The following is a 117,609-nucleotide window of genomic DNA, read 5'->3' as shown; positions in this document are numbered from 1 at the left end:
AGGGAGACGAAAATTTAATAGTCATGGGTGACTGGAATTCGTCAGTAGGAAAAGGGAGAGAAGGAAACATAGTAGGTGAATATGGATTGGGGGGGAAGAAATGAAAGAGGAAGCCGCCTTGTAGAATTTTGCACAGAGCATAACTTAATCATAGCTAACACTTGGTTCAAGAATCATAAAAGAAGGTTGTATACCTGGAAGAATCCTGAAGATACTAAAAGGTATCAGATAGATTATATAATGGTAAGACAGAGATTTAGGAACCAGGTTTTAAATTGTAAGACATATCCAGGGGCAGATGTGGATTCTGACCACAATCTATTGGCTATGAACTGCAGATTGAAACTGAAGAAACTGCAAAAGGGTGGGAATTTAAGGAGATGGGACCTGGATAAACTGAAAGAACCAGAGGTTGTAGAGAGTTTCAGGGAGAACATAAGGGAACAATTGACAGGAATGGGGGAAAGAAATACAGTAGAAGAAGAATGGGTAGCTCTGAGGGATGAAGTAGTGAAGGCAGCAGAGGATCAAGTAGGTAAAAAGACGAGAGCTAATAGAAATCATTGGGTAACAGAAGAAATATTGAATTTAATTGATGAAAGGAGAAAATATAAAAATGCAGTAAATGAAGTAGGCAAAAAAGGAATACAAACGTCTCAAAAATGATATCGACAGGAAGTGCAAAATAGCTAAGCAGGGATGGCTAGAGGACAAATGTAAGGATGTAGAGGCTTGTCTCACTAGGGGTACGATAGATACTGCCTACAGGAAAATTAAAGAGACCTTTGGAGAGAAGAGAACCACTTGTATGAATATCAAGAGCTCAGATGGCAACCCAGTTCTAAGCAAAGAAGGGAAGGCAGAAAGGTGGAAGGAGTATATAGAGGGTTTATACAAGGGCGATGTACTTGAGGACAATATTATGGAAATGGAAGAGGATGTAGATGAAGATGAAATGGGAGATAAGATACTGCGTGAAGAGTTTGACAGAGCACTGAAAGACCTGAGTCGAAACAAGGCCCCGGGAGTAGACAACATTCCATTAGAACTACTGATGGCCTTGGGAGAGCCAGTCTACCATCTGGTGAGCAAGATGTATGAGACAGGCGAAATACCCACAGACTTCAAGAAGAATATAATAATTCCAATCCCAAAGAAAGCAGTTGTTGACAGATGTGAAAATTACCGAACTATCAGTTTAATAAGTCACAGCTGCAAAATACTAACGCGAATTCTTTACAGACGAATGGAAAAACTGGTAGAAGCGGACCTCGGGGAAGATCAGTTTGGATTCCGTAGAAATGTTGGAACACGTGAGGCAATACTAACCTTACGACTTATCTTAGAAGAAAGATTAAGAAAAGGCAAACCTACGTTTCTAGCATTTGTAGACTTAGAGAAAGCTTTTGACAACGTTAACTGGAATACCCTCTTTCAAATTCTGAAGGTGGCAGGGGTAAAATACAGGGAGCGAAAGGCTATTTACAATTTGTACAGAAACCAGATGGCAGTTATAAGAGTCGAGGGGCATGAAAGGGAAGCAGTGGTTGGGAAAGGAGTGAGACAGGGTTGTAGCCTCTCCCCGATGTTATTCAGTCTGTATATTGAGCAAGCAGTAAAGGAAACAAAAGAAAAATTCGGACTAGGTATTAAAATTCATGGAGAAGAAGTAAAAAATTTGAGGTTCGCCGATGACATTGTAATTCTGTCAGAGACAGCAAAGGACTTGGAAGAGCAGTTGAACGGAATGGACAGTGTCTTGAAAGGAGGATATAAGATGAACATCAACAAAAGCAAAACGAGGATAATGGAATGTAGTCAAATTAAATCGGGTGATGCTGAGGGGATTAGATTAGGAAATGAGACACTTAAAGTAGTAAAGGAGTTTTGCTATTTAGGGAGTAAAATAACTGATGATGGTCGAAGTAGAGAGGATATAAAATGTAGACTGGCAATGGCAAGGAAATCGTTTCTGAAGAAGAGAAATTTGTTAACATCGAGTATAGATTTAAGTGTCAGGAAATCGTTTCTGAAAGTATATGTATGGAGTGTAGCCATGTATGGAAGTGAAACATGGACGATAACCAGTTTGGACAAGAAGAGAATAGAAGCTTTCGAAATGTGGTGCTACAGAAGAATGCTGAAGATAAGGTGGGTAGATCACGTAACTAATGAGGAGGTATTGAATAGGATTGGGGAGAAGAGAAGTTTGCAGCACAACTTGACTAGAAGAAGGGACCGGTTGGTAGGACATGTTTTGAGGCATCAAGGGATCACAAATTTAGCATTGGGGGGCAGCGTGGAGGGTAAAAATCGTAGAGGGAGACCAAGAGATCAATACACTAAGCAGACTCAGAAGGATGTAGGTTGCAGTAGGTACTGGGAGATGAAGAAGCTTGCACAGGATAGAGTAGCATGGAGAGCTGCATCAAACCAGTCTCAGGACTGAAGACCACAACAACAGCATGTACAACGTGGTAGGCCTTTTAGTGAGGCTGGATTTGATTGTGATATGCGAGGCACACACGTTAGGGCGAGTTATGTTATTGCTCGTACAAATGTTATAAAATTTGCGCTTCACCAAAGTAGAAATGGCTTATTTTCTTTCTTTTTTCGAGTTAGTATGTTTGTTCCTCCTTCACGCTAGTCAAAGCGTTTCCACTGTACCAGATCCTGGCAAAGGGTGGATGGCAGATATAATGTGGATGCTTATTTATTATCCTGGCAGGCTGAACCAACTATGTGCAAAGTGCCCTTTTGCTACATATGTTTTCTTTTTTGTCAGTTGGTTGGTTGGTTGGTTTGGGGAAGGAGACCAGACAGCGTGGTCATCGGTCTCATCGGATTAGGGAAGGATGGGGAAGGAAGTCGGCCGTGCCCTTTCAGAGGAACCATCCCGGCATTTGCCTGGAGTGATTTAGGGAAATCACGGAAAACCTAAATCAGGATGACCGGACGCGGGATTGAACCGTCGTCCTCCCGAATGCGAGTCCAGTGTCTAACCACTGCGCCACCTCGCTCGGTTTTTGTCAGTTATAGTAACCCAAGTAGAATATGCACTCTATCTTTCACGGGACAGGCTAGATACGTACAACATTCGTACTGTCATCTATCTGTCAAGTTTAATGCTTATGAATAATGAAGTTTATATATCTGTCCATATTATTGAATATGACTGCATTTATAAATGGAGTCTGATTGTAAGAGATGCTATTTAGAGATTCTACGACATGTAAACGACACTGGCATTCCGAAGTTGTTCTCTTGAAGGTGTCTTGTTCGTCTGAAGAGCTATCTGCAATCCAAGTAAAAAAAAAAAAAAAAAAAAATCTGTTCTTCGTTTCTAAAGATGAGTTTAGCTGCAAAGGAGTGTGTCTATCCTTTCTTGAATTAAACTTGTAGGCAATTAGAGAGTTACACCGATACCTTTTGCCTTATTACCTGATATTTTTTCTGTTATATTATCACACCAACTCTTATCATGTATTGTTATTATTTATTACACCACACGTTTTCAGTATATTAACCCTTGTAGAAAATAAACTTGTTCGAGTACTTTTATATCCAATATTCAGTATCAGTCTCAGAACTGTCATCTCCCTATTCCTTAACTCCATTCGGGCTAACTCGCCACTGTTCATACACGATGTCCTGTCCCTATTTCCTCTTGTCTTCAGCTTCCTTCAGCTTCCCACAGCTCCTCTCTGGCACCAGCTGTTCTGCTTCACACCCATCTCCATGGATATATCTTCTCGGGTGACGTCATTATTTGTGATGCAATACTGCTTCAATAATTTATTTTTCTGAGTAGTGCTTTCTTCTAATCAAACTGCTAAATGGCATATGGTTTAAGTTCATAGTTCGCTGAAATGTTACATTATATGCGCAAAGCTTAATTATTTTTCACTGAATGAAACGCAAGGTGACATCACTGGTTTCTGCAGATCTAGTCACCCTGCAAGGGCATTAGCGTACAGACATATAATGTGTGACAATGTTCCACGTGTGGTAATACTGCAGTGTACGCTGTTACTACTGCTCCTTTCTCATTCTTGGGTGTGAATACGATGGTGCTGTGACCCTAACATGGTCTTCAGCTCGTTTTTCTGGATAATAACACTTTCACAGTAAATGTGCTACAAGTTTGTTGCCTTACGTCAAGATCTGCTTTGACTGTCTGTCAGATATTTTAGTATTGTTGAGTAAGCGATGAATTATTTTTGACAGAAGCATTATTGAATCGTTTGTGGGCTAAAGTCTATTTTAATGAAGAGGAAAGAAGGTAATTATTTCCTCTAGTATTCTGATTATGCATGTCATCATTTCTTCTGAACTCTAATGACTTGTTTACAATCTATTTCATCAGAGAAAATATTTACTGAGATGGTGCAGTTAAAATACGAAACTCCTCAAACAGTGATTACAAGATATATGAGAGGGGCACCACATATTACTCTTATGACATGATTTTGCAGAAGGAAGACTTTTTCTCTTGGATATTAAATTGCCAAGACTACAATTGTACATGACATTACTGAGTGAAAATAAGCAAAGTATGCAATAACAGGAAGGGCAGAACTGACTGCACTAAGTTGTTTAAGAAGCGCTATAATAGGATGTATTCCAATTCAAATTCTCACCAGTATGTGAACCCAAAGATTCCTCCTCATTCTTTATAAGCATCACTGTTGTCGTACGCTTTGATGTACAGAATTGAATACATGCTATTTTCAAAAAATATAGAGAAAGATTATTTGCAGAAAATATGTTAACAATCTTGCTAAATATGGGTTTTACAGTTTCCACTATTACTCTTCGCCTATTGGATTTGACTGTAATACTTGTGTCATTCCGGTGATGTGTATTAAATGAAAGACCATTAACATATATGAGAAACAGCAGAGGCCTCAATATTCAACTTTGAGGAACAAAATTAATGATTCCCCTCCCCCAATCATAAAATTGATGAATTATAATGCATAACTTTTGATGCAGTAGAAATAGAAAGAAGTGTTGCAGCAATACGGTTCCGTGCGGATTCCCAACCCATGATGAGGTGGGCAAGCTAGCTGCCTTTGAAATCCTATTACAGGGCTGAAATATGTTCAAATATCATGGTGTAACACCAAAGTCCGCCACAATGGCAAACTAAATTTCCTCATGCTGCGCTGCCTTATTCCCCTACATGACTGAAGGCAGGGCCCTATCACAACAAATTTGGGCAGGGCCACTGCAAATACTCACCGCTCAGACCCTAGCAGTATCTCCCTTTCGATTATACCGTTTTGAAATACAGCTATGAATTTTCTGTTACCCACACAAAACAGCTAAATCAAAGGATACGACGTAAACAGACAGGTGCTTTCTTCTGCACATGTACTTCACCAGTGTGAAATACAGCTATGAATTTTCTGAAACAGTTAAATATAAGATTCAGGGAAACTGTTTAAGATGAAATTGGAAGCATTTGAAATGTGACTGTAAAGAAGACTGCTTAAAATTAAGTGAACCTATATAGCATTGAAGGATGAACTATTGGGAAGAATCAATAAAGAAAGGGTTCTATTGAAAATCCATGGCAAAACAAGGAATGGATTAGTAAAACATCTGCTAAAGCATTAGAAATAGTGCTGTAAGTAATGGCAAATACGAACTGCTTTAGAACCAGTGACCGGACGTTGGGGTGGAGTACCTTCAATGTACATGGTTGGGTATTTAGAAACCAGAAGGCAGTTGTTACAATAGATCTAATTGCTAACAGAAGTCAAAGTCCATGTAGGGTCTGTTTCAATAACGTTTACTGTGTACACGTTTCTTGAGTTATACACTGATGAGCCCAAACATTATGAGCACTGACTTTTTGTTAGTCTACCTTAGACAGCAGTACAGCATAGGACTCATAACCAGAAGAGACGTCATGATTACATAAGGCTATCAATATACTCTCAACACTAGCAAAAACCTCTGAGTGGGCGGAGCTTTTGCCACACATGGGAGTGAGTGTAAGTAATACTGGTAAATATGTTTTCCGGGATTATATACTACCCTGTCTTGGCTCTATAGTAGGTATCCGACTACAGTAACGTGGTTAACAAATCGATTTACACACAGGCGAACAGCTAGTCATTCATCCACTCCCACCATCAATAAATGTTCTCTTAAACCCTGTAAGGTTATGATTAGGTGGTTTCTTATTCTATGACTGAACACAAGTGTATAAGCTGTAATTACATTGTTTAATATTGCAACCTTGTCACGGAAATACACGCTTTTACACAGTTTACAGTGTGCCAATGTTAAGACAGTTGTCAAAATGACACATCTCGGCCTCTGAAGGTGAACTAATCCTAAACATAATAGTATTAAATTTTAACTCTCAGAAAGTTAAATAAACCTAAACACAACAATAATAAATTTTAACTAGAATTTTCATTACAAAATTATTCTTACAATTATGTTATAATGTTGGCCAGTACTACGACAAATCATCCGATTCCAGTTCAAAGTTTGTTACTCTTTTTAGGATGACAATCAAGTCTACGCAGGATGGTTAGTTTTGTGGCAAGTTGAGCCAAAGATTACCCAAGGTCGCTCGAGTTTACAGTGGACGCAAGCTGGTCAACCAACAAGTTTATGACTCTGCACGCGGTATTTACCTTAGCTGCAATGAGCTGTCGTCTACCTGGCTGCTCCAACCCTCTGAAATTCCTATAAAACTAATTAAAGGTTTGCTGAATTTTCCAGCAGAAACTCTCCCTATGTTTCTCAATATGTGAGAAAATATGAACTCATCCCTAGTCTCAGACTATGGTGATATACACGCGCTTGGCTGGAGCAGCATGCATATTATAATGCCCTCTCACTTCTCGCAAGAACAATTAACTAGCTGGCTGGTTCGTTTCTCCACAGTTGGAGCTCAACGATGCTACAGCTAATTTCTAGCTGGATGTCAGCCGCTGTGAACGCAGTGTTCACACAAATTTCTCCTCTGTGTCGTACGGGGCATTATGTGCCCCATTCTGCACTAAGCGCCAGTTCAGAGAAAAGTCCCTGAAAATTTCCATCTTGTCTTTCTCATAGCCGAACTGTCTCCCCACCTGGGTTCTCTCGTTCTCCGTGTCACGGCTTTTCTCGACCAATAGGAGCGTTCCTCTTATTTTGTGGAAACTCTCTCTACCAATCACAAGGGTCCTTCCATTAAACTGCGTCGAAATCTCGGTATTTTACTCCTTCCCAGTGCATTTTCCACCAATCGGACGTTTTGTGCCAACTCCAGACGCCTAAAAAGTTACATGTATGTATCACGTGTGTACCACTCACAGTTCACATGATCGAATGCGTCACTGGTTTGCTCGTATCCATTTGGAATTCTGAAACAGTTTTCTAAAGCTTTTTCTGACCTCCTCCTGGTGGCGCAGCCCATTACTCTCTCCCCCATCTGAGTCACCTGGTCGGTCGGTCGTTGACTCTCGCCTGGAAGGCCCCTTAAGTGGTTTCTGTGGTACCCCCTGTGGCGCGGCATTCGCCTCTGCCCGCCCTTGCTTCCACACCAAAACATTTCCTCTCGCTGCCAGTTCCACCTTCTGCTCATAGACTTGGGTTATATAGGATTGGTGTGTTAGTACCGTCAATTGAGTGTCATCCCTTTTTGCATTACATACTGATAGGCAAACTTGCTCATTACCCCCAAATTAAGTTAGGTGTCATATTTACCTTCCCATTGCAAAGTATGAAGTTCGTATGCAACGTGCGAAACTGACCGTCATTTATTCCGCCACCTTACAACCCACATTATTGTAATCCATATGCATTGCATACTGATTTTCAAATTAATTTGCACATGATGAATAGACAGTTATCTATATATGCAACACAGAATTCCTCCAAGATACAGTCTACAACTGAACTGTCGTCATTACTGTAAGGTAGTTTGTGCAATCGATTTCCACATTAAACAATTAAAACTATAGACATACAGAGCATAGTTTTATAATCAATTATTGCTCCCAATTATTTACTGCAATTCTTTGAAACATGCTGGTTTAGATCCCATGTGAGTCAGCCTTATCGTTTGTGTATGTGTGGGACAAACACTGGTTTGCAATTTAGCATAACAATATGATCAGAATGTCTACCAACAGACAATGGTTTTTGGTGATGATTATTTGTACCAGTACCAAAACCTGCTGTGTAAATATCATGATGATGACACGTCCAATCAAATGAAGCTGAGTGTCCTTGCAATCCAAGTGTAAACTCCTAGCCCAGTTACTCTATTTTGTGTGTGCTATAATATTGGCCGGCCGCGCTGGCCGAGCGGTTCTAGGCGCTTCAGCCTGGAACCAATCGACCGCTACGGTCGCAGGTTCGAATCCTGCCTCGGGCATTGATGTGTGTGATGTCCTTAGGATAGTTAGGTTTAAGTGGTTCTAAGTTCTAGGGGACTCATGACCTCAGATGTTAAGTCCCATAGTGCTCAGAGCCATTTGAACCATTTCTTTTGCTATAATATTGATACCCCATGTCCAGAGGAAGGTTGTGGGAGTAGATACAGCAATGACAAGCAACATGTATGGGTTTCTTGTGTGTGTAGTCTTACACTGCACACCTAATCGCACACTAAGGGAGGGAATTTGGCGGCATGTATTTATTAATGCATGAGTCCCAATGACTATAAAATGTGAGGTGCTGCTCCCATCTGAACAGTACAGCCTCTCCCCCATAACTGTATGGAAGAATGTGGTAATTATATCCCAGACTGCAGGGTCATCATAATGTATGGATGACTGATTTCGTTTTAAGTAGAACTAAGACGAGTATTATGACAAAGTAATACAGTCAACCTAGACATTGGTCCTCAGTACGTTTAAGCAGGCTCTGTAATGAACGTCAAAGAATACATTATTTAATAACCAACAGTATGAGTTTGTGTGATGGATTTCCATGTTAAATAATTAAAACTATAGACAAACAGATAATAGTTTACATTAGATCCTCACCTGTCAAACACAGCTTAATCATGTGCAGTGTCTGCCTCCGTAGCATAGCAGTAGCGTTACCGCCTACCACACAGGGGGCCCGAATTCGATTCCCGGCAGGGGACTGGGTGTTTGCGTCCATCATCATTTTCATCATCATTGACTCGCAAGTCGCCGATGAAGCGTCACCTAAAAAGGACTTGCAATACGGCGGCTTAACTCCCCTGAAAGAGGCCTCCCGGCCAACAATGTCACATGATCATTTCATTTCATGTGCAGCAACAGCTTTACGAACCATCGTGTGTTGTAGACAGTGCCTAAAATGTGTTTCTACAACTTTTTTAAAAAAATTCCACTTTATAGAAAGAGTGTATTTGATTATTTAAAAAAATAGACTATAATGCATGGTAGTAAAATGTTAAACATTAAAACTATAGGACAGTGACAGGCGCTCCCTGGCTGACAGATAATGAGAGCTGGCGGCCCCGAAGAATCAGCAATGATGGGCCTAACCTTCCACACAGCAGCAATTCGATACATATGATGTTCGCACTTACATCATCACCGGCTATCTGCTTCCAATGCGCACTCGCTCTCCTCCCAAACAGGTAATTGCTTATGTGTCAAAAGCTGTAAATTTCCCACCACTGATACTGCCAGAGAGAACAATCGAAACAAATTGTTAAATTTATCATATACTGTGGCAAAAGTTAGATAAACACTGAGCAATAGCATAACTTGTTAATCTAAATCATGTAGACAATATATATGCTACCCATCTCGAGCACAGAACCGTTTTATCCTCTTTTAGCGAACTTCTCGTGATTACATCTGTAGTAGCATCAACATATGATCCATGAGATCGCTTTTCATTTATGGAATCATGCCACTTTTCAATGATCCAAACAAATTCCAAATATATATGACTTGTAGCTTGCTTGCATTGGGAGAGAATATCACAGCATTCAGAATACAAACAAAGGGTATCTTACAAATCACATGCCACAGTAATAAAACGACTCGAGGTAAGAGGACATAGTGCATGTCAGCAACTTTCTATCACCCTATATTCCTATGTAGCCAGCATACCTGGGAATGTGTTGTAAAAGTACTGCCAGGTAATTTGAAAAATAGTATATTTTGTATGTAGAACGTGAAATGTAAATAGCATTACCATTTTCTCATGCACATAGAACTAGTAGGAATATGACAATTTAGTCTTGTCACCATGTCTCTCTAGAATGAAGGATCATTCCACTATTCAAACACTATGATGTCATTCCCTCCCCTATATCTAGTCGCTACATTATGTACCTACTCCCTCTCCACTGCATATTGCAATTACTCCATCTGTATAATGTTTTATTTATAATGGAATGTGCAACGTGATGTCTCTCCTAAACACACATATATATATTATTATTATTATTTTCGATTGTTCCTTTTAAGAGAACGATTGATATAGAATAGTCATGATTTCTTCTTCTTTCTTCGTTCTTCCCAAATTCTCTTCATACGTTCATTGTGTTCTCCCTTGCGTTCTTCCGACCATATCTTTCCCGTTATGTTCTCCGTATGTTGAGAGGTCGTAGTACTCACTGAAACAAGAAAAATATGTCCAACAAACATACGTCACATGAGCCTGGAAACGCATGCTTTCCGAGATAAACACGTGTTTATAGGAAGGGCTGCGCGATGATTGGGTGTGGATATTAGCACAGCTCGTGCATTGGCACTCCATAAAGTGTGCCAGCAGGGTATTATAATGTCGTACTGACAGTACTCTACCCACCATTAGGTGGTCTGCAGTCAGTTGTGTGGTTAGAACTGTGTTGAGAGATAAGTTAGCTTTCGCCTTATTGTGCAGTACTGTCAACCCTTGGTATGTATCATGGTGTTTTACCGTCCTTCAAATGTGGATTCACTTATGTGTTTACTGTTATTGCGCTGTTTGTACATACGAGGGTCGGTCAAAAAGTAATGCCTCCCATTTTTTTTCTACTTAAAGAAATTAAGTTAAGTGAAAAATTTGAATTTGGCGCCATTCCTCAAACCTTCTTCTGCAATCCACTGCAGTAGTAACTTTCTGTGTCAACAGGTGGCAGCACAGCAGAAGTTTGTAAGATGGCCGACATCGATGTTCGTTTGAGACAGCGTTGTGTGATTGAATTCTTGAAGGCAGAAGGTGAAACGCCCATACGCATTCATGAAAGACTGAAGAAGGTGTATGGTGTTGTGACAGTGGATGTCAGCACTGTTAGACGATGGGTTCGTCGTTGTAAGGAAGCTGAAGGGCAAACACCGTTGACTGACGAAAAGCGGAGCGGCAGGCCGGTGAGTGCAGTGACTCCACACAACATTCAGCAAGTTGATGACATCATTCGTGGTGACCGTCGGGTGACTGCAGATGAAGTGTGTCGCATTATTTCTCTTAGTAAAGGCAGTGTGATCACGATTATTAAACAATTGGGGTACTCAAAAGTTTGTGCACGGTGGGTTCCAAGAATGTTAACCGATCAGAATAAAGAGGCAAGGAAAACAATAGCCTCCCAACACTTGCAGCGCTTCCGTTTGGAGGGAGATGAGTTTCTGAAAAAAATTGTGACCAGGGACGAAACATGGGTGCATTTTTTTGAACCCGAATCAAAGAGGCAGTCAATGGAGTGGCGTCACACAAGCTCGCCGAGGAAGAAAAAATTCAAAACTGTGCGATCGGCAGGGAAAGTTATGGCAACAGTTTTCTGGGATACAGAGGGTGTGATTCTGGTTGATTTTTTGGAGCAGGGATGCACAATAAATTCTGTTCAATACGTCACAACCCTCAACAAACTTAAAGCACGTCTTCAGCGAGTTCGCCCAACAAAATCAATGGCAGATGTTCTTCTTTTGCATGACAATGCAAGACCACACACCAGTCGTCACACCTCTGACGATATTGTCAAAATTGGATGGGAAGTTTTGCCTCATCCCCCATACAGCCCTGACCTGGCACCATCAGACTTCCATCTGTTCGGGCCACTAAAAGAAGCTCATCGTGGGATTCATTTTGAAGATGAGGAGGCCGTCAAAACATCCGTGCGTCAATGGCTTAGGAAGCAGAGCTGTGATTTTTACCGTGCTGGGATACATGCCCTTGTTCAAAGATGGACCAAAACTGTAGAGATGGGCGGAGATTACATTGAAAAATGACAAAATGATCCTCAATGTTGTGGTTTTCAACCTATGTAATTGCATTTAAATTTCCTGACAATTAAACGTAGAAAAAAAAATAGGAGGCATTACTTTTTGACTGACCCTCGTACAAATGGTGTAGTACATTTGCATTTGTTCTCTTCCACCATTTGTTAGCAATGGAAGCCTACTACTTGACAAGTGAAATGACAGATATGATATTCTGTTATGGTTTAGCAAGTGGACGTAGCCTGTGACCCCATGGCCTCTACACTGAAAAACATTCGCAGCGCAGAGTGCCTCTGTTAAGCTGTTTGGCAGACTTTTCCAGCGTCTGAAGGACACAGATAACCTTGCACCTCAGAAACGACAGCGGAACGCCCTGCACAGTTCACACACCTGACATCAGGGAATGTGTACAATGTTTGGTGGAAGAAACCCGTGGGACCAGTGTGTGATTAGCAGCATCAGAAGGAATGTCTCAGTCTCTTATCTGGGGGAGTACCTCAAGAACAATTGGTGTACCCGTAGCATCTACAACGTGTTCAGGTCCTAAGGCCACAGGATCATCATGGCAGACAGTGGCTCTGCCAGTGGCTGTAGCAGAAGTGTGCCGCAGATACACTGTTCACATCCAAGATTTTATTTACCGATGAGAGAAGATTCAAAAGAGATGGTGTTGTGAATTTCTATAACCACCATGTATGGGCAGATGTAAATCCCCAATCAATTCAGGAAAGAGGGCATCAACACCGGTTCTCAATCGATGTATGGGCAAGTGTACTTGACGATAAATTAATAGGGCCATACATCTTACCACAAAGGTTAACTGGGGCACATTATCTGGACTTTCTCATTGATGTATTGCCTTCCTTGCTGGAGGCTGTGCCACTGCAGCAACGAATACAATTTTAGTTTGTGCATGATGGTGCACCAGGACACTTTCGTCACAACGTGCGCAAACATCTGACACAGACATTCAGACATCATTTCAGGACCGCTGACCGCTAGATTGGGTGGGGGCGGGGGGGGGGGGGGGGTCACAAGTTAGCCTGCTCTTTCCCCAGGTCTTAGTCCCATACGCGTTTGGTTATGGGGACACTTGAAGGACTTGGTCTACGCCATGACAATCAACAATGTGTGGAAACTGCAGGGTCCCATCTTCAATGCGTGCCAGCTGTACACCAACAACTGAGTATACTTCAAACGGTGCATTTTGGGGCTCTGAGCACTATGGGAGTTAACATCTAAGGTCATCAGTCCCCTAGAACGTAGAACTACTTAAACCTAACTAACCTGAGGACATCACACACATCCATCCCCGAGGCAGGGTTCGAACCTGCGACCGTAGCGGTCGCGCGGTTCTAGACTATAGCGCCTAGAACCGCTCAGCCACTCCGGCCGGGAAAGGGTGCATTATTGCTTACACCGGAGTGCAATGGGGTGCACTGTCATGAATGGACGCCATGTTGAACACCTACTGTAAACACATGTTTATCACAGAAAATGTGAGTTTCTGGATCCATGTTTGTTGGACTTATCTCAGAAAGTATTCATTTCTGGATCCATGATTATTGGGCTTATTTTTCTTGCTTCGATAAGTGCTACAACCTCTCAAAGTACTCGGTACTTTTTTGAACATCTTGCACATATATACACAACGTGAGTCACATAAGACGTTATCTCGTGAACGGTTACACATGTCGAAAGCGGATTTTGACAAATGTTAGAGCGTCACGTTCTTTTTTTTTTTTTAATGTTTTTAGCGCTGGTATCAACGGAGATGCTGATGCAAGTATCTTTTTTTAGTGGAACCGTATATTTTTATAACTGCATCCGATAGCTCTTGAGAAGCCAATTACTGAAATATAGTGTTTATTAACTTTGACTTTGAAATATGTCGTAAAAAATTCGAGGAATATCCTAGAATTTGAAAACACGGTAGCCGGAATGGGTATCAGCGGTGCAAACACCGCCAAGCAGAGTTCTCGTGCTACGCTGGGACATAATGTCAAAACATTTGCCTGTTTACTTGTCTGCACTACAGGCCGCTCTTTTCTGCTTCAGCATTCGTTGCATGCAGACATGTACATCAGTGAGGAGAAATTGAATATACTGGATGATCAAAAAGTCAGTATAAATTTGAAAACTGAATAAATCACGGAATAATGTAGATAGAGAGATACAAATTGGCACACATGCTTGGAATGACATGGGGTTTTATTAGAACCAAAAAAATACAAAAGTTCAAAAAATGTCCGACAGATGGCGCTTCATCTGATCAGAATAGCAATAATTAACAATAACAAGGTAAGACAAAGCAAGGAAGATGTTCTTTACAGGAAATGCTCAATATGTGCACCATCATTCCTCAACAATAGCTGTAGTCGAGGAATAATCTTGTGAACACCACTGTAAAGCATGTCCGGAGTTATGGTGAGGCATTGGCGTCGGATGTTGTCTTTCAGCATCCGTAGAGATGTCGGTCGATCACGATACACTTGCGATTTCAGGTAACCCCGAAGCCAATAATCGCATGGGCTGAGGTCTGGGGACCTGGGAGGCCAAGCATGACGAAAGTGGCGGCTGAGCACACGATCATCACCAAACGACGCGCGCAAGAGATCTTTCACGCGTCTAGCAACATCGTTTTTTTTTTTTTTTGGTTCTAATAAAAGCCCATATCATTCCAAGCATGTGTGTCAATTTTTACCTCTCTATCTACATTATTCCGAGGTTTATTAACTTTTCAAATTTATACTGACTTTTTGATCACCCGGTACTACTCTTACATGGCGAATGCAAAAGAAGTGCCGTAAATACAGTACAGCGGTATATGGCTATTTATCTCGATCGCCAATGCGCAATGCGCCAGGCAATTGCACGAATTATGAAGACGCTAGTGTGGATAGGCTGCTTGGATGTCAAAAGGAGGATAGAAAGAAGACATCAACTGACAGAGAACAAGAAGAAGCTGTTCTGGCTACGAAGCTAATGAATCCGCGTTAGTGGTACGAGACATGCAACGATCAACAACGAACAAAAATGAAGAAGAAGAAGAAGAAGAAGAAGAAGAAAAAAGTGGCTAGCGTTGCTGCTTCTGGACCACAGGGTCCCGGGTTCGATTCCCGGCCGGATTGGGGATTTTCTCTGCCAAGGGAATGGGAGTTTGTATTGTCCTCATCATATCATCATCATCATCATCATCATCCGTGACAGTGGCTCGATTGGAGTGTGGAAAAAAATTGGACTGCGTAAAGATTGGGACTTTTTACGGGCGCTGATGACCGAGTAGTTGAGCGCCCCACAAACCAAACATCATCATCATCATCACCATCATCGTAAACTCGGACGACGAAGCCTCAACTATGGCAGACGATACGTGTCGTCGAATCGTCAGTGCATGCTCTACAATATCATCCAGTGTAATTACATCTGTTCATCGTTCTTTCCAATGGCGAATGCAGAAATGCCTTTCAGTTTGAACACATGCTTCAATAAAGGATAAAGTTATTCTTTTAAAGACAAAAATTATGCTATGTGATTTAAGTGGTTACCAAATTATTCATAGTAAATTGTTTATTTCATTTACGTGTGTACGAAACTGCACTGCAATGTCAAATAAGTCAACAGCGTGTACTGCACATTCAAAAACGGTTCAAATGACCTTAAGCACTATGGAACTTAACATCTGAGGTCATCAGTCCCCTAGACGTAGAACTACTTAAACCTAACTAACCTAAGGACATCACACACATCCATGCCTGAGGCAGGATTCGAACCTGCGACCGTAGCAGTAGCGCTGTTCCGGACTGTAGCGCTTAGAACCGCTCGGCCACTGCGATCGCCGTACTGCACGTAGCTGGTAACAATGTCATTACGCGCTTAAGTTCAGTATGAAGCGACATTATGTTAAGAAAAATATTTATTTTGAGTTGTTCAGTTGGTCACCAAAGTATTTTTAATAAAATGTTCAGTTCAACGAATGTTTCTCATATGATACAATTTAGAGCAGTGTAGGTAGAGACAACTGTCCGACAGCATGTATTTTACCTCTAAGTAACGCACAGCCACGTACAAGAAAAGAGAGGTCAAATCTTCCTGTTACCATTTACATATTTAATGCAACAGTTGCTTTTCTTTAATTTTGTAAAATGGACAGTTGATATCTCTGTTTCAACTCATGTAAATCTGAAAGGATACGCAAATGTGAAATAGTTTTCCTAAGCCCTTTGTGATAGGCTAGATTCTAGAATTTTCCGAATTGGACAAGTTTCCGGATTACACGAAACTCACTGGGCTACGTGAAATTTGTCAGGTATCTTGCACAAAAGTACAGTAATTTTTTTTAATTATGCGTATACTGTATCTACGTACCTTCACTCCAGCACAGTAGACGTTCATTTACCGTATATTGGACAACAGAACACTGGACTATTACACTGATGGATCTAGTTGATAAATAACACGGCATTTCTATATTTTTACTCGAATTTTAAATTCGATTATTATTGTATGGACACTCTTTGACATAAAACTCGACCGGGGGCCGGCCGCTGCAGAGGCTAGCGTAGCATGCGTTGTTTCTGTGTACGATGTCTGTGGCTCGAGACCATCTGACGTAAAAGATTTTTATAGCCTCTTCTGTCTGAATGCTGAAGACGTGAATTTAGTGGTAGCGCAGATTCAATCTATTTCACTTTCTGACACACCGAAAACAAAATTTTGTCCAGTAACCATTTTGCGGCAGATTTCTCGCAGACTGTCCTACTCTGGACTCCGTATGCGGCAAACCTCCGGGATCCACTTGCTGGCTACCGGCAGCGGCCGTGGCGACAGCAGCGGCGCTGCACTCCCCCGTTCTTTATCGAAAGCGCCTGCTACCGCTCATCGCTTTTGATAATTTAAAACGCTGTATTATTATTAAATGTTGCTCCACAGAAAATTTCTACGATTTCCATTCTCGCTCAAAAGCAACGGAGATTACTGTATTACATTAATCGGCAAGAGCTGACTACGGCCCGAAATTAATGTTATAGACTGGGACGAAATTAAACCACCTCACTACATTCGATGAATTTATGAATGCTTCATACCTCGTTTCTTTTTCTTTCAAAGTCAACCTTTTGTGCAACTTTTGGCCAATATTCGAATGTTTTGGTCAAGCCAGAGTGAGTGTCTGTGGTGTAAAGCGCATTACAATTTTTGTTTCATTCCTTATGGCAAGTCTGTGCGAATACCCTGCAATGCATGCTCTGTAGCAGTGCAGGATCACTGCACATTTGGAGTTGCATGTATGGATTCATGAAGTATTTAAAGTTGATCGGAAGTGATAGTTAGGGTCATCAGATTTAAAACAGAAAAAGTTATTGTTTTTGAGGTTTCAGAGAACGGAAAGGAATTCCTAACGCCGGTGTCAGAAAACCTCTACATTTAATGCTATTGCAAAAATTTAGAGGAGAGGAACTATATTAATCAACATGTTCACTTCATAAACAACCTCCTGACATGTTAGATCTATATGACGAACAAAGCTCAAATTGGTATCGTTGACAGTCGGTTTGAATCTTTTCAGAAACTAGTTTACAGTGAAGCACCTTGGCATTTGCAAAGCAGACATCCGTGATATTAATATAATTTACTAAGTCGAAATTGCACAAAGATTTGTGTGTAAAGGCATTCTTCAGATTTGATATAAGGAATTCTTACTAGCAGTTTGGAACTCCATTAATTAAAATCGAAAATAAAACGTTGTGTTCAGCTGCTTTCGCCGAGATCGGAACTGCCCTCTCATATAGCACTACCGTCGCAACACATAAGGGAACCACTGAGCTAACGACACACTGGCGGCAATACACGGACTACAGTCAATGCGATATTGCCTGATCCTCAAAACGCAACATTAAACACAGAAACAGGTGTTACTTATGTGAAGATCGCCGTTCTTTGAGTCCATAAATTAAATATACTGTCTGTCTCATCTTACAGTGGATTATATCGTATGAGACTTCAATGCGAAAAACGAATGCCCAGTGAATTTAGCGAGGTAATGCCGGGCTACACACGGAAGTAAATGCACTATCACAGTGTTGACAAATACTTGCTACGACGCTGCCAATTCTCAGCTCTCTTACGAGGCGCTCTTTAGCGAAATGCTTGTGGTGTCCCCTTCAGAGGGGAGGCGCGCGCGCACGTTTGATTTTTAAGGTCGGGACAGACACGTCCGGGCCGTGTCATGGCCGAGCGTCGGACGAGTGACGGCCGTGCTCCGGTCCGTTCCTGCAGGGGCCACACATGACCGGGGCACGTCCGTGTCTTTGGTCTTTGTTGTTCCTTGTAGTGACTCGGACGCGGTGATCTGTGTTTCTGTTTGTGAAAGCTGTAAAACATGTTCACTGATTTTCGTAATAGTGAATTAGGACTTATAGCACTTGCTTTAGACGAAGAGGAAAAAGAACGAAGGCAAACAAGAAGAAGAAAATTATGGATCTACAGTGCCTGGAAAACAAGACCAGTACAGGGAGAGTTTCGAACATTATTTTCTCATCTCATAGATAATGAGAATAAGTTTTGTGAATATTTTAGGATGACGCAGTACACCTTCTGTGAACTTTTAAAGAAACTAGAACCAAGACTGAGAAAAAACGACACTTTCTAGGGAGTATCAATTTCACCCAAAGAACGACTGGATTTTTTTAAAGGTAGGTTAAAGAAAAGTACACAGAACACAAATAAATAAGAAGTTTTATGGACAGCATGATTATTTTATTACTTTAGTAATTGAATGATAAATACATAAGTTAGTAAATAATACTTAAATTTCTACTACACTAAGAAAAACAAATGAGGACTATTCAGTGAATTAGTTTCTGAAGCTGATGAGGATGCAGGGGAACTTGGGGGATGATGGCTTTGGTTATTTATATACGAATTGTGGGAATCCCTTTGCAGATCCAAAAGCTGCTGTGTAGGTTCTGTTGACTCGTTTTCCACAGGTGAAGGACATGGTGTTGAAACAGATTTTGCTGAGGAATTGGAGGATTGTCGAGTGAATTGATGAACTGATACGTAATTCACGAGTTGCTTCAGTTCAAAGTCTTGTACAATTGAAAAAATCCTACTTTTAGCTTGATGTAAAAGTGGTGGATGCAACGATTTTGGGGCTGGTGCCATACCAGCAAAAAAGCATCAACTAGGTTTTGTACTTCTCTCTGTTTTTCAGCTTTTTTTTCTGTCAACTCAAAAAATTCCTGAATTCTCCACAAGTGCCTGTGGAGTGGCAAGAACATGTCGTCTTGGCAATATAACGATGACGTAAACCAAACATCTGTTTGTAAAATAAAAAGTAAATAAATATCTTTGTATAGTTTTTATCTTACCTTTGGCTTGTAGATCTGTTGCAATTGTCTTCCAAATTCTGTCTTTGTACTCGATATGCCTGTAGTTTTCACTTCCCTGATCGTAAAGAACAGGAAACTTGCGAGCTTCTTCTATTAGTCGTTCCACATCCATGTTTTGTACACAGAACAGTCTTGTGCAGTTGCACAGCTCACGAGACAATTCTACCGTCAGGCCGTGTCCGTCACGTGAAAAAAAATTAAACACGGCGAATCCCGCCCGCCCCGGCCCCGGCCCGTTGACGTTCCCCGTGCACACGGCCCGGTCAAGTGGGGCCCGCTACATTTCTTTTAATCATGTATTTCGTTGTCCGGGTGACGGCCTCGGACGTGTCTCGGCACGGACACGGTCCGGACATGTGTGTCCCGACCTTTATGCGGCGTTCTCCCCTGATGGTTCTGACGTCGCCTTGTGGGCTATGTATACATTTGAAGCACTCAACTATCATTAATCCAGAATGATACAAGTTTCAGCTTCCGGCGTGGAAGAAGGCTGTTTACGCCTACATTATATCTTTTAAACATAGGGAAATCAAAGCGGATGATTCAGTGTTTCTCATTCAGCATAAAGCATGTGAGATAATTTTCCGGAACATTCATAAGCATCTCAAAATACAAACGAAGTAAAAATACATGGGAAGCTTATTTGGATTGAATATAATGTAAGATATCAAACGCTTTGCACCTCGATGTCGCATGTGCCCGCGTGCAATCTTTTGCAGCATACTTATAGAATGTCATGATTAACACGAGAATAAAGAAATATGTTGGTAGAGATGGAAGCAAGAAGAGACGCAGTTAACAAATATTCCATTCCTCATGGCATTCATTCCATTTGAAATTTAAGAAGAGGTAAAGTGGGATATTACTTCTGCTAATGCGAAAGACACGCTGCACATAACTATAACGAGGAATTCTGCGTCTTGATACGTTTCCTCCTTCCAATCTGTATGGTCTATTATATACTATGTAGCCTGATCATTGTTTCCGTAATGTTACCTTCTTGTTCAACCCCTAAATGATGAATAGATTCCAAATGCATGTCTCTGAATGAAACTAGTTGCTCGAATTATTTCTGTGTTGTTGCACCACTCCAACCAGCAGCTGACCCAAGGGTAACTCATGGTCATGGTCTGAAGTTAGCAGCTCTCTGCTACTGTGGCAAAGTACGTACTACATTTTCGATCCTGCAGCACTAGTTTATCTGGTAACACTGTGTTAAATCAACAGGAGTAGTTGCAGAGTTGTGTCAGCGTATCTGTCCTCCCATTGTCAACTTTTGTATCTCACTTCTCCTGCAGCGTTGACCACGAGGTGCCGGGGTAAAGGAGTGTATTCTGCATGACGTAACATTCAGTATTCCCTTCTTTCATAGCCACTTTCATGTGGATCGATACCAAATAGGGATATGAAAACTTTTGCGAGTGAGAGAATGACAACAATAATCGTAACAAGAACAAGCAAATAATGAGTGAAGTTTCTTGCAATGCAGAACGAGAATGGCTGTGAATATAAAAATCTATAAAAATAGCTTGATCGCTGAGATGGCACAATGCAAATATCTTCTTAGTATTTTGTTACTGAATTTAGTTCTGGATGTTTGGAGAGTCAAAAGAAGATTCGGTACTTCTCTCTAGTGAAATATAATGTGAACCAGGAACTAACCTTTCCTTAGAACACGACTCAAGCAGGTCCCCAAGTAGCTAGCAAGGCATTCCTGCAATCTGTTCCCTGACATTGCTCTGATGACAGCTAATGCAGATAGCACCGATTATGAAATACAAAACGTACTGTAGGTTAGTTCCTAGGATCATAATATTAAATTTGCGATGTAGGTGGCATATGAACGTGACGACTATCCAGATTACTCCTCAATGTAAAAAGACAATATTATGGGAATTGATCATTGTCCCACGGCACCAATGCTGAAAGAGAGTGAATGACCACAGGCGTGCCAAACACTTTCAAAAGGTCTGCCAAGTACCTAGAACAGTAGCAATATGAAGAAATCATTGGATAGATCAGAAAGGGCTCACTGCTATCTACAGCCTGTTTGTGTCAGCCCTAGTGGAGCTGAGCTGCCAGAATCCAACCCAGTAGCACATTACACCACTGAAATCTACGAATGAATTGTGTACTTATACTGATCAGCTTCAGTGAAATTTGTTATACATGACTAGAATATCAGGTGTTATTATGGAACTTATTTGGTGGATTCACATAGAAAAATGTAAAGTGAGACTACTGAAGAAGAAAGGAAACAATGGTAAAATGCGCTGATGTGGATTTTCATACGTTTTCATCTTCATAGCTGCCAAAGTTAATACATCAATAATAACCTCGTTTATTGCTTCAGTAACTGTTACCGTCGTGTTTGACACCGAGATGATGTAAACAACTCAAATTCGTGAATAAAATGTTCTCGGATTTCCAACCGCGTCAATTGCTTAAAACTAAACACAGTTTTAAGCAATTGACGCGGTTGGAAACCCGAGAACATTTTATTCAATGTTATCGCCGCGAGACTCAACATTCATACAACACAAATTCATGTCACTGAGAGTTAATTCTAGTCTCTTAAGGGACTTAGTTTGGTTTTTTTCTCGATGTAAATTGGTATTCGCGAACAATACTGCTGTCGGAAATCCTGAGAAGTTTCCAAAATACATGTGAAACGGAGGATTAAGAATAGTCTTTTAGTTGTGACCTTTAGAACAGCAGTTGCCGCGCGGGCTGGGGCACGGATTTCGCGGCCGCTTCCGCAGGAGGTTCTAGTCCTCCCCCGGGCATGGATGTGTGTGTTATCCTTAGAATAAGTTAGTTAGTGTAAGTAGTTTCTACGTCTAGGGACTGATGACCCTAGCAGTCTGGTCCCTTAGGCATTAGAACTTGAAAAAAGAGCAGTAGCGGAAGGGACTGATAAGATAAAGCTTTCGCAGAAAAACTGGAACTAATGAAAAAACAGATATAGTTCTGTAAATTGAGCACTTTACTACAGCAGTGCCTTGTTCGCAGCAGTAAATCCTGCCCTTACCATAATCGTAGCTGCCGTATGCAGCTCGCAACGTGAAACATGAGAATACGACCACCTCTTGCCTGAAGCGACAATTTTGAACTGAAGTATGTTCCCTAACTCAAAACCACTCCTTCTGTGGCAGTTATTCACAATATTTTATCAAGATGACAAGAAAATATTAAATGGCTGTAGCAGATAAAACACAGTCCCACAGCCGCAAATCATTATCATACCAACACAGTTGCCAAATAAGGCGTACGACGTTGTGAGTCCTTGACTACGATAGTGGCAAGAAGATTCCGTTTTCTTAGCAGGAATTCCTCGCGAGCGGATGGGGGTACGATGCAATCCAAATGACTGATATATCTGTATGCCTACATGCCTAATAAGAGCAGAAAACCTAATTGTTAACCCTTTGAGATCCACATGAAGAGTGGCTATGAAAGAAGGGAATACTGAATGTTACGTCATGCAGAATACACTCCTTTATTTCGGCACCTCGTGGTCAACGCTGCAGGAGAAGTGAGATACAAAAGTTGACAATGGGAGGACAGATACGCTGACACAACTCTGCAACTACTCCTGTTGATTTAACACAGTGTTACCAGATAAACTAGTGCTGCAGGATCGAAAATGTAGTACGTACTTTGCCACAGTAGCAGAGAGCTGCTAACTTCAGACCATGACCATGAGTTACCCTTGGGTCAGCTGCTGGTTGGAGTGGTGCAACAACACAGAAATAATTCGAACAACTAGTTTCATTCAGAGACATGCATTTGGAATCTATTCATCATTTAGGGGTTGAACAAGAAGGTAACATTACGGAAACAATGATCAGGCTACATAGTATATAATAGACCATACAGATTGGAAGGAGGAAACGTATCAAGACGCAGAATTCCTCGTTATAGTTATGTGCAGCGTGTCTTTCGCATTAGCAGAAGTAATATCCCACTTTACCTCTTCTTAAATTTCAAATGGAATGAATGCCATGAGGAATGGAATATTTGTTAACTGCGTCTCTTCTTGCTTCCATCTCTACCAACATATTTCTTTATTCTCGTGTTAATCATGACATTCTATAAGTATGCTGCAAAAGATTGCACGCGGGCACATGCGACATCGAGGTGCAAAGCGTTTGATATCTTACATTATATTCAATCCAAATAAGCTTCCCATGTATTTTTACTTCGTTTGTATTTTGAGATGCTTATGAATGTTCCGGAAAATTATCTCACATGCTTTATGCTGAATGAGAAACACTGAATCATCCGCTTTGATTTCCCTATGTTTAAAAGATATAATGTAGGCGTAAACAGCCTTCTTCCACGCCGGAAGCTGAAACTTGTATCATTCTGGATTAATGATAGTTGAGTGCTTCAAATGTATACATAGCCCACAAGGCGACGTCAGAACCATCAGGGGAGAACGCCGCATAAAGGTCGGGACACACATGTCCGGACCGTGTCCGTGCCGAGACACGTCCGAGGCCGTCACCCGGACAACGAAATACATGATTAAAAGAAATGTAGCGGGCCCCACTTGACCGGGCCGTGTGCACGGGGAACGTCAACGGGCCGGGGCCGGGGCGGGCGGGATTCGCCGTGTTTAATTTTTTTTCACGTGACGGACACGGCCTGACGGTAGAATTGTCTCGTGAGCTGTGCAACTGCACAAGACTGTTCTGTGTACAAAACATGGATGTGGAACGACTAATAGAAGAAGCTCGCAAGTTTCCTGTTCTTTACGATCAGGGAAGTGAAAACTACAGGCATATCGAGTACAAAGACAGAATTTGGAAGACAATTGCAACAGATCTACAAGCCAAAGGTACGATAAAAACTATACAAAGATATTTATTTACTTTTTATTTTACAAACAGATGTTTGGTTTACGTCATCGTTATATTGCCAAGACGACATGTTCTTGCCACTCCACAGGCACTTGTGGAGAATTCAGGAATTTTTTGAGTTGACAGAAAAAAAAGCTGAAAAACAGAGAGAAGTACAAAACCTAGTTGATGCTTTTTTGCTGGTATGGCACCAGCCCCAAAATCGTTGCATCCACCACTTTTACATCAAGCTAAAAGTAGGATTTTTTCAATTGTACAAGACTTTGAACTGAAGCAACTCGTGAATTACGTATCAGTTCATCAATTCACTCGACAATCCTCCAATTCCTCAGCAAAATCTGTTTCAACACCATGTCCTTCACCTGTGGAAAACGAGTCAACAGAACCTACACAGCAGCTTTTGGATCTGCAAATGGATTCCCACAATTCGTATATAAATAACCAAAGCCATCATCCCCCAAGTTCCCCTGCATCCTCATCAGCTTCAGAAACTAATTCACTGAATAGTCCTCATTTGTTTTTCTTAGTGTAGTAGAAATTTAAGTATTATTTACTAACTTATGTATTTATCATTCAATTACTAAAGTAATAAAATAATCATGCTGTCCATAAAACTTCTTATTTATTTGTGTTCTGTGTACTTTTCTTTAACCTACCTTTAAAAAAATCCAGTCGTTCTTTGGGTGAAATTGATACTCCCTAGAAAGTGTCGTTTTTTCTCAGTCTTGGTTCTAGTTTCTTTAAAAGTTCACAGAAGGTGTACTGCGTCATCCTAAAATATTCACAAAACTTATTCTCATTATCTATGAGATGAGAAAATAATGTTCGAAACTCTCCCTGTACTGGTCTTGTTTTCCAGGCACTGTAGATCCATAATTTTCTTCTTCTTGTTTGCCTTCGTTCTTTTTCCTCTTCGTCTAAAGCAAGTGCTATAAGTCCTAATTCACTATTACGAAAATCAGTGAACATGTTTTACAGCTTTCACAAACAGAAACACAGATCACCGCGTCCGAGTCACTACAAGGAACAACAAAGACCAAAGACACGGACGTGCCCCGGTCATGTGTGGCCCCTGCAGGAACGGACCGGAGCACGGCCGTCACTCGTCCGACGCTCGGCCATGACACGGCCCGGACGTGTCTGTCCCGACCTTAAAAATCAAACGTGCGCGCGCGCCTCCCCTCTGAAGGGGACACCACAAGCATTTCGCTAAAGAGCGCCTCGTAAGAGAGCTGAGAATTGGCAGCGTCGTAGCAAGTATTTGTCAACACTGTGATAGTGCATTTACTTCCGTGTGTAGCCCGGCATTACCTCGCTAAATTCACTGGGCATTCGTTTTTCGCATCGAAGACTCATACGATATAATCCACTGTAAGATGAGACAGAAAGTATATTTAATTTCTGGACTCAAGGAACGGCGTTCTTCACATAAGTAACACCTGTTTCTGTGTTTAATGTTGCGTTTTGAGGATCAGGCAATATCGCATTGCCGCCAGTGTGTCGTTAGCTCAGTGATTCCCTTATGTGTTGCGACGCTAGTGCTATATGAGAGGGCAGTTCCGATCTCGGCGAAAGCAGCTGAACACAACGCTTTATTTTCCATTTTAATTAATGGAGTTGCAAACAGCTAGTAAAAATTCCTTATATCAAATCTGAAGAATGCTTTTACACACAAATCTTTGTGCAATTTCTACTTAGTAAATTATGTTGTGGATTGGCAGGAGACCAACCCACTAAATTGAGAGGAAGCCGAAAGGCACGCGTTTAAGCTCACGCAGGCTGGCGTGAGGTCTGGAACAGGACAAGGAAATTAGAACTTAGAAAAAAGGAGGTAACTGGTAGAATACTTAACTTTAATCCATTAATGTTGAACGTAGCTCTTGCCTGTACATTATTTACAATATCAATAGTAACTGATAATGCCGCCTTGCTAGGTCGTAGCAAATGACGTAGCTGAAGGCTTTGCTAACTCGGCAAATGAGAGCGTATTTTGTCAGTGAACCATCGCTAGCAAAGTCGGCTGTACAACTGGGGCGAGTGCTAGGGAGTCTCTCTAGACCTGCCGTGTGGCGGCGCTCGGTCTGCAATCACTGATAGTGGCGACACGCGGGTTCGACGTATACTAATGGACCGCGGCCAATTTAAAGGCTACCACCTAGCAAGTGTGGTGTCTGGCGGTGACACCACAAATTATGTTAATATCACCGATGTCTGCTTTGCAAATGCCAAGGTGCTTCACTGTAAACTAGTTTCTGAAAAGATTCAAACCGACTGTCAACGATACCAATTTGAGCTTTGTTCGTCATATAGATCTGACATGTCAGGAGGTTGTTTATGAAGTGAACATGTTGATTAATATGGTTCCTCTCCTCTAAATTTTTACAATAGCATTTAACTGCAGGGGTTTTCTGACACCGGCGTTAGCAATTCCTTTCCGTTCTCTGAAACCTCAAAAACGATAACTTTTTCTGGTTTAAATCTGATGACCTTAACTATCACTTCCGATCAACGTTAAATACTTCATGAATCCATACATGGAACTCCAAATGTGCAGTGATCCTGCACTGCTACAGAGCATGCATTGCAAGGTATTCGCACAGTTTATCGCACAGACTTACCACAAGGAATAAAACAAAAATTGTAATACACTTTACACCACAGACGCTCACCCTGTCTTGACCAAAACATCCGAATATTGGCCAAAAGTTGCACAAATAGTTGAAACGAGGTATGAAGCATTCATAAATTCATCGAATGTAGTGAGGTGGTTTAATTTCGTCCCAGTCTATAAAATTAATTTCGGCCCGTAGTCAGCTCTTGCCGATTAATTTAATACAGTAATCTCCGTTGCTTTTGAGCGAGAATGGAAATCGTAGAAATTTTCTGTGGAGCAACATTTAATAATAATAAAGCGTTTTAAATTATCAAAAGCGATGAGCGGTAGCAGGCGCTTTCGATAAAGACCGGGGGAGTGCAGCGCCGCTGCTGTCGCCACGGCCGCTGCCGGCAGCCAGCAAGTGGATCCCAGAGGTTTGCCGCATACGGAGTCCAGAGTAGGACAGTCTGCGAGAAACCTGCCGCAAAATGGTTACTGGACAAAATTTTGTTATCGGTGTGTCAGAAAGTGAAATAGATTGAATCTGCGCTACCACTAAATTCGCGTCTTCATCATTCAGACAGAAGAGGCTATAAAAACCTTTTACGTCAGCTGGTGTCGAGCCACAGACATCGTACACAGAAACAACGCATGCTACGCTAGCCTGCAGCGGCCGGCCCCCGGTCAAGTTTTATGTCAAAGAGTGTACATACATATTATTCCCATGTTTATTTGCTTTACGTTTCATTTTTTTCGCCACATATCAAGGAAACTTGTTTTAATTTCCTGTCCAAAATTGTATTTTCTAGGCAATTTTTTACATCATACAATGGTCCCAACACGTTGTAAGAAATGGTGTGTGCTGCAAATTGCATAACACCGTTTATGCATGCAATGGCTTCTTCAGGCTTATTAATTTTTCTAGGGACACCACTTTTCTCCTCTTCTTCTTCCTTTGTTTCTTCTTTATCCTCCTCCGTATTGCGGATTTCTGTTAAAGTGAAAGTGAAGTGAGCTGACAAAGTCATCCCTTCAAATGTAATCATCTGTACTACATGAAATGTTTCGCACTTTCATTATTTCAGCAACTGCTTCTGCATTTTCTTGAACTTCGATGGCCACAGAAGCGCCTTGTTGTTGAGCCCCAAACTCCACTTTGTTGAAGCACCTGGTGACAGTTTCGTGTTTTATTTCCTTTACTGTCAAGCCAATCCAATTTACTGCATCCAGAACAGAAACTGATCGTGCAAAAGGAAACGCACTTTCGGCTTCTTCAACACTAAGAATAAGAGACTGCATCAGCAATCGCCTATAATGACACTTGTAAATAACCCTCTGGTCCAGGGGTTGTGTGGGGCTGGATGAACCTGGAGGGAACCAATTTCACGTTTGATAACGTTATTTTCGGGTGGCAGGTTGCATTATCTAGGAAAAGGAGAACTTAGTGATTTCCATTTTTCATTTTGGCATTCTTCCATAAGACCACTCACCATCCACCCGTTTTTATTGCTTCGCCACGTGACTGGAAGGTTACTGACGTCTATGTTTTTGAAACAACGCGCTTTTGCCACCGTTCCAAACACCAGTTGCTTCTCCATTTCACCTAACATGTTTCCACACAGCAGTACAGTGAGTCTTTCGTTGGACATTTTTCCGCCGGTGCACTTTTCACCTCGTATTGCTAGCGATTTTGAAGGCAGCGCGCGATAAAAGTCACGTTTCATCGGCACTGAACACGTCTTTCGGGTCATAATTCACAATTAGGTTGGACAGTATTGTCTTCCATTCTGTTGCTACACTTTCCTGCACATCCTTAGCTTCCCCACACACTTCCCTCCACACGATGCTGTGCCTAGCTTTGTCCAGCCATCCTTTGGATGCTCAAAACTCCGTAATTCCAAGCTCTTTAGCGACTTTAAAACCCTCACTCTGCAATATGGGCCCTGATAAAGGTAAGTTTTTTGCCCGCGCATATACGAAGCATTCCCACACTATTTCGTTGCCGCGCGGAGTGGCCGTCCGGTTTGGAGCGCCATGTCACGGATTACGCGGTCCCTCCCGCCGGAGGTTCGAGCCCTCCCACGGGCATGGGTGTGTGCGTGTTGTTCTTAGCATAAGTTTGTTTACGTAGCGTGTAAGTCTAGGGACCGGTGACCTCAGCAGTTTGGTCCCTTAGGAACTGACACGCATTTTTTGAACTACACTCCTGGAAATGGAAAAAAGAACACATTGACACCGGTGTGTCAGACCCACCATACTTGCTCCGGACACTGCGAGAGGGCTGTACAAGCAATGATTACACGCACGGCACAGCGGACACACCAGGAACCGCGGTGTTGGCCGTCGAATGGCGCTAGCTGCGCAGCATTTGTGCACCGCCGCCGTCAGTGTCAGCCAGTTTGCCGTGGCATACGGAGCTCCATCGCAGTCTTTAACACTGGTAGCATGCCGCGACAGCGTGGACGTGAACCGTATGTGCAGTTGACGGACTTTGAGCGAGGGCGTATAGTGGGCATGCGGGAGGCCGGGTGGACGTACCGCCGAATTGCTCAACACGTGGGGCGTGAGGTCTCCACAGTACATCGATGTTGTCGCCAGTGGTCGGCGGAAGGTGCACGTGCCCGTCGACCTGGGACCGGACCGCAGCGACGCACGGATGCACGCCAAGACCGTAGGATCCTACGCAGTGCCGTAGGGGACCGCACCGCCACTTCCCAGCAAATTAGGGACACTGTTGCTCCTGGGGTATCGGCGAGGACCATTCGCAACCGTCTCCATGAAGCTGGGCTACGGTCCCGCACACCGTTAGGCCGTCTTCCGCTCACGCCCCAACATCGTGCAGCCCGCCTCCAGTGGTGTCGCAACAGGCGTGAATGGAGGGACGAATGGAGACGTGTCGTCTTCAGCGATGAGAGTCGCTTCTGCCTTGGTGCCAATGATGGTCGTATGCGTGTTTGGCGCCGTGCAGGTGAGCGCCACAATCAGGACTGCATACGACCGAGGCACACAGGGCCAACACCCGGCATCATGGTGTGGGGAGCGATCTCCTACACTGGCCGTACACCACTGGTGATCGTCGAGGGGACACTGAATAGTGCACGGTACATCCAAACCGTCATCGAACCCATCGTTCTACCATTCCTAGACCGGCAAGGGAACTTGCTGTTCCAACAGGACAATGCACGCCCGCATGTATCCCGTGCCACCCAACGTGCTCTAGAAGGTGTAAGTCAACTACCCTGGCCAGCAAGATCTCCGGATCTGTCCCCCATTGAGCATGTTTGGGACTGGATGAAGCGTCGTCTCACGCGGTCTGCACGTCCAGCACGAACGCTGGTCCAACTGAGGCGCCAGGTGGAAATGGCATGGCAAGCCGTTCCACAGGACTACATCCAGCATCTCTACGATCGTCTCCATGGGAGAATAGCAGCCTGCATTGCTGCGAAAGGTGGATATACACTGTACTAGAGCCGACATTGTGCATGCTCTGTTGCCTGTGTCTATGTGCCTGTGGTTCTGTCAGTGTGATCATGTGATGTATCTGACCCCAGGAATGTGTCAATAAAGTTTCCCCTTCCTGGGACAATGAATTCACGGTGTTCTTATTTCAATTTCAAGGAGTGTATTTCGTTAATTTCTTCATTTCCGGTCTTCTTCGCCTTACTTTTCATCTGCCCGTTTCCTTTTATCCGTTCGTCCCAAATCCTTTCCTTGTTTCTTAGTCTCATAAATTCGTGTTTTACCGCATTTGAAACGCAACATAATTTCGCGCACAGAGACTTTGTCTTTCTCACTCGCCTTGATTACATTAACCTTTACGTTAAGTGTTAACGGCACATACCGTTTGTTCGACATCATGTTACTGTAGCTCTTAAAGTGCTACTAGTCAACTGAAACTGGCAAAAAATAATGACCTTGCCGGATAAAACCATTGTTTAACGGGACAAAACCCACCTCTTTCACTGAGCACATTGCAGCAGTGTGTTGGTAGATGCGCAGCAATGTTCCTGTATGCGCCGACGTGCGTCAATAATGAGGAAAACGAGAAAGCCGACAAAAAGAGCGCTGACGAACTAATCTTTTCCTTTGATGTATTGCACAGACACTGAGGATGACATATCTGTTGTTGCACAGAGCGGCGCGGTTTTAGGTCCACACCACGGCGCTGCGATGCTCAAATGGTTCTGAGAACTATGGGACTTAACATCTGAGGTCATCAGTCACCTGGACTTAGAACTACTTAAACCTAACTAACCTAAGGACATCACACACATCCATGCCCGAGGCAGGATTCGAACCTGCGACCGTAGCAGCAGCGTGGGTCCGGACTGAGGCGCCTAGAACCGCTCGTCCACAACGGCTGGCCGACGCGCTGCGTTGGACCTCTTCTCTTGGTATTGCGGCGCTTAACAGAGGTGTTAAAAGTAACGTCCTTGTAGAGTCGTGAATGACTAATGAACTGTATAGGCTGTTTTCCGCATTATACAATGAATTATTAAGTATGTTCTACGATTTGCTTTCCGTTTCCGCGTTAGGCACGTTCCGCTTCATACAAAAAATCAGCATGTAAAAGTGCGCTGAATGCGTCGGGACTGAAATACTTGTACGGTTTGGGCAGATTTCCGAATTATGCACGTGCCGATTTGAGCAAGTTTTACAGTACAACATTCGTAGGTGAACTTACATCAAGGTCATAAGGTGGTTCAAGGGAAATAAAGCTTTATTCTCGTAGCGCAGCCAGGTCCGAGGCTCCTGCTTAGCAGCGTTTGCACTGTAAATGCGGTTTCCGGCCACCATACTCTCACATTCCAGGTCATTTCTCGAATTTTGGTTTGGATAGGCTTCAACGTCAACATCAACAAACGCTATTATCACTGTAGCTGTCTTCGCAAGAGCTATTGAATGCAGTTACAAAGGGTTATACATTCTAATTGCTAATAATGGCACCTCTATCTGGCTTAGAGTTCACCACATTGTTGTATGGCTTACTGTCACCATCGCCCAAATATTTGGTGTACCGTACACAAATTTTCACTCTGTGACTCACCACACTGTCTGCATTGTACAAATTTAAAAATTACATCTGATAATATTCTCAAATTTATAATAACATTGCTGCACCCCTTGTCACTTACAGTAAATTCGTTGAAACACTCTTGAAATGGAGAGAGCGTTTTTGACAATGCACTTGTTGAAAAATTACAATTAGAAACATCGTTACCAGGCGACATAACCTCCTGTACAGAAAGCTTTCTAAAATTGTTTCCTCTAAATTGTCGTTTCTTGAAAATGCCTTTACGTTTCGTCATCTTCAATAAACACAACAACACACACATAAACAAGCACTGCAAATGTAAGTATAAAAACTACTCGCAATCACACTTGAACAAAACTAACCGCGTGTTTGAAAGAGTGTTGTTTACAAACAGCAGAAATAAAAGAATACCAATCGTTGCATTCCAAGAATAGCCAACACACTCGGAAAAAAAAAAAAAATAAATAAATAAATAAATCCCTAACGTGCAATGTAGGAGATATAAAGATCTAAAATAGATGCAGAAAAGTGGGTGACAGAAAAGTGGGCGTGACACATACACACATGTGGTAGCAAAATGCCCTTTAAATGCTCAAAAAATTTTAGCAAAATCCATTTCAGAGTACTTACATAAAACCTTAATTTGTCAAAATATAATGGAAACCGAAAATCGATGTTTTCCGACCTGAACCATGGTGTGGTTCCCTTAACTGGGCGCACCCTGCTGCTGCCTAGTGGGAACAATGTAAAACTCGAGAGTTTTGCCCTTTCCAACAGTACGTTGTTCACACACATATTTCAAATGATATAATAGTCATTATTTTTTTATTTTTATTTTTTTTTAATCTGATGATTCTTCGAGATACACCCTGTATACCGGGGCACATTCAGGCAGAGGAGCAGGGTTCCCAGAAGTGAAAGCAACAGGTATCTTCAGGCAGATGGGTGTTTTGTGGCCCAGGCCAGCAGCTTTCGAACAGGTTGTTGAACAACCGAGTGGAGACAGGAGAAGAAACTCGCTAAGCAGAGCTATAGGAATGGGCTAAACTGTGATTTTGTGATATCAGTGATTTCTGTGAATGCTACTTTTCGGTAACTGTGAGTCCTAACTGAAATTTGTCACACTTAAGAATCACAGTTAACGAATTCACAACTCTTATCCCTCTGCACTTCACTAAATTGTCAGGACTTCAGGCTAACGTTTCAGTATGCCAACTGACAAAAAGTTATGTGAAATGATATTATTAATAATTCCAATGATTCTTCCTCTGCTGTTACAGGATAAACAGAAGATACGTTTGCCCACAGACAAAATTTCATCTCAACAAAACAATCAGTAGTACATATGTTTTACCTTATATGTTCTTCCTTAGTTTTATATTAATGGACCAAGTGTGAAAATATTGATAATGTGATGCTGAGAATCAGAACACAAATTACCATACTGTACCATAAGAGTTAATGGTTAGAATACGTATTCTAATCATGTTGTTACGTTCTCATGTATCTGAACCCTATTTTCAGCCACTCAATACAGCGATAATTCAAAATATGATTTACAGCACAACTGGAGAAGTTGCCGCAGCATCTTTACGCCGTGTTCGTCAGGAGTGAGGTCAGTTTCTAACTTTGTGAATGAGTGTTGGGATGTTGATTATACAAAATGTGATACCTCCTCCCACTCATCCACTGTCACAACCATTGTACAGTATGAATTATATTACTACTAATTAGCAGCAGTATAAAAGTTTAATAATCCTCATGGTTTTCAGACGGCACTCCCATCCTCATGTAGAAGAGATAATCGGGAAGATTAAAGACGGCTCTTTAAGAACACGCAGCGTAAAACAGCCGTAATTGATAACATGTGTGTGCAACATGAGTATTGGTACAGTGTGTCATTGAAGTCATTATGTTATATGAAAGGGGTTATCAATGTGAGCTACACTGTGAGTGAGTAATGAAAATTCCATTCTCACCTTGTCTAAGCCATCTCATACCCCAAATTTTTCTGCCCTGTATTTAATGATGAAGACTTGCTAGAGTGTGATATTGATCCGTCCATCCCCCCTGCCTTGAATGATGGTTGTGATGATAGACTGACCTGTAGTGTAGCACAAGGTCTAGGGTAGGTTGGAGGGTTTCGTGTTCTTAGGTTGATAATGTGCAAGTGAAAACAGCCAAAAATACTAATCTTACAGTTAAAAGTGGATGTTGGGAATGGTATTAATGCAATATTTGAAAATATAGACAAAAGTTTATGTGGTGTCACCGCCAGACACCACACTTGCTAGGTGGTAGCTTAAATCGGCCGCGGTCCATTTAGTACATGTCGGACCCGCGTGTCGCCACTGTGTGATCGCAGACCGAGCGCCACCACAAGGCAGGTCTCGAGATACGGGATAGCACTCGCCATAGTTGTACGACGACTTTGCTAGCGACTACACTGACGAAGCCTTTCTCTCATTTGCCGAGAGACTGTTAGAATAGCCTTCAGCTAAGTCCATGGCTACGACCTAGCAAGGCGCCATTAGCCTTACATAGTTTGAAAGTTATCATATGAAATGTCTCATCAAGACTGCTGTATTCATCAAAGAATAAAAGATAAGTATTCGAGGAGCTGCATACTTTTCTTATGAGAATTCACTACTTATCCTGTTCCAGACTTGACGCCAGTCGGCGTGTGTGTACGCGTGCCTTTCGGCTCCCTTCTCAGTGTGGCGCAGCTAGCTTGTTACGCCACAACAGTTTAACTGCGTATTGTACTGATGGAAAAAAATATCTGTGTTGTGAATACAGTTGTTAAACATTACATAAAAGTTACACGGTAGACACCAGATTGCATTTTTGGTAATTTTTTTTCATTATATGTGTGTGTGTAATACACAACAAAATACTCATCGGAGCCTTATCCATTATCTGTTTTCTGAATTAACCTTGCTGGTTTAGCTTTTACAATGTGTTGTGTACATAGTTCATTCTGCTTCCACCAATCCGCGTATTAATACGTAACGCAGCCAATGAGATTGCTGCTAACGTAGAACCTTTTCTCCTCGTGGATCACACTCGCGCAGTGATACATGAACGCACGAGGTCTTATAACGAGTGTACAGACCTCCGATTAGTCAGTCTGCATTTGTCTGTACCAGTCTATAGTCAAGTTTCAGTCTGAACCTAATAAGCTTACCATATTCCTGTACATAGCCATGAAGATAAATGTATAGAAACTTTGTCAAGTATCAGAGATATGTGAGAATAAGAGTAACGTACCAACACCAAAGGAACTTCAGATTGTCAATTGTAAATAGCATCCAGAACCAATTTAAGTTATTTTTATGCTTGTTATTATTTTAATAAATGTGTGTGAAAATTAATCAAGTTCTGTTTAAAGTTGGTCACCGTCAATCTGCTACTCTAAGCGTGCAAGTGGCATTTCTATCGTCTGACCAAACGGCAGAAGATAAACGTGCGGCGATAAGACCACGAGACATATTGCTGACACTCGCCTACTGCGTTAGAGCAACAAGTCAAATAATCTGATGGTGTGTATACCGAAGGTCTTACAGTACGCACACCATACAATGAAAAGTGTGTTTAGAGATGCCACAAAAATTCTAGGCTACGCTATAGGTCTACTTACTAGCACAACCGTTATTTGGCATTCACATTCGTTGGTTGCACCACTTCTCAACCATAAAATTTTTCTCAGAGCAAATTAGCTTCTTGGTTCACTTTTTTGACCGTAAGTCTGTGATACATCCTTATCGTGAGACACGAGGTTCTTAGAACGAAGTACAGACACGCGCCAACAGATGGCATAAGGCGTCTAATATTAACTGCTCTTTTTAGTTTCTGTTTGCAACTTGTCGCAGAAAGTTTGATTCGATAGCGCGTCGCAAAAACTGTATTACAAACTTAAGCCATCAGATGGCACATGGCATTGAAGTAAAATGCTTCTTGTTACTCCTAGCTGTAACTGAAATCGCACCCAGACTCTGTAAAGTAGTTATTATGATATCTGTGACTTCTCAGTCACTGAGATTTGTAACAAATTCCATATGGCCTTAAGTCTACTAATCGATTACTGATGTCTGACTTGTGCACATTCCTTGATTTTCTAATGATTTTTCTTAGGAACTTTGCGGAGTTTCTGTAGTGTGCAACAACTGCATAATCTCTACTTGTTCTTGCAAACAGATAGTTTACTTTAATTCCTTTAGTGACCCATGATTTTTACATGGTTGTTTAATGTCCTTTCTGATTAGGTTTCATGCAAAGCTATTTTCAAATAATGATACAAATTTATTATGGAATAGATTAAATTTATGTTAGTATTTGTCTCATTATAAATTTGATTCCAGATCATCTCTGGTAACTCCTCTTAGAAACATTTGTCCTGGTGTCATTACTTTTTCCGATTTCCCCTGAAGAGTATCTGTACTTTAAGACAATCATTTATCCTAACTGCCCATGCATCAAGATCAGAAGAAGCACTTGTTATCAATTTTATCTACTTATATTTACGTGTTTTTATCCACCACCATGATCCTTTCTGTTTCCATCTGCATCAATACACGAAGTTTCCTTATCCATAGCCCCAGGTACTGTTCCTGCATTGTTGCTTGGCTCATGGAATGCCCCCCAATGGCCTTACCTCAAATTATCTGTCTCCGGCTGCGACCCTTCCTTCCACAATTTTTTAAAAATATATGTACTAAATATTATTCTACACTAACACTTACATTATGTCATTTACTCAATATATAGCTATTTGTACTGGGCTACAAAACTAGCACAAGGAAGTGAAGGAATAAAGGCAACATAATTTTGGTACTTGAAGAGAGTATATTTCACGCAGCTTTGCTTATCACAATCAGCAAACAAGAATAAGGTTTCTTTTAATGATACCACTAGTAGTAAGATATCAGTTTTTTGGGCACATAAGTCATATGTTCAACATATGTTATTATAGGAATAAATATGAGAGATTAAAAAAGGGAACTTCATCTGTTTCCAAAATAATTAGGATAATGCCACACATTATTTCAATATTATGATCACAGCTGGCTATTAAACAGGATTAAGCAGGCCTATTCCAGTGCACTCAATGATGTTTGAATGTGGTCCTTGCTTAATTATGTGGAATTTTGCCTGCAAACAAAAATAGCATCAGATGACATACAAAATTATATTATAGTATTGAGGATTCTACTATTTCTTTAAATGTCTGTATAGCACAATATACAGCACAGATGGTGAATAATGAAAATAATATAGTTTCAAAATTATGCCAGGTGTGGCACAAATATGTCTGAAGTAAATAAAGGTGCCTCAGAAAGGTTTCTCAGCAGTGAAGATTAAAGCTGGAGGAAAAGTGAAACAAACTAGCAACATTATTTGCAGAGTATCATAGTAGTACAATTCCTGAAAAACTGGAACACTGCCGTAACAACACTTAATTCACAAAAATGGAAACCAGTGGCAAGTATAGTTCTACAGTAAGTATTAAGAAAGTTACAACTGTTTTTAATTATGAATATTATGCTGGAAAATTAAACCACTGGAGCATCACATAATATAAGGTATCAAACGAAAGCCGATTACATCAGCAAACATCAGAACAAGCTACATTCCAAATCCTGCATGTATATTAAAAGTTACAATTGGTTTCCTAAAATATGGATATGCAAATGTGCCACAGTCAAATCCTCCACAAGCTACATGTAGTGTGAGGGCAGAATGAGTTACCTAGTTCCTCACTGTGCCTTGCCAGATAATATCTACAGCCAACTATTAAATATGCTTTAAATGATTGTGTAACTAGTCATAAAAAGAAGTTATATTAAAAAGCTATGGAAGTGTGTATAAGAAAAAGTTTAACATTTGCATGAAAGCAAATATATCTAGAGGTCAGAACAACAGTTTGCTAAAGCTGGTCATACGTGTAACTGTAACTTAACTAGTTCATATTTTAAAAACAGATGCAAGCACGTTTAGAGATTTTGCTAAAAACTTTATATAATACTTTTTTTTAGTGAGAGGTCGCAAAATGACCTTAATAGTTGTGGGATTATTCCAATAATACGTAAATACATGCAAATAGCCTTAATTTTTAATGATGGTCATTGTTTCAATATTTAACATGGACTCAGTAGAGAGAGAAAGAGAGAGAGAGAGAGAGAGAGAGAGAGAGATAGATAGATAGATAGAGAGAGAGAGAGAGAGAGAGAGAGAGAGTGAGAGAGAGAGAGAGAGAGAGAGTGAGAGAGAGAGTGTGTGTGTGTGTGTGTGTGTGTGTGTGTGTGTGTGTGTGTGTGTGTGCGCGTGTGCATGTGCGCGCGCTTTAAGGGAGAGAAGCAGTACATATGTGGACACTGGTCTTCTGGTTTCATTCTTTCGAAAAGAAAGGTTTTGTCTTTTGCAAATGGTACTGTGTCAGTGGATGTGCTTGATGGTAGTCGAGATTGTCTGGGCAGTGAAGCAGCTTTGTTTGGGTACAAATCATTTGACTTAAAAATATTTGACATTGGATTTTGGTGATTGAGTTCGAGGAGCAACAATAAAGACATTATATGCGAGACTCGAGACAGCTGATATCTTTAATTATTTATCAGCTGTTTGTATTGAGACTTGCATCATGTGATGAACTTTTTTATTCGTTTTTGAAGTAATTGTTTAGGATATTGAGCGTCATTTTAATCTTGCAAGAAACACTGAGAAATTGTGCTGTCTGACTATGAGTGCTTGCTTTAGAATTTCTCGATTCATGGGTTTTTAAAGGATCTTTCCAAAGCACATATTCTATTTACAGTGCTCTGTCATCTACATTAATTATATATCTTTGTTTTCATTTGAATCTATGACTACATAGAGCCATGAATCACAATCGTGTGAACTACTTGCAATAAATATCTACTGGATTTAAAGAACAATTCTCCTGTTTCAACAACATTATTAAATCCACAGGATTTATTTATCCAGTTTATAAATTATTTCACTAAACTGTTTAGTAAATTATACTGGTCTAAGGGACTATTGTTTAGTAAATGCATGTACATCAGAGCACTGATGTACAAGTGACCCCGACGACTCTGCAGTGAGCTCTGGCTGCAGCAACATCACCAACCACGAGAAAGAACATTGGGTTTCAATCTGACAAACATATTAACAAGCTGGATTTTCATGCAGACATTACAATGGTCCATTTGAAAGTCACAAAGGAAATTACAGGCTCGAACAATGGTTATGACTTACTGCTCTGTCAATTATCCATGTATTATGAGAAAGCTTTTGACTCCAGTTTCAAGTCAAGAAAATCTGTACAAAATGGCCTTGAGAAACTATGAATTGACTTAACATAGGACTGTCTCCCTATAGCTTACTTCCTTTTTTTCTCAGAATTTCAAACCTCTTTCACCATTTTAGATTTTACTAGGTCAACAAATCCTATGAGCATACCTTTATTTCTCTCTAGCCTTGCTTCCATTATCAAGCACAATGTCAGCATTGTCTCTGTGGTGCCTTTACCTTTCTTAAACTGATTGTCATCTAACTGTTCCTCAATTTTCTTTTCCATTCTTCTGTATATTATTCTGGTAAGGAGCCTGGATGCATCGACTTTAACAACTGATCGTGTGGTACTTTTCGCTTTTGTGTGTCCTTACTATATTCTAAATTGTGTGGATGGGATTTTTCTGAAAGTCTGAAGGTACGTCGCCAGTCTTGGATTCTACACACCAACATTGGTTGCCATTTCTCTCAATTAGTTTAGAAATTCCAATGGAATGTTATCTATCCTTTCTGCCTTAGTTGATCTCAAGTCTTTCAGAGCTCTTTTAAATTCTGACCATCTCTTCCATGTTGACTCCAATTTCTTCTCCTATCATCCCATCAGACAAGTACTCCCCCCTCACCAACACCTTCAATGTATTCCCCCCCCCCCCCAAAAAATCTATTCTCTCTCTCTCTCTCCCCCCCCCCCTCTCTCTCCCCCCTCTCTCTCCCTCCCCCCCTCTCTCTCCCTCCCCCCCTCTCTCTCCCTCCCCCCCTCTCTCTCCCTCCCCCCCTCTCTTGTGTGTAACACTGGAATTCCCATTGCACTCTTAATGTTGCCAACCTTGCTTTTAATTTCACCGGAGGTTGTTTTGACTTTTTTATGTGCCGAGTCAGCCTTCCAGTGATCATTTCTTTTTCAATTTCTTCACATCTTTCCTGTAGCAGTTTTGCCTTGGCTGCCCTGCACTTGCTATATTTAATTCCTAAATGATTTATATACCGTACAGTTACATTAATGTGACCACCTGTCAACAGCCTGAATAACCACCTTTTGCCATGCAGATTGCTGCAAGACGTGCAGCAGGAAGAGAGACAGTGAGGTTCTGAGAGGAACCAACAGGAAGGTGGACCCTGGCGAGCTCCAGTGCCAGGACTCACTGCACTAGATTTCTAGGCTGAGGATTGACGGAACGAACAGCCCAGTCGAGATGATCCCACAGATTCTTCATTGGGCTCAAATCCATAAGTATGGTAGCCATGGGAGTATGGTAAACTCATCCTGGTACTTTTCAAACCATGCACATATACTACAAACTGTAAACACACTGCATTGTCCTGCTGGTATATGCCATCATGCCAAGGAAAAACACACTGCATGTAGGGCTGAACATGGTCTCCAAGGATAGATGCATGCTTTTGTTGATCCACTGTGGCTTCCAGAATGATGGGATCACCCAGGGAATGCCACAAAAACATTCTCCAGACCTTAATGCATCCACTTCTGGCCTGGACCCTTCTGACAATTGTTGCAGCGTGTTTGCCATCTGTCCAATGGGGCACAAAATGAGATTTATCTGAAATAGCCATCTGTTGCCAGACAGCTGACATCCAGTTGTGGAATTGGAATCCCAATTCCAGCCTTTGTCACTGCTGAACAGCAGTCAGCACGGGTGCATGAACCAGGTGCCTGATGCGGAGGCCCGCACCGAACAGTTGTTCAGGTTGCCCCTTGGTTCATCTTGGCCATCAGTTGCTCTACAGTTGGGCATCTATTTGCCTGTACACCTCTCCACAGCTGTTGTTCAGCTGCCATTTATGGCCCTTAGAACACCACGGTTGCCTTGGCACCAGTTTTGGATAGTGACATTTTGATTTTTTTAACCATTTGCTTTAACTACAGCAGCACACAAACAGTTCATAAACTTAGTACTTTTGGAAATGCTTCCATCCTCGGCCCTGAAGCCAATGATCATGCCCTTTTGGATATCAGATAAATTGCCCCAATTCAACCGAACAATAATGACTGCACTGTTTTCAGCACCTTGAAATGCTTTATATACCCTCCACTGCTGGAGCTGCCACTGGCCATCTGGGAGAGGTTACTGCAGGTTGACAAATATAGGCAGTGGTCATAATGTGACTGTACCACTGCCTACTCTGGTTTTCCTTATTGCAGTATCCACATCTTTAGTGAACTTCAAATGTGCCTCATCATCCCTCTGTATTACAGTTCCCAACTTCCTTCCACATTGATTCTTTCGGACTATTCACGAACTTCAATTTACTCTTCGTCATTACTAAAGTATTATCTGAGCCTATATCCGCACCTGGGTACACCTAACATTCCAGTATCTGATTTCAGAATCTCTGACTGACCATGACATAATCCAGCTGCAACCGTCCCTTGCCTCTGGATCTTTTCAAAGTATATCACCCATTATGATTTTTGAACAGGGTCTTCACTATTAAGATCTGAAATTTAGTACAGGACTCAATTAGTGTTTCTACTTTCTCATTCCTACTGCCAAGCACATACTCTCCCGTAGCCTTTTCTTCTATTTTTTCACCTGCAACCACATTCAGATACCCCGTAACTATTAGATTTCCATCCCCCTTTACATACTGAATTAACCATTCAATAGCCTCATAAACTTTACATTCATCTGCTACTTGCAATGTTGGTATGTGTACCTGAACTATTGTCGTCAGTTTGCATCAATTCTAATGAGAACAACCCTATCACTGAACTGTTCACAGTAACTTACTCTCTGCCCAATCTTTCTATCAATAACGAATCCCAATCCTTCTATTCCATTTTCTGCTGCTGTTGATATTACCCTATATACGTCTGACCAGAAATCCTTATCTCCTTTTCATTACCCTTCACTGACCCCCACTACACCTACGTTGAGCCTTTGATTTTTCCCTTTTCATCAGATTTTCTAGCTTTCCTACTACATTCAAATTTCTTACATTCTATGCTCAGTAGTTAATCCGATCATTGATTATTTCATGTTTTCCTCATGGTCACCTCCCCCTTGGCAGTCCCCTCCTAGAGATCTGAATGGGGGACTAATATGGCATCTTTTGCCATTGGGAGAGTGCATCACAAAACTTTTTCAATTAGAGGCCACATGTCCTGTGGGTTCACGTTATGTCTTTAATGCATTGGTTTCCACTGCCTTCTACATCCTCATTCCACTGAACATTTCTGAGTCTTCCATGTTTTAAAGAGCTGTTTCTCACCCTATAAGCAAGAGAGTGCCATGAAACTCAGCCTGCTCCTCCAACCTCTCTGAGAAGGTCATTGGCAGAATGATGTTTTTTTATGCCGGAACTCTTTGGCTGCCACCGCTGCTGATGTTTCTTTAAAATTTAAGCTATGACTGGGTTCTAACTTGGGACCCAGGACATTTTAATTAGTAATCAAAGACACTACCCATAGACCATCTACATCTACATGCAGAAGTTCACCATGGGTGAACTTAACATAAGAAATTGAACTAGCTTAGCCACCTGGGCAATAGGGTAAGTTATAAAGGGGAGTAAAGAATGTTTAGAATTTCATCAAAATTAGGACTGAGTATTCTAAAATTTTATGAGAGTTGCTCAGTAATTAATGCCCTGCAATTTCTTTTTTTGGAACACATTTATTCTTACGAGAGAGGATTTTTGACAGTATCAATCAACATTTCTTTTATGTGTACTATTTTCTACAATCTCCGTCACATTCTATGAGCTTATGTTAGCAAAGTTTAAGACCACATGTTGCACATTGGTAAAAGCTTTTGTCCTGTGCTTGAGGCCATATTTTCTCTACATGAATTACACTCTCGTCTTCGAAGTATTCTTTGTAGAGAATCCACGTGTGTTCCAAATAAATGGAAGTCAGAGTGATTCAAGTTTCAGCAGCAGTGGCTATGACAGAGTCTCCTAAACATAGCGGATCACTGAGCTCTGTTTCTGCACTTCCTGGCACTAACGCTCTTAATTCATCACTTGAAATCACTCCTAGCAAATTGCCATACTCTGCACATGAATGTTTATGAATGACGACTCCTGTTTCCTTTTACACAACCGAGAATTCAATTAAACTATGTTACTTATAATGAGCGTCTTGTGTGTATGCCATTTTCATGATTCATTATGGCTCTGCTACCTGTCAGAATTGTTAGAAACTTGACACACATGCAGAAGAAACATCAAATTACAAGCACCTAAAAGTTGTTTCTTACATTTATTAATAGCTCTAAAACATTTGGGGCATTATTCATTGAACTACCCTCAACTAATCTAAATAAAATGATTATAAAAAGGAACTGTCAGAACACACTATGTGCAACCGTCAGGTACTCAGTTTTCATTTTACAGACATGGGTGTCCACAGAAACACATTGGAGGGGGTAGGGGAGACACCTAGGCTCTAAAGCTGTCATTTTGTACAAAAGAAATTTTCTACTTCTCCAGGTGCAAAGAAAGTACTGTGCATCAAGGGAATAAGCTGAACCACCTTCGTTTTCCCAATTGCACTGTACTGTTTGCAAGAAATAATACAGGAACTAGACAGATCAAATTTCAAAGTCAGTCTCAGATTCAATGGTAAAAAGGAAATAGTGGTTGATCAACACACCGCAAGGAAGCAGTAAAACTCAGTATTATTTAACTAAGTCATGAATTATATCTAAAAACAAAGATGATGTGACTTACCAAACGAAGTACTGGCAGGTCGATAGACACACAAACTAACACAAACAAACACACAAAATTCAAGCTTTCGCAACAAACTGTTGCCTCATCAGGAAATAGGGAAGGAGAGGGAAAGACGAAAGGATGTGGGTTTTAAGGGAGAGGGTAAGGAGTCATTCCAATCCGGGGAGCGGAAAGACTTACCTTAGGGGGGAAAAAAGGACAGGTATACACTCGCACTTGATCGTCGGGTGTATGTGGCCGAGGGACTGCGTCAGCTTTCAGACAACACCACATACAAAGTTTGCCAAGGTAATCCCATTCCTGATGTCCAGGCGGAGCTTCAAGGAATCCTCAGAACCTTAGGCCCCCTGCAAAACCTTTCACCTGACTCCATCAACCTCCTGACCGCACCGACACCCCGCACCCCTACCTTCTACCTTCTTCCTAAAATTCACAAACCCAATCATCCCGGCCGCCCCATTGTAGCTGGTTACCAAGCCCCCACAGAACATATCTCTGCCTACATAGATCAACACCTTCAACCCATTACATGCAGTCTCCCATCCTTCATCAAAGACACCAACCACTTTCTCGAACACCTGGAATCCTTACCCAATCTGTTACCCCCGGAAACCATCCTTGTAACCATTGATGCCACTTCCTTATACACAAATATTCCGCACGTCCAGGGCCTCGCTGCGAAGGAGCACTTCCTTTCACGACGATCACCTGTCACCCTACCTAAAACCTCTTTCCTCATTACCTTAGCCAGCTTCATCCTGACCCACAACTTCTTCACTTTTGAAGGCCAGACATACCAACAATTAAAGGGAACAGCCATGGGTACCAGGATGACCCCCTCGTACGCCAACCTATTTCATGGGTCGCTTAGAGGAAGCCTTCTTGGTTACCCAGGCCTGCCAACCCAAGTTTGGTACAGATTTATTGATGACATCTTCATGATCTGGACTCACAGTGAAGAGGAACTCCAGAATTTCCTCTCCAATCTCAACTCCCTTGGTTCCATCAGATTCACGTGGTCCTACTCCAAATCCCACGCCACTTTCCTTGACGTTGACCTCCATCTGTCCAATGGCCAGCTTCACACGTCCGTCCACATCAAACCCACCAACAAGCAACAGTACCTCCATTATGACAGCTGCCACCCATTCCACATCAAACGGTCCCTTCCCTACAGCCTAGGTCTTCGTGGCAAACGAATCTGCTCCAGTCCGGAATCCCTGAACCATTACACCAACAACCTGACAACGGCTTTCGCATCCCGCAACTACCCTCCCGACCTGGTACAGAAGCAAATAACCAGAGCCACTCCCTCATCCCGTCAAACCCAGAACCTCCCACAGAAGAACCACAAAAGTGCCCCACTTGTGACAGGATACTTTCTGGGACTGGACCAGACTCTGAATGTGGCTCTCCAGCAGGGATGCGACTTCCTCAAATCCTGCCCTGAAATGAGATCCATCCTTCATGAAATCCTCCCCACTCCACCAAGAGTGTCTTTCCGCCGTCCACCTAACCTTCGTAACCTGTTAGTTCATCCCTATGAAATCCCCAAACCACCTTCCCTACCCTCTGGCTCCTACCCTTGTAACCGCCCCCGGTGTAAAACCTGTCCCATGCACCCTCCCACCACCACCTACTCCAGTCCTTTAACCCGGAAGGTGTACACAATCAAAGGCAGAGCCACATGTGAAAGCACCCACGTGATTTACCAACTGACCTGCCTACACTGTGATGCATTCTATGTGGGAATGACCAGCAACAAACTGTCCATTCACATGAATGGACACAGGCAGACAGTGTTTGTTGGTAATGAGGATCACCCTGTGGCTAAACATGCCTTGGTGCACGGCCAGCACATCTTGGCACAGTGTTACACCGTCCGGGTTATCTGGATACTTCCCACTAACACCAACCTATCCGAACTCCGGAGATGGGAACTTGCTCTTCAATATATCCTCTCTTCCCATTACCCACCAGGCCTCAATCTACACTAATTTCAAGTTGCCGCCGCCCATACCTCACCTGTCATTCAGCAACATCTTTGCCTCTGCACTTCCGCCTCGACTGACATCTCTGCCCAAACTCTTTGTCTTTAAATATGTCTGCTTGTGTCTGTATATATATATATGTGTGTGTGTGTGTGTGTGTGTGTGTGTGTGTGTGTGTGTGTGTGTGTGTATACCTGTCCTTTTTTCCCCCTAAGGTAAGTCTTTCCGCTCCCGGGATTGGAATAACTCCTTACCCTCTCCATTAAAACCCACATCCTTTCGTCTTTCCCTCTCCTTCCCTCTTTCCTGATGAGGCAACAGTTTGTTGTGAAAGCTTGAATTTTGTGTGTGTGTTTGTGTTAGTTTGTGTGTCTATCGACCTGCCAGCGCTTCGTTTGATAAGTCACATCATCTTTGTTTTTAGATATATTTTCTCACGTGGAATGTTTCCCTCTATTATAAGTCATGAATTATATACTTTTGTCAGCTGGGGATTAAGACTGTATGGACAGCAAAAGCAAAAAAACACAATTACAGATTGCCTGGCATTCTTCTGGTTAGCTAAATAGTTTTATAAACAATATTCCCTTTTTAACCTTTCCCATCCTAGGGTCCGAGTGACCTGTTTGTCCCAACCTATCCCTTTTCCCTCCAAGGAAGGAACTCAGATTTTGTTGCGTACTTAATATACCCCTCTACTTTAGTCTGACAATACATTTTTATCAAACATACACTAACACATTACACTGTGCCTTCTGCAATCTGCACGACATTTGCAATGTGTTGCTTGATATAAATGTGTTGTTATCTGTATTACTGCTACACTTCAGGGGTCTAGCGTGCTACATACACACCACCTCCTTGATGTCATTTGCAGATGAAGTTAACTGATGAAAGATGTGAAAAAAGATCATCTAATTCTCTACAGAGGATAGCAGTATTTCTGAGACAGCCAAGTTTATGAACTATGCACATGCCTTTGTGGTAAACTAATGGCACAATTGTTAGCAAGTTTTATGGAAACTGAAGTGCCATGCACCACATGTTTGAGGTGAAAATGTATGATGACCTCACAAACAACTTTGACACAGTTGTGGAACAATGTATTGTTCAAATAAACCATACTTGTCTACCACTATACGGTGAACTTTGACATGGATAGCAGCTGCAATGCACACAGTTTCTGGACTAGCCTTTTTATGGTGCACCTCATTATAAGTAGTTTGGAACTTTAATCTTGGATGTTGATTTATTTTTACTTCTGAACCATTTTGTGTTTATTGTCTCAGCCGATGTGAGGTTGAGAGGAACTACTTTTCCTCTCCATCACAAGTACAAATCTAATCTTTCTTTTCCTCTTTTCTTGTTTTTCTCTTTCTCCTGACAGTAAAATGACTGACTACCTTAATTGTAGGATTTTCTGTTGTATAAGTACACTTACTGCAATAATTTAGTTTTACAGCATAACATGGCAACAAGCAACACTGCAGTTAAAGAAAGGAAAATCTGGGATGGATTTGTCATATTGTTGTAATCACGTTTCCAAATGTGACATTTGTATCAGTGTTATTACAAGGATATTTATAGAAAACATGATTACTCACCTCACTTAGAGATTTTGCAATGTAAATAGCTGTTTCGGTATGCTGTGTCACTGGGCCCACCTTCACCTGTGAAATTCCATCTGCTAGGGCCATGAGGACTACCATCTGTAAAGCAAAAGAAATGAGGAAGAAAAATCAAACGATGTACACAACAACCATTTCCAGACATAACTTTAATGATGGAAAAAAAAAAGAATTTGCATACATCCATGCCCGCCCAATATGTTTTGGGTCCACTGACAAATTAATATGGTCAAATTTATAGCTTTTGTATTTTACATCAACACTTTTGTTGAGAGAAAGGAGAAGTGTAAATATGGAAAAGGACAACTTCCACACATTGATCCACTTCAAACTCACCGAGGGTTTGTTCTCGTGTACAGTCTCTCATTAAGAAACATCTCAACCACAGCTGTCCCACCCCTTGTCCATTACAGTCAAGGGCATCCACTATTAAAGTGTAACATGAAGAATAGAAATTAGGTGCAGCAGAAATGAGGCAAACCACATTTAAAAGTAATTATAACAGAATAAAATAGGGATGAAAGATTGGCCTATTCCAGGAGGAATGCAGCGGGAGAAACACCCTCCCCAACTGTCCTGCCCTTCCTCCTGAGATAGTTATAACTGAGAATGAAAACCACCAAGAACCAATTCCGCCATACAAGAGTCATCTGCCAATATTAGGGCAATGAGCCCTAAGTCCATACTTAGCACAGAAAGCCAAAGGAGGGGGCATTCCACCAAAATATGAGCTACTGTCTGTAAGACTCCAACATCACAATGTGGGGGATGTCTGTTACACAGAAGAAAAACAGAGGTTAATCTGGTATGACCGATGTGGATACAACATAGGACTACAGATTCCTTCCAGAAGAAGTGGAAAGAAGAGTCCCATGCTGCAGCAGTCTCCTTGATTGTGCAAAGTTTATTAGATGGGGCAGTAGTCCAAAAGATGCCACTCTGAACAAGCAGAGATCTTATGTGCAAGCAGAGATCTTATGTGCAACCGTAAATCAGAAACCGGAATCGGCAAAGTGAACACGGAATGAGTAAGTTCTCCTGTGGCTAAACTGTCAGCCAGTTCATTCCCCAGGATACCCACAAGACTTGGGATCCAGAGAAAGACGGCTGAGCAGGCAACACAACGAAGGTCAGTGGGAAGCTTATGAATAGCAGATACGAAAGAGTGACAAGAATAGCATTGGTCAATAGCCTGGAGACTACTCATTGAATCAGTAAATATTAAAACAGTCAAGGGAGGTCCATTTAATAAAGTGGATGGCTCTAGTAACAGCTGTCAGCTCTGCCATGAATACATCACATGGTCCCAGCAGCAAATGGTATTACATAATGTTAGGGGATGTAAAAACATATCTACAAGCACGCTGGGTGTAAAAGTTTTAAGGTTGAAGGAGCTGTCAAGCCATAAATCTCGCAATCATAGTCCAGACTGGATAAAACCTGGGTCCAGTAAATCACAAAAACTGTCAATATACAATGCAGGGGCGATCAGTGGCCCAACAGAGGTCACTAGACCATTAGTAGCGATGAGGAAGCGAGTGACACAACAGAGAGCCCTGCAGGACACCATTCTCTTGGACCCATGGGGAACTAGGTGAAGAGCTGACTCTAAACTGGAACTACCAGTGGGATAAAAACTGATAAATAAAGATCAGTAGGGGACCTCAAAATCCCCAGTCATATAGGCTGAGTAGAATATGAGGACGTTAAGCAGTATCATATGCCTCATGCAGGTCAAAGCGGCAAAGTGCTGGCATTTAGAATAAGACTGTCAGATTGCTGCTTCCAACCTAAGCAGGTGGTCAGTTGTGGATCATCCCTCCTGAAAACCACAGTTGAGGCCCCAAGATTCAAGAACTCTGTATAATCTGCGGGCAACCATCTTTTCAAACAGCTTACAGAGTACGTTGGTCAGGCTAATCAGCTGGCAACTATCTACATGTGCTGGGTTCTTGTCTGCCATAAGTATTGGGGCAAATATGCTGTCTCACCACTGCAAGGGAAAGGCACCTTAGAGCCAAAGACAGTAGAACAGCCTGATGCCTTTGGGGAACATTCAGGTGTTGGCTCATTTGACTGAACTGAATCCAGGCCTGGCACCGTGTTATTTGGTGAGGCAAGAGTCTCAAATGCTTCCAGTCAGTGAAGGGTTCATTACAGGATTCAGTTTGGTGGAGAAAGAAAGGTAAGGGGATGTCTTCAACTTGTCACTTCTGCAGTAGAAAGGGAGCCTGGTAGGAAGAGAGTGCTGCTGCCGCTGCTGCTGCTGTCACAAGATGGGTCACAAGGTGTTCTGCAAGAACCACTGAATTGGTAGATTAGGGGAAAGAGATCATTTGATTGATAGCTGAAAAGGCACCATGCACAGCACCGAAGTGGGTAGGTGATATATCACTTAAAAGAGGCACATGTCATGGTCTGTGAGAAGCTTGTCAATTAAAAAGCCGTAACTTCAGCACATGGGGTGGTGTGCATTAAAGTCCCCAAGCAGGAGAAAGGGTGGGGTGAGAGGCTGGATTAATGTGGTCAAATTGACATAACTTTAGCAAGGTACGAAGGGGAATCCATTTTGCCGACATCATCTGTATCAACCAAAGTACAGAACCCTCCAGATGCCCTTTCAGGACCAGCACAGTTCCAAAAAAATGCATGATAACCGCTGAGAATTGGAGAATGGCCATGTGTAAAGTGTGTTGCTTGGAGGGAAATGCAAATTGCAGAAGAATCGCCCTAGTATTACCCACTCCAAATATGGACTCTCCCCACGAGTGCCACCTAACCACAGCAACCTGACCAGTACAACAATGAAACATTGCCAGGATTCCCCATACCCCAGTCATGATGGGCACATAATCCTTGACTTATATGGGTAGTTCCCAGTTCAAGCACCAACAGTGCAATCCCAGTGTGGTCAAGGAGCTACCCCCATGCAGATACTTGACCCCCTCCCCATCCCTAACAGAATGGTACCAAGCTGGGTTTTGGGCATAGTACCTTTAAATGAAAAGAAGGGTACTAAGAAAGAAAGGCACAAAAAGATGGAATATATGATGAAATGGGTGACCCTCCCTGCACAATCTGCACTTATGGAAAATTATTTTGAAAATGAATCGCATGTCAGTCCCAACGAGGTGACCACATAATTAATGAAAAGTTGTAGAACATTGGCAGGATACAAAACTAGTGTTTAAAATCACAATTCAGAACCAGCATGAAAACCATCCAATGGAAAGGTCGAGAGGAAAAAGAATAGTAGGATATACTTGCAGCTCAGAAAGGGAATTAGTGCAGCTGCAAGGGCTGGTACTCACAAAAAGAGATGTGGGGCACCCGGGAGGGGGAGGACACCTTCTGCACAGCACTTTATTTGAGCATGACAACCAACAAGTTGTTCACCCAAATGAGTGGCCATCACCTAACTATGCCAAAGAACGTAATTGACCACCAAGTGGCAGAACATGATGCTGGGCACAATTTGCTCAATTTCAATAGCTGCTTCACACAACCTGTGCCATCTGACTCCTTTGCTGAAGACCTACTTCTCTGAATTACGTAGTGGCAAATTATCCTTGCAAGAAATCCTTTTCATCTCAATCATTTTGGCAGTCTCCACTAGACTTTCCCAAACCCACTTACAGCCTTACCCAAGACCCTAACTTCACTGATGTTGCATTGTCAACCCCTCTCTGCAGTTTCTGTTCCATGTTCCACTGCCCCCCACCCACTTCCCAAATCCACATTACTGTCCATTGCGCCCAACTGCCACAGTGCCACATTCCTGTCCCATGCACCTGCCATCTGTTCTATCCTGCTACCATTCTTCCTCAACCCTCCTCACGTTTTCCCCCCTTTGCCTGCTTCACCGTTCTCCACCCCTCACCACAGTCAAAACCCAGTTAAGCTGCAGTACTGGCAGTTAGATCAGGAGAGAGAGATTCATCTGAAAGCTTAGCAAAATTCTCAGTCTTGTTTATGTGCCTATTGAAAACTATCCCTCAACTATATGGTGAATCATTACTTTTACTCCTTTCATTATTTTTCATCAACACACACACACACACACACACACACACACACACAATCAACTACCTTATGTCATGCCTTGAAATGAGACTGACTACACAAATATGCTCAATATTCCAAAATAAAATCCCACCAGCCTCTATGATGTTACCTGTTATGACCTGCCCTACAATACTCCTAGTCACCTGTCATATCATTTAACACATTTACACTCTTATTCTCATGCCACAGCATGACAGTCCTCTACAACTAAGTTCAGTCAAGTGTTTCACATTGAAGTGATTTTACACTGCCTTAAATGTGTATTAAAAATTATGAACAGAGCAAATGACACTCAGATATAAGTCAAGAGACACAAACTAAGTGCAGAAACAGTTGAAACTGACACTGCTTCAAACTATTTACACAGACTTTTTATGTACTAATCGATGGTCCAGATACATTACAGTGTCAATTTTTCATTCAAAATATGGAGTTAAATTTACTTTCAATTTACCTGATCTTGTGCATGGGGATCAACACAGGCACCAGTTTCAACAGTGCTTATGAGGTCATCTGCTGCTTGTTTCCCTACTTGTTCCGGCCGCACATCTCTCTTTCCCAAGCCTGATGCTCCCAAAATGCAACCTGTAGTCGTTTCTGCAACTATGCTGTACAGAGAGGGGTAAGACTGAGTATAAATGAAGGCACAGTAGTATATAAATTTAAGTCATTTGCTAGCTTAGTAATTTAATATATTCACATAACATTATGAAAATGTAAGAACACCAGATACATACTTGATCCCTGAACCATTTCCAACTGCATCTTCTTCCCTCTCTTTATAAGCCTCAATGTTTATTTCCACTCCTTTGAATGCACGCTGCAAGGCAACTGTTGCACTGTCTGCCATCACACTGGCCAACTGCAAGGAAATAAAAGGACGTTACTCAAACACATTTCAAAACTGTCCCAAAAATGTCCAAAAAATATAAAAACCTAACTATTTTTTTAAATAAAAATTGCACAAAGGAGCTATCCAACACGTTAAATAGCTAAGGTCTCTGTAATACAGGAAAAGTTTAGCCAAAGTATTCATTCAGAGAGAGGAGGTTTGACCCACCTCTCTCTCTCTCTCTCTCTCCCTCTCCCTCTCCCTCTCTCCCTATTCAGCCAAAGTATTCATGGGAAAATTTTCTACAACATTCTCACAGAAAAGAAGTCTTTATTCCACATTATGAGAAAGTAGAGTTATCAGTAGAGCCTGGATTTAAGAATTAACATATTCTGTTCCTTCAGACTTAGTTATAAGAAAAAAGAGAATGTCAACCTGTTACACTGAAAGGACCTTATTTCAAGAGTTAATTATATATTCTGTGGTACTCATAATATGTATTTCACACTATACTATATAATTTACATATTTTAATATTACTGCATAATTATTATACATTTTTATAAATCCCATACATTTTCCTTAAATATCAAGAAAGGAAAAAAAAAGATGAAGTTTTGTTACTGCGTTTCTCATACTGTTACCAGTCCCATTACAATCAAAGCTAAATTGCACAAGTTTGATACCGACGACGATGACTCATTTTAAATGCTGTCCTTTCTTGTTCTCAAATGCATCAAAATGATTAGTAGTCAGTCACATTTAAGTTAATCATGGCCACGTATGCCTCTTCATTGCCACGAAAGCTGCAAACATGGATTTCTATTGATAGTATTTTAACCACTGATGGTAAAATAGTTCTCTGCCAAATTTGTGATAAACATACAGGGTGTATGAATCTTAAACTGAAAAACATTTACGAAGCAATCTACATATTATGAATAAACAAATGATTGCTTCAGAGAAATAGGTTCTATTTACACAGCTGCAGGAACAACCTGCATAATCTAACAATGAATGTTGCAAAGAATTGTGTTTTGCACCGGTTCCAGGGAACATACCTTGGAACAAACTACGGGTACTGGAATTTAAACATTTCTTAAAGAAATACTGCAACAGTAACATCGCAAACGGGCAGAATATCAGAAAGAATTACCTGCATTCTTGCTATGTTGACTCATTCGAAAAAAATCAGGGCTGACAGATGCAGTAGGCTGTTTCACTGCTAATCTGTTTTATGGTTTTAGGGTGCAAAACTGCTACGGTCATTAGCGCCCGGTCTGTGACTTAGGAAAAGCTAAAAAACGAAACTGGAAACCAGCAGCAATGGGAACAAAACTCAAAAAATTAGAGAAACTAAAAACAGAAGGAAAGCTTTAAAAAACAACTACAGAAGGGGGTTGGTTGTCCCCAAAAAGAGCTTCAAATGACTGACGTCATCTCACTGGCACTAATAAACTCGAGAATGCGATCGGCTGACCGCGTGTCATCTGCTACAGTGGAAGATATATCAGGCGACAGCTGTAGACGGGCGTGTAACGAAGTAAAATAGGGGCACTCAAGTAAAAGGTGTCTTACCGTCCACAGCTGAGAGCAGTGGGGACAGAGTGGGGGGCGGATCGCCACTTAAAAGATGTCGATAGCTAAAAAGACAGTGCCCTATCTGGAGTCTAGTTAAAATTACCTCCTCCCGACGACGCGTTTGAGAGGAAGAGGTCCAAGCACAGGGAAGAGCTTTCACATCCCGCAATTTATTATTGGGAAGTGTCGACCAATGTGCGTGCCATAAAAAAGCAACACGACGACATAAAACACTCCGTAGATCAGCGAAAGGAATCATGCGAATAGCTGGCCAAAGAAGAGAGACTGCTGCCTTGGCCGCTATATCGGCCGCCTCATTTTCACAGATACCAACGTGTCCTGGGATCCACAGGAACGCCACAGAGACGCCCCCCAAGTGGAGCAAGTGGAGGCAGTCCTGAATCCAATGGACCAGAGGGTGGACAGGTTAGAGAGCTTGGAGACTGAGGAGAGAGCTGAGAGACTCTGAACAGATAACATACTGTATCCGCTGATGGCGACGGATGTATTGGACAGCCTGGAGAACAGCGTGAAGCTCCACAGTATAAACCGAACACCGGTCAGGAAGCCAAAATCGATTTGGGGTGTCGCCAACAATATAGGCACTCCCTACACCTAACGATGTTTTCGAGCCATCAGTGTAAATAAATGTGACTTCCTTCATTTGTGCACATAGAGCAGCAAATGCCCGACAATAAACAAGTGAAGGGGTACCATCCTTGGGAAATTGACAAAAGTCACAGAGCAGGCAGGTCCGGGGATGGAGCCAAGGCGGTGCTGTACCCCAAGTGGTCAAGAAGGTTTTAGGAAAGCGGAAGGAAAGAGAATGGAGCAGTTGACGGAAGCGGACTCCCGGTGGTAGTAGGGAGGAAGGGCGGCCTGCATACCCTAAATCCAAGGAGGCGTCGAAAAAAATGTCATGGGCCGGATTAGCAGGCATGGAAGACAGATGGCTAGCGTAATGACTCAGAAGGACTGCTCACCGATTGGACAGCGGAGGTTCAGCAGTCTCAGCATAAAGGCTTTCCACAGGGCTGGTGTAGAAAGCTCCAGACACTAAACGTAATCCACGGTGGTGGATAGAGTCGAGACGACGAAGAATAGACGGCCGAGCAGAGGAGTAAACTAGGCTTCCATAGTCCAATTTCGATCGCACTAAGGCACGATAGAGGCGGAGGAGGACCACTCGGTCCGCTCCCCAGGAGGTACCATTCAGGACACGGAGGGTGTTGAGGGATCACAGACAGCGAGCCGAAAGATAGGAAACGTGGGAGGACCAGCACAGTTTTCTGTCAAACATAAGACCCAAGAATTTAGCAATGTCCAAAAACGGAAGGTTGACAGGTCCTAGATGTAAGGAAGGTGGAAGAAACTCCGTACGAAGCCAAAAACGGTCTTACTGGGAGAAAAGCGGAAGCCAGTTTTTGATGCTCCAAGAGTGGAGGCAATCGAGACATCCTTGAAGACGTCGTTCAAGAAGGGTGGTCCGTTGAGAGCTGTAGTAGATCGCTAAATCGTCCACAAAGAGGGAGCCCGAGACATCAGGAAGGAGACAATCCATAATGGGATTTATGGCAATGGCAAACAGTACAACACTTAGCACAGAGCCCTGGCGAACCCCGTTTTCTTGGGACAAGGTACGGGAGAGAGTAGTGTTCACCCGCACTTTAAATGTGCATTCTACCATAAATTCGCGAAGAAAAAGGGGCAGCCGACTTCGAAAACCCCAAGAGAACAGTGTGTGGAGGATGCCAGTCCTCCAACAGGTATCGTATGCTCTCTCCAGATCAAAAAATATTGCTACTGTTTGGAGTTTCCGGAGAAATTGTTCATGATATAAGTGGAGAGAGCAACAAGATGGTCAATTGCAGAACGATGCTTTCGGAAACTGCATTGGGCAGGTGTTAAAAGACTGCGGGACTCCAGCCACCAAGCTAAACGGCAATTCACCATATGCTCCAAAACCTTACATACACTACTCGTGAGAGAAATGGGGCGACAGCTAGAGGGGAGATGTTTGTACTTTCCAGGTTTCGGAACAGGAACGACGACAGCTTCCCGCCACCGTCTGGGAAAAGTATTGTCAGTCCAAATTTGATTATAAAGGCAAAGGAGGTAACACAGACTATGGTATGGTAAATGCAGCAACATTTGGATATGGATACCATCCGGTCCCGGGGCGGAATAGCGAGAAGAAGAGAATGCATGTTGGAGTTCCCGCATGGAGAAAACAAGTGTTGTAGCTTTCGCAATTTTGAGAGGAGAAGGCAAGAGGTTGCATTTCCGCAGCGCGTTTCTTTGGGAGAAACGCTGGCGGGTAATTTGAAGAGCTCGAAATCTCAGCAAAGTGTTTACCCAATGAGTTAGAAATTGCGACGGGGTCCACTAATGTATGATGCTCGACAGTGAGCCCAGAGACCGGGGAGAAACTAGGCGCGCCAGATAACCGTCGAATCCGACTCCAAACTTCCGACGAGGGAGTGAAGGTGTTAAATGACCTAGTAAAGAAGTCCCAGCTCGCCTTCTTGCTATCGCGGATTACGCGGTGGCATCACGCACGGAACTGCTTGTAGCGGATACAGTTGGCCAAAGTAGGATTGTCTCTGAAAATGTGAAGAGCACGCCGCCACTCACGTATTGCGTCACGGCTTGCCTCATTCCACCAAGGAACTGGGGGGCGCTGGGGCAATTCGGAGGTGCGAGGTATTGAACGTTTCGCAGCTGAAAGAATAACATCTGTTATGTGAGTGACCTCATTGTCGATGCTAGGAAAGTGACTGTTATCGAATGTCGCTAGAGACGAAAAAAGTGTCCAATCGGCTTGGGCAAACTTCCAGTGTCACGGACGCATATATGGCAGGTGTGCCTGGAATCTAAGGACACATGGTAAGTGGTCACTCGAGTGTGTATCAGCAAGGGCGAACCATTCGAAGTGCCGAGCTAGCAGAACAGTACCGACCGAAAGGTCCAAATGAGAGAAATTTGTCGTGGAGGCAGACAAAAATGTAGGGTCCCCAGTGCTGAGGCAAACAAGATCCGCTTGGTGGAAGACGTCTATCAATAGTGAGCCATGAGGACAAGGATGTGGAGATCCCCAAAGCGGATGGTGGGCATTGAAGTCCCCAACCAGCAAATATGGGGGTGGAAGCTGACCAAGAAGATGAAGGAGATCAGTTCGTACCATTGGTGTGGACGATGGAATGTATACAGTACAAAGAGAGAAGGTGTACCCAGAAAGGGAAAGACGGACAGCGACAGCTTGGAAGGAAGTGTTTAAGGGCATTGGGTGATAACGGAGAGTATCATGGAGAAGAATCATGAGTCCTCCATGTGCTGGAGTGCCTTCAACAGAGGGGAGATCAAATCGGACTGACTGAAAATGGGGGAAAACAAAGCAGTTGTGGGGACGCAGCTTTGTTTCCTGCAGACAGTCGAATGCCACATATATTCCAATGGATAATGGACATAGGGTGGACAGAAAATGGAAGAATGTGACCAAGGTTGCCCTCAACTCAACGACAGCTCAGAGCTTGCGACTGACAGCGTGGAACGGCAGTCAGCCGAAGGCAGAAGATCCTGATCCATAGGTTGTTCAGGAGCAGCTCCTGCCACCAGCGATTGGCCGGTTGATCGGCCGCCAGCAGTGCGCCTCGGCGACACAGAAGACAGCCGAGGGCGGCTACTGCCAAGTGGTGCTGTAGATGAGACACGCCGTGGCGGAGAAGGAGAGGAACTGGGTTTCTTATTAGCCTTCTTGGAAACAGGATGTTTGGATGAAGGAGGAACTGATGGTTGTGAATTTGGGGTACGTAAAAAATCTTCACGTGTAGGCTCTTTTTTGAAAGTCCAGGTGTCTGACTTTTGGGCTCGAGATTTAGCAGAATCCGATGAAGGGTAAGCCTTAGAGTGCGCAGGCGAAAGTGGGGAGGTTGAACTGGTGATCTTTGCACTGGCCGATCTGACAACTGTGGCACTAAAGGTGAGATCACAAGTCTGTGTGGCCGCCTCCTTTGTTGGCCGAGGAGAGGCAAGGACAGTGCTGAATTTACCAGTCTGAGGCACAGTGCGCTTTCGCCTGGCGAATAATTTTCGAGCAGCAAAGGTCGACACCTTTTCCTTCACTCTGATTTCCTGAATGAGCTTTTCGTCTTTAAAAATGGGGCAATCTCTAGAGGAAGCAGCGTGGTCACCCATACAGTTGATGCAACGAGGGGATGGAGGTGGACAAGCACCCTCATGGGCGTCCTTGCCACACGTAACACATTTGGCCGGATTGGAACAGGACTGGCTGGTATGATTGAACCGCTGACACCGATAGCAACGCGTAGATTTGGGATGTAAGGGTGAACGGAAATTATCTCATAGCCCGCTTTGATGTTCGATGGGAGTTGAACTCTGTCAAATGTCAAGAAGACAGTATGGGTTGGAACAATGTTTGTGTCAACCCTTTTCATGACTATGAACAGCTGTTACGCCCTGTTCAGACAGGTAGTGTTGAATTTCCTCGTCGGACAATCCGTCGAGGGAGCGTGTATAAACGACCCCACGTGAGGAATTTAAAGTGCGGTGCGCTTCCACCCGGACAGGGAAGGTGTGTAGCAGTGGTGAAGTATGCAGCAATTTTTGTGCCTGGAGGGCACTGACTGTTTCTAACAACAAGATGCCATTTTGTAATCTGGAAGAAGACTTTACAGGACCTGCAATTGCATCAACACCTTTCTGAATAATCTACATCTACATCTACATCCATACTCCGCAAGCCACCTGACGGTGTGTGGCGGAGGGTACCTTGAGTACCTCTATCGGTTCTCCCTTCTATTCCAGTCTCGTATTGTTCGTGGAAAGAAGGATTGTCGGTATGCCTCTGTGTGGGCTCTAATCTCTCTGATTTTATCCTCATGGTCTCTTCGCGAGATATATGTAGGAGGGAGCAATATACTGCTTGACTCTTCGGTGAAGGTATGTTCTCGAAACTTTGACAAAAGCCCGTACCGAGCTACTGAGCGTCTCTCCTGCAGAGTCTTCCACTGGAGTTTATCTATCATCTCCGTAACGCTTTCGCGATTACTAAATGATCCTGTAACGAAGCGCGCTGCTCTCCGTTGGATCTTCTCTATATCTTCTATCAACCCTATCTGGTACGGATCCCACACTGCTGAGCAGTATTCAAGCAGTGGGCGAACAAACGTACTGTAACCTACTTCCTTTGTTTTCGGATTGCATTTCCTTAGGATTCTTCCAATGAATCTCAGTCTGGCATCTGCTTTACCGACGTCAACATTATATGATCATTCCATTTTAAATCACTCCTAATGCGTACTTCCAGATAATTTATGGTATTAACTGCTTCCAGTTGCTGACCTGCTATTTTGTAGCTAAATGATAAAGATCTATCTTTCTGTGTATTCGCAGCACACTACACTTGTCTACATTGAGATTCAATTGCCATTCCCTGCACCATGCGTCAATTCGCTGCAGATCCTCCTGCATTTCAGTACAATTTTCCATTGTTACAACCTCTCGATACACCACAGCATCATCTGCAAAAAGCCTAAGTGAACTTCCGATGTCATCCGCAAGGTCATTTATGTATATTGTGAATAGCAACGGTCCTATGACACTCCCCTGCGGCACACCTGAAATCACTCTTACTTCGGAAGACTTCTCTCCATTGAGAATGACAGGCTGCGTCCTGTTATCTAGGAACTCCTCAATCCAATCACACAATTGGTCTGATAGTCCATATGCTCTTACTTTGTTCATTAAACAACTGTGGGGAACTGTATCGAACGCCTTGCGGAAGTCAAGAAACACGGCATCTAACTGTGAACCCGTGTCTATGGCCCTCTGAGTCTCGTGGACGAATAGCGCGAGCTGGGTTTCACATGACCGTCTTTTTCGAAACCCATGCTGATTCCTACAGAGTAGATTTCTTTCCTCCAGAAAAGTCATTATACTCGAACACAATACGTGTTCCAAAATTCTACAACAATAATGAAAGGGTTGACCGTGGAGAAGTCGTGACCTTCGTCAGACCGAGAAACAACAAGGACCTGTGGTAACGATAGAAGAACTGTCTGTGGCGGAGACTCATTGAACTTACACTTGTGAGCAGACATAGTAGAAGATGAGGAAACCATTGCGGAAATATCCCCCATGGTTACCAGCGTCTCCGATGGCGCGCTCCTCCCTTGTGGGGCCCCTCTCTGAGGGCACTCCCGCCTTAGGTGATTGTTCACACCTCAGGTCACACCACCCGAGAAACGGACGGAGGGACCAATCGGCACTTTCGGAAGGTATCAGCTCGGGTAATCACCCCTCCTTGGGCCTGGCCGTTACCAGGGGGTGCGTACCTGTCCTACCTGTCTACCCGAGGCGGGGAATTACGCGTTACCCCGTCACCGGCTACGCATGGAAATGCGTGGGTTGGCCTTCAGACACGCACAGGGAGGAAAAAAGAGAAAGGGAAAAACAAAGAAGGGGAAAGGAAAGAAGAGAGGTCTAAAACGTTGCAGCGGAGAAAGGGTAAAGAGAAGAGGTAAGGAAAAGAGAAGGACAAAGGAAGGACGAAGACTTGCAAGCACAGAAAGTGAAGAATGTGTTACATTTTCGAGCGTCCGTCTCCAGACGTAGGCACAAAACATACTCCCAGAGGGGGAGAAAGGGAAGGAAAGAGGCGGAGGTGTTGGGGGGGGGGGGGGGGAGGGAGGGGGGGATAGCGAATATGGGGGATGGGGAAGGATGCACAATAGAAAGGTATGCAGCCCGGAAAGGAAGGAGGGCCACATTAGCTCGGGGACCCGTGCTCGCTACGCACGAATCCACAAAAGAGTTGTGGACCCCCTGGGGGGGTAATTTATTTGTGTTCATTTGGACTCTTTATGAGGCTGCACCTAAACCCAATTTAATTTATTGTACACCTCTGGAGGCAACATACAGGTCAACAGTTGCTAGATTCATTAATGATGAACTGAAGGTACTATGACCAGATGGTGTAAAAAAGAAGACCATCCTACTGATGTACACAGATGAAGCTCCATACATGTTGAAAGCAGGGAAATCACTTAGTGTATTTTATCAAACTTTAGTGCATATTAGACGTACAGCTCAATAAGTGGCAGAGACAGTTAGGCAGCAATTCTCATACACTGATATACGCAAGAAAGGTGGTTTCCTTTAAATGTCCTTACACCACAAACAATGACTAACTGATGTACTTCTGCTTCTAGAGCCAGTGACAACCAGGTGGTCAACATGGATACAAGCTGTGATTTTTTACAGTAAACACTTTGAAGCTTTGAAGTCAGTGTAGGAAAACTTTTCTGCTGATCCTGCAGTCTCTCTGAGTAAATCCTTGTCAGCGTTCAACAGTTCTAAAGTGCTCAGTTCAGTTTCATACATTCCAAGTCACTTCAGCTGGCTTCCCAACAGTATCAAAAAACTAGACACTTCAAGTACGCCTCTCCAAGAGGCTGTGGGAATGGTGGAAAATGCAGTTCAGAAAGCCAGTGTTGTATCAGGTGAAGTAGGTGGTGTAGTTTCCAGTAAACCGCAGTCTGTGTTCAACAAGGGCCCTGGATTCTCAAAATTTCATTATTTTATCTAGCTTATTTAGTGGTGTTATTTTAGAACACCCTGAAAATACTGTTTGTAGCACAGTCCCTCTGTATAATTACGCACCATTGACTTATCAATTTGAGCGTTCTTTCTCTATTTATGAAAACATACTGTCAGACAGAAGACTGTGCATGGCTACAAAACATTTGGAAAATTATATTATAATTAACTGAGCATCCTGTTCCTTTGTGGCTTAAAAAAACTTGAATAGGAACACTTTTACATAAATAGGAACTAACTACCTGTTAACTTATATTTTCTAACAAAAAAATTAAATTTTGTACTTTACATATAATTGCTTCATTACATATTTATGGACATACAGACACAAATTTTGTTTACATATTATGTACACATTTCTTAATTTGATATTACATAAAATCTGGGCTCTAGTTATCAGCAATGTCATTACAAAATTGTGACTGACTGCTTTCATATTCCAGGGCATTTCATGCCATCGGCTTGTGCCTCACAATGAGAATTTGGTGCATTACACATGCTGTGATCTTTCTCAATTTAAAATAAATAAAGGTCAAGTTTACCCACCAGTTCAGAATTTCAAGACTTACTGATACAGTTTCACCTATGGTTGTATACACAGATGAGCCTGAAGTACAAATAACTTTTTTCCCAAGAAAAAACTCCTCCAAAATGTTAATTTTGGCCGATTTTAACTACTTAGCTACTTCAGTGTTTCTACAATCATTTCTGAAACACCTGAAGGATGCATCTTTACACATACTAAGTTTTTTAAGATGAAGTGATGTGTTCATGATCTCTGAGGCAGTTCCACGTTTTAAAAATTTGATAACTAGTGAAGTGAGCAAAGAAGCCTCAAATGATATAAACTGATTAATGATGATTCAATTTATTGACATCATCAGTTTTAATTATAGCTGGTCTAGGTTTTGTGCGCATGTACAAGAAAGATGACTGCCTTGCTAGAAGGGAGCACAATGGAAGCTTAACTCTGTGGCCCTCAGGCTGTTCAATAAAACTATTGCTTCAACATCTTGAGTGACAGCTTCTGAATGAAGCAAAACAAGTAAGTAAAAAAGAGGTATTGGTTATTCTTTCTTGACAATAGTCCTGGGAATATTGTCTGTCAGGGTGCACCAAATAATTAGGCATGTTGACAATAACTGCACCACCCAAATTTGATGTTCAGTTAAAAAAAAAGGCTAACTAATTCATTCTCCCAGCCACTCCAAACAGTACCAGGTATCCATGAGAAACAGGCCATATTCTGTTTTATCCATAATTCACCTCATTAATTTAGAGCAGGTCACAAAAAATAAGTCACAAATCGTTCTCTCAAAATTACAGTATCAATTCAAACAACACTCATTCCTCTTCCTTAAACTATTCATTCATGCCCACCCACCTATCTCTTTTCCGTAACAAAATAACCAATACATATCCCTTCTGAGTGACTTACTATTCCTCCAAGGTACACGATAGGTGTTGTCTCTTCCTTCTGATCTATAAGCAGTAATGAAGTTGGCAAGAAATATCTCAGGTTTAAGAACAGACTGCCTTTCTGTTGCTGGAGAAGCAAAATCCAATGGCAATGGAGAACAGTTGGGGACTGCAGACAACTCTCTCTCTCTCTCTCTCTCTCTCTCTCTCTCTCTCTCTCTCTCTCTCTCTCTCTCTCTCTGTGTGTGTGTGTGTGTGTGTGTGTGTGTGTGTGTGTGTGTGTGTGTGTGTGTAATAAGTGTACACAGACCATGTTGTTACGAGAAAAGACTTATATGGTGATGTACTTATTCTATTGCCTTCCAAACAGCATCAGCCAAATAAGGAGCATTAATGTCTTACAGCACACAGTCAGAAATACAGGACAAAAATTCATTCTATTTCTTAAATGAACTTTCTGATTATTGGAATGTAAACCCAAAAGTACAATGAACACGAAAGCAAGAAAACAGAAGTAACCATAATTCAATTTTGATTAATGCTGTACATGCAGGCATATGGAACACAGTGATAACACCAAAGGGCACTGCCATTCAGGCACTTCCCACACCAGGCACCCCTCAGTTTTGATCTGTCACCACCTAGATGACGCTCATAATCTGGAACCAATTCATGCTTCTTTCATGGAACCTCCAAATAGTGCTCTCCATATGTTTATAGTTATGTCAACCACTACACAGGTCACTGATACATAGAATGTACTACTAGAGCACAAATGGACATCAATACATCAGTTGCAGATGAATGGAAATGCACCTCAAACACACTGCCAGCTGCAGTTGCTGACAGTTTCTGTTCCAGTTCAATAGAAACTGTTGCCTACAGTTCCAGCTGACATGCATCAGCAGCCACCATCATCACTGACCACTGCTATTAATGACTGATTATCAAAAATTAAATGCCAAGTGTTTATGTGATATTCAATTCATAGACAGAAGCCAAATGTTAAATACAGCAGTCCAGACTGAACTACTTTAGATTGGATAGTTCTCTTTCAATCTGTTAGGTCAGACTAGCATGTAGGGCTTTAACCACAGAGCCACACACCATAAATCACTAAAAGCTGAGTACTCTGAATAAATTCTTTTATTAAATGTTTCCTTTAGTGTTGCTTGTATTACTTGTTTTAGATATAATGCCCTGTGATGACATCTGTTGCCAGTGCCTTGTACAGCAACAAAGTGCCTGTGGTACAGGATTCTCTTCCTGCTAACTTGAATGTTGTGGCTGGGATCTGTTTCGGTGAATACAACAATGAGGTGGTGGTGTTTGGTTTGTGGGGCGCTCAACTGAGTGGTGATAAGTAGAATCCAATCTTTTACACAGTCCAAGTGAGCCATTGTCACGAATGATGACGAAGAAATGAGCATACAACAATAAAAACATATGTGCATGTAAAAGTAGGAATGATCCATTAACTGTAAATAACAACTGTATACACTGTAAAATATCACCTGTTTATTATGCTGTAATCCGTTATATTTATTCATCAAACTGTACAGTACATTATGTAAATGCCAGTGTAAAATCAAAACATTGAAGGCTTATATCTAATTATACACTACATATCCATCAGTATGTCAAATTATTGAACGAATGAATAAATGATTCATTCAACCATGCAAGTAATTTGTTACATCAGAGTAAACATACATATTCACCATATGAACTTATCTAAAAAAAAAACATACCATGTTTTTAACAATCCAATTTTCCTATCATTCCAATTCATAGATACACTAGGGAATTTGGAGCTAATTAAAAAGCATGTGCTCATCAACACAGTGACATTGGAAAAATTTACCTTGATTGGCAATGTTCCTGCTACAAACGCCCAACCCCAAATTCTTAGGATCTTTCCACCATCTATCATTTTGATTGGTTTTAGTTGTCTTACAGGATTCACCCTGATATGCACTTCGCCGCCACCACGTGGGAAGTATCCCCTGTAATGAAAGCAGAGACACGTGAAAAATAGCTTGATATAAGTAACTTAAAAGTTCTGTTGGGGAGGGGGGGTATCATTAAGTCCGTGTGTGCGTGCCTGCATGCATATGATATTCAGTTTAATGTAGTACTAACGGGGGCAACAAAATGTTAAGGATAAGCAATACTCCAGAGTGACTGAGCAGTGCCACTGCCTAGTAATCTTATGTAGATAGTGAGGCTCTGGTGCACAAGATACTTGGCACACTGTGAATGGAAGTGCCATACGACGTTAAAGCATGCTTTTTAATCCCAAAGCACAGCAGAATGCAGCAGATAATATTGTGTAAGAGATTGTTCCGTTTAAGTATCTTCCATGTTGCCCCCACTGCACTGTCGAATTAAATGAAGTGTCATACAATTTCACAAACTCACACCTGAATTTGATGTTTCAACCCAACCTAGACCTCCAGCATCACAGGAGGTCAGTCTGTCACTACAACTCGCATTTCAGAAACTAATACAGCCGCAAAGAAAGTACTGTCAGTGATCTGTTATTTTTCTGTGTGTGCACTTATGATGTCTTATGCCAAATCACGTTACAGGGTGAAGTCGACATCCAGGTTTGGTAGGTTCAGTTGAGAAGTGTTTTCTGTTTGCTCTTTAAGAAATGACTATGTTTCGTCCTTTGCTCTTAAGGGCTTGCAAGTTGCCAAGCTTATTCAAAATTGGCAAGAATAAATAACAGTTAACAACATGCACTGAAGGACACACGTGAGCTGGTTTGCATTACGTTTATTCCAAAAGACTACCACAACAAAATATAATAAATTCACGTTTTGGAATTAAGAGGGGACCTGGCTTAGTCTCCTATAGAGCAAAGCAGTTCACAGGTTGCAGTATTTGGCACAGTAACACCTGGTGACTCAAACAGCAAATGGGAGAAGTCACTACAGGGTATCGTTGGAACAATGTTCTTATGAGTGAAATATGTACACATAAAAAGGGGGAGAATCAGGATAAAGACAGACTTGGCTGTCAGACAAAAGAAACTCCTTTCTGGGCACACTTGGAGGTACAGGGATACTATAGCTACCAGGGATAAAGCAATAATATAAGTCGCCTGGCACTCAGTAAACCTCGCTGGAATGAAACACACTTTATCGCACTTATTAATCCATGTGCCAATACCAGAGGGACGAATCGGGTGTCTGGCATCTCACTTCGCAGAACTGCAACAAAAATCCCTCAAGAGAACACAGCTTGAGGTCAGGGTGTGGAAGACAAGTAGAATTTCTCACGTTGTTTGAACTGTGAGGAAATGCAAAAACTGAATACAAGTGTGTAACCTGCTCCTAATGCCAACTCCAGTGAGCCATGGCAATTAGTGAAACGAACCACATGGTGTTGTGCAATGCAAGCTGGTGAGGGTGTGGTGAGAGATGTTACCTCATCAGTATGACAGACTGAGGTGGGGGTGGGTGTGGGTTATGACGTGGCTCCTGGAAAGCATGGCAGTCCAAGATCTACATGTAGCGGAAGTGACCAGCATGGGTGTTGGAGAAACATGGTGACACACTGGACGGTAGGAGCCCCTCTGATCATTGTTTTTTTGTAGGTGTGGAACATCATCTGCTGCCTGTAATAGGATACCCTCCTCTAACATTACCTTTTTTTATAGGAATAACCAATACCATGTGTACTATCGATTTTTGTATAGGTGAACTGAATGAACTTCATATGATTTTGTATACGATGTACTATATTTCAGACTAAAATTTATAAAAAGATATTAATTTGTTACAACTGATATGTACAAATGGTTAAAATTACTCTTCTTTTAGAAATATCTGAAATTATGAAATATCTGGCATACTTAAAATTTATATTATTAATTGCACAATCTAATGCTAATTATTAAATATATTTCTGATTCATTTATAAAATAATGTTATATCTTGGTGATTATTATTCTTTTGTCAAGAAAGTTTGTAAACTCCTTTGCTTTGTAAATTCTTTGGAATATTGCGAGTATTGCAGAATTTAAGTAGTAGTGGGCGTGTCTCTGATGGAATCAGACGTATTTGTATGATTGACACTAACAATGTAATTTGTGGTGTTACAGAAGCGGAAATTGTAAAGACGGTGTGATATCGAAAAATGTGACAAAAAGTAAAATTCAAGAGCAAAACAGGCAAATCTTGAAACATAATTCAGATCAACAGGAGCCTACAAAATAAAAATTTCAGCCTCGAGAATGTACCCCTAGGTGTGAGAACTACAACCAATAACAAGAGAAAATGAAGTAAAAAGTTTTTTCTTTTGTATATCTTATGCCTCTCAAAGCTTTCAAAACTTTTAGAGACAGAGAAATTCAGTGGTGATATGTGGGAGGGTACGATTACATGCTGTTGGTGGAGGAAACTGGAAGGAGTTGCCACACTCTTGGTATTACCAAGCACTACTCAGTCACTGCTGGAGCACTGGTTCCTCTTCGTGTTTTGTTTTTTGTATTAATACTTACTGTGAAAACACGTATCACACTACACCAATCTGGGTTTGTTCTATTGAATAGGCACATACGAGTGCACTTCCAGAAACATTTTGTTTACAATGAGAATTGACATTCCTTGACGATAGTCACATAAAACCCGTGATGAGCAGAACTTGTTTGGGCTGACTCCAAAAATGAAATTGGTAAGAACTGGTAAAATGCCACAGAAAATGCACCTGTCAACATGCAGAAGAGATATCTGGTATATCTTTCAGCATGTTTTGAATGTGAGTTCCACCTGTTAATCTTTTATTATGGTCTTAGCTTAATTTTCAAGATCTGTACTGCATACGTAACAGGAATACTAACATTTTTCTGCAACCATCAGAAGAAACAAATAAGTTTTAAGAGTTATTGACAATTGATGGTGGACTATAGAGCTAGGAGTAAATTATTTTCTGCTACCTTTCTCTTCAGCAGGTCACATACAAAATATGCTTTAACATAAAGAAGGAAATATACTGGTATTCTACCTACACTACCCCTCCTCTTATTATTATCAAATATGGTGTCCAAGATGATGATTTTGCTAAAATATTCTCACCAAAGTTTACACAAATAGATTCACATTTAGCTCACTGACCATTTTTTATTGTATTCCTCCGACCTGAGAACTATTTTCCTCAATGTCAGTCTCAATTTTCTTCATTGTTTAATATGAACTTTTGACAAAACTAAACATACAGACAATGACTTCCCTTTAAATACATGCTGCCATTCCAGACCTAAATATCTCCGCCCTACAGCCTGGGTACCCATGGATGCTACAAATGCAACATCACGCATTTCATATCCCATTGCACTTATGTTTGCATGCAGCAGCACACATTATCTGTATGTGCAAACTCCCTGTGCTTGGAAGAAGCACAAAGATTTGGAAGTTTAACAGAAATTACTAGTTTTTATGTGTCTTTTAGTCACTAATCATTTTGTCTTTGAAGAACAGTGTTCTGTCACCTCAAGATATTTCTCATCTGATAGTTAACAATCATTTCATGTACTATTCTATCACTAAACTTAATGTTACTATAAAATTCAGATCTTAAAAATTAAAAAACAAAAACAAACACTATGCCACTTTGAAACTGGGCAGAACAACAAGCTTCACACTTTGCCCCTATTATTTCTAAATCTAGTACTGTTTTATCTAATTCATTCACTGAAGTATTGTAAAATTATATCTACTGAACTAACACAGTACTGAACACTGAAACTTGCTTCTAAGAAACTTATTACTGACTACATTACACATAAATATAATAAGTGAAAGTGCAAAATAGAAAGCAGACAGCCTTTACAGAGAATTGTAAATCTTCCACTTTTCTCGAGCAGATATGCTTGGTATCACTGGATAAAAATTTTATTTCTTAAACAGAAGTCATAAATTTATTAATCTATAAAGGAACATGACAAATGTATGGATCCGCAAAGCCAAACAGTGTTACACAAAACAATTCTGGGTGAAGCAATCCATATTTGATCTATGGCAATTTGAAATCTTGCAGTTACTGAAAGCACTGCATGAGGAACAATTGCCAAATAGTTTCAATCGCTCTTACAGATTAGTAAGTATTACCTTCTTAAAAGTTTGTAATCGAATGTTGCCCCAAACCTCTCCAACAGTGGTCTGAAAACCTGTAAAAATAAAAAAATTCTTAACTCCTCTTTAATGACAACTGATATTGGGAAAAAACTTTCCACATTAGTATATCTGTTACTAAATGGTAGGGTGGGCCTTATCTGATGGTTACATAAAAATGTCAAATGATATGAATGTACACCCCATCCCCTTTTTGGCACGTTTTGAAAATGTGCAAAGTTTCATTACAATTTTTTAGTATTAAGCCATACTGCATTGGACTTCAATATCTACATAAGATTTAAATACGAGTGAAAGTGTTTTTTTTGTGTTGCTATAAACAACTGAAATCAACCTATGTATGTTTTGCATATATGCTTAAATATATTAAAATGGGAGAAATTTAAGTATTACTATACAACAGACCATAACAAATGTGTGAATGTTGCATAAATCAATACTAGTTTAATCACAACTTTCCTTTCAGTGTCTTTTTACAATCAGGTTATTGCCTCTAGTGATCTTGCAGACATCACAAAATGAATTATTTTTGTTGTTCATCATCTGTTAATAGCCCACTGGAATCTTGCATTAACATCACTCCTCTCTCCACCTGAAGATTTTTCAGCACTCTTTGGCACTAAGGTATCAAGGGTCAGAATCCCAAGAAATACAAAATTTATTTAAGAAATATAAATTAATGCTTGAATTTTCATTGCGTTCACACTCTTGACTGAAATAAACTCATCAATTTTCTTGGCTGAAATAATAGAGATTCTAAGCACAGTCTGCCAGTAAACATGTTGATACATACCAAAAAGCCTATGCCAAAGAACTAACTTACATTTATAAAATAATATTAAGCCAAAAATTAGACTTGCCAAACATTTTGTAACTGCAACTGGTGGAACAGTACCTCCTTTCCGTCCACAAAGCTTCCCATTGTAGATTTCTAAAAATGTGTGTTTTTGCAACATTATCAGACAGAGATAACACTCAAATCTCTTCATTTAAATACCACACGTGCTGATAAAACATCTTTAGAATACTCTAAAAAACCATTGCATTTAATTTTTCGTAATTCTTTTTCATAGGTGCACTGACTGATGATGAACTCTGAAACTACTATTTTTCATACACTTTTACAACAGTGTTTTTCGGGCAATCCAATTCACTAACACTGATGGATAGATGAGAATGAAAGAGGAACATTTTCAATGAATAAATTCCTTTGGTCATCCACCTTGCACGATGCAAAGCTGCAGGTGGTCTTACTTGTACTGGGTGGTTATAATTAAAGTGCAGCTACTCACAGAGATCCAGTGCAGGCTGTAATTATTGTATGGCAGTGAAACTTGGTATATATTCTAAAGCATTAATGCTGAACTAATGTATGCCAGAAAAAAATTAGTTCCAATTTTGGCCTTCAGGTGCAAATATGGTGCTGTGAATGTGAGAAAGATGTATATAAATGTTTCTGTATTTAACAGATTAGGAATGGGACATGTGCAGAAAAGGTCAAACAAGTGAGAATGGCACAACATTGATTGCATTATTAACCACTGCTTACACAATTTGTTCAATATGAGCACCGGAGATGTTGATAAGATGATGTACAGTACCAGATTAGCACCTTATGGCCACAATAGTAACAAATTTTTTTTTTAGTGTAAATCGGTTTCGCATTACTCCACTATCGCATCTACCAAGTTTTGCTGCCGTACGATAATTACAGCCCACACTGGATCTCTGAGAGTAGCTGCACTTCAATCATAACTGGCCAGTAGTTTCACATTCACCATTGTCCCCAGAAACATGATGCACATTTGAATGAGTTCAAAGTAATCATTTTTCAGGTATTGTTCTTTTAGCAGTTTCAGAAAAATTTAAATGCTTTGTCATTTTCAACATCGCTGAAACCATCATGTAAATGTTATCTTCATAACTTGCTTTTACATTACATTCCACTTTTCTCCAAGTTTCTTGAAACTAGAACGACCTGAGTAGGATGCAGTTGTGTCATAACAAAGAATTTGAACTTTTTCGTATAGTCCACAAGTTTATGACATTCCAAACTGCCCATGACTATTCTTCCCCACTAGAATTCAGTAATGCAGACACATGATTTCCGTAATCATTTGCAAAGCTGATGACCTAAGGCGTTGGAGATGCAATAGAGTCCAAAATGACATCATCTGCTAAGGTCAGGCTGTAAATTGGGGAATAGACGTTGGTCCCAGAAATCTGTCAGAGGCAGCCTCACACAATGGAAGAGGGAGTGAAACTTAATTACTTGTAAATGAAATCCAGCTAGCTTTTTTGTTCTCCTAAAGAATGTAGTGACAATGTGCACAACTGTTTTTAACGAATATAGTTTGCCATATTGGGATCCTGGGGCACTAAGAGTAACACCTGTAAGGCATTCCTGGTCATCATAACAGGGGGAATATGGTTTGTCGAAGGTTGCCACGGAGGAGTCTGCCTTAGAAAGCATCAATTGGGTTTACACGGAGAGAGGGGAGGGGCGTGTGGGGGAGGGGAGGGGCGTGTGGGGGAGGGGAGGGGCGTGTGGGGCACAGGGAGGGTGGGAGGGGGGGAGGGGGGGAGTCGTAGGAAAAGAAGTACATTATCTGGGTGGTGAAGGACAGAAGTACATTATCTGGGTGGTGAAGGACAGAAGAAAAAACGTACGGTGAGGCAATGGGAAACGTGTTAGTGAAGCTTTAAGCGCCAGAATTGCGAAAGTGCAGGATATGCTGAAGAGAGAATTTCAACCTGCATAGCTCAGGCAATGTTGTGCTGTTAAGGGAGTATCCAACTGACCTATGTAGCGAAGCAGCTGTTGGAGAGTCATTTGCATTGTGTTGTGCAACACGTTTGGCAACTGGATAATCAAGTTTGTGGTTTGTCACAGTTTGGCGTACAAGCAAGTGAATAATTGGTTACTTGTCATGCCCACATAGAATGCTGCACAGTAATTACAGCATAACATGGATGCTTTACATGTGGCCCTGCCTTTTCTTTGGTACGAGATAACAGTTTGTGGCTAGTTAACAGGGTTAGGAAGAGATGACATGCGAGTTCTCTTTATAGAAGATCTGAATAGAATATTGTCTGTCAATGAAGGCTCTTGTAAGATTATCAGTTCATTTCGAAAACTGCAGCTAGATCTACAACACACTCCACAAGCCACCTAATGGTGTGTGGCGGGGTATACTTTTTGTACAACTAACTGAGCCCTCCAACCCTCTTCCACTTACAAATAGCACGTGTGAAGAATGATTGACTGTACACATCTGTATTAGCTCTAATTTCTTGATTTTCTCCTCATGGTCACTATGCGAGATGTATGCGGGGGGAAGTAATATGTTGTCTCTTGCTGAAAAGTGTTCTCTCAAAATTTCAGTAATAAATGTCTCCACAAAACCTCTCTTGTAATGTCTGCCAATGGAGTTTCTTGAGCATCTCTGTAATGCTCTTGCAGAAGCTAAACAATCCCATGAAAAAAAATGGGTCACTCTTTGTTGGATCTTCTCTCTCTCTCTTCTGTCAGTTCTAACTGGTAGGGGCACAGAGAGAAGAACAATACTCCAGAATCGGCAAAACAAATGCTTTATAAGCTACTTCCTTTGTGGATGAGTTACATTTCTGAAGATGTTTCCTATGAATCTGAGTCTGGTATCTGCTTTTCCCACAATTGGTTTTATGTGATCGTTCCACTGAAGGTCGTTCTGGTTAGTTACTTGTAGAACTTTTGTGGTAGATACTGTTTCCAGCAATTTGCATTCAATAGTGTAGTTGGACAGTAGTGAATATCCTGTTGTCCCCTGCATATGTGGCATTAACAGGTAGCAAGGGTTTATGGAACAGACTTTGACAGCTGTTGAAGTGAAGGTACTGTTGGTGCACTTGATATGAACGGACATATTTATGGAACCATCTGAGAGGTGGAGACCATCATCTATGAAGGCATCTCTTTGGGCTGAGAAGGAGCAGGCGAAGCAGATCTTGGAGTAAGTGTTAAGGATTGGAGAAAGGAGTAAATGTTGGCCCTGCCACGAGATCAGATTATGAAAATGTCATTAATGAATCTGAACCAGACAATTGTCTTAGGCTACAACAGTATAGCGACAAAGCCTCCTGATGGCCCATAAATAAGTAAGATGGTGCCATGTGAGTACTCATGGCAGAGGACCACATATTTGTTTGTATTATGTTGGTGCATAAGCTCATAGTGTTTTTGGATAGAGCACAGCAGGAAAATGGTTCTCTCATTTTGTGGAGGATTGTTTTAACATTAGTGACTCTCCACATTTAGGAATACCTTCAGGATGTGAATATCATTTAAACACATTAATCCACAATGAGCCATGTCAGTGTACTCAAGAACTGGAAAATGTGATGAACTGTAATCATTCCACCACTGTGCAACATCTGCTTGCAATGCGGAATATTTAAGATTTGGGTGTATGGGTATCGCATGCTCTAAGCCAAAATCGTAAAAATTAACGGGTGGCAGTATGTGCATCTCTGCTACCAACCTAATAAACTTGGCCTTGAAAAGTGAAATAATTGTGGGTCAGGAAGTTGTTGGCTAGGAGGATTACGGAAGAGATGGTAGGTTCGGTATCAGGATGACGGTGCAAAAGGTAGCATGGGGTATGGTGTTTAGGATGTCGCATTCACTATGACCAACAAAAGGAACTAATGGTAATGAGACAAGAACTACCGAAAATTGCCAAATTGCGGCAGAACACAAACTTGACATCCAGATGTTGAACGTGCTGCACACAACAACGACGACTTAAACAACAGCTTTAATACACCCTTTGGATACTCCATTCCAGCTTAAGTTTCTCTAAACTACGCAGGTAGGAATTTTTACTCCAGTATAACCTGTGCTCTTGCAATCCCCCTGGCCTAAACCTCCACTAACTTCTTTCTCACTGCCTCACCTTTTCCCTTCTGTCTACACCCCTCTTCCCATCCAAACCGTGTACTGGTTTTTCCACAACTCTCGTCCGCCTCCCCTTATTCATATAAGCTAACGCTCTCTCTCTCTCTCTCTCTCTCTCTCTCTCTCTCCCCCCCCCCCCTCTCTCCCTCCCCCCTCCCCCTTTTTTTCCATTACCCTCCCCCTTTTTCTCCTACCTGATCCCTTTTAATCAGCACCTTCCTCTCCATCCTCTGCCTCTCTCTACCCCTATGCTCTATTCTCTGAACTCCTTTCATCTTGTTGTGCAGCTGCTGTGTCTTGTGTCTTCTGGTGAAACATGTGCCTCACAGTACGATGCTACTCCCTCCCCACCTCCATCTACTGGCAACTGCTTTCAATAATCGATATTCAGTAATCAGCCTCACTGCTAGCACAGGCATCTACATTTGGATGTCTGTGCAGTTGTGTATGTAAATGTGTAATCTTACTAGAAAAAGAGTAAGGACTCAAAAGCTGTTTTCTATTACAGGGTGTATACACAGATAACAGGGAAAAAAAATTCCAGGGGAAAACACTTTTTCCTGGCTGAAAATACATTATACTATCGGTGGAAGTACAAACTTTCTATTTTAAGTGACAACATACTTTCCCTCAGAGCTGTAAAACTTAACAATTCTTTGAATGGTAAAAGTTTTATACCCTGGCATCGAACTTCCCAGAGCTAAGAAATGACCACCTCCCACACTAAAGAGAAAAACCCACATTTTGTAAAAATCTTTGATGCATGTTAACATGTACACTGCATATTTCCTGTGTTATGAAAATATAAACATGAATTCCACCAAATACAGCACGGCAGCTTCTGAAGCACTGGAATCAAGATTGTGACGCACTTTTCCTGGCCAATCATTGCTGATGTCACATGATCTCGCCAACCAATGACAATAGATATTCAGAGCATAGGACTTGTGAAAAATCACTGCAACAGATGAATATTTGTATCAAGCATGATTACAAATTTCACTGCTGTGCATCAAACACTTCGTGGGTTATCTGACTGAATAAATGATCCAAGCAATGGAATATTAAAAATGTAGGAAAAGGTAGAACTCTACTTACTGTAAAGAGGACATGTTTAAGTTGCAGACAGGCACATTAAAAGACACTTAAGCGAGGTGGCGCAGTGGTAGCACACTGGACTCGCATTCGGAAGGACGACGGTTCAATCCCGCGTCCGGCCATCCTGATTTAGGTTTTCCGTGATTTCCCTAAATCGCTCCAGGCAAATGCTGGGATGGTTCCTTTGAAAGGGCACGGCCGACTTCCTTCCCCATCCTTCCCTAGTCCGATGAGACCGATGACCTCACAGTTTGGTCTCTTCCCCCAAACAATCCAATCCAATCTTAAGATCATGTCCTGAAACAAGATCCGTTCTGTCGACCATTTTGCTCACCACACATCTGCCATATCCTGGTCAGACCCTATGCTCCTCCTCCACTCATTTCCCTGTGGTTTCTACCCCTCTGACAGCCCCCCCCCCCTGTAAGACTTGCCCTATGTACACTTCTACCACAACCTATACTAGAACTGTAACTGGCAAAACATTATCAAAGGGAGAGCTACATGTGGAATGACACACGCCATGTACCACCTGTTATGTAACTATGTCTCAGCCTTCTACATCAGTATTACTACCACCAAGTTATCATATAGGATGAATGGTCGTAGAAGGTTTATACTGGCAACACACAATATCCTATCGCAGTGCATGCTCTACAACATGACAGTCATGATACTGCTGCCTGTTTCATCCCATGTGCCATCTGGATTATTCTGACACCAGTTTCTCAGAACTAAATAGGTGGGAACTGGTGTTACGAAATGTCCTTGGATCTCTTCACCCACCTGATCTAACATTCTCAGTATTTATTTTCAGTAGGTCTTCTTTGCTGACCTGTCAATCCTCACCTCCCATCCCACCTGTCTACTATGTATAATGCACCTTGCTTTCTGCTCTTATTAACACTTGCACAATGCTTTGTCAGTAATTTCCTACCTCATTACCCTGCCTTCCATCTTTAAGCTCTCAGGCTTTCAAATCTCATCTGGTACAGTCCCAATTATCAGTTTTTCCTTCTCATCCCATCTGGTTCTGGGTGTCTTTTCTGCAAGCTTCCTTATTTACTTGACTGCGCCAGTCCCTTTATTTCATCACTCTTCCTTCCCCTTCAACCTTTCTGTCAGAAGGAGGAGCCACTGACTCCGAAAGCTTGCACACTTCTGTAGCTTCTGTGAGTATTTTCTCCTGCTGCTGCTTGGTGAGCAGATTTTTCAACTGATTTATTTTGTATCACATGTGGAAAATGTATTCACTTTAATGTCTCCAGAATAAGTTCTGTAGTAATGTCAACTTACCTCAGTGGTATAGTCAAATTGAGGTGCCATCTCAGCGTTGGTCCCTCCTCTCAACTGAAGAATGGTAGTAGTTGATGAGAACAGAGCACACGGCAATGCCACCTGAATCAGCAGACCAACACTCCTGCAATGGCATTCATCTGTACCAATGTCCTTTAGCTCTGACTATGAAATGCAATACACTTAAATGAAATCTGATAATTCAGCTTCCAGACCTAGGCATAAATTTAAAAACACTCCGAGACGCATTTCACACTTGTCCAGCAGCCCTCTACACAGTACCGTGCACACGGCCACGGTATGGAGAGCCCTACACAGCCTTTCATATCTACATGGCATGAGCCGTTGCCATCCAAACAGCAAACAGCAAACAGCACTCGTGGAACTGCCGAGCAATCCCACTGCAATGAAAACCTGCCATTTCACTAGCATTGTGACCTGTGGGGTAGTTGCTTAGGGAACATTGATGCCTTCACATCTTTCTGCCACAGCATGGAGGACTGAGGCCACAACAAGGTGCAGATCAGTTAATCTGTTCTAAGGTTATTTGGCGTTCTTTTTCTTTTCATAACTTCTCATAGGCCTACATTCAAAAATGGACATCAAGCAATTAATTTCTGTAATAGAAAAATGGCCAGTTTTATAGGACAAAAGCCTAGAAAATTATAAGGATAGGTTTTATAAGAAATTGCGTGGATCAGTGTACTCAAGGTATTAAGTGGATCATTTCATAACATGAATACAGTAATGTGAGTACAGTAAGTTGTCCAATCACTTGACGAAGTTTTATTGTACCATTTTCAAAAACATATTTACACTGAATGGAACAATAACAATCTTTCCAAAAACTATACTTTAGAAAACTGCCAGTTTACAGAACCAACTGAAGTTGAAAAGTAATCCAACATTATGTTCCTTTCATTATTTGCTAAAATTTCACCCTGTACCTATCTTATTACCTGTGCCTGAAGCCCAATTACTGATAATATATCTTTGGTTTCAAAGCCACCTCTGCCATGCCCAAAGTTATGCAAAATGACAGAGGCTTTTATATCTACAGAAAAATCAGGGCCCAAGTTCAAAGATATTTGAGAAATTCTTCATTTGTTGCTCAGTATTAAATGAAAAGAAAATCAACTGCTTTTGAAACTTCTGAATAATATTTTTTTATGCCTCTGTTCCTGCAGTAGTTGGTTACCCAATTAATTATGATGTGCTGAGTACAAATTATTAAGACCTTGCCATATGCTGAAATAATATTTTTATTTTATTTTATTTATGTGATGGCAACAGTCAACATTTGTATGAGTTGAATATATTTCTTTAAGACCACATTCATGCACTGTAACGAATCCTTCTGTCTCACACGTAGTTCAATGAATGTTTATATACTCAATCATAATGGCAGAACTACTCAGGATCACTGTAGAGCTCTTGAAATTGAGTATGAAATGCCAGCATTCATTTTTAAATTAATTCAGTGAATGAACTGTATTCTGTTTCCCCTTTTTAAGCAAATATAAACTAAAACCCATGATAGCATCTGTTTATTTCTCATTTCTTTGGGATTGTGCCAAGACACTGGGAAAGAAGAAGAAGGAAGTTAATGGGTCATGCCATGTACAACAGCATCTGGATAAATGTGAACCACCATGGCAGCATGCCATGCACACAGTGGAATAGAGACAGTTGCCAACGAAGTGTGAAATGGGCCTACCACAGCTCAATTAATTTCAGTACAACTATTGTGCAGATAGTTCAACAACAAAGACTGTACAGAAATTTATTTTATTGTTCGTACAACAAACAGCGGCAACATATGTTCACACATTGGACAGAATCATAAAACACCACCAATCTTCGATTACATACCTAGTGTGTAACAATAATGAATATAGTATCAATGCTTACATGTTAAATTAATATGGCTGCATTTCAGGCCTAGTATGAAAATATGTAAAATAGATTAAAATTAACACACATTGAACAGAGTCAAGATCTACATACAAATTCTGCAAACCACTGAAAGTGTGTGGCAGAGGGTATTTCCCACTGCATCACCTACTATATCTTCTTCTCAGTGGAGTCTGGAAAGAACAACCACTTAAATGCTGTGTGTGTGTGTGTGTGTGTGTGTGTGTGTGTGTGTGTGCGTGTGTGTGTGTGTGTGTGTGTGGGGGTGGGCGCATGCAGTGAGGAGGGGGGCGGGGAATGGGGTTTGCACACCGCAATTAGTGTAATTTTGTCTTTGTTGCTCATATGAGAGTCATAGATGGCTGTAGTACATTCGCACATTTCTCATTTAATACTGGTGCTTAAAATTTTTAAGTAAGTTTTCACTCCAGCATTCAAAAATGATATCATACATTTGTTCAGATTTAACTTTTCAAATGGATAAAACTGCACTTAAAAAAAAAAAATAAATAAATAAAAAAAAAAAACTGATATTTAGATTATACAACAGCAGCAACAACAACTTGTGTATTAAAACTTTGCGACTTCCAGGTAATAAATTAAGAGGTACCATCATACCAAATTCATGAAAACTGTATGAACTTTCTTCTACATCTACATAGATACTCTGCAAGCTATTGTACAGTGCATGGTGGTTGGTACCCCATACCACCACTAGTCATTTACTTTCCTGTTCCATTCGCAAATAGGGTGAGGGAAAAAATGACTGTCTATATGCCTCCATATGGGCCCTTATTTCTTTTATCTTAACTTCGTGGTCCTTACATACAATGTACGTTGGCGGCAGTAGAATCATTTGGCAGTCAGCTTCAAATGCCGGTTCTCTCAATAACATTTCTCAAAAAGAACATCGGCTTCCCTCCAGGGATTCCCATTTGAGTGCCTGAAGCATCTCTGTAACACTTACGTGTTGTTCAAACCTACTAGTAACAAATTTAACAGCCCGCCTCCGAATTGCTTTGATGTCTTCCTCCAGTATGACCCAGTATGGATCCCAAACACTCTGCAGTACTCAGGAATAGGTCACACCAGCGTCCTGTGTGTTTTTTTGGTGTGTTATTTTGCTTTAGGGCACAAAAAAACAACTGGGGTCATACACACTCAAGTCAGAACGATAGAACACAAACACAGAGAGGAGTTAAATGACTATACATCAGTCCCAATTGAGAGAATAGTAGACAGCTAAAAACAAGCACATGGAAAAAGGGCTAAAAACACCATTCAGAAATGGAGGTCCAACACTAAAAATTAAATGGCGTTTGCCACATTGCTTTGGTGGATAAAAAGTAAAACGCGGTCGACAGTCCGCATGTCACTCGCTAAAACGGCTGATAAATAATATGGCAAACCCTAGCTGGAGCATAAATGGTTAAAACAGGGGCATTCCAGCAGGAAGTGGCAGACACTTAAAATTTGGGCGCAATGTGTACAAAGTGGTGGGGTAGCACCACTTAACAAATGACAGTGGCTAAGAAGGCAGTACCCAATATGCGGCCAACTTTAAATAATCTTCTCCCTACAGGAGGACCAAGAGGTGGTCGTCCAAGGTGCTGGGAGAGGCTTAATAAGGCTAAGCTTATTCCCATGAAGGGAAGACCATGGGCAATGCCCACCTCCTGACAGATGGCACGGCAGAGATTACTGGAGTGAATATAGGTACTTGCGGGCTGAGGTGTGAGGAGTGCAATCTTGGCAGCGGCGTCGGCAGCCTCGTTTCCTGGCAGACCAACATGAGAAGGAACCCACATAAACATCACAGTGACTCCACCAAGAGTGAGCAAGTGACAGTTTTCCTGGACCTGCTGCGCTGAGGGATGAGCAGTGTACAGCGCACAGAGACTTCGGAGGACACAATTGGAATGCCTGTGTCGTCGGATGTACTCTGTGGCCTGATACAAGGCAAAGAGCTCGGCTGTAAATACTGAGAAGCATGCCGGAAGCCGATATCAAAAGAGATGGGTCCCAATGACGATGGCACACCTGACCCCACGGTCAGTCCAAGAGCCATCAGTGTATACAAAGGTACTATCACCAAGTTCCATGCGAAGATCGTGAAACTGAAGGCGATAGATCGAGGCTGGAGAAGTGTCCCTAGGAAGCGAATGAAGGCCAAGGTTAACATGGACCACTTCACGAAGCCAAGGTGGTGAAAGGTTCACATCCACTGGGAAAGCTGCAGGTAGTGTGTAAGCAAGCCACTGTAGCAAGTGGTGAAGGCAGACTACGGGAGGTAACAGAAGAGGGATGAGCCCCATACTGACGATCAAAGGAATCATCAGAAGAGGAGGCATAGAAGGTGTGGCCACACACGGCAGACGAACGGCATGCATACCTGCTGAGGAGGAAGTCATCGCGGTAGGACAGTGGTAGTTCAGCAGCTTCAGCATACAGACTCTCAACCTGGCTGGTGTAAGAGCATCCACAGTAGAGTTTTGAATGGACGAAGGACCAGTACAAACGGAGGAGGATGATTCGATCAGCACCACAGGAAGTACCATTGAGGACATGTTGGAGATTGAGGGACTGCGTACAGCAGGCTGCCAGGAAAGACACATGGGAGGAGCAAGAGAGTTTGCTATCGAGCATGAGCCCCAGAAATTTTGTAGTTTCAATGAACGGAAGGGTAACAGGCCCAAGATGTAGAGATGGTAGGAGAAACCATTTGCGCCGTCAGAAATTCATACAGACATTTTTGTCAGGAGAAAAGCTAAAGCCATTGGCGATGCTCCAGGAGTGAAGACGATCAAGACACCGCTGAAGACGCTGCTCAGTGAGACAGGTCCGTGGAGAACTGCAATAGAGAGCAAAATCATCAACAAAAAGAGAGCCCGAGATGCCTGACGGGAGACAGGCCATTATAGTGTTACTGGCAATAGCAAAGAGGATGACGCTCAGGACAGAACCCTGAGGCACACCGTTTTCCTGGATAAAGGTGTCCGACAAGGCAGAACCCACACGCAACTTGAAAACTCTATCTTGTAGAAATGCCTGAAGAAAACAGGTCAGGTGCCCATGGAAGCCCCACGTGTAAAGAGTGTGGAGGATACCAGTTATCTGGCAGGTGTCGTAGGCCTTCTCCAAATTGAAAAACACATCCACAGTCGGCGATTTCCGCAGAAAACCATTCATGACATAGGTGGACAAAGTAACGAGATGGTCAACTGCAGAACTCCATGCTCAAAATCCACACTGTGAATTCGTTAGTAAATGGCAAGACTCAAGCCACCATACCAGCAGGGCACCTTGCAAACGCATCTGGTAAGAGAGGCGGGGCAGTAGCTAGAAGGAAGGTTTTTGTCCTTACCGGGCTTAGGTATGGGTATGACGATGGCTTCACTCCAGCGGCCAGGAAATGTGCCCACTGCCCAGATGCAGTTGTAAGTGTTAAGTGTAAAGTGCTTGCCCTGCAGGAGAAAGGTGCTTCAATATCTGAATGTGGATGATGTCTGGCCCTGGGGTGGAGAATCGGGATGCACTGAGAGCAAGATCTAGCTCCCTCGCAGTAAAGGCGGCATTGTGGCGCTCACAATTCAGAGAAGAGAAGGGTATCGCCCAAGCTCCTCCGCTCGTTTCTGATGGAGGAAGGCAGGGTGATAGTGGGAAGAGCTCAAAAACGTCTGCAAAATGGCAGCCCAAGGTGTTGGTGATAGCAATAGGGTCCACGATGACATCGTCAGCGACTTCCCGTCAGAAATTGAGGAATGGATCTTGGTTCCAGATAGCTGTTGAAGGTTGGCCCACATGACAGAGGAAGCTGTGAAACTGTTAAAACTAGTGAATGAAATCCAGCTAGCTCTTTTGCTATCCTGAAGAACACAACGACACTTTGGACGCATCCGTTCATAACAAATGCAATTTGCCAGAGTAGGGTGATGGTTAAAAACACAGAGAGCACATCTACATGCGCAAATTGTGTCGCGGCATGCCTCAGGCCACCAAGGGACTGGGACATGACATAGTAGAGAGGAAGTGCGGGGGGATGGAACATTCTGCAGCAGTAAGGATAACGTTTGTGAGATATTCGACCTGGCCATCACAACTGGAGAAATCTTGTTCTTCGAAGTTCGCCAGGGAGCTGCCAGTCAGCCTTAGGAAGCTGCAATTTAGGCATGCACATGGATGGGGTAGGAGTCAGCAAACAGATAGCACACGGGAAATGGTCGCTAGAGTAGGTATCCGAAAGAACAGACCACTCAAGACAATGGGCAAGCTGGGCAGTGCAGAAGGATAGGTCCAAATGGGAATAGATGTGCAATGAGTCAGAAAGGCAAGTGGATACTTTAGTGTTAAGGCAGAAGAGGTTAAATTGTTTAAGAACATCACCCAAGAGGGCACCTCTCTGACAGGTCCTGGGAGAACAAAGGGGATGATGTAAATTAAAGTCACCGAGTAGCAAAAAATGGGGGAGGTAGCTCCCAATGAGTTGAAGGAAGTCTGCCCTGGTGACAGCGAATGAGGGATATATATATATAGTACAGAGGGGAAATGTCGGGTGGGGAAGAAAAAGGCAAACTGAAACAGCTTGAAGATTGGTAGTCAAGAGAGATGGATTGACTATGAATATCATCCCATATGAACAGCACGACGCCCTCATGGGAGGGAATGCCGACCTCAGAGGGAAGGTCAAAATGAATCGGTAAGAAATGTGAAAGCTCAAAGCAGCCGTGAGAGCGCAATTTCGTTTCTTGAAGGCAGAGTACAAGGGGATGCTGTGACGCTAAAAGCAGCCGTAAATCCTCATCATGGGACCAAAGGCCACGAACGTTCCATTGGAAAGAGACATGATGAGGAAGAGACGTAGGGTTGTCACCTTGGCGGCTGCCGAGTGACAGCTGGGGAAGAGGTGCTACAACAGGGCACAGAAGCAGGAGCTGTGTAGCTGGTGGTTTCGCCCCTTGAGGCAAGAGTTTGACAGCTTGTTGCACAGCTGGACGAGGGGATGGCAATGTTACCTAGACACTGGGAGATATCACAACCTCAGAGCTGAATTGGAGGTCACATGTCTGCGTGGCCATGTCCTTCATCGAGCAAGAGGTAACAAGAACAGAACTATAGGTACCAGACGGGAGAACGCAGGGTTTGCGACTAGCCACTAGCTTGCAAGCAACTGGATAAGGCACCTTTTCCTTTACTCCGATCTCTTTGAACAGCCCACTCAGCAAGATACAATGGACACTCCCGAGAGGAGGCGGCATGGGCACTGTCCTGTATGTAATCTCCTTACACTTTTTCCTAAAATTCTCCCAATAAACTGAAGTCAAACATTTGGTTTCCCTACCACTGTTCTCACATGCTCATTCCGTCATTTTGCAATGTTACATCCAGATATTTAAATGACCTGACTGTGTCAAACAGGACACTAGTAATATGAAACTTCCTGGCAGATTAAAACTGTGTGCCCGACCGAGACTCAAACTTGGGACCTTTGCCTTTCTGGACACTAGTAATACTTTATCTGAACATTACAGATTTGATCTCATCCACATTAACATACATTTTTCCACATTTAGGGCTAGCTCGCATTCATCACACCAACTGGAAATTTTGTCTAAGTCATCTTGTATCTTCCTACAGTCACTGAACTTTGACACCTTATTGTACACCAAGGCAACATCAGCAAACAATCACAGATTGCTGTCCACCGTATCAACCAAATCATTTATGTATATACAGGTAACAACAGTGGTCCTATCACATTTCCATGGGGCACCCCTGATGATACCTTCCTCTCTGATGAACACTTGACGACAACATACTGGGTTCTATTATTTAAGAAGTTTTCGAGCCACTCACATATCTGAACTTATTCCATATGCTCATACCTTCATTAACAGCCTGCAATGGGGCAGAGTGTCAAATGCTTTCTGGAAATCTAGAAATAAGGAATCTGCCTGTTGCCTTTCATCCACAGTTCACAGTATATCATGTGAGTTAAGACCAAGCTTAATTTCACATGAGCGATGCTTTCTAAAATCATACTGATTCATGGACATAAGCTTCTCAGTCTCACAAAAATTTATTATATTCGAACTGAGATTATGTTAGAGAACTCTGCAGCAAACAGAAGTTAGGGGTATTGGTCTGTAATTTTGCGGGTATGTTCTTTTACCCTTCTTGTTTACTGAAGTCATCTCTGCCTTACACTGAAAGAGAACCAGTCACAGCATTAACATAATATTGCTGATTCACAGACGCACATGTGTATTTGTGTCTGTTCAATTGCTCTTGGTCTAACACTATCACTTTATAATGAGAACGTAAATGTTTACGTGCCTGCAACCAGTGGTTCATTTTTTCTGAACCTTCAATTTTATGTCTGTCAAAGTACCACACACAGTTATAGTATCATAGTATCAGGTTGACTTATCACAAGAAGAGAAATGCAATTACAGTTCTGAACCTCATGTTTGGACTTCACTCGCGCATCATATGTCACAGCTGTTTGTAAAAAGGTCATTGACAGCACAATTGTCCTGTAGATAGTATTCGTCATTATGGAATTTTGCTTAAAAAAGATTGACTGTATTGCAGGTCCCCCTCTCTGCTTGAACACAATATTTAGCACATTCTAGGAAGTGTTGGTAAGTCCTTTGGTTTCTCTAGTTAAAATGAATGTAGACTAGTCCCGAATTTTTGCTATTAACCCTTCTTCACATTCTATGTGACAGTACACTAATACTTACAGACTCAAGGACATAATCGGCTGAACGTGTCATCTGCTAAAAGGGAAGATATATCAAGTGACAGCTGTAAACGGGCTCGTAGTGGATTGAAATAGGGACACTGAAGTAAAAGGTGTCTCACCATCTGCGATTAAGAGCAGTGGGAAGAAAGCAGGGAAGATCGCCAATTAAAAGATGTTGATGGCTAAAAAGACAGTGCCCAATCTGGAGTCAAGTTAAAATTACCTCCTTCCGATGATGAGGCCAGGAGGAAGAGATCCAAGCAAGGGGAAGAGGTTTTATGTCCCGCAATTTATTATCCTGAAGTGCAGACCAAGTTGTGTGCTACAAAAGAGCAACACGACGACATAAAACGCTCTGTAGATTGGCAAACGGAACCATGCAAACAGCAAGCCAAGGATGAGAGACAGCAGCGTTTGCCGCTATATCGGCTGCCTCATTTCCGCAGATGCCCTAGTATTCAGAGGAATGCCACAGAGATGGCCCCCTCATGTGGAGCATGTGAAAGCAGTCCTGAATCAGATGGTCCATGGGGTGGACGGGATAAAGAGCTTGGAGACTGAGAAGAGAACTGAGCGAATGCAAGAATATAATATATCGTATCTGCTGATGGCGATGGATGTATTTGACAACCTGGATAACAACGTAAAGCTCTGCAGTAAAAACCGAACATTGGTTGGGAAGCCAAAATCTAATAGGGGTGTCGTCAATAATACAGGCACTCCCAACACCAAAGGTGGTCTTGGAGATGTCAGTGTAACGTGGCATCCTCCATTTGTGCCCATAGAGCAGCAAATGCCCGACGATAAACTGGGGGGGGTGGGGGAAGTGACCCGGGGGGGGGGGGGGGGGGGGGGGGGGGTACTATCCTTAGGAAGCTGAAAGGTCACGGAGAAGACATTCCGGGGGCGAAGCCGAGGTGGCGTCGTACCCCCAGTTGTGAAGCAAGTTTCACGAAATTGGAAGGAAAGGGAATGCAGCATTTGACAGAAGCGGACTCCCAGTGGTGGGAGAGAGGAAGGGCGGCCCGCATACCCTAAATCCAAGGAGGAGTCGAAAAAAAGGACATGGGTTGGATGAGCAGGCATGGAAGACAGATGACTAGCATAATGACTCAGAGGGACAGCTCACTGATTGGACTTCGGAGGTTCCGCAGTCTCAGTGTAAAGGATCTTTACGGGGCTGGTGTAAAAAGCTCTAGACACTAAATGCAATCCATCATGGTGGTGGACAGAGTCTAGGCACTGAAGAACCGACTGCCATGCAGAGGAGTAAACTATGCTTCCAGAGTCCAATTTCGAGCACACTAAGGCGCGATATAGGAGATGGAGAACCACTCTGTCCACTCCCATGGAGATACCACTCAGAACACCGAGGGTGTTGAGGAATCGCCGACAGCTAGCTGAAAGGTATGAAACGTGAGAAGACCAGCACAGTTTTCTGTCAAACTTAAGTTGCAAGAATGTGGCAACATCTTTGAATGGAAGGGTAAGTGCGCCTAGATGTAGGGAACGTGGATAAAACTCTGTACGATACCAAAAACTGACACAGACGATCTTACTGGGAGAAAACCTGAAGCCGGTTTCGATGCTCCACGAGTGGAGGTGACCGACACATCCTGGAAGACGTCATTGGAGAAGTCTGGTCCATTGAGAGCTGTATTAGATGCAGAATTGCTGACAAAGAGGGAGCCCGAGACATTGGGAAGGAGACAATCCATAATTGGATTTATGGGGGTGACAAACAGCACAACATTTGGCATGGAGCCCTGGGGCACCCCATTTTCTTGCGAGAAGATACCAGATAGAGTAATGTAAAATTTGAAATTTTCCCGGCGTATCAACTGGTCAAAAAGATCGGCTCACCTGAAGATGGCTGGCAATTGTCCAGCCGAAATATTGTGCAATGAAGTTTACGACGACCGGCTGCAAACCCGAAATCTTATTGACCACCAGATAGAGTAATGATCACCTGCACCTTAAATGTGCCCTCTGTCATAAATTCATGGATGAAAAGGGGTAGCCGACCTAGAAAGCCCCAAGAGAACATTGTGCAGAGGATGCCTGTCCTACAACAGGTATCATGTGCCTTCTCTAGACCAAAAAATATTTCTACCGTTTGGTGATTCCTGAGAAAGTTGTTCATGATATAAGTGGGGAGGGCAATAAGATGGCCAAAGCGAAACGATGCTTTCGGAAACCGTATTGGGCAGTTGTTAAAAGGTTTCGAGACTCCAGCCACCAGCCTCAAAGGAAATTTACCATACACTCCAAAACCTTACAAACACTACTCATGAGAGAGATTGGGCAATAGCTTTCCAGGTTTCGGAACAGGAATGACGATAGCTTCCTGCTATATTCTGGGAAAGGTACTGTCGACCCAAAGTCGGATATAAAGGCGAAGGAGGTAGCACAGACTAGGGTATAATAGATGCAGCAATGTTTGGACATGGTTACCATCCGGTCCCAGAGCAGAAGAGTGAGAGGAGAAGACTGCACATCTAAGGTGCCGCATAAAAAAATAAATAAATAAATAAATAAATAAAAAAATAATAATAAATTAATTAAAAAAATAATAATAAAGAAAAGCATTATGCTTTCGCAATTTTGAGATGAAAATGCAAAATGTCGCTCTTCCGCTACCTGCTGCTTTGGGAGAAAGGCTGGTGAGTAATTAGCAGAGCTCAAAAACTCAGCAAGTGTCAACCCAATGAGATAGAGATTGTGACTGGGTCCACTAAGGTGTCCTGCATGACAGTTAGTCCAGAGATTGGGGAATAACTGGATGTGCCGGATAGCCGTCGAAGTAGACTCCAAACAACTGATAAGTAAGTGATGGTATTAAAGGAGCTGGTAAAGAAATCCCAGCTTACCTTCTTGCTATTGTGTACGAAGCGACGGCATCACGCATGTAACTGCTTATAGCGAATACAGTTGGCCAATGTAGGATGGTGGTGGGAAACACGAAGAGCACATCTCCGCTCGCATATTGCGTCACAGCACACTCGTTCCAGCAAGGAACTTAGGGGTGCCAGAACAAAGGGAAGGTAATGAACATTCCGCAGCTGTAAGAATAACTTTCAAAACATGAGTGACCTGATTGTTGATTCTAGGAAACTGATGGTCATCAAATGTTGCCAGAGAGGAGAAAAGTGTCCAATTGGCTTGAGAAAACTTCCAACGTCTTGGGCACATTGATGGCAGTTGTGGCTGTAATCGAAGTACACATGGAAAATGGTCACTAGAATGTGTATCAGCAAGAGCGAACCTTTCAAAAGCATAGAGCTAGCCGAACGTTGCCAATCAAAAGGTCCAAATGGGAGTACATTGACGTGGAGGCAGACAAAAATGTAGGTTCCCCACTAATGAGGCAATCAAAATACAATTGGTGGAAGAGGTCAATCAACAGGGAGCCTCTCTGACAGGAGAACCCCAAAGCGGGTGGTGGGTGTTGAATTCCCCCAACCAGTAAATAGGGGGGTGGAAGATGACCAAGGAGATGAAGGAGATTGGCTTTTGACATTGGTGTGGATGAAGGAATGTATAGGGTACAAAGAGAGAAGGTGAATCCAGAAAGGGAGAGACATACAGTGACAGCTTGGAAGGAACTGCGTAAGTGGATTGGGTGATAAGGAATAGTATCATGGAGGAGAATCATTAATCCCCTGTGTGCCAGAACGCAAACAACAGAGGGGAGATCAAACCTGACTGACTGGAAATGAGGGAAGAAAAAGCGATCTTGGGGATGTAGCTTTGTTGCCTGAAGACAGAAGACGGGGGAGCAGGATCGTAAGAGGACCGACAGTTCATCCCAATTGGAGCTAATTCCATGGATATTCCAATGGATAAGTGACACACGATGGACAAAAAAAATGAAAAATCTCACCATCATTGCCGTCAACGTAGCAACCGCTGAAGGCCGGTGGCCGATGGTGTCGAACGGCATTCAGCTAGAGGCAGAAGATCCTTGTCCATGGGTTGTTCGGGGGCAGTTCCTGCCAGCAGTGATCAGCTGGTTGATTGGCCGCCAACGGTGAGTCTCAGGAACGTGAGTGGTGGCTGAGGGCAGCTACCACTGGATGGCGCTGGAGAAGAGATATGCGGTGGTGGAGAAGGAGAACTGTTTTTCTAATCAGCCTTCTTGGAGACAGGGCGTTAATATGAAGTAGGACTAGACAGTTGTGAGGTCCGGGGACGTAAAAAATCTTCACGAGTAGGCACTTTTTTGGAAGTCCGGGCGTCCAGTTTTGGGGGCCATGATTTAGCGGGTGCTGCTGAATGTTGAGCCTTAAGAGTGAGCGGGTGATAGTGAGGACATGGAAGGGACCATCTTTGGACTGGCCAATCTGACGACCGTGGCACTAAAGGTGAGATCGCAATTCTGCATGGCTACCGCCTTAGTAGGTCGAAGCGAGGTGAGGACAGTGCTATATTAACCCACTGGGAGCACAGTGGGTTTACTACTGGCGAAAAACTTACGAACAGCAAAGGTGTGTAGCAGTGTAGTTCAAAGCTATTTGTATGCCTGGAGGGCACTGTCTGTTTCTGACAACAAGGTGCCATTTTGTAACCAGGAACAAGACTTTACAGGACCTGCAAATGTGTTGACACCTTTCTGCATAATGAAAGGGTTTACTGTTGAGAAGTTTTGACCTTCGTCACACTGAGAAACAACTAGGAACTTCGGCACTGACTGTAGAATGTTCTGTGGTTGAGACTAGTCTAGCTTTCTATTGTGGGCAGAAGTTGTAGGAATAGAAGAAACCATTGCGTAAGTATCCCCAACGATTACCAGCGTCTCTGATGACGTGCTCCTTACTATTGGGGGCCCTCTCTGAGGACACTCCCACCTTAGGTGACTGTCTACACCTCAAGTCACACCTCCCGATAAACAGGGAGGGACCAGGGACCAATCAACATGTTCAGAAGGTACCAGCTTGGGAAATCACCCCTCCCTGGGCCTGGCCTTCACCAGGGGTATGTAAGTGTCCTGCTTGTCTACCTGGAGTGGGGAATTACACATTACCCCATCACCGGCTATGCATGGGAACACTTGAGTTGGCCTTCAAACATGCACAGGGAGGAAAGAAAGAGAAAGGGATGAACAAAGAAAAGGAAAGAACAGAAGAATTCTGAAACACCTCAGTGGAGAAGAAGATAAAGAGAAGAATCTAGGCAAGGAGAAGGACAAAGTAACGATAGAGACGTTCCATTATAGAGGTAAAAGAAAAACCACGTCATACATTCACATGTGTCCATCTCCAGATGTAGGTGCAAAACATGCTCCCAAAGAGGGTGAAGGAGAAAGGAGGGGGTGGAGGGGGGGGGGGTGGATGATCGGGGACAGGAAGAGATGTGGAAAGGGGAGGTATGCAGCCCAGAAAGGAAAGAGAGCTGCACTAGCTCGGGCTCCCGTGCTTGCCACACATGTAACTGCAAAGGAGTTGTGGACCCCATGGAGGGGTTATGGTAACGTCTCTGGTACATTGGGTGGTAATGGCCCTTCCTACTTCACTATCAATAATTGGATTGCTGCATTTAAAACAGAGCATTTCAGCAATGAAAATGAGTTTCCTGGAAGGCCAACTCAAGTCACAGTTCTGGAAACTGCAGATGATGTTCATTCCATGATCCTGGATGATCAGAGGATAACTGCTAGCAGGCAAGACACTGGGGATGTCCTGAGAACACGTGCAACATTACTCATGATATTTTGGGCATGAGAAAGCTCTCAGCCAAATATGTTCTAATGTCTTGATGCAAAAAAAAGTGTTTGCTTCACAGTCCATTTGGTCCAATTTCACCAGAATCCTGCGGGATTTTTTTAATAGCTCCATCACTGTGAATGAAAACGGATATACACTTATAATTCAGAGTCAGAAGAACGAAGACACAGTGGTTCTCCACATCCAAAGACATTCAAAAACAAAATGATTGGCAGATGAGTTGTTTATATCTGTCTTTTGGTATTGATTTGATTTTAACAGGAGAGCTAAAACAGCTTAGGTCTAACCCACTACTGCCCACACTGAAACTAGGTTTATTGTGCGGCATCGTTCCCTGTATATCTAGTAAAGCCAACTAGTGACCCTAAATAGTGCAAGGAGTCCCTCTAACGGTTTTTTGTTAGACACAATTTCTTCAGGTCTAGTTGTCCTGAAGATTCTGTATCTTTTACTCTCCAATGCCATGCATTCAAAGATTGGGTGTGATGCAGTTTCTTCACCACAGATCCTACATTTAGGGTCCTCTTCCATTATACCCATTGTGTGTAGGTGTTTTTTTGAAGTTCCCATGGCCGGTCATCAGTCCAGTCATGAGTTTGATCTCTTTCCTGCTCAATCCCAGGATTACAGAGCTCCTTTTAAAACATGGCTTGGGCATCATTACCTTACCATTACGGACCTTGGTCCAATATCCTACGTGCTGTTTCCTAAGCCAGTTTCGCAGTTCTAATTTGATCATAGCCTTGGTGATTGTCAAGGCAGGTTCCAGTCCAATAAATGGAGTTGTTGCCCCATCCTAGCCGATCTATCGACTTGTTCATTGCCACAGATCCCTGAGTGGCCAGTCTTTTGTAATAAAGATGGAGTCCTACTTACAGACTACATACAACATGGTGAAACCATCATGACAAAGTAATATGTTGAGCTTCAACAAACTGAAGCAGCAATTGGTATCTGAACTTCAATGAATACTGAGAAAAGGAAACTCATTTCCACAAGATAATGCCCCTCCTGGCAAGGTGGGGAATCACACAGCAAAAATTGGTAGATCTTCACTTTGGCATCCTCAAACATCCACCCCATTCATCTGATCTAGCCCACTCAGACTATTATCTGTTTGCAAACCTCAAAACACATCTCAAGGGCAGATGACTTCTGATCACTGAGAAAGCCAGTAAGGATATGGATGAGCAATTTCCTGCACAGCTGAAATTTTTTTTAGATGGGATAAAGAAACTGGAACAAATATGCCATAAATGTGTTAAGCTGAAGGGGGATTGCTTGAAGTTTTCTACTCCCCCATCTGGAGTAGGGAGTCAGAGATATAAAGTTCTCAATTTACGTAAAATATTACATTGAAACCAAGAAGTCAAATACACAAATGTAATTATACAATGTATGTCACAATGTACTTTTAAAACATTCTGCTTTCATAATTACGATGACTTTTTAATCTATATAAAGTGTTCACATGTCCCAACGGGATAAATGAGATGTGTGTTTCATCATGTCGTTAAATACGACAAAAATTGTTAGTCTGCACCCTTAAAATTTTTTTTATAACATGTAATGAGTTTCACGGCATTCTGACCTGCTATATTGTGACATACATTGTATAATTACATTTATGTATTTGACTTCTTGGTTTCAATGTAATATTTTACATAAATTAAGAATTTTATATCTCTGACTCCCTACGCCAGATGGCAGTTATTGTGTTACAACAAATTCTGTTATATTTGATGTCATGTTATTTGTATATTTTTCTTCTTTTCTAGTCCTGTAATCTGACACCATATAACTTCAACTGTTGATTTTTATTCTGACATGTTTTTTAAGTTGTTTGAAAATAACATGCCAGTATATGTTGGCAAGATGTGCATTCCCCCCCCCCCCCCCCCCCTCCGTCTTTCTTGCTATGCGTTTTTAATGTACAATTTTAAAATTGAAATATTCAATTAATGATTTGCAAGTGCACATTGGTATTTTGTGGTAATCTCTTGGCAAATAAAGAATTGTTAAGTCTTCACATGACACATGCCACACAGAGGGCGTTCCAAGACCCTGTCACACCGAGGTCTGCTGTATAGGTGAATGTAAACAGCGGCTTCAGTTATTGTGATCACTTCTCAGTCTTTGTCACTGATGACTTGATACCAGTGTATGAGTTTAATTTGTACACCACAGGTATGTTCTTTCCAACAGTTGGTTTATACTCAGGTGTATTTATAGTTTTTTTGTTTTTTTTTCACTGATCGCTATGTGAAATTTTTAACTTCCAGCACTGAAGATGATCACTATGTGACTGAAAATTGGTTTTGCTATCAATAAAACATCAATATTATGGCCAATGCTGACCTTCCTTTTAATTTAGTTCTAGGAAAGGCTGATAGCAGGTAGAGAGTCATTGGAAAGATCCCAAGGATGTTTAATCCATCCACAAAGGAGGTAGCTTACAAAAACTTTGTTCGGCTGATTCTTGAGTGTTGCTGGCAGTTTGGAACGCTTAGTGAGTCGGATTAACAGAGGAGCTGGAGAATATACCAAGAACAGCTACAGATTATAATGGGTATGTCAATAAATGTGAAAGCGTTATAGCATTGTTCATCTATCTTCAATGACAGACGTCACAACAGAAGGCAAGTTAACTGCTAAAATTCTGAGACACTGTTCCAATAATGTTTGAACAACTTCTTACTTTCTCCCACATATATCCTGCAAAATGTACATAACATTAAAAGTCAGACACATTTAGGCTCATATATAAGCTTACTGACAGTCACTTTTTTTGCTCACCTGGGGAGGCCAGTCAATGAAGACCAAAAAAGGTCGAGTAGGGGAAAAATCGTGTAGTCGCAAATTTTTGCACAGTGCTAGGAAGAAGTGTCACGAACAACATACTAAGCCCCGACCAGAACGAGTGTGCACATTGGGTGGCGGGGGTGTTTGAAGGTCACTTTTATATGTTTATCTTGAGTAAGTCAAAAACTGCAGCTCTCAATGGAAATATTCTCCAGTGCAAAATGAAATTCGCTTCAAAAAGGTCTTATTCATTTTTTTCTCTAGATGTAATAGTTTCCACACTGCCAGGGATGGAAGAATCACTTATTAAAAATTGTTTTAATCATATGAAATTTTTGTTTGTCTCTCTGAAAGAAGTGGGTTAAAAACAAATATTCAACAGAGCCATATTAAGTGATAAACTGTGTTCCAAGGAGGTAACATGGAGAGGAGGGGGGGGGGGGGGGGGGGGGTTTATAGAAATGTGAGGGAAGGATTGTGTTCACACAGTTCCCTCCTTCCCATATTTCTGCAAACTGAGGATTGCAGATGATTACCCACTACATCGCAACAAGCAGCAACAGGGTGCCTCACAAAGTTACACCAGCCCTCCAGATCCTACCCTATGAATCACTGGTGACACAATTATATCTGGGGACAGTTATGTTCCACAAAATGTGTTAACATTACAGGGGATGCAGACTTGAGTTACTAATAACACTAACACAAAAACACACATGGACAGAATCGACACAAATTTCTGCACATTGTCCTACACTGCCAGAGGGCAAATTTATTCTTGGTTATCCTGTACAATAACTGTAGGGTTTTTCCAGGAAAGGCTACTTTCCCCACTATGAGTACGGCTCAGTTTTCAGCTTACAGACAGACTATACATCCCCAACATTTACTGTCCAGTTACCTTATGTGAGTAGACAAAATTACTTCATTGAGCTCATAGTCATGTAGAGTTATTTTCAGTTGATTAAGCAAGTATTTGCATTTGATTACAGAGCTATTATGTAAACAATACCAGACAGACAGAGCTGTCAACTGTACCACACTGAAGTGTCTGTCCCAATTGTAGCACACTATCAATACGTATTCGACAATAGTGATTTCACTGTCTCCACTATCACTGGCTGGAATACTTTTCACAGCATTATGGGTGTCAAATGCATCGCCCCAGTGTCAGCTCACCCAGCAACTGAAGAGGCCCAGGTGCTTAAATTGTCTTACTCTCCAACAAGGCACCCATGTGTAACAGAAATTCAGGTATTTCAGCCTAAGTTGAGCAATGGTTCACAGCAGATTACTCTTCTACACTAACACTATCAGTCCCATTCCAGAAGACACATTCACACCCATGCTTGAATATATAATATGGATGTCATAAGTGGCATCACTCAGTGCAGACCTCTCTACAAGTGATAGAAATTCTTGAATAGAGAAGATTTACGCGGCCTACCATTAACACAACTAAAGATGGAAGAAGTGCAGTAACTTTCTGGTCTTTCATTAATTAACCACCATATGAGTACAAGACAGTTGTACGAGTTTTCAATACACTGTCAATGATGAGCAGCAGTAAGTTGTCACATTCACCAATCCAATCCCTTTTGCCACAAACATTACACAGGTCATCTCACATCATAACATTTATAATTTAAACACTTCTCAGCCATTGTTTACAGGAATGTATTTTACATAGAAGGTTACCCAACACCTGCAAAAAAGTAATCGAAACACGAGCTCAGTGACATTATCTTGTTTACCCATATAAAAGAACTGGACAGGAAACACTAGGGTGGTTTAGTCTGTCAACTGAAAATACAGCAGCATTCATAGTGGGGGAAGCTGACTCTCCCAGAAGAACACTACAGATCCCACACAGGCTGACTAAGAATCTATTTTTCCTCTGGCACTGTACAACAGAGTGCAGAGATTTATACAGGTGCTGTCCATCTGTGTTAGTATTATTAGTATATAACTGCACTCTTTGCAACTTTAATGCATTCTGTAGGAAATATACAATCCGCCGTGTCTGCGCACTGCATCGTCAGTGCTTAAGGAGCACTGTGGAGGTTTGGTATGACTTTGTGAAACACCCTGTAGTAGCTTTTTGTGGCACAGTGAGCTAGACAGAGTGGGGCATTACCTGCTCAACCTTTGGTTTGCAGACATATGAAGGGGGTGGGGGGGGGGGGTGGGGGGGTGCAAATTCATGAGCACAATCTGGCGATCTATCTTCTCTCGTGCTTCTACTCCACTTATCACCCCCCCCCCCCCCTCCCCAAACACAACTTATTCCTTAATACATCTCTACTGCACTTAGATGTGTTACATGTGTTTAATATTTTAACCCACTTCATTTGAAGTGGAACATTAGTTTTACAAGGTTACAACAATATTTTTAATCATCTGCATTCTTTTTACATCCCCTGCAACAAGAAAAAGCACCACACAAAAGTGACCTTCAAACACCCCCACATCCCAATGCTCACACCCTACCGCTCAGGATTTTTAGTGCACTGTTCTCAACACTCCCTCCTAGCACCATGCAAAAATTTGCAACTACACGATTTCTTCCCCATAATTTTCCTTTGTTGACTAAACTATAGGAAGCACTCTGTATTGCTGCAGATGTCCATGTCACTATGATGACAGTAGTCTCAGAAGTAGTCATGCAAGTATTATGATCAAATATTTTATCCGATTCCTCTTTTTAAACTTAATAATCTTCATCTGCCACATATCCTTTCTCCTTTTTATGAAACTGAAGCCAGTAATAAGGACTGTACATTGGAATATTTGTTTCACCTTCATTACTTAATAAACACCAATACTGTCATTTCATTCACTAATTGTTAACGGATTTATTACTTTTTAGACTTTAAGAGGGCAGATATGTAGAGGGTATCAAATTAAAGGTTACCTGAAAGAACCACCCAGGAGGAAGAAGGAACATGGTGGCAACAAACTGCAAGAGTCTAAATGCACATTTGAAGTCACAACAAACAGTAACATCTACTGGTTGATAGAAGAAGAAGAAGAAGAAGAAGAAGAAGAAGAAGAAAAAGAAAAGGCACTTATTTTAACAGCAATAATTTTTCATACCCAGCTGTTTGGGTGTCAGCACTAAACTCTCCTCCTCCTCGTCTGTCTCCCGGAAAAAACGTGACTTCTGTTGAACCCATTTCAGCTCCTACAAGCTGACCTCCACTCAATTTCTGCACCAATTCAAGACCTGTAGAAAAAAAAAGAAGATTAGTAAATTGAACAAATATTTGGTCTGTACAGTGACAACACCTGCCAAGTAAAAGTCTGCAATTGTGCATACGTCTAATGTTGTGAAACTATATGTGAAGGTAGTATCTGTTCCTGTAAAAACAGATACCATTGATGACCGTGCAGCTTCTCTAGAATGAAATGATAATTAAATCAACACCTTAGCTGCAAACAGGCGTTAATATATATCATTGGGGACATGTTGAAAATGTATGCCCCAGCCACTGAACTTCACGCTATGCCCCAACTTGTACGGGACATGGTAGATTAATCTGCCACATGTAAAGAGTGTGATGGGCAAACATCTATTAGGCCCACTACGAATGTAGTGGTGTGGACATGTTGGGAATGTGGATCTCATGGGGAGCATGCAAGGTATAAGTACCCGCAGGCGCACTATCCTCTGTACCCTCAGTGGCTCAGATAGAGCGTCTGCCATGTACGCAGGTGATCCTGGGTTCGAGTCCGTTCGGGGCACACATTTTCAACATGTTCCCAATTATGTATATCAACGCCTGTTTGCAGCTAGGGTGTCGATTTAAGTATCATTTCATTTCAATGTTGTGAAAGTTTTTTAAGATGGCAGTAACTTTTCAACTATTCTATATTTTTGTGGTGCGTCTAGATAATTCAGTTTTACATAATCACATAAATATTTTTCCTTGGATGACCTTTTGCATGCAACCACCACAAGACAGTATCTGGTAGAGTGGCAGTACCTGATGCTAAAAATCACCGAGGTTTCCAGATGTTGGAAGTTAGCCTGTAAAACAAGTAAAGCTTATCCAGACACTTTAAATCCTCTCATTTCAGGGTTGATGGGTGGATCTATTGCTGCAGGTGGCGAGAACATTTGGCAGTGTTTGATTAGTAATCTTTAAGTTGAAACTTAAATACCTAAATGTTCAAGACCAAAACATGCCAGATCACTGAATTAACCTAACACACGACCCAGGCACAGCCGTATATTGAATGAAGTTCATTTATAAAGTTAATGGAGCTGTGAAGAAGAGAAGTAAGCTAGTTTCTTACATTCCTGTGACTAGGGCAATAGCTTTGACCAATTTTGAACTACCAGGTGGTTATAATGAAACTTTCGCTACTTGATAGGGCCCTATGAGAAAGGAGTGATAGGAGGACAATTAAACTTTTTGGAAACATTTGAAGGGGCACGTGGAAGAGAAATGACGAATAAACCATTCAAAGAAACATTATAATTTCCACATGAGAGGATAACTCTATACCATATTTACATTCCACATTACAAGCACTGCTCAATGTGACAACCAACAGCATCACCAACAGCCTGGAACAGCACTAACACCATTTCACAATTGTTTGCAGCACTTTTCTAACAGTGAACCACAGATTGTTCAGCTGTTGTGACATAGCCCACGCACTACTTGAAGGCCATACTTGTGACCAGTATTCTCAGCCATGGCAACAGTAACTTCAACAATTTGTGGTGCAATTGGCCGTTAGCTTCTCTCTCCCAGGAGCAATTGCTGAATCTCCACTTAATTCTTAGTTCCGAATTGTGCTCTTCAACCAGTGTGTGGAAAGAGCACCTCTCCATATTCCTTTAATCAACATCTACATCTGTACTCTGTAAAACCACCATGAAGTGCATGGCAGAGCATACATCCCATTTACCAGTTACTAGGGTTGCTTGCCCTTCCATTCACATACAGAAAATGGGAAGAATGATAGTTTGAAGGCCTTTGCGCATGCTGTAATTATTCTAATTTTATTCTCACCATTCATATGTGAGCAATACATAGGGGGTTGTTGTATATTCCTAGATTCACTATTTAAAGCTGATTCTTGAAACTGTGTTAATAGACTTTCTCTGGATAGGTTATGTCAGTCCTAGAGTCTACCAGTTCAGCTGCTTCAGTATCTCTGTGACACTCTCCCATGGGTCAAACAAACCAGTGACCATTTGTGCTGCCCTTCTCTGTATATGTTCAATGTCTCCTGTTAGTCCTATTTGGCATGGGTCCTACAACTTGAGCAATATCCTCAAACTAGTCGCATGAGCGATTTGTAAGCAACCTCCTTTGCAGACTGATTGCACTTCCCAGTATTCTACCAATACACTGTAGTCTACCACTTGCTCTAACCACAACTGAGCCTATGCGATCATTCCATTTCATATCCCTAAACAGTGTTACACCCACGTATTTGCATGAGTTGGCTGATTCCAACAGTGACTCAGTGACATTATAGTCAAAGGATACTCCTATTATTCATTTTATGAAGTGCACAATTTTATGTTTCTGAGTATTTAATGCAAGTTGCCAATCTTTGAACCACTTTGAAATCTTATCAAGATCTGACTGAATATTTATGCAGCTTCTTTCAGACAGTGCTTCATTATAGATAACTGCATCATCTGCTTCATTATAGATAACTGCATCCTCTGCAATGTCTTAGGTTACTATAAATATTGTTGGCAAGGCCATTAATATACAACATGAACAGCAAGTGTCCCAATACACTTCCCTGGATCACTCACTCAATGCCTCACTCTCAAAGAGCAACAGCTCTATCTATGCTTTAATAAAACAATTTTATGGGTAAAACTCTGCCCATCTTGTCCAGACCCATGTTGACTGTCCACAACTAACACACACTGATGCTTGTGTTTCAGACCTATGCCATGATACCAGTACTGGTGTTTAATAGCAAGTCATGACACAGACTCTACTAACTACGCAAATCCTGCAGGGCACGATTCCTATAAAGCTGGGTACCCATAAGGTAAATAGCTTTCTGTCTACACTGAATCAAGTAGTTAAAGTTTAATTACAGGCACCCTGTAAAAGATAATGAATTGAGACATCACCACTGGGTGTATTGAAGCTCATGGTACAGCTGTTCTACTTCAGCCAGCAAAAGGACCACTTTATGAATGGAAGTTGATCTCTAGCGAAGTCCGAGGTCTGGCTTAGGTTGGAAGGTAACAATTTAGTAATGTACCAACATAGCCAACAAATGTATGTCAATCTTTTTTGTGTGTACGAGGCTGTCAAATGAAAATGAGAGAATAAAAAGTAAGTAAACTGTTTATTATTTCAAACTTTATTGCCGTAACTGTTAATACACGTATTTCACTGTGAGACAAGATGGTCAATGCCTTCATGGGTAAATGTTTGCAGTTGGCTACAGAACAGTGATTGTATAAAGGCATGCACCTCTTCATTTGAAGCAAATTAACGACCACTAGTGTCTTCTTTTCAGGGCACCAAGAATATGGAAATAACATGGGGAGAGATCAGGACTATATAGAGGACGAGTAAGGGCTTTCCAGTGAATCTTCTGCAGCAGAGTTGAAATGTGGCTAAGCCCATATGTTGCAAAGGTTGTTTAGAGTTAGTTGTAGAAGTTCCTCTGGAAGTCCTTACACATTCCCCATACAATCCCGATATCTTACCATTCAATTTCCATACTTTTGGACAGCTGAAAAAATACATTCATGGCATTGATTTACTTCAAAGAGGTGCACGGCTGGGTACAAACCACAAACATTTTTCCATGAAAGCACTGACTATCCACAGCAGGATAAATATATTAAAAGTCATGGCAATCACTTTCAAAATAATAAACACTCACTCTCTTTCAGTCTGTTTCTTTTTCATCTGACTGCCCCTTACATATGACTTGCGCCTTTCGTAGCTAAAATTATGTTCTCCATGTAAAGAAGAAAGATTTTTCCCACTGTGGTCTGATAATTTCAATTCCATATGTTTGAAAGCATTAACCCCTGAACGTAAAACCATGAGTTACCTTGTTTTTATTGTTCTGACAAATTTAAAATCCCAAGTATACACTGGCAACTTAAGAAGAGACTTTCAAAAACATAAAAACCCACTTATATCCATTTTAGCACAGACAGTTACACGTTTGGCCACTAGATAGCATCTGGTACTACATTTGTAGCCTGGCTATTGTGTTCCAGTTAAGTAGTTGCCCCTATATATCATCTTTATTGTGCACAGCTTTAGATACTCTACAACAAAACACACACTATCAGACACTCCTATATTGTTGTTTAGGCAATCCTTCCAAAAAAGGATTACTAGTGACCCAGAGTTTGACATTGAATTTAGCAGCTCATAAAGTGAAGAAGAACATAATGTTACTTCATCAGCAAAAAGTGATGACAGTTTGTCAGTTGAGCAACAAGTGCTCGTTGGTGGTACAAGATAAATACATTCACTGTGCTCCAGCCAGCTCCTCCAGGATTTATGCACACGGAAACTATTGCGAAAGACATAGTTAAGACTTCACAGCAACACAAATGAAAAAATGTTTCAAATTTCAGGATATTTTAGTCAATGTCTGGTGCACGAATAAACTAGAGTTCATTACTAGTGATTTTCAAAATTTTGTAACTCATTATTTTGAGCTTTAAAAGCTGTCTTTGTAGGTCTATACATAATGTCATTCATTATAGGATGATTTCATTAATAATAATATGTTATCTTTTGGAACACGACTTTAAAAAAGATCATTAAATTAAGGGGTTAGTAACAATAATTCACAACAAAATCCCTTTTTTTCCTTCTGAGGTCATAATATTCCAATATTTAAAATACATGTGATGTTATACCTAACATCACAGTCACTATACTGGCTGCCAAAATCAATGGTCAAAGTTTATAGGCTGTATCATGTTCTTCAATACTTCCAAAACACTAGCTGAGAAAATTTACACATGGAAGCTGTTGCCTGAGATACTTAATGTTACTGCATGAAATTAGGGTCCCCAAACCATGAAACATAGACCTACACCTGACAGTTTAGCTAGTGAGCCAAAGATACTGATAGCTGTATCGTATGAGGAAACATCATACGGATAACAAAAGAACCCAGGCTAACATATGAGTCCTGAACAGAGGCAGCAGGCTTTTCAGTGTTGTGAATGACATGGCCTCTAGTGTACAGTATAACATTTTTTTTTATTAGTTATGGTTTTAGGGCACAAAACAGCTATGGTCATAAGTGCCCATGCTGTGGCTTAGTGAAGCGTAAAAACAGGAATATAAATCAGCAGCAATGGAAGCAAAACTGAAAACGGAAGCAAACTACAAACGGCAGGAAATCTTAGAAATGTGCCATTGAAGGGAAGTTGTTTTCCCTGAAAAGGGCTCCAAATGACCGATGTCATCTCACTGACACTGATAAATGCAAGGATGCAATCGGATGAGCGCATGTCATTTGCTAAAAGGGAAGCCATATCAGGCAACAGCTGTAACTGGGCATGTAGCGGATTAACATAGGGGCACTGAAGTGAAAGGTGTCTCACTGTCCACGGCTGAGAGCAGGGGAGGATCACCACTTAAAAGATGTCGATGGCTAAAAAGATCGTGCCCTATCCAGAGTCTAGTGAAAATTACCTCCTCCCAATGATAACGCCGGGAGGAAGAAGTCCAAGCACAGGGAAGGCGTTTCAGTTCCTGTAATTTATAATCAGGAAGTGTAGACCAATGTGCGTGCCATAAAAGAGCAACACAACAACATAAAACGCTCTCATCGGCTAAGGGAACCATGCCAACAGCGGGCCAAGGCAGAGAGACTGCAGCCTTTGCCGCTATATAAGCTGCCTCGTTTCCGTGGATACCAATGTGCCCAGGGATCCAGAGGAATGCGACAGAGATGCCCCCCAAGTGGAGCAAGTGGAGGCAGTCCAGAATCCGGTGGACCAGAGGGTGGACAGGATAAAGAGCTTGGAAGCTGAGGAGAGATCTGAGTGAATCCGAGCATATAATATTCTATAGCTACTTATGGCGACAGATGTATTGGACAGCCTGGGGAACAGCGTAAAGCACCACAGTAAAAACAGAACACTGGATGGGAAGCCAAAATCTACTAGGGGTATCGCCAACAATATAGGCACTCCCAACACCAAATGTTGTTTTTTGATCCATCAGTGTAAATAAATGTGGCACGCTCCATTTGTGTGCATAGAGCAGCAAATGCCCAACGATAAACTAGAGTGGGGAGGGGGGGGTGGGGGTGGGGGGGGGGGGGGGGACTGTCCTTGGGAAGCTGACAAAGGACAAAGGTCACGGAGAAGGCAAAGGCAGGTCCGCAGGCAAAGTCAACATGCCCATGTACAGATGTCACCTGATATGGCTTCCCTTTTAGCAGATGACATGCGCTCAGCCGATTGTGTCCTCGCGTTTATCAGTGTCAGTGAGATGACATCGGTCATTTGGAGCCCTTTTCAGGGAAAACAACTTCCAGCTGCCAAGAAAGTTTTAGCGAAGTGGAAGGAAAGAGAATGTAGCAGTTGACGGAAGTGGACTCCTGGTGGTAGTAGAGAGGACGGGCGGTCTGCATACCTAAATACAAGGAGGTGTCGAAAAAAAAAGGGGCATAGGCCAGATGAGCAGGCATGGAAGACAGATGACTAGCGTAAAGACTCGGAAGGACTGCTCGTCGACTGGACAGTGGAGGTTCAGCAGTCTCAGCATAACGGCTCTCCACGGGGCTGGTGTAAAAAGCTCCAGACGCTAAACGCAATCCATGGTGTTGAACAGAGTCGAGACGCCAAAGAATAGATGGCTGTGCAGAGGAGTAAACTATGATTCCATAGGCCGATTTCAAGCACACTAAGGCGCGATATAGGCGGAGGAGGACCACTCGGTCCACTCCTCAGGAGGTACCATTCAGAATACGGAGGGTGTTGAGGGATCGCAGACAGTGAGCTGAAAGATATGAAGTGTGGGAAGACCAGCACAGTTTTCTATCAAACATAAGGCCCAAGAATTTAGCAATGTCTGCAAACAGAAGGTTGAATGGGCCTAGATGTAGGGAAGACGGAGGAAACTCCGTATGACGCCAAAAATTTACACAGATGGTCTTACTGGGAGAAAAGCAGAAGCAAGTTTCAAAGCTCCATGTTGGAGGCAATTGAGACATCCTTGAAGCCATTGTTGAAGAAGGCAGGTCCGTTGAGAGCTGTAGAAGATCACAAAATCATCGACAAAGAGGGGGCCTGGGACATCAGGAAGGAGACAATCCATAATTGGATTTATGGCAATGGCAAACGGTACAACAGTTAGCACGGAGCCCTGGGGCATCGCGTTTTCTTGAGAGAAAGTACAGGAGAGAGTGGTGTTCAGCTGCACGTTAAATGTGTGTTGTGTCATAAATTCACAAATAAAAAGGGGTAGCTGACCTGGAAAGCCCCAAGAAAACAGTGTGCCGAGGATGTCTGTCCTCCAACAAGTATAGTATGCTCTCTCCAAATCAGAAAATATAGCTACTGCCTGAAGTTTCCTGAGAAAATTGTTCACAATTTAAGTGGAGAGAGCAACAAGATGGTCAACTGCAGAAATATGCTTTCGGAAAACGCATTGGGCAGGTGTTACAAGGTTTTAGGTCTCCAGCCACCAGGCTAAAAGGCAATTCACCATACGCTCCAAAACCTTACAAACACTACTCGAGAGAGATATGGGGCGATAGCTAGAGGGGAGGTGTTTGTCCTTTCCAGGTTTCGGAACAGGAATGATGATATCTCCCCACCATTCGTGAAAGAGACTGCCAGTCCAAATTCAATTATAAAGGTGAAGGCAGACTACAGTACGATAAATGCAGCAACATTTTGACATGGCTTCAATCCGGTCCTGGGGCAGAAATGCAAGAGGAAGAGAGAGTGTGTTGGAGTTCCTGCACAGAAAAAATGGAAATTCTGTGTGGCCGGGGCAGTACGAGGTACTGGATGTTCTGCAGCTGTAAGAATAACTTCCGTAACATGAGTGATGAGTGACCTGATCGTCAATGGTGGGAAAGTGACGGTCATCCAATGTCGCTGGAGAGGAGAAAAGTGTCCAATCGGCTTGGGAAAACTCCCAGCATCTTGGGCGCATAGATGGCAGTTGTGGCTGTAATCAAAGGACACATGGAAAATGGTCACTCGAGAGTATCAGCAAGAGCGAACCATTCAAAGCACTGAGCTAGCTGAACAGTACCAACCGAAAGGTCGAAATGAGAGAAATTCAAGATGGAAGCAAAAATATAGATTCCCCAGAGTTGAGGAAAACAAGATCCACTTCGTGGAAGAGATCGGTCAAAAGAGAGCCTTGCCGACAAGAACGCAGAGATCCCCAAAGCGGGCTGTGGGCATTAAAGTCCCAACCAGCAAATAGTGGGCGGGAGGCGACCAAGGAGATGAAGGAGATCAGCTCTTACCATCGGTGTGCGCGATGAAATGTATACAGTACAAAGCGATAAGGTGTATCCAGAAAGGGAAAGATGGACAGTGACAGCTTGGAAGGGACTGTTTAAGGGATTGGGTGACAATGGACAGTATTATGGAGAAAAATCGTAAGTCCCCCGTGTCCCGGAGTGCCATCAACAGGGGCGACATCAAACCAGACTGATTGGAAATGGGGGAAACCAAAGCGATCGTGGGGACATAGCTTTGTTTCCTAAAGACAAAAGACGACCGGAGAGTAGGATCGTAAGAGGATCGACAATTCATCCCGAATGGCTCGAATTCCACAGATATTCCAATGGAGAAGTGGTATAGGGTGGACAGAAAAGGGAAGAATCTCACCATGATTGCTGTCAACTCAACAACCTCTGGTGGCCAACAGCTTGGAATGACATTCAGCCAAAAGCAGAAAATCCTGATCCATAAGTTGTTCGGGGGTAGCTGGTTGATCGCCGACAGCGGTACGTCTCGGCGACATGGAAGACAGCCGAGGCACCGTAGATGAGACACACCATGGCAGAGAAGGAGAGGAACTGTTTCTTATTAGCCTTCTTATGGAAGATTCAATGGTTGTGAAATTGGGGTACGTAAAAAATCTTCACAAGTAGGCTCTTTTTTGGAAATCTGGGCGTCCGATTTCGGGGCCCGTGATTTTGCAGGAGCCGGTAAGGGATGAGCGTTAGAGTGAGCAGGTGATAGTGGGGAGGTTGAAAGTGGGTTCTTTGGGCTGGCCAATCTGGCGACTGTGGCACTAAAGGTGGCTACCTCCATAGAAGACTGAGGAGATGCAAGGACAGTGCTATATTTACCCACTGGGGGCACAGTGGGCTTTCGACTGGCAAATAACTTACGAGAAGCAAAGGTGGACACCTTTTCCTTCACTTGTACTTCCTGAATAATTCGTTTATCTCTGAAAATAGGGCAATCTCTAGAGGAAGAGGCGTGGTCGCCCATACAGTTGATGCAACGAGGGGATCGGGGTGGACAATCACCCACATGTGCATCCCTGCCACATGTAACGCATTTCGCCGGATTGGAACACGACTGGCTGGTATGTTTAAACTGCTGACATTGATTGCAATCCGTAGGGTTGGGGATGTAAGGGCACACTGAAATGATCTCATATCTGGCTTCAACTTTCTAAGGAAGTTGAACTCCGTCAAACGTCAAGAAGAAAGTACAGTCAGTACCAAGTCCTTGTCAATCCTTTTCACGACTATGTACAGCCGTTACACCCTTGTCAGACAGGCAGTTTTGAATGTCCTCGGACAATCCGTTGAGTGAGCGTGTATAAGCCTCCCCGCATGATGAATTTAAAGTGCGGTGTGCTTCCACCTGGACAGGGAAGGTGAGAAGCAGTGTAGTTCACAGCAATTTTTGTGCCTGGAGGGCACTGCCTGTTTCTAACAACAAGGTGACATTTCATAATCGGGAACAAGACTTTACGGGACCTACAATAGCGTCGACACCTTTCTGAATAATGAAAGGGTTGACTCTGGAGAAGTCTTGACCTTCATCAGACAAAGAAACAACTACTTGCTTTGGCACAGATGGAAGAATTGTCCGTGGCTGAGACTCATCTAGCTTTCGCTTGTGAGCAAAAGTTGTAGACGTAGGAAACCATGGCGAAAGTATCCACCACGATTACCAGCATCTCCGATGGTGCACTCCTTCCTTGTGGGGACCTTCTCTGAGGGCACTCCCGCCTTAAGCGATTGTCCACACCTCAGATCACACCTCCCAAGAAACGGATGGAGTGACCAATCGGCCCGTTCGGATGGTACCAGCTCGGATAATCATCCCTCCCTGGGCCTGGCCTTAAGCAGGATGTACATACGTGCCCTACCTGTCTACCCGGGGCATCGATTTGGTTGGTTGGGTGGAGAAGGGACCAAACTACCCAGTCATCAGTCCCTCCAACCTTGGATTAACTAAAACTGATAAAATCCCACATTAGAAGAGGGAACTACAATGGCCATAAAATGATAAGGAAGGAAAAGGGCGGCAGAAAAGGTGAGGGAAAGAAAGTGACTAATGATGGGCATGAAGGGAGAAGCACAGGTGACAAGAGAGACCGCTCAAGACATAACAGACCCCATAAGGAAAGGAGTGGGAAAGCAGAGGGCCGGGATGAACCACCAAACCCAGTTGAAGCCAATCCAGTCAGGGCGAAGGGTGGAGCAAGAGAGCCAGCCAGCCCCTCCACTCACCGATAAAGTGGAAGGTCCCTCCCCTAAACGAAGCGATAAAAACCCCCATCACGAATAGAACGGGAAATGAGATCCGCCGCTGAAGCACTGTCAGTCAACACCAGGGGGTAGCGAGTCTGAAAGGCTTAAAGTCCGTCGCAGGGTGGCTAAATTGGGGCAGTCCAATAAGATGTCAGCCACAGTCAACATTGATCCACAATGACAGAAAGGGGGGTCCTCACAACAGAGGAGATAACCGTGAGTCAGCCAAGTCTGGCTGATGCGGAGCCGGCATAGGACAACAGAGGCCTTACGAGAGGTCCGGAAGGAGGACCACCACGGAGTTGTAGAATCCTTAATCGCCCAGAGCTTGTTTGGCGAAGAAAGAGTGTTCCATTCTGCATTCCAAAGGCGCAAATCCTGATGTAATGCCGAGCAAAGGTCTATTTCCAGACTGCCAATAGGAAGAGATGGCCTGGTAGTAGCTTATTTAGCCAGTTGATCAGCACGTTCATTGCCAGGAATCCCAACATGGTCTGGGGTCCAAATGAAAACCACCAAGCATCCACGTTGAGGAAGGAGAGAAAGGGAGTCCTGGATAGCGATGACAAACAGGTGGCGGAGGAAGCACTCACTGATAATGTGCAAACAGCTCAATGAGTCACTACAGATAGCGAAGGATAGTCCTGAGCAGGAGTGGATATGGTCCAGTGCACTCAAGTTGGCTAACTATTCTGCAGTAAAGACACTACAGCCATCTGGCAAGGAACGCATTTCCATGCGTCGTGCATAGGTGTAAGCAAGACCAGTGTGACCAGCAACCACGGAGCTATCACTATAGAACACTTCTGAAACCTGAAAAGAACTGAGAAGACAGTAGAACTGGTGGTGAAGAGTCATCGGAAGGACAGAATTCTTTGAATCGATTGAGAGATCAAGACACAGCTGCGGCCGAGAGATGCACCACGGAGGGGTACATGCATAAGCGGTCAAGGCAATTGCTAGAGCTCAGGAACGAGCGACTGAGTGCAGACAGCCGTGGTAAGCCCACATCGTGGCCGCCACTGCAGCAGAGAGATCTCCATGTCTGGATGCAGGGGACCATAATTAGGGTGCTTTGGGGTGCAGCGAATGCGGAGCGCATAAGATATCAGGTGTTGTTGGCGGCTGCCGAGTGACAGCTGGGGAAGAGGTGCTACAACAGGGCACAGAAGCAGGAGCTGTGTAGCTGGTGGTTTCGCAAAAAACTCTGAGTGGTGGAATCCCTGCCTCTGCGAGAAGGCTAAGTATGGGGCTAGTCTGGAAGGCACCAGTCACAAGTCGGACCCCACAGTGGTGGATGGGGTCTAGTATCTGCCATGGCGAAGGCAACGCAGACCCACAGACAGGACTTCCATAGTCTAAATGAGACTGGACCAACGCTTCATACAAACAGATGAGAACAGAGCGGTCGGCACCCCAGGCGGTAGTGCACAGACATCTAAGAACACTGATGGGACCAGCACATCCTCTTCAGCTGGTGAAGATGAGGGAGCCATGTCAACTGGACATCGAAGACCAGACCCAAGAAGCGATGGGTGTCCACTACCTCGATGAGTTTGACAGCTTGTTGCACAGCTGGACAAGGGGATGGCAATGTTACCTACACACTGGGAGATATCACAACCTCAGTTCCTTTTCCACTAACGACATAATGTATACTTCATTATGGGGGGTGAGGTGTTTTTATTAGTACGCTGTCATGCAAGTCATCACGGACACCCCACTGAATGGAGGGAAGAAGGCCAGGACTGCAGATGGAGAGGTCAATGGCAGAGATAGTGTCGTGTGCCACACTAACGTGTGTGGGAGCGTCGTGTTTAGTAGACACGGGTCAAGACCTGCCAGAACAGCTTCAACTGTCCTGCCCAGAGCTGTAGTCGTACAACTACCCCAAAGAGGGTTGTGGGCATCAAAATCCCCTAGTAGCAGGAAGGGAGAAGGGAGTTGTTGAAGAAGGGTTGTTAGGGCAGGGGATGTGGACGGCGTGTCAGGTGGGGGGGTAGAGATTTCAGATTGTGATTGGAGTGGCCAGATGGACCCTCACAGCAATTGCTTCCAGAATGGTATTGAGGGGAACCCATTTACTAACAATGTCCTTGCAGACCAAGGTGCAAACACCACCAGAAGCCCGCAGGGGGCTGCACCTCATGGGGTACCACAGGGGCCTTGCCCTTGTTCTTGTGTTTCTGCTTCTCCTCCTGTGAAGGAAGAGAAGGGCAGACTGCAGTGAGGTCGGGCACGGAATTATACCGGGCAGACTGCAGTGAGGTCGGGCACGGAATTATACCGGGCAATCTTGGCGCCCACCGGCTGTCAAATGAAAATGAGAGAAGAAAAGTAAGTAAACTGTTTATTATTTCAAAATTTATTACCGTAACTGTTAATACACGTATTTCACTGTGAGACAAGATGGTCAATGCCTTCATGGGTAAATGTTTGCAGTTGGCTACAGAACAGTGATTGTATAAAGGCATGCACCTCTTCATTTGAAGCAAATTAACGAGCACTAATGACATGGACATCTGCAGCAATACAGAGTGCCTCCTATAGTTTAGTCAACAAAGGGAAATTATGGGGAAAAAATCGTGTAGTTGCAAATTTTTGCATGGTGCTAGGAGGGAGGAGCAGCACCCAAAGGGGTTGGTATGGGTACTGACGGGGAGGGGAGGAGAAGTGGGAGAGGGAGGAGGAGTGGGAGAGGGAGGAGGCTGAAGGCATGGGGGAAATTGGGTGAGGTGGGGAAGAGGAGGGCGCAGGAGGGGGAATGGATGTAACTGAAGCAAAGGTAGAAGTCACAGTGTAGGGGAGATGATCTAAGTTCTTGTACTCTTGAATCCTTCTTTCTTTCACAAACACTGGGCATGAAGGTGAGCGTGGAGAATGCTGTCCATGACAATTTACACACACTGGCGGAGGGGGGCACCCACAGTCATCGCAGAGGGGATCACTGGTGCAGCAGGAAGACGTGTCCAAACCGTAAGCAATTAAAGCATCTCATCAGTGGTGGAATACAAGGTTTTACATCACACTGATACACCATGATCTTGACCTCCTCTGGGAGGACATCCCCCTCGAAGGCCAGGATAAAGGTGCCGAAGCGGTGCGATTGTTTGGAGGGCCTTGCTGCACACGGCGGATAAATCTAACCCCTTGCTGCTCGAGGTTAGGAGCGCATCGTCAATTTGGAGAAGAAAATCTCAGTGGAAAATAACGCCCTGTCCCGAGTTCAAAGATGGATGGGGCGTGACAGAGACTGGGATGTCACCAAGACGGTCACAAGCACACAGCAGCAGAAGATGTCTATGAGCAAAGCACTGAACCACATGTTACTCATGGATACCACTCTGACATACTTATCTTCAATCATCTCCACGAAAAACAAAGGCTTGGTCGTGGCAAAACTTCCACCATCTGTCCTGGTACAAACCAGGTACCGAGGGAAAGGTTTCAGCTCAATCCGCAGAGCCTGACCCTCCTCCCAGGGGGTGACCAGGGAGGGGAAGGCCGAAGGATTGGAAGAATGAGTGTCACGTCTGTTACCACTCTTAGGACGGCCACAGAATGGCCAGGATGGTGAAGCCTTTGTCGCCTCATGCCCAAGGCGTCCGCCCTAGTACCACCCACTCCGATCAGGGTCTCGTCCTGTGGGTGACACCCAGCCAGAGCAAGGGCTGCCTGGCACGGCGGCCATTGCCAGGAGTTCTGGTGCCCCAAAGTGATGAGCATTGACTCCTGGGCATACAGAAGGTGTTATCAGCTCAGGTACTAGAAGCGTGATCCCTGTGGTTTCAGGGGCTCAGCCAAGTGGTTACTTAACAGAACCACAACACGGACTGGCTACTGTGCTGGTAACCAAACAGGATTTTTTGGGGGGGGGGGGGGGGGGGGCAGGATGCAAAGGGAGAGGGGAGGGGGAGAGGAACCTGCACCATGGAAGCTAGGTAGGGAGTTCATCCCCAAATGGCTCACACTGAACGGAAAATTTTGGAAATGGAGGTCAAACCCCAAGGGGACCAAAAACGCCAAAAAAGGAGATGGAAACAGCAAACCAAACAATAGCACATACCAAAACAAAGCTACAGGGATAGCCAGGCCGATAAAGAATTCCACTGAGAGGGAAAAGAGGGGCAGGGACAAAGGAGGAACAGGGATAGTAATGCAGCCTGGAAAGGAAAGGAGACTGCAATAGCTCAGGGCCCAGTGCGCGCCACACACATACCCATAAAAGGACTGTGGGCCCCCTGGGGTGGGGGCATGGAATTACACGTTACCCTGTCACCAGCTATGCGTGGGAACGTGTGGGTCGGCCTTTAGACATGCACAGGGAGGAAAGTAAGAGAAAGGAAGGAACAAAGAAAAGGAAAGAAGAGAGATATCAAACACCGCAGTGGAGAAGAAGGTAAAGAGAAGAAGCAAGGAAAAGAGAAGGACAAAGGCACAACTGAGACTTTTGACATAGAGAGAAAAGAAAAGAAACTATGTCTTAGGGTTACAAGCATCCATCTCCGGACGTAGGCATGAAACATACTCCCCAACAGAGGGATAAGAGGAAGGGAAGAGGCTGTGGGAGGATGAGGAAAAGGAAGGTATGCAACCCGGAAAGGAAAGAGAGCCATTCAAGCTCGGAGTCCCATGCTCGCCACACACATATCCACAAAAGACTTGTGGACCCCCTGGGAGAAACAGGGCCTAGATGTAGTGAAAGCTGATAAAACTCCATACGAGGCCATAACTTTTGCACTGACAGTCTTACTGGGAGAAAGTCGAAAGCCAGTTTCGAAGCTCCGTGAGTGGAGACAATCGAGACATCCTTGAATAAGTTTTTCAAGAAGTCCTGTGAGTTGAGAGCTGTAGTAGATGCAAAATCGTTGACAAAGAGGGAGCCCCAAGACATCGGGAAGGAGGCAAGGTATAATTGGATTTATAGCGATGGCAAATAATGCCTGGGGCACTACTTTCTTGGAAGAAAGTAGGGATAGAGTAGTGTTCACCCACACCTTAAATGTGCACTCTGTCATAAATTCACAAATGAATAGGGGTAGCCAACATCGAAAGCCCCAAGAGAACAATGTGCGGAGGATGCCAGTCCTCCCAACAGGTATCGCATGCACTCTCCAGATCGAAAAATATAGTTACCATTTGGCGTTTTTGAGAAAATTGTTCACGAGATATGTGGAGACAGCAACAAAATGGTCAGTTGCATTCAGTAACTGCATTGGACCATTGTTAAAAGGTTTCGGGACTCCAGCCACCAGCCTAAACGGCAATTTACCATACGCTCCAAAACCTTACAAACACTACTTGTGAGAGAGATTGGGCGATAGCTGGAGGGGAGATGACAGGAATGACAATAGCTTCCCACCATCTTTTGGGAAAGGTACTGTCAACACAAAGTCAATCATAAAGACGAAGGGGCAGCAAAGACTAGGGTGTGAGAGGTGCACCAACATTTGGACGTGGATACCGTCATCCCGGAGCAGACGAGGAGAATGCATGTCTAAGATCCCGCATTGAAAAGACGGCATTACTGCTTTCACGATTTTGAGAGGAAAAAGCAAGAGGTTGCTCTTCCACTACCCATTTCTTTGGGAGAAAAGCTGGTGGGTAATTAGAAACAAAGTTTCAACCCAGTGAATTAGAGATTGCGACTGAGTCCACTAAGGTATCCTGCGTGACAGTTAGCCCAGAGGTCAGGGAAAAACGGGACAGGCTAGATATCTGTCGGATTCACCTCCGAACAACTCATGAGGGAGTGAAAGTGTTAAAGGAGCTGGTAAAGAAGTTCCAGCTTGCCTTCTTGCTATCGTGTATGATGTGACGACATCACACACGGAACCCCGCGAAGTGAACATCTCCATTCCGTATTGTGTCATGGCAGGCCTCATTCCACCAAGGAACTGGCGGGATGCTGGAGCAAAGAAGAGGTAGAAGGTACTGAACGTTCCGCAGCTGTAAGAATAACTTCCGTAACATGAGTGACCTTATCATCGATGCTAGGAAATTGATGGTCATCAAATGTTGCTAGAAAGGAGGAAAGTGTCCAATCCGCTTGGGAAACCTTCCAGTGTCTCGGGTGCATTGATGGCAGTTGTAGCAATAATCAAAGGACACATGGAAAATGCTCACTCGAGTGTGTATCAGCAAGACCGAATCATTCAAAGCGCTGAGCTTTTATGATTTCAAAGAAAGAATTGCTTCACATCCTGTCTTGTCATTACTCCACCGATACCTGCTGATGAGATCACCTTAGCAGGGAGACAAGGAATTGAATTCACTAATATTTCCACAGTTCTGAAATGTGTCAAACATCTTTTCAGAAACAGGTTTCATCAGAAATTTCTGCCAACTGTAATATGTTGCACACTATCTTCACTGCAATTTTGCCATAGCTAATTAAAAACGTAATACTTTCTCTCTCATTAAGTATAAAATCAAGGGTATGAGGCAAACATTTCCACTTACTTTGTTACAGATGTAACAGTGAACGAATTACCTTAACTCTTTTATTCTTTAGTTACTAAAATGTAAAGTGTTTCCAAACATTATTTGAAGATATCTAAATAACTGAGAACAATTACACATCAAAGAAATTTATTTTGTACCAAGATGCAATGCAACAAAAGCCATCACTTGTTCCTCCACTTTATTTGAGTAGTTCATCAGTTCTTTTTCCACTAACGACATAACGTATACTTCATTATGGGGGGTGAGGTGTTTTTATTAGTACTGCTGAAGGGAGAAGCACCTTTTGTTAATAGTTCAGCAAGTGCAAGTATTAGTGAACATATTTTTTTCACAGTTTAGAAACTTTATTTAGTTGAATAATGATTGGAAGCCACATAAACAACAGTCATTTCACCAGTTAATGTTGCTTTGCATAAGAAATAGGATTTGACACCGGCATCATATTCCACAGGAGACAATGATGCCACCGAAGAAATAAGACAATACTTTAGAATTCTAGATGTGAATGAGGAATTCTATGCAATTTACTTAAAGTAAGAGATCAACACCAGTTTCAAAGGCATATCACTGGATATTAAGCACTGAAGACCCCACTATACTACAGAACCGTGATTGTACCCAGGTATTAACCTCTACAAAGTATATAGACAGTCAATGTTTTTCTTCAGGGCTTCAAAAAATATGGAAATTGCATGGGGAGAGATTGGGGCTGTATGAAGGATGTGTAAGGGCTTCCTAGTGAAACTTCAGTACACTTAAAACAACCTTGGTAACATGTTGGTCCACCTAATTGTTCGATTACAAGGCAGGAGTTTTGCCAGGGGGCCCTTACAAATCGCCCTGTACAGTCCTGATCTCTCCCCATGCAATCGACATATTTTTGAAGCACTGAAGAAAGACATGGCTTTTAAGTTGCTTCAGATGAAGGGATGCACACCTTGTTAAATCATAGTTCCACTGGAAAATGCAAACATTTATGTGAAGGCACTGACCATCTAGTCTCACACTGGGATAAATTCGACAGTTATTGCGATTACTTTTTGAAATAATAAACAGTTTACTTCTTTCAACCTGGCTTGTTTTAATTTGGTTGGGCCCTTACACTATTTCAGAAATCATACCTCCTGACTTTCTATTTATATACAGGAAGACAAAATATACTGAATTTCAGTTTTCCATTATCGTTTCGCTTTCAATGAAATTACCGTTTGCGGTTTCCAATGGTATTACTGTCAGAGGCAGCAAAGGACTTAAACCGAGTAAAGAAATCAAAAGGGTATATATTGCAAACTGCAAGATAAGCTGTTCTGAGAAACAATGTTACCATCTAACGTAAACTGTGAAGGAACACACAGAGTTGATAATCCGCAGTTGCATGAACCATTCAGAAAGTTATTCGCTGATTGAGAATTCGCTCCGGGCATACACAAATTTTCACGTCACTATTGGGCAGTTAATGTGTGATGCCAGGGATTTCGAAGTTGGCGTATTAATTTTGAAATTTGTTTGGATGCCTTTTTCTGAAGGTATGTTGTATGGTTATGAAACGGGATCAAATAGTAAACACTGGTAGGAAATCGCAGCTGCTTAATTATAGTTCTAACAAAACGAAACTTACAGGTACGTTAATTCATTGTTTCCCAAAGGCGATGTCATCTTTTTAATTATTGCAAAAAGAAGTAAACAGAATAATCATAACTTAACTTACAATTGTGACAGTAAAGAATGGTAATTTAAAAAACTTTATTACTGTAAAATGATCTATGTACACAGGTTATTCACAAGATACTGTGGAAATCGTGCTCACGATTGATCATGTGAACAGAGGTATCAACACTCTTCCGCTCTATTGCGAGGAAGTTACTACCTCAAATCATCACTATTACAGATTCGTTAGGTGTTAAGATGTAAATTGCGATTAATTACCCTTCAAGTGTTGGGCCATAAGACCGGGCTTGCTGCGTCCAGCGCGTATATTTCTCACTTTTATAGGTACTTTCGTCAGGTAACTGAATGACGCTGCTAGACGCAAGATTTGGCCACCCTAGAGCAGATAAATGTGAAATAATCTCAATCGGAATCACTCCAAAATGACAAATAACAGGTTTATAACTCCATGTGATCCTACTTACCCCTTCCAAAACACCACCATCTATGTCTACTGGCTGTGCTGCCATTTCGGAAGCAGTAACAACACAAATCTTATCATCAACGCAATATTGCTGCACAATTGTTTTTCCACCCACAGATTCCCATACTCCGCTCGCCGACACCAAACCCCCTAAACCGGCGAATACTGTCACTGTCAACCGCAGCGGGAGTAACATTTATACCAAAGATGATGAGCAAAAAGAAATCTAGACACAGGAATGATGAAATAGTGAATCAATGATGTGTGTACTGAAGAGGGTTGGGTTGTTTGGCGATGGAGACCAGTCAGCGAGGTCATCGGTCTCATCGGATTAGGGAAGGAAGTCGGCCGTGCCCTTTCAAAGGAACCATCCCGGCATTTGCGTGGAGCGATTTAGGGAAATCACGGAGAACCTAAATCAGGATAGCCGGACGGGGGATTGAACCGTCGTCCTCCCGAATGCGAGTCCAGTGTCAAACCACTGCGCCATCTCGCTCTGTTGTTTACCGAAGAGATAGAAAATTTTATTTCTTCGGTGTCTATCATGGACGTAAACAGCATATATTCATAGGATTATTTCAGAAGAAAAACAGTCTAGGTTGCTAAGTTATTTAACATCAATGAATGATTTCACCCTTTTGGGGCAGCAACAGATTGTGTTAATGTGGCTGCACATGTAAACTATCCGTCATAAAGCCATATAAAATAGAAATTGGGCGCAACAGTAATTGGCTATGTAACGCATCTGCCATAAAATCATATAAAATGCAAAGCGGACCTTGAGCACACCAGCTGACAGCGGTACAAAATAGGGCCAAATTAGAAAATAAACGCCATATGAGCAGTACACAGTGCAGTGTTCGTTTGGCTCGCACACATATATTACAATAATATTTTTGTATGTGCCAACGCGAACAGCATTCTGCTGCATGCGTCTCATACAGCGTTTATTTTGTAATCATGGCCCTATTTTATACCGCTATGCCGCAGTCAGCTGGTGTGCTCTAGGTACACTTTGCATTTTATATGATTTTATGACGGATAGATTACATATCCACTCCATTTTCAATTTTATATGGCTTTATAATGGAATGGTTACATATTTAGCTACTTTTACACAATCTGATGAAGCCCACAATCTGATGAAGCCCCAAAAGGGTGAAACTTTGCAATCAAGACTGTTTTTATTCTGAAATAGTTCGAAACTTGTTGCTGTAATGTAATGGAAAAATTTTTATATTCATAGGATGTAACATATAACATAAAACCCACGGAATATGGGCTTCTACTAAAACGACAAATACAGTATGGCGTCTTGCTTTGTGATGCAGGGAGCATTTTTATTTCCTATTGGTTTTACTCGACATATCGCCGAAAAATCTGAAGAAATAGCTCCTCAAGTGAAACAGAAGGAAGTGACATCACAAAACTCGTAGAGCTCCACGTCAACATTAGTTATCTCTTCCCGTGT

At 42.5% G+C, this 117,609-nt stretch overlaps 1 protein-coding gene and 1 non-coding gene across 2 annotated transcripts; both read right to left on the bottom strand.

The window, feature by feature from the left end:
- Positions 1-36,880: 36,880 nt before the first annotated feature.
- On the bottom strand, positions 36,881-116,388 carry LOC124616429 (RNA 3'-terminal phosphate cyclase). The gene is made up of 10 exons (XM_047144737.1): positions 116,140-116,388; positions 115,934-116,051; positions 96,914-97,043; positions 76,634-76,757; positions 69,280-69,338; positions 65,028-65,169; positions 52,452-52,576; positions 52,169-52,322; positions 47,626-47,730; positions 36,881-37,196 (listed from the first exon to the last, which is right to left on the bottom strand). The coding sequence occupies exons 1-10, from the start codon at positions 116,332-116,334 to the stop codon at positions 37,116-37,118; spliced, it is 1,233 nt and encodes a 410-aa protein (XP_047000693.1). The 5' UTR covers positions 116,335-116,388; the 3' UTR covers positions 36,881-37,115.
- Positions 69,115-69,241, bottom strand: LOC124617281. The gene has a single exon (XR_006980027.1). It is a non-coding gene; the product is annotated as a small nucleolar RNA SNORA79 (small nucleolar RNA).
- Positions 116,389-117,609: the final 1,221 nt, after the last annotated feature.

The sequence above is a fragment of the Schistocerca americana genome, chromosome 5 (genome assembly GCF_021461395.2).
Source record: "Schistocerca americana isolate TAMUIC-IGC-003095 chromosome 5, iqSchAmer2.1, whole genome shotgun sequence".
Taxonomy (NCBI): domain Eukaryota; kingdom Metazoa; phylum Arthropoda; class Insecta; order Orthoptera; family Acrididae; genus Schistocerca; species Schistocerca americana.
Note: the sequence above shows the minus strand (reverse complement) of the source record. Positions and strands in the feature narration are given on the sequence as shown.

Coding starts and splice junctions, on each gene's coding strand:
- LOC124616429 (XM_047144737.1), bottom strand. CDS start 116,334: ATGTTACTCCCGCTGCGGTTGACAGTGACAGTATTCGCCGGTTTAGGG. Junction 97,044..115,933: donor TATGGCCCAACACTTGAAGG/GTAATTAATCGC, acceptor TTTTTTCTACAG/GTCTTGAATTGGTGCAGAAA. Junction 52,323..52,451: donor GGAAATGGTTCAGGGATCAA/GTATGTATCTGG, acceptor CTCTCTGTACAG/CATAGTTGCAGAAACGACTA.